Source organism: Rhinopithecus bieti, unplaced genomic scaffold, assembly GCF_001698545.2.
Source record: "Rhinopithecus bieti isolate Rb0 unplaced genomic scaffold, ASM169854v2 scaffold_11380, whole genome shotgun sequence".
In the NCBI taxonomy this organism is placed as follows: Eukaryota; Metazoa; Chordata; class Mammalia; order Primates; family Cercopithecidae; genus Rhinopithecus; species Rhinopithecus bieti.
Window position 1 is genome coordinate 3,300,501 of NW_016807225.1, and position 125,990 is coordinate 3,426,490.

At 47.3% G+C, this 125,990-nt stretch overlaps 3 protein-coding genes, 1 long non-coding RNA gene and 1 pseudogene across 21 annotated transcripts in view; 3 read left to right on the plus strand and 2 right to left on the minus strand.

Moving 5' to 3' along the window:
- The window catches only part of VASH1 (vasohibin 1), a 21,545-nt gene extending 15,768 nt beyond the window's left edge, over positions 1-5,777 (plus strand). The window contains exons 6-7 of the mRNA XM_017880581.1: positions 725-837; positions 1,711-5,777. Coding sequence (XP_017736070.1) covers positions 725-837; positions 1,711-1,783 — 186 coding nt within the window. The 3' untranslated portion in view covers positions 1,784-5,777. The remainder of the gene's footprint in view (positions 1-724; positions 838-1,710) is intronic.
- Positions 5,778-9,488: 3,711 nt separating this feature from the next.
- Positions 9,489-11,117, minus strand: LOC108534947 (uncharacterized; annotated as a pseudogene). The gene has a single exon (XR_001887074.1). The product of XR_001887074.1 is annotated as an uncharacterized LOC108534947 (transcript).
- ANGEL1 (angel homolog 1) lies at positions 10,001-59,678 on the minus strand. 7 transcript variants are annotated; one of them, XM_017880583.1, is made up of 12 exons: positions 51,043-51,115; positions 50,487-50,611; positions 37,260-37,374; positions 31,995-32,570; positions 30,859-31,085; positions 30,372-30,441; positions 29,348-29,781; positions 26,421-26,547; positions 26,010-26,120; positions 14,387-14,456; positions 13,702-13,865; positions 10,001-12,152 (listed from the first exon to the last, which is right to left on the minus strand). In XM_017880583.1, the coding sequence occupies exons 2-12, from the start codon at positions 50,511-50,513 to the stop codon at positions 11,992-11,994; spliced, it is 2,082 nt and encodes a 693-aa protein (XP_017736072.1). In that variant the 5' UTR covers positions 50,514-50,611; positions 51,043-51,115; the 3' UTR covers positions 10,001-11,991. The 7 variants fall into 7 exon arrangements, with proteins under 7 accessions (XP_017736072.1, XP_017736073.1, XP_017736074.1 ...); XM_017880584.1 differs by lacking the exons at positions 50,487-50,611; positions 51,043-51,115 and adding an exon at positions 47,640-48,171; XM_017880585.1 differs by lacking the exons at positions 50,487-50,611; positions 51,043-51,115 and adding an exon at positions 47,974-48,160.
- LOC108534948 (uncharacterized) lies at positions 35,985-37,253 on the plus strand. 2 transcript variants are annotated; one of them, XR_001887076.1, is made up of 3 exons: positions 35,985-36,211; positions 36,360-36,500; positions 36,685-37,253. It is a non-coding gene; the product is annotated as an uncharacterized LOC108534948 (long non-coding RNA). The 2 variants fall into 2 exon arrangements; XR_001887075.1 differs by having other exon boundaries at positions 36,741-37,253.
- Positions 48,279-91,968, plus strand: LRRC74A (leucine rich repeat containing 74A). 10 transcript variants are annotated; one of them, XM_017880594.1, is made up of 14 exons: positions 48,279-48,631; positions 50,371-50,499; positions 53,272-53,444; positions 57,969-58,076; positions 59,634-59,730; positions 66,086-66,135; positions 66,476-66,557; positions 73,464-73,549; positions 74,326-74,520; positions 78,593-78,688; positions 81,900-82,046; positions 87,347-87,454; positions 88,433-88,515; positions 91,132-91,968. In XM_017880594.1, the coding sequence occupies exons 1-14, from the start codon at positions 48,595-48,597 to the stop codon at positions 91,154-91,156; spliced, it is 1,416 nt and encodes a 471-aa protein (XP_017736083.1). In that variant the 5' UTR covers positions 48,279-48,594; the 3' UTR covers positions 91,157-91,968. The 10 variants fall into 10 exon arrangements, with proteins under 10 accessions (XP_017736083.1, XP_017736079.1, XP_017736080.1 ...); XM_017880590.1 differs by lacking the exon at positions 91,132-91,968 and adding an exon at positions 89,151-89,336; XM_017880591.1 differs by lacking the exon at positions 91,132-91,968 and adding an exon at positions 89,151-89,336 and having other exon boundaries at positions 87,347-87,442.
- Positions 91,969-125,990: the final 34,022 nt, after the last annotated feature.

The following is a 125,990-nucleotide window of genomic DNA, read 5'->3' on the forward strand; positions in this document are numbered from 1 at the left end:
TTTTTTTTTTTTTGAGACGGAGTCTGGCTCTGTTGCCCAGGCTGGAGTGCAGTGGCGCAATCTCCACTCACTGCAAGCTCCGCCTCCTGGGTTCACGCCATTCTCCTGCCTCAGCCTCCCGTGTAGCTGGGACTACAGGCGCCTGCCACCTCGCCCAGCTAATTTTGTATTTTAGTAGAGACTGGGGTTTCACCGTGTTAGCCAGGATGGTCTCAATCTCCTGACCTCATGATCCACCCATCTTGGCCTCCCAAAGTGCTGGGATTACAGGCGTGAGCCACCACGTCTGGCTATCATTTTTTTCTTAAGCAGAGCTAGAGTTACCAATCTGACTTCTCAATGGCTGGAAATAACCAGCATCACCCTTATGGGGTGAGTGGGATCTCAGCCCCAAGTTCAGCATGGGCTGCTCCCACAACTGGCACGTTTACCTGGCCTTTGTTGGGGGACTTTTTGCAATATTATGATATCTCAGTGACTTCCCCCACTTCCACTCTGCCTTCAAGGGCCCACAGGGATTGGACAGCTCCATGGAGAAACTCCTGCCCTGGCAGCTTTAGTGCCTGGGAAATAGGTTGGGAAAGATCCAGACAGGGCAGAGCCATGATTGAGGTTCCCTGGGCCTTCCCCAAGGCAGCCTCCAGGGACCTGTGGCTCCTGGAAGGGGAGGTTGGGCTCCAGGGCAGCCCTGGAGTGATGCTGTTGCTTCCTCCTCTGCACCTAGATTGGCAAAGGGACGGGCCCTCCCTCTCCTACCAAGGACCGGAAGAAGGATGTTTCTTCTCCGCAGCGGGCCCAGTCCAGCCCCCACCGCAGGAACAGCCGCAGCGAAAGACGGTGAGAGAAGGATCATGCCTGGGTGGGTCCAAAGAGGGTTTTTTTCCTTTCCTCTCATCGTGTGTATCCCTCTTTTTTTGTACCTCTTTCCCACCCTTCTCTCTTTTTTGCTCCCACCCAGGGGAGGTGACTTGGGATGGTGGGTTTAGGGGTTTGTGTATTGACATTTCCCACAGCAAGGCAGTTCCACTTCCCCGGAGAAACCAAACTCTGCTAGCCCACTAGTCTGAGCAGGGGTTATGTGAGAGAAAAGGTGGAAAGGATGGGGCCCTGCAAGGCAGTGAGCCTCCCAGGAATGCCATGGGGGAGGGCCTGAATATTAGCTGGCTTTGAACATAACTTTGCCCCCCACCCAAAAGTCTGGTTTTTGTCTGTATCTAGGTAGCAAGAACAAGCCATTGAAATACCAGCTCTCCTCCTCTGATTTCAGCTCCTACACATCACTCTGACTCCTGCTTTAAATATAATTGTCATTCAGGAGTCACCTCTCTGGTATGAATTCAGGGGTGGGGTACTAAGCAGACCTCTGGCACCAAAATATCCATCATCTGTGACTTTTATCTAAGAGGCTTTTGTAGATGACAGATTCTCCTCAGAGAGATTTGTACTTTAAGCTGTTACCTACCAACTGCAGCCTGATTAGCCAGCCTCCAGCAGAGAGCAAGCCTGTGAGAGCGAGCCAGGGCCACATTCAGACAGCACAGGCAGGCCAGGGCATCCAAAAACACACTTCCACACGCATGTGCTGTGCGTTGGAGGGCTGCTTGGAGAATGTGGCTGGGAAGCCACCAGGCAGCCGCTGCTGGCTCCCCAACTCCATCTCCCTAACAGACCACTCACTCTCCTCCTGCTCTGCTCTCTTCCTCCCCGCAGGCCCTCTGGTGACAAGAAGCCTTCAGAGCCCAAAGCCATGCCAGACCTCAATGGGTACCAGATCCGGGTCTGAGGCGGATGCCAGCACCCCAGGCCCCACCCACTCCTAGGGGTCAGGATCCACCTGCTGGAACCAGCCTCATGCATGGGGGAAGGCAGGGCTGGTGACGAGGCAGGGCAAGAGGCTACAGCAAGAGTGTGTTCCAGCTCAGCCCCCCAAGCTGCTCCTGCTCCCACTGAGCCAAGCCCCCTAACTTTGGGCCTAGAGGCCGTTAGTATTTTATTTGGAGTTTTTAACTCTACAACTGAAGTTTAAGGTATTTGGGGAAAATAGTCCAAATGGATCTGCTGATAGTGGGAAGGCCAGTGCTTAGGAGATCCATGTGCCATGGAGCCAGGTGAGAGAGATTGCTGGTTCTGCTGGTGCCTCTGCCCTTGGCTTCTCTCTGGGAGTTCAGTGCATCCTATCAGTGGGAAATATCCCAGCCTTACCAGGCCCGTGGTGGGGGGTGGAGGTGGGATGGAGATGTTTCTCCAGTTCTGCCTGCCCTGGCAGAATCTTGACCCAGGGAAAGGGAAACAGGGTAGGAGTCCTCCTGAGAAAGGTTTGTTCCATTAACCAGGAGCTTGGCACAGGCCACATCTGCCCCAAGAGCATGAGCTCATGGCCTAGGAGAGCCTTCAGGCCCTGGAGGTCCCCATGGGCAGTGCTGTGTGGGCAGAGGAGGGGTGATAGGAGAGCCCAGGGAAGGACCTCTGAGCAGAAAGTTCCCAGGGCCTAACCGAGTCTACTTGCTCAGTCCCAGCTCTGCCTGTTGCTCTAGCCCATGGGCTCCCTGCAGAGGGTCTGGGCTTGGTGAAGGACCCAGAATGGCACTGAGGCCAGCATGGCTGTGGGAGTTGAGCAGACCCTGGGCACCAGTCCAGGAGCTGTGGCTGGGCATGGGTTGATGGGGTGGGATGCTTGGGCCTGGGTCTTTCCCCTGGCAGTGCCAGGAGCCCCTGCTGGGGAAATCAAGACCAGACTAGGATGCTTGTGTCCCAGGCCTGCCCTGCATCCTTTAACAGCCCATCTTGGCTTGGGGTTGCAATGATGGCTGGGCCAGTCACTTGTGGCAGGGCATCAGGGCCCTGGCAGGGAAGAACCTAGGCACCTGGGGTTGTCCCCAGCCTGCCCGTCAGCATGAGATACCTGGTGGGAAAGTGAGAGGATGCAGAGAGGTTGGCAGAGCCGGGGGTAGGTTCTGGAGGCTTAAGCAACAAGGAGGTGCAGGGAAAGGGTGCAGTGCAGCCACTGAGGAGGGACAGCTGGGAACTGGGGGATGCAAGTGAGAAAGGGATGTGGGGGAGAGTTTAGGATCAGGCTGCTTGAGGAGTAATGGGTTGCCTACAGCAAAGACTAGATGGCTGTTTGTCAGGAGGCGTAGAAAGGTAGAAATGATTCGGGTTATGGAAGGGTAAATGGATGAGATGACCATTAAGGTTTTGTTGTTTTACTGAGAGGCTGTAAGGCCACTAGGGGCAGCTGCCAGTAAGGCTGCAGAAGGGCTGGGGGTCTACATAAGGAAGATCAGAACTAGGGTTGTAAACTCAAACGACAACAGGGCCAGCAAATGGTGAGAAGGAGAGCTGCAGGGCTGCGTGGGGACTATGGCTACCTGAAGAGGGCACACCCTGTTAAAGGGGCCACAGCTGCTCAGCTGTTCTTACAGTGCCAGCCCCGTGTTGCCAGATTGTCTGCTTTGTCAGAGGCCAGAATTCTGACTTTTTATGTGAAATAGAATTTTTAAATGCTGGTGATCACTTCCATAAAACTTAAAACCCAATACTGGCAAAAGAGGATGCCAGTTTGCAATCCCTGAAGTAGAGAGAGCTCGTGCTGGGGAGAAGTCCACCAAGATGCTTTGAGGTGGGGTGTAGGAAAGTCCTGTTCCCCAGAGCTGGGCTGGGCCAGGGGAGGATCCTTGCAGCTGAGGAGAAGGAAAAGCCACTGAGTCCCCTCCCAGAGCAGGACAAACTAGAGGCCCTTTGGAGTTGCTGGGTCAGCAGCAGGGGTGGTGTGGAGTACAGACAGTGTAGCTCTCGGCCTGCCAGGGAGATGGATGGTGCCTTCGAAGCAAAGAAAGAGGAAGGGAAGGCAGAGCCAGGGATGCCTTTGCTGATGAGAGTGCCTGTCAGGGAAGGCGCCACAGGCTGGCAGCTCTTCAAACCAGCAGCGCTTGACCCAGAGCCAGATCCAGCATGGCCCGGCCAGAGGCATCCTGGGAGGCTAGCTGGTCAGTCCCTTGCCTCCCCAAGTTCCTCCTGGGGTCACTGAGCCCTGGGAGGTGCCTAACTCCAGCCAGACTAATAATAGGCACATGGTGACCCCTGACTCACCATCCCATCCCAGCTTTCAGGGAGTGGGGGTGGTGTGGTCTCCATGTTCCCACTATGCCTAAGAAGAGATGGCTCACCTTGGGAGGTGCCAGGCTGAAACTAGGTCCTTTCCGAGTCTGGATGCTGCCGTTAATGAGCAGGGGCGCGGCCTCAGCCACCTCTGGGAGCTTCCCGGGAATGACAGGGTTTGAGGGGAGTAGATATGAGAACACTCCTGGTTCTGGAGTCTTCGGAGGTTCCAACTTGCAGGATCCTTTCCCAGAGCCCTCCATGGAGAACACAGCAAAATGAAGCTCTTACCTGCTTGCTGTCTGCAGGGGAGGGAGCCGAGCCCCAGCTGATAATCCCCCAGCACTCACCCTTCCTGAGCTGAGACTTGGGGCTGTGGAGACCAGCACAGGACATAGTGGTGCTTTTTAAATTTATTTTTAACTGTTTCTCATATGTAGCAACCCCTCCTCCCCTCCTGGGCGTGTTTACACAGGCTCTGCTCCGGGGGCTGGCCTGGCTGTGAGGTTTCTGGGGAGGCAGAGAGGCAGGGACTTTGGGGCCTTAGTCACCATCCATGGTATCACCTCATCTCACTTCCTGTGAGGGACGGGGCCTGGCTGATGGGACCCCAGCTCCCACCAGTTCAGGACTGCCTTTCAGCTCCTTTGCCCCTGGAGGTGGGGGCTGCTGGCTGAGGAGGGGTCAAGGTGAGTTCCAAGAAAGCTACCTGGGGAAAATGGACCAGGATTGGGGGCGGTGATTGCAAAGTCTCCCCAAAGCCTGGCTCCTTGTGCTGAGTGCCAGGGGCAGAACACTGGGGAGCCAGGTATAGAGAGCCTTCCTGTCGTTAACTGCCAGTCCTCTCCCTCCAAGGCCTCCGCACATTCTCATGCTCCCCTCACCCATCATGCCAGCCACCCCTATCCCTCTTCTGGCAGGGCCAAGTTGGGGACAGCAGCAGCCCTCTGGCCTTGGGATGTGATGACAAAGCAAGCCTAGGGCCAGGGTTTGGGGAGCAGAGAGAGCTGAGAAGTTGACCACGTGCGATTTCCAGCCCTTCCTGCTGGGACTTGACTTCCCAGGTCAAGGAGTTGGTCTCATTCTGGCTGGTGGAGTGCCCAGAGGCCTGTGTGAATGTGTGCACCTGCTTTTCCTGCCTGAAATGTTTTCTGGCTCAGCGGCAGCAGCATCTGCACGCCCAGTGTCTGCCCTGTGTCCCTGGGCTCACTCCAAGTGCAGGGACATGAGTGCCGGGCCCAACGTGATGATGGTGTGAAGGGCAGGAAACAGTCCTCTGAAGAAGTGGGAGGTGGGCAGTCTGCCCCCCCAGGTACCATCGCCTCCTGCCAGCTTCCCCAGACCAGGCAGGGCTGCCATGGTGCTAGCTGCAAGTCCATCAGTATTGACCGTCTGGCTCCATCTTGGTGCTCCAGAGTCCCAAGTTTCCCTTTTTCATCACATCTGACAAGAGAGAAGAAACGTGGGTGTGCTTGGCCCACAGGGCCTGGTGGTGATGGACCTCCCCTCCCTCAAGCTCTGGATGGCTGCAGTGTTGTACTAGACTGTTCAGGCCGTTCTCATCTTAGTATTGCCCCTTCCTTTCACTTTCACACTTCGCTCATTCCTGTTGTCACTTTCCCCTGAAACGAATAAAATCTCCCCAGCTCCTGCTGTGTGGGCTGGGCAGAAACCACAACGAGTAAGCCTTGTCTCCTTTCCTTTGGGGCTGGGGCCCGAGCCCTCCCCCAGCCCAGCGGCATTAGCCCCACTGGCTCTGGGAAGAGCCTGACCTGAGGTGAGCCTGAAGCCAGGGAACAGGAAACCTCCCAGCCCCTGCAGTTGTGATGAAACTTCTGGGTCCCAGACCTTCTCAGCCTGCTGAAACCACTCAGGCCTTGTTAACCCTGATCTGTGAGCAGTGCTTTCCCCTTCTCTTCACACAGTGGGCCTGGCCTCCAGAGGCTCAAGTCAGCTCCCAGGATGTATTCCAGGACCCTGCTCTTCTGGTCTCAGTCCACAGCAGTCCATCAGGAGCAAAGGAGAAATGGGGCGTGTTCTCCTGGGAAATGAGTATAGCTCAGGAAACCATAGCAACCTTCTCATCACTATTGACATCCAGACCCATGGTGTGGAAAACACTTACGGGTCCCATCCACCAACCCCTGTTCTTCCTCTCTGTTGTCCCTCCAGCTCTGGACCTCTTCCCACACCTTCAGACAAGCCCTAACAGTGGAAACCAGACTCGCACAGAAAATATCTTTTAGATTTCACAGCATATTTCACCCATAACCCTTCCTGCCCTTGTCTCTGTTCTCCTTTCATTCAGCTTAAGAGTAAAACCCAACCTGTGAGAGAGGAAAGTGTATTTCTTACTTTTCATCCCAGCCAGTCCCCACAAAATCGTGGCTAGAAGTGTAGCTTCACACCACAAGACCTCCTTATTTTCAGTGGTGTGGTCGTGACCAGGGGGAGAAGGAGGCATGGTATTAGAAAAAGGAGAGGTGACCTGCTGGAATCCATAGACATCTGGGACTGTACACCAGTAAATACAGGCAGTTGTGTTACAGGCTCCTTTAAATCCAGCTAAAACATTACCCAAAAAAGCACTTCAAAGTAGCGAGAATTTGTGAATACCTTGCATTGCACACCCTTTCATAGAGGCAGTGCTGTAATTTTCATATTTAAGTCCAGCTAATATGATACCAAATAAAGGGCCTCATAGGCTTCAACAAGACAGGTTCATACATAGTGGGGCCCCTGGCCTGCTCTTATACAAACGAGGGGCTGGGTAAGTAAGTGCTGGGGTGAGAATCTACGTAATGAGTCAGGTAGACTCTTTGTGGACACTGGCCATTTTCTTAGAAAGCAGAAGGAAATGTCATTGCAGACTCCTGGAGGATCAGAACCCAACCTGCTTGGGGGTAGAAGGGGTTACCTCATTTCCTGCTGTCCCATTCCTCAGGCTCACAGCATGCACCTGCCTAATTTAGGCACATGACTAACTGGGTTAGACCTTTGGGTTCAGGTGGCCCTTCTCAGAGGCCTGACAATGAAGGGGTTGAAGCTCTACTGCCCCATTTGCCAGGAGCTAGCATTTGGACCACTACCGTGGAAGCAGTGACAGGAAGTGGTCATACCAAGAACCAAGCAGAATGGCCCAGAAGCAAGCTGCCTGTAACCCTTAGTGTCTGCCAGTGGGGTGAGGGGACCAGCTGTTGAGACCTGGCAGAAGATGAGGAGAGGCCATGTCAGGTCAGCTGGCGGGTCACCTGAGCCCAGCCCAAATGACAATGTGCACACAGATACACAAACTGTTTCCAACCCTGAGCCTGAAAGGACTTGGTTGTTGGAAGCACAAAACCTCCAAGAATTTTAAGTGTAGGCTCTGCTGTCCTCACCACAGCAAGCTGAGACTTCAGGCCTTAAGGTCATAGGAACTGACTGGGGATGGAACAAAGTGCAGAGTTCCATCCACAACCCATGAAGTCCACATTTTCTTGCTTCCAGCAGATCTGCATCCTCGCCACCATGCCGCTGTCTGGCTAGCCCATACCTGGAACAGTCTTGTCTAGCACATTTGCTCAGGAGAGAGAGGAGAGGGGATGGACCATGGACCAGAGTAATGGGAGCCCAGGGCTGCAGGGCAGCTCCCCCTGGTGGAACCCAGAGGTGGCTCCTCCCACTTCTGGGAGAAGAGAAGCCACACTGTGCATTACGCAGCCAATCAAAACACAGCCCTCCAACAGAGGGCAGAATGGGGTTACCAGAGGCTGGGAAAGGCAGGGGAGGAGAATGAAGAGCAGGTGGGTGGTACAAAAATATGGTGAGAAGGACTAAGTTCTAGTATTTGATAGTACAGTAGGGAGACTATAGTTAACAATTTATTGTATATTTCAAAATAGCTAGAAGAATTGGAATGTTCCCAGCACAAGGAAAAGATAAATGCTTGAGGTGATAAACGTCCTTAAATATCCTGACTGGTCATTACACTTTGTATGCATATATCAAAATATCACATGCAGCCCCAGAATATGTACAACTATCACAAGTCAATTTTAAAAAGGAAAAACAAAACCACCAGAACATTCCTCTAGTTAGTAGCTACATCAGGGCAGGAACTGGAGAGCAAAACAAAACAAAAAAAGCAGCAGCCTCCTCACTGGCCATTACCCTTCTTGGTCTCCAGTAAAAAGCTGCCTCTGAGCTCCCCAAGCCCAGGCCCCCACCACCAGCATCTGCCTTCCAAGAAAACCTGCCTCGCCTGATCCTGGAAAGGCTTGTGAGAAATTTGGGGTAGTAAGAAATAAACCAAAGGAGATTCTCAAATTCTATCTCTGGGATTTCTGTTTCCTCAGATGTAAAGGTAGAATCTGAACACCATCTAAACTGCCACCACGCAGTGCTACTGTCTTTGCTAGCTGAGGTGGAAGTACTGTGTAAACCTAACAGAAGTGCCGTGCAGATGCTAACTGACTGAGGCAACTAGGAGGAACCCTCCCTGCCAGGAAGGGGTTTTTGGGGATATACCTCAAAGCTTAGGGCTTTCAAATACTTCCCAGCCAATGGGCCCAACTGTCTAGCCTGGCTGGGGTAACTATCTGCTCCCAACTCCTACCAGTAATTCTCTGGAATTCTTAGCACCCTTTTCTTGCCAAAGCCCAAACAAAGCAATTTCAGATCTGAAAATTCTTCACAAGTAGAAGTGATTATTAACTTTAATTTCTATTTCACCAAGCAATGTGAACTGAAATACAGAGCGGTTAAGTAACTTACCTATAGTCACCAACCGAACAGGCCAAGAGGACAAATGATGTTCCTAATCCCTAGCTGAGTTTTCTTTTTTTTCCTTTGTTTTTTTGAGATGGAGTTTCGCTCTTGTTGCCCAGGCTGGAGTGCAATGGCGCGATCTCGGCTCACCACAACCTCCACCTCCCAGGTTCAAGTGATTCTCCTGCCTCAGCTTCCAAGTAGCTGGGATTACAGGCATGCACCAGCATGCCCGGCTAATTTTGTGTTTTTAGTAGAGACGGGGTTTCTTCATGTCGGTCAGGCTGGTCTGGAACTCCCGACCTCAGGTGATCTGCCCACCTCAGCCTCCCAAAGTGCTGGGATTACGGGCGTGAGCCACCGCGCCGGGCTGCTAAATTTTCTTTTTACTAAATCAGTGAGTGGATTGCAACCCAGGTAGTGCAATGGAAGCAACCAAGTGGTTTTAAATCAATCAGATTCTCAGAGACTGATTCACAGACCTGGTGTGGGTTCTGGGAACCTGTTCAGGTAAGACAGAACACCAGACCTGGTTTCAGGGCTCCCAGTGGACATGTGGGCTTGGCTGGTCTTACTGCATAGGGAGGCTGGAGGACAAAAGCACCAGCAGAGTTAGGCCTAGGAAGGAAGAGACATTTTTTCAGCGACAGATGGCCCACTGCTCAGCCCTGGCTCCAGAATGCAAAAGAGATCAGAAATAGATGCTCAGCAAGAGGCATGTGCCACCCGCATCATGTCTCATGCAGCTGCCATAGCTTTAACCAGGAAAACACACATCTTATCCCACTTTGCACAGACCCTCCTGAAGCGCAGTAGATACTAGAGGGAGGCATGGGGGGAGCAGATGGAGGAAGAATGAAAAGCAGTCCAAAGAGTCATTCTCTCACTTGGCAAGGACAGAAGAAAGCTATACCCCAACAGTGTCAAGGCAGGAGGCTTCACTCAGGCCCTGTTCCTCCCAGGCCTCAGAGCAGTGGGAATCTACCTCAGCTAATAGAGGGAAACCTTACAACACATTTCTCAATCTAGATTTATGTCTTGAGACCCCACCCCAAAATCAAAAGCTCCTCAGTCTCTTCCTCTGCCCATCTCATTCTTCAGGCCCTCTCTCAAGGACCTAATCCCTTCAGGATCCTAATAAAATGACCAACAATGGGGGGAAAAAAGGTAAACCTTTATTTGGAAAAAGAGTTTAATAACCATTTAAAACCCCATTTCATATTCAAAACAGAAACAAGTAAGAAAGCAAGGAAAAGATAAACTATCAAGCACCTGCCCTCTGCCCTCGTTAGCCATTTTAAAGCTGCATTTCCCAGCAGAAGAGAACAGTAACGGGCCCTAGTCCTAGGAACCCATAGGGCACTGGCTTGAGACCCCTTTAGGCAGTGTCCAGGGGACGGACAGACAGAAGGAATGGTGGGGTGTAGACAGACCTGGGGCTCAGACAGGCACATGCCCAGTACCCAGGAAACAAAGTTTAAAAATATACACACATAGAAAAGTAAATTCCCTAGAACATAGGCATGGAAAGCTTCTAACCATGAATGCAGCAGCACAATTCAAACTGGGTCTTTGGCTTTCAAAAAAAGGAAAGAACCTTAACCCCTGGCTCACTGTCCCAAACTCAAGTCTCTCGGCCACTGTCTTCAGTCCCACTCTGAAGGTCGAGTGAGGCAAAAGCAAGTCAAATCTACCAGGGCCAGCAGCCAGTCTGACTTAGGGAGATGTGTGGAGGGGCTGGCCCAAGATCTCCCAAGGCCACGCCCCAGCAATGAAAGATTAAGGCCTGCAGGTGACACAGTGTGGACTAAGGAGTCCCCTGAATAAGCCAGGGCACCTCTGTGTGAAGGGAGGGAAAGCAGAGGCAACAAGCAGCTGAGGCCTTGCTGGACAGAGCCAATGTGCAAACACTGCCACTTCAAATTCTTGGACCAGTTTTGTGCAAGGCCACCTTTCTGCTGAGGCAGTTTGGCCTGAGTTGAATACCAGGGTTTTCTAGAAAGGAAATGGAAGGGAAGCGGGAGACGGGAGGAAGCAGAAAGTAAAAAGTGGTGGGAGGAGAGGAACAGAAAATTGCTTCTTAGGAGTGGAGAGGAAAGAGAATCAGTTTAGGTCTTGAGTCCCACCTGAGGCAGCTGCAGAGTCTACCTGCTCCTTCCCCTACTGGAACTCCTACCCTTGCCCCAGTTCTGCAGACTGCAGAGTCCAGTGAAACAAGAGTTTCCTGAAGACTCTTTCTCCTCCTCATCCTTAAATAGTTTTAAACCTCATACCACTACCCTAGCCCAGTGAACTCCACACAAGGGTTCAAACTTCCACCTCCCTCAGGGAAGCCTGGGGAAAGGGATGGGCCCTTGAGAAATTATACCAGGTCTGTAGGGAGCTGTGGGTTGGAGGCACAGGGCCCGCTGGGACAAGTAGTGCATCCCCCCAAATTTGCCACTCCAGGATGTGGGCCCCATTTGTTCCCAGAGCCCAGATGCCGGGCCTGCCCTGGTTGGCAGGATGAATGCCTAATGAAACACAGAGGCTAAAAGGAGAGATGGGGCCATGCCCTGCTGCTGCCTAGTCATACACAGGTACTTGGGAAGACTCTGAACCTGCCCCTAGGCCTACAGCCCCAATGTGAAAAGTGGACTGGTCAGAGGCAGGCATGGCTGTGCAGAACAGTCTCACCCCAAGAGGACACATACATGATATGCATGTCTCACATGTGCATGCCTGGCAAGAGGGCTGGGCCCAGAGGTCCTGAAGGCAGGGAAAAGGTCAGGTCAGAAGGTATACCAAGAAACAGCCTGAAAGCAAATAACCAATGAAATCAGTAACTCCCACAACCCTGGTAATTAAAAATCAAGGGGGAGCTCTGGATACATGAAAGGAAGGGGGAGCCCCCCTTCTGCCTCTCCCAAGGCCACTGAGTGTGTGGCACAGGATTAGGAAGAGGTTGGGGTGAGGCAAGGACCACAGGCAGAGAACGCGGCCAGGCCTGGAGAAAATCTAACCATGGGAAAAAGGGAACAAGGAGGGGGAAGGGAGGGGATGTAAGTTTCTTGGATCTAAGTTTCCAGAAGCGTGGGGTTTTTCCACAGTCTCTGATCCAGTGAGCTCTTCTGAAAGAGAAGCTCTCTTCCCCTGGGAGCCCTGTCATGGAGCGGTGACTTCCATCCCGAAGCTGGCTAGCAGGCAGAGGTGGTCTGAAGAGCAGAAGGGGTTGGGTAAGCCATTGGCAGCCCAGAGAATCTCTTCAGAGAGAAGGGAGAGACGACCCAGGAGCTTGAGAGTTCCATCTGGATACAGCCTGTGATCTGGAGTACAAAGCAAAAGCCAATGGGTAAAAGCAGCCACAGCCACGCTGCAAGGGCAGGCAGTGGCAGAGCCCTTTGGGAACTACGCGTTCTGCAGGCTGCATCCCCTTGGCTGCCCACCGCCCCTCACCTCCTCTTGCAGCATCTGGCTGAGGAGGCCTCATTTTCTCAGAGATACTCCGTAATATCATCAACGAATATAGAGAGGTGAGTTCTGGGGGACTAGGGCAAGCTGGAGAGCCCACCATTACAAGATCTTTTGATTTTCCAAGAGAAGCTAGAGATCCACGTTTTCTATATAAAATCTGATTATTTTTTTTTTTTTTAGATGGAGTCTCACTCCGTTGCCCAGGCTGAAGTGCAGTGGCGCAATCTCAGCTCACTGCAACCTCTGACCCCCGGGTTCAAGCGATTCTCCTGCCTCAGCTTCCTGAGTAGCTGGGATTACAGGTGCCTGCCGCCATGCCTAGCTAATTTTTATATTTTTAGTAGAGATGGGGTTTCACCATCTTGGCCAGGCTGGTCTTGAACTCCTGACCTCGTGATCCACCCACCTCGGCCTCCCAAAGTGCTGGGATTACAAGTGTGAGCCACTGCACCCAGCCCATAAAATCTGAATTTTAAACATAAGCCATCAATTCAAATACTTTTTTAAAAATTCTTTTTTTTTTTCTTTTTTTGGTGACAGAGTCTTGCTCTGTCGCCCAGGCTGGAGTACAGTGGCACGATCTCCCGTGTTCAAGTGATTCTCCTGCCTCAACCTCCTGAGTAGCTGGAATTATAGGCACCTGCCACCATGCCTGGCTAATTTTTTTTTTTTTTTGAAATGGAGTTTTATGCTTGTTGCCCAGGCTGGAGTGCAGTGGCACAATCTTGGCTGACTGTAACCTCCGCCTCCCAATTTCAAGCGATTCTCCTGCCTCGCCTCCCAAGTAGCTGGGATTACAGGCACCACCACTACATCCGGCTAATTTTTTGTATTTTTAGTAGAGACAGGGTTTCATCATGTGGCTAGGCTGGTCTCACTCCTAACCCCAAGTGATCCACCCACCTTGGCCTCCCAAAGTGCTGGGATTACTGGTGTACTGGTAATACACGTGCCTGGCCATAACAGTAATACACATGCCTGGCCAAAAAGAAACATTCTTTACACAATACAGGCATGGGGCTGGGAGACTGCTATACTATGCCTACTGGTATGGTGAGAGGAGACAGAAAATAAGGTCTCTAACCTAACCAAGTCCCCCACTCAGTGCCTGTCATTAAACAAACTCAACCACTTCCTAGATCTCTATTTTTACCTCTAAAATGGGGATTGGGAGTGATTGTCCTATCCTCCTCTCTTTAATGCTGAAAGAGTAAAAAGAGACAAGGCAGGCAAGTGGCCTATGGGGAGAATGATAAGGATGACCAGCACAAGGGAGGTATGAAATCTGCTCCTTTACTGGTTAAATCCCACCAGCCCAAGACATGCTACCAAATGCCTGACCTACCATTAGCTGTTCCCAGGGACCTGGGGGTGGAGGAACCCAGGATCCATCAGGCTTACCAGTTCTGTTCCCATTTTCACAGGACTCAGCTGAGAAGAAGATGTAATCTACTGTCATTCCAAGACCCAATGGCATTGTAGTGACCTCTGGGCGGCCACGCTGGGGCAGGAAGTGGGTATATACTGAGGTCAGGTGGAGGCAGTGCTGGATGGTACCTACAGTCCTACAGGGATGAAGGGGGAAATATTAGTCAACAAAAATTACTAAATTTTCCCTAGGTCACTTTTTCTGTGGGTTTTATGAAGATTTTTTAAAAGGATGATCTCAATTGACTCAATCTCAGCCAATTCCTTCCCATGCTAACAAGGGGCTGGCAGTCTTAGCTAAAATTAGCCTAGAAACACACATTTGTCCTGAAACTCCCTGACACTCCTTATCCCCCACTATCTGCTTGTTACCTGGTAAAGTATACCCAATGTACCCCTGTCTGCGGCCCAGGCCTCTTTTGTGAGGCTTTACTCTCTGAGGAAAGAGTACATAGCCTTTTCACCTGCAGGAACATGGGTGGGTCACCTCTGGCTTCTGCATACCTACATAACCCTCTATAAGCTTAGCAGATATTAGGGGAAAAGAGCTTATCAAAAAGTGCTCCCCCACGTCAGCCTCAGGACAACCAGTGGGAATCTCTCTCTTACACCTAGGCAAGGGCTGGATTGAAAACAGAAGAGAACTGGAGAAGGTTACCTGGAGGAGGCAGGCTCAAGCTCCGATGTGTCTTCCTCAAAGACAGACTCAGCCCAACCTGCAGGTCGCTCTGCAGAGGACCAGAGAGAAAAAGGTTTTCTCATCCACAGACAGTGAAACAGGGTCAGAACCTTTCACCCTAAAATCCCTCTGATACTTGACTGGACTGCTTCAGAAGGATCCAGGAGGAGAAAGGGAAGAGAAACAGTGAGGAGGAGAAGATGACTATAAACCAAAGTCAAAAGCCTCAGAAAGCAGATGTAGGACATCTAACACAGCATTATCTTCTGTGGCTCCTCACCTTTGTTTTTCTTTAATTTGATTTAAAAAAAAATAAGTCATCTAGTCACATGGTACAAAATCAAAATGTAGCAAAAAATGTCAGTGAAGTTTCCCTCTCATTTGCCCTCCTCTGCCACTCAATTCTCCTCTCCAGAAGCCACCAATGTTACCAAATTCCTGCTATATTCCTTCAAAGACTTTCTATTACATACCATCCATTGTGTGTATCTATGTATGTATGCTACATGTATCTATACATACACATTACATATATGTATACATCTATAAGCACACACATACATATCATACACACGGATGTTAAAAAAGGAAGATACAAATGACCAGTATCAGGAAAGAAAGAAGGGGCATTAGTACAGACCCCACTGACATTAACAGGACAGCAAGGATCAGCAACAACACTGACAAGCCCTTGGCTAGGCCAAGGAAACAGAATACTCAAATTACTAAAATCAGAAATGAAAGAGGGGCCATCACCAACCATTTAGAAATCAAACATAACTCTAAGTGAATGCTATAAATAACTAGATACCAACAAATTGGATAACTCATATAAAATTGAAAAATTCCTAGAAAGACACAAACTATGCAAAATAACTCAAGAAAAAACAGAAAATCTGAATACGCCTATAACAAATAAAGAGACTGAATCTGTAATTTGAAAACATCCCACAAAGCAAACACCAGGCTCAATGGCTTCACTGGTGAATTCCAGCACACATTTCAAGAGGAATTCATACAAATCCTTCACAAACACTTCCAAAAAAAAGAGGAGACACTTAACTCATGAGGCATTACTCTGACACCAAAACTAGATAAAATGTCACAACAAAAACTATAGACCAATATCCCTTATGAATACAGATGTAAAATTCCTCAATAAAATATCAGCAAACCAAATCCAGCAAAATATAAAATGATTATAAACTATGACCAAATAAGATTTATCCTAGGAATGTCGGCATGGTTTAACATCTGAAAATCATAGACTGTGATATGTCACAGTAGAACACTTAAGTTTAAAAAAAAAAAGCCACATGATTATCTGAACAGAGGAAAAACATTTGACAAAATCCAACACCCTTTCATGAGTTAAAAACACTCAAAAAACTAGGAATAGAAGAAAACTTTCTCAACCTGATAAAGAGAATCTGTGAAAAACTCACAGATAATATCCTACTTAATGGTGAAAGACTGAAAGCTTTACCCTTAAGATCAGAAACAAGAAAAGGGTGTCTGTTCTCACCAGTTCTATTTGACACTGTACCAAAAGTTTTAGTCAGAGTATTTATGAAAGAAAAAGAAATAAAAGGAATCCAGATTGGAGTAGAAGGAATACTATTTCTATTTGCAAGATGACATGATCTTATATAGAGAAAATCCTAAGAAATCCACTAAGAAACTATTAGAACTAATAAATGAGTTCAGCAAGATTGCAGGTACAAGATCAATACACAAAAATACTTCTATACACTAGCAATCAACAATCCAAATATGAAATAAAGAAAACAATTCCATCTACAATAGCATCAAAAAATGAAATTAGGAAAATTTAATAAAAATAGCGTAGGCACACTAAAAATTACAAAACTTGAAAAGAAATTAAAGATCTAAATAAGGAAAACCAGCCCATGTTCATTGGCCATAAGACAATATTGTTAAAATGGCAATAGTTCCCTAGGCAACAGAGTCCCTGTCACAGAAAGGAAAGAAACGAAAGGGGAGAGAAGAAAGAGGAGAGGAGGGGAGAGGGGAAAAAAAGGAAAGAGGAGAGGGGAGGAGAAGGAAGAGGGGAGGGGAAGGAAGAAGAGGGAGGAAAGGGGAGAGGAGGAGAAAAAGGAGGAAGAAAAAGGAAAGGAAAGGAAAGATTTGTAGATGCCTATCAAACTCCCAACTGGTTGTTTTTTTGGGGTTTTTTTGGGGTTTTTTTTTTTTTTTTTTTTTCAGAAATGGATATGATGATCCTAAATTTCATGTGGAAATGCAAGAGACCCAGAAGAGACAAAATCATCTTAAAACAACAAAGTCAGAGGACTTACTTATCCTTATTTCAAAAGTACAGTAATCCACCTTATCCATGGGGGATACATACCCAGACCCCCAGGAGATGCCTGAAACAATGGATAGTACCAAACCCTAAATATACTGTTTTTTCCTAAACATACCTAAAATAAAGCTGACTTTATAAATTATGTACATTAAAAGATTAACAATAACTAATAATAAAATAGAACAATTATAACAATATATTGTAATAAGGTATGTGAATGTGGTCTCTCTCTCCCTCAAAGTATCTTAATGTTTTTGAACCTCAGTTGACCATGAGTAACTGAAACCAAGGAAGGCAAAATCACTGAGAAGGTGGACTACGATATACAAAACTATTGTAACCAAGATAGTGTGGTTCTGGCATAAGGACAGACATAGACAGGAAGGGAACAGAACTGAGAGTCCAGAAATATATACATCTATGGTCAATTGATTTTTGACAAGAGGAGAAGTGAATGGAAAGTGACTCATGGGTGTAAGGTTTCTTTTGTGGGTGATGAAAATGTTCTAAAATTAGATCATGGTGATGGTCGCACAACCCTGAATATACTAAAAGCCAACTAATTACACACTTAAAATGGGAGGATTTCATGACATGTGAATTTCATTTCAATAAAGCTGTTCAAAAAAAGGATATGGGAATGTTACGAACAACTTCACGCCAATATATTTGATAATTTAGATGAAATGAAATACCCGCTTAGGCCAGGCGCGGTGGCTCACGCCTGTAATCCCAGAACTTTGGGAGGCTGGGGCAGGCGGATCACGAGGTCAGGAGATTGAGACCATCCTGGCTAAAACTGTGAAACCCTGTCTCTACTAAAAATACAAAAAATTAGCCGGGCGTGGTAGTGGGTGCCTGTAACCCCAGCTACTCCGCAGGTTGAGGCAGAAGAATCACTTGAACATTGGAGGCTGAGATTGCAGTGAGCCGAGATCGTGCCACTGCACTCCAGTGTGAGCAACAGAGCGGGACTCCATCTCAAAAAAAAAAAAGAAAGAAAAAAGAAATTCCCCTTTATATGCCTTATATTCTTCCTGTTAGATTTCTATATTTTTTCTTTTTGTTGTTCTTACACAGTGTATTTTTTTCATTATATCTTTTAATAAACATGTATCTTTATAAAGGAACACTACTAAGTTCTGCACATTAATTTTGTACCCAGCTTACCTTCCAGAATTATCTCAATGCTTAATGCTGTTTTAGTTTATTCTCTTCGATTACCAGTTTTAAAACAATATCATCAGCAAGTAATAATTTACCCCCTCCTTTCCACTTTTATATTTCTATTTTGCTGTATTTCTATTTTCTACTTCTAATTCTGTTGGCTGGTATCTCCAAACACAGTTAAATCATGATAGTCTTGTCCTTGTCTTGTTCCTAACTTTAACAGGAATGCTATTAGAGTTTTTTTCTTTAATCAAGACGCTGTTTGAAGTTGAAATAAATATATTTCAATGGTGTAAGAAATTATCCATTTTTTTCTTAATTTAAGAGGGTTCGTTTTAAAAGAATCTAGAATAGATGTTGAACGTTAACAGATGTCTCTTCAACATCTATACAGAGAATGGCATAGGTTTCATATATTTTAGATTTCACACATACATAAAATTATATTAATAGATATCTCAATATTGAACTATCCCTATATTTCTAATAAACTGCAGCTGGTCATGGTATATTACTCTTTCAATGTGCTGCTAGATTTTGTTTCCTGATCTTCCATTTAAATTTTTTTGCATCAGTATTCATAGGTGGAGAACATTAGAGTCTGTAGTTTTCTCTTTCTGCGTATTTATTGTCAGGTGTCGGTGTCAATATTATTTCATAAAAATAACCTGGCCCCTTTCTCTGTCTGCACTTTGTAACAATTTAAATAATGGAAATATATGTTTTGAAAGGTTTGAGGACATTCCCTATCAATCTGAGCCTGGTGTTTCTGAGGGACTGTATCTCTGAGAACTTTTCCTATTATTTTTCACCCATGGTCATTAGTCTATTTAGACAATCTCCATGGGAATCAGTTTTAGTAAATTACATTTATATGCCATCCAAATTTTCCATTTCTTTTGCACTTACTTGAGCAAAAACAACAACAAAAACTCTTGTGAGTCTTGATTCCTCTGCATCTGGATGCTTGTTACTGCTCCTCTTTTCCCCCTTACATAGGTTAGCTAATGAGCTTTTTTAATTGACAGCTGTTTTTCATCCAAGCAACCAACTCTTAAGGGTTTATGAGTTCTTCCATTTTTCTGTTTTTAAAATTATTTCCATTCGAATCTTCTTTCCTTCTGCTTTCAGTTTCTTTCTTTTTTCTAATTTCTTGAACTGGGTGCCTTAATTCACTTTCATCCCTTCATATCTATTAATATCATTCTATGATTCTAAATATTCTATGTAATTCTACGAGTTTTTCCCTGAACACCATTTTAGCTATATCCAACAAATATAATGGTATTTTCATTACTGGTATTTTCTAGATATTCCGCAATTTCAGTTTAAATTTTCCTCTTTGATCAAAAAGTTTTTTAAATGTCCAGTTCACAGTATTTTTTTTTCCTTTTCTTTTCTTTTTTTTTTTTTTTGAGCTAGGGTCTCGCTCTGTCACTCAGGCAGGGGTATCATCACAGCTCACTGCAGCCTTGACCTTCCAGGCTCAAGCCATCCTTTCACCTTAGCCTCTGGGTGGCTGGGAGTATAGGCACATGCCACTATGCCTGGCTAATTTTTCTATTTTTTGCAGAGACAGGGTTTTGCCACATTGCACAGGCTTATTTCGAACTCCAGGACTCAAGAGAATCACTTGCTTCAGCCAGCCTCCCAAAGTTCTGGATTACAGGTGTCAGCCACTGTGCCCAGCCTCTTTTTCAATTTTAAATTACATGTTTATTACATGTGCTTTATGATCTAATACATGATCAATTCCTAAGAATTTCCTACGAATTCTTAGAAAGAAAATGTCCTCTCTGCTGTCAATGTTCGGTGTTTGATATATATGAATCAGATTTATCATCTGACATGTTACTTAGTTATTCTATATTCTTAGTCATCTTTCATCTACCTGATCTACTGCAGACTCAGAAAGATCAATTAAAGCCTTCTACCTTTAGTTATTGTCTATTACTCCATGTTACAGCCTATGGTTTCACTTTGTGATTGTTGATGCAATGTTATTTGGAGCGCAAACATTCTTAACGCTAGTATCTTTGAGTTACATCCTTTATCATTACAATATGCCACACACACACACACACACAAAATCACAGTGACCTGCAGGATCTTAAACATGATTTCACTAGACACCATTTTTACCGTGCAGCACTGTGAACAAACAGCACTGCTCTGGCAGTCATACAGGACTCAAGGCTTCCATTTACTCTGCTCCAGGTCACATGAGCTGCTACCTCTACATGAGCTCCAGCCTCTTCCTGGGCCCATTCAGCAACTTGCAGCCAAACACATGCAAGTTCCTCTACAAGTACTTGGGAAGAGGATCCTCAGTTGTATCACACAACAGCCAGTAGAGAAGCTGGATTTAGGACTTTCCTGCTCTTTTATGATGTTAGCTGTAGGCTTGTTAAAAAACAAACAAACTAAAATTAACTTTTCTGCTTAGAAAACTGACCAGATAGGCCAGACACAGTGGCTCACACCTGTAATCCTAGCACTTTGGGAGGCTGAGGCAGGGGGATCACTTGAGGCCAGGATTCAAGACCAGCCTGGCCAACATGGTAAAACCCTATCTCTATTAAGACTACAAAAAGTTAGCTGGGCGTGGTGGCACGCACCTGCAATCCCAGCTACTCGGGAGGCTGAGGCAGGAGAATCACTTGAGCCCAGGAGACAGAGGTTGCAGTGAGCAACAGAGTGAGACTCTGGGCACTCCAGCCTGGGCAACAGAGTGAGACTCTGTCTCAAAAAAGAAAAGAAAAGAAAAGAAAAAGAAAACTGACCAGATAGCCTTAGCCTTTGCTGTGTGACTATGTGACCTTCTGGTCAGTTTGTCAACTAGGAGTTTACAAAAATCACTCATTAGCAATTGCCTTTTCTGTAATGTGCTAAATTGTGCACATGGTTTGCTCTTACTTGTTAAAAGACTTAAAGCTCCAAGATTCAGTGTAATGGGCCAGTGCCCATGAGAAAGAAAACACAGTAATTCCTTTTAATGTCTGCTATGGTCTAAATGTTTGTGTCAAATTCATACGTTGAAATCCTAACCCCCACGGTGATGACAGTAGCAGGTGGCACTTGGCACCTTGGGAGGTGATTAGGTCATGAGTGTGGGGTCCTCACGGATAGGATTAGTGATCTTATAAAAGATGCCCAAAAGAGACCCCTTTCCTCTTCCTCTTCCACCACTGAGAAGATGATGCTCATGAATCAGGAAGCAGGCCCTCACCAGTCACCAAATTTGCCAGTGCCCCCTTTTTTTTTTAAAGACAGGGTCTCTGTTGCCGAGGCGGGAGTGCAGTGGGGCAGTCATAGCTTACTGTAACTTCAAACTTCTGGGCTCAAGTGATCCGCCCACCTCAGCCTCCTGAGTAGCTAAGGCTACAGTTGCATGCCATCATGCCCAACTCATCTTTTTGAATTTTCTGTAGAGACAGGGTCTTGCTATGTTGCTCAGACTGGTCTCAAACTCCTGGCCTCAAGTAATCCTTCCATCTCAGCCTCCCAAAGTGCTGGTATTACAGGTGTGAACCATTGTACCCAGCCTCTGCCAGTGCCTTGATCTTCAACTTCCCGGCCTCTAGAACCATGAGAAATAAATTTCTATTGTTTAAAAGCTACCCAGTTTATGGTATCTTGTTACGACAGCCCAAATGGACTAAGACAGTATCTTTAAGAACCATACTGGAAAAAAAGAAATCATTCATAATAGAAATGTTAACAATGAGGGAGAACTTAAAAATTAAATACCCTTTTAACAAATTATTCCATTACAAAGGGAGTTGGGGGCTGGGCCTGGTGGCTCACACCTGTAATCCCAGCCCTTTGGGAGGCCAAGGTGGGTGGATCATTTGAGGCCAGGAGTTTAAGACCAGCCTGGCCAACATGGTGAAACCGTTTCTACTAAAAATATAAAAACCAGCTGGGCGTGGTGTCACATGCCTGTATATCCCAGCTACTTGGGAGGCTGAGGCACGAGAATTGCTTGAACCCAAGAGGCAAAGGTTGCAGTGAGCCAAGATTGTGTCACGGCACTCTAACCTGAGTGGAAATAGTAAAAATCACAATGTATTTTATTATACACATTGATGGCGCAGAATGCTCCAGTACAATGTAATGTCAGCTTATGGGAAAATCAAACCATCACTACCTAGCACTGAATCTTTCTCTCTACTCAGAGGCTCCCCATTCAAGCTAGTGTCACAGTTAAGTTGTCATGTTTTGAAATGCACAGTTGGGTTGGATGATTCTGGTATTGAACTGTAAATATTGGTAGCATATCTAAACAGAGCCTCTAGAAAAAATGAACTCACACACTAAGATCTCCTTGTACTCCATTCATGGCCTTTTTAAAATAAGGATAGTTGGCTGGGCATGGTGGCTCACTCCTATAATCCTAGCACTTTGAGAGGTCGAGTCGGGAGGAAGGCTTGAGCTCAAGAGTTCGGGACCAGACTAGGCAACATGGTGAAACCCCGTGTCTACAAAAATTACAAAGATTAGCTGGGCATGGTATCATGTGCCTATAGTCCCAGCTACTGGGAAAGCTGAGGTGGGAGGATCACTCGAGCCTACGAGATCAAGGCTACACAGTGAGCCACGACTGTACCACTGCACTCCAGCCTGGGTGAAGCAGTGAGACTCTGTCATGAAAAAAAAAAAATTTAGATTTAGACTCTTTAAAAGAGATTCATCAAAAGCCTGTTCAGCCCTGGGTAGGAGCATTGAACAAACAGAAGGGTACATTCAGAGTATGTGGAGAATGAGTGTGTTTACCCAAATCTAATCTCAATTTTCAAAATACTACTGTTATTTTGCACCGTTGGGGAACTGGCTATTTTGCCCCTATAGAATGAGTCTTTTCTACCTACAAAGTGATTGTCAGTATATATTTTAAAGGTTCTTGGTTTAATTTTGTTACTATTTATGTTTCATTCAAGTACATCACTGATTTAAATAACCTATTCTTAATATGAAATTATCTAAGTGAGATCCTATTACTGTTTTTGTAATTCTAAAACACTGAGCTCCTCTGCCTGAACCTGACTGACACAGAATTTACTTATCCCAGTTCCTATACCTGCTGGTTCACTCAATACAGGGTGGCCATCATTGTTATTACTATTGCTATTGACAGAGCTATAATAATACTTTCACTTTGCAATTAAAAATAAACTGGGCCACAGACATGTTTGTTGCTCTGTGAAAAATGCCAATTCAAATTAAACTCTTACAAGAAGAAAATAAATTCCGTGTTAATCAGCAGTCCTTTTACTATAGTTTTCCCAGCCATTGCTTGGTTGCCTTCAGTTACTCCTCTAGTAGTTTCTTGCAGAAAGGTTGTTAGTTGAGTATAATATTCTTGAACTGTATCTTCTTTCCTAGAAACCTTAATCCACTGTCTTCTGGAGTTGCATGTCAATATTAAGAAGTCTGAAGTCTTCCGGGTGCACTGGCTCACACCTGTAATCCTAGCACTTTGGGAGGCTGAGGTGGGCAGATCACCTGAGGTCAGGTGTTTGAGACCAGCCTGGCCAACATGGTGAAACCCCATCTCTACTAAAAATACAAAAAAATTAGCCATGCATGGTGGTGCATGCCCAGAGTCCCAGCTATTGGGGAGGCTGAGGCAGGAGAATTACTCGAACCCAGGAGGCGGAGGTTGCAGCGAGCCAAGATAGCACCACTGCACTCCAGTCTGGATGACAAAGCAAGACTCTGTCTCAAAAAAAAAAAAAAAAAAAAAGGTCTGAGGTCAACCTCATTACTGCTAGACTTCAAAGTAGCTCAATCTTTTAACTGCCCAAAAGACTCTTTCATCTTTGACTTCCAGGAACCTCACTAGAATGTCTTAGTATTAATTCTCCTACATCTTTAGTCTCACTGTCACCCAAGCTGGAGTGCAGTGGTACGGACATGGCTCACTGCAGACTTGACCTCCTGGGCTCAAGCAATCCTCTTGCCTCAGCCTCCTGTGTAGCCAGGACCACAGGCACGCATCACCATGCCTGGCTAATTTTTTGATTTTTTGTAGAGACAGTGTCTCACTTTGTTGCCCAGGCTGGTCTCAAACTCCCGGGTTCAAGCAATCCTTCTGTCTTGGTCTCCCAAAATGCTGGGATTATAGGTGTGTGCCAGGGTGCCTGGCTCCTTTATCATTTTTTACTGGGACACATGTCTTCTCAATCTGAAGATTCCCATCTTTTCACTTTGGGAAAATCTTTCTTGAATAATTATCTTTAAATATTTTTTCTGTGTTATTATATTATAGGCTTTCTTCTTTGGGAACTCCAATTATGCATAAGTTAAATCTCCTTTATCTTTCATTACTGTCATTTTCTCTCTAACCCTTTCTAACCTTTTACTTCTCATTTTGTTTTTTTTTGTTTGTTTTGTTTGGATTTCCAGGCCTGTCTCTTACCTTGTTTTCAACAGTATCTATTCCTACTTGTGCTGCATACAATTTTGTCTTTATTTTTTGTAATATTTTTATGTTTTATTCCACTTCTTTTCTGAGCTCTGCAGCTTACATTTCATCTTCTGATGCTTTGCCACATGCGTGAACTTACTTTATAGGCAGTTATTTTTGTGCTCTTTCTTTCATAAAGACAATTTCTTGACCGGGCGCAGTGGCTCACGCCTGTAATCCTAGCACTTTGGGAGGTCAAGGCAGGCAGACTGCCTGAGGTCAGGAGTTCGAGACCAGCCTGGGCAACATGGTGAAACCCCCATCTCTACTATAATCCAAAAAAAAAAATAGACAGGCATGGCGGCGTGCACCTGTAATCCCAGCTACTCAGGAGGCTGCGGCAAGAGAATTACTTGAACCCAGGAGGCGGAGGTTGCAGTGAGCCAAGATGGTGCCACTGCACTCCAGCCTGGTGACAGAGTGAGACTCCATCATAAAAAATAAAATAAAATAAATAAAATAAAAATAAAGACAACTTCTTTATTCATGAGAAAGTAATCATAATTTCTATAAGGTCCATGGCAATTATTTTATCTTTGAAGTTAAACATTCTTTATCCGCCTTTTGTTTTCTGTTCCTTTTTTCTTGTAGTATTTTAGTACAGATTCCATGCTCCTCCTTTTGACAACCCAGCTTTGAATTAGTTGAGGTTTTCTCCACCAGTTATTTGTGCAAAGTTTATATAAGGGAAGGACTGGGTATTTCAAGTAACAGGAATTTTCTTTTTGACACAGGGTTATGTAGGCATCCTTTTAATCTTTCTCTCCCAAGCCAAAAGAGATACGCAGCTCTACAATTATCTTATCTACCCTCTCTACCACTTGACCAAATTGCTTAACAGAAATACGGCTTGATCCTTGATCAGTCCCTCCTCCACTGCCTCATATGATCAAAATTGGTCCAGAGACTCTCCTATCATGACCTGTGTTTTCTATTCTTGTTGGAAAAAAAAAGGGATTTCGGTTTTATGCTCCAGATGGGAAAAAGTACTCAGCTAGTTCTTTCTGAGATCCACATATCCCCCAGATAAGTCTCTCTATACTTCCTCTAGCACCCCTGCACGATCTCCAGTGCTCCTTGCAGGCATTCCTTCTGTGTTGTGGTTCTTAGTGTCAGATATCTTCAAATCTCCCAGTTTTGCCTACAATGGAGTTTACATTTCTTTTTTCCATTCTCCTTGTTGCTTTGAAGTGGTTTCAGAGACAAGAAGGGGAGAATGTCAAGTATACGCTGCTACATTCAATCTGAAATTTCTCAGTAGGATCAACTTTTATTAAAACCAGAACCACTGTTACCTTATGATTTTCAAAGCCCCATCGTGTATAACTTCTCCCCTATATATGCTGTACACATGCTAGTCATTAACAACTTAAGTCTAAAAAGGTTAAGTGGCTTACCCAAGCTCTCAAAGCTAGTTAGAACCCAGGTGTCTTGATTCCTGGTCTGGTGCTCTTATCACACTGCACATCCATGCAATGGCCACTGAACTCAACTGAGCTTCCTTCTAAGTATACATATTACCAGAAGCGAATCTCTAAGAATTATACTTAGAATAGAGCAGGAAACCACATAACTGACAAACATCAGGAGTAAAGAAGAAAGAAGACCAAGAAACTGGGATTCGTTTCCATTACCTGGCTTAGTATCTGTCACCCCTTCCATGAGGACCAATCCTACTGGTCGCTGACAAGCGATGCCGCAGAAGCGGAAACGTAGCAGGAAGTCTCGACCATACTTGCGTCTCTCTGTAAACCAGGAAAAGCCATATAGTGAAAGAAGATGAAGCAACATGCTGAGACCTCCTTAGTACCAAGCAACTTCCAGCATAGATCCACAGAGGAAGGATTCAGAAGACAAGGAGATTTTCCAATGGCTGTGATTTAAAGTTGTCGATTTTATTGGACGGCCATTGGGAGGACAGTGAGAAAACAGAAGAATCTGCTAAGAGAAATGAGGGATTACACTTTTTCTTGTCATTGAGACACCAGCTTTCTCCCAAAATAGACATGAAGACACAGCCAACCAAGAATGTGACATGTGCTCACCTGATCTCTTGGGGTGACAGGAGGAGACATACTGGCAGCAATCAGTGATGCCCAGGGAGCTGGGCCACAAGGGGGCCTGCAGCTTCCTCTGGTAAAGCTGATGAGAGAAGTCTTCCTGTCCAGATACCTGCAAGGAACGAGCAGGGTGGGAATAAGGAAACCAAGATAGAAAAAGGAAATAACAGCCCATGTTTTGGGACATGTGGACAAATACGAACACACACAATCACACACTACATACATGGTATAAGCAAGCATGTAAGTCTCAGGGGCAGGTTAAAAATAAGGACCAAATTAAAACCATTACTTTTTCACTGGCAACACTGAAATGTCCATGAAACAGGAGGAGGATAAGAGACTGAATCAAGGGGAATTGAATAGTATGAACACGTGGTTCCCCAAATTTTACCTCCAAAAAATCAATACAATTCTCCTCCACAGGGAATATCAACTCTCAGGGGCTTTAAGTTGCAATGGTTAAAGGTTTATCCTCATCTTTGGATCTTCTGGATCAAGGTCTAATATCCTGAACCTATTACTGGGAAACCACAGGGTCAAACCAAATGGGAAAGCACCAAAGCACTTTACCGTATCTACGTCACCATCCTCGGTCAAAGCCAATGAGCAGCCTGGGAACGGACAAAACGTAGTAGGGGAAACATTCGGCAACATCAGTCATCTGCACATCTCCAACGTGTGTAGCAAGTCCCTTTATGCCATTTAACAACAACAAATATTTGAAAGCCAAAAGACACTAGCTAGGTGCTGGGGATAGAGTAGCGATAGACAGAATCCCCCTGCCCTATAAGGGCATAAATTTTCAATATGTCATCTGAAGTAAAAGAGATCTGTAATTCAATGGCCACTTAATAGCTGTGTGACTTTGGGCAAGTTTGTTAACTCTCTTGGGTTCAACATCTCCTACTATAAAATGGGATAGGCCAGACGCAGTGGCTCACGCCTGTAATCCCAGCACTTCGGGAGGCCAAGGTAGGTGGATCACCTGAGTTCAGGAGTTCAAGACCGGCCTGGCCAACATGGCAAAACCCCGTCTCTACTAAAAATACAAAAATTAGCCGAGCATGATGGCACACTCCTATAATCCCAGCTACTCAGGAGGCTGAGGCAGGAGAATCACATGAACCCAGGAGGCGGAGGCTGCAGTGAGCCAAGATCGTGCCATTGCACTCCAGCCTGGGCAACAGAGCGAGACTCTGTCTCAAAATATAAATAAACAAATAAAATGGGATAATAATACCATGTACAGTTAAGAATCTTAATATCACTACCAGTTACTGACTTTGAACCAGATACTAGAAAACACTTTACACGCATTTATTTAATTCACCCAAAAAAACACCTCTGAGGCAGGTCCCATTATATCCCCCATTGTATGGATGAGGCAAATTGGGTTTAAGAAAGTTAAGTAATTTGCTCAAGGTGGCAGAGCAGGGATCTGAATTCAGGACTGTCTGGCTTCAAAGCAAGTGCTCTCATTCACTATGCCTAACAGTGCCTGTCATGTGGCAGGCGGTCAATTCTTTTCCTGGTTCCCTGAGCTCCTTGATTACAGCTCCTTTAGGGCAAGATCATGACTTTCTCTGCACACATCTGGCTCATTTACATAAAATCCCACGTGCGCAACAGTAATTCAATCATTTTGTGTCCTTCCACCATTGTGCCTTGCCAAAAGTTAGTCAATAAATTGAAACAGCAGGGGCAAAATAGAGGAACAAGGAGATTAAGTGACATAAAGAAATCAGCACGGCGGCGCGGTGGCCTCAAGCTCTGAATTCCCAGCACTTTGGGAGGCCGAGACGGTGTGGATTCTGCGAGATCAGAGATCGAGACCATCCTGGGCTAACACAGGCATATACTCCGTCTCTACTAAAAAACAAAAAACCTAGCCGGTGTATGCCGAGTTGGCGGGTGCCTGTAGTCCCAGCTACTTGGTGAGGCTGAGCAGGAGATGGCGTAAACCCGGGAGGCGAGCTGCAGTGAGCTGAGATCCGGCCACTGCACTCCAGCCTGGGCGAACAGAGCGAGATCCGTTCAAAAAAAAAAAAAAAAAAAAAAAAAAAAAAAAAAAAAAAGAAATCAGCACAAGCTGATAAAACTATGAGGTGTCTGTCATCAACACTCAACAGTTAGAAGGAATGAGATCCATATGCAAATTGCTGAGTGGAAAAAAACAAGCTACAAATGAAACATATAGCAGTGTATCATGTTTATAAAACACACATGGCAGATTACATATTGGCTGTTATAAGCAATCACAGCACAGTATTTGAGGGTTAAGAGCTCTGCAGCCAGACCACCTGGTTACAAATCCTGGCTCCACCACTAACTACCCGCATAACCTACGGCAAATTACTTCACTTTTCTGGGCTTTAGTTTCCTCATTTATAAAATGGAAGCCATGATGGAAATCGTGAAAACTAATGAGTTAATGAGTATAAAGTGCTCAAAATAGCACATGGCACAGAGTTAAGTGCTTAACAAATGTAAACACTGATTACAATACCATAGGAACATAGATGTCACTGTAAATGCAAAGAAAACAAGCTAAAAGACTACCACCAAACTTAGAACAGTCATTATGTGACTCTAAGAGAATAGAATGTGGGTAATAAAACAGGCCTGTGCCTTACTGTATAATGTTTAAGTTCCTCTAAGTACATACTCACGTACTACTTGTGAATTAAAAATATTAATGATAAAAACTGAAAAAAATCCCAACATGCCGAAGTACTCAAGAATTCTTAACTTCCAGGCTTGGGTACAAGCTATTCAACATAACAAGAAAAAGGAGGAACAGGCCAGAGCAGGTGTACTGAGGTCCCTGCCACAGAAGCAGCACTGGTGCTAACAGCTGAATCTCTCTCTAGACCATGTTCCCACCCCCACTGTGGCCTCTCCCATTTCACCTTCCAGGCTGGCATCCCATGGTACTGGAGCTCTCCATCCCTGATGAAGTTGTAGAGAGGTGAATCAGGGACAGAATTTAGGTCCCCGCACAAGATGATGGGGCAGTGGCTGCCATCTGACAATCTGGCCACCTTGTCCACTTCTGCCAGGAGAATGGCCATCTGGGCCAGCTTGACATCACCCCGGCGTGGGTTGTAAAGGATATGGGTATTTGCCACACACAGCGGGGCCACCGAGACTTGCCCCAGGCCTTCTGGGACGAGTGGTTGCAGTAGCAACACTAAGCCCACATTATCCCGATTAAGTAGCTCCAAGCCAGGCCGGAAGTACTCCACAGGGCTGGCACAAAGCAGGCGGAATCTGGTGGGCTTGTAGCAAACAGCACAGCCGTCGGTTTTACACCCGGTCCTCCTCTTGTAGAAACAGGTAAAGCCTGCAAGGAAAACCCCACCAAGGAGATGGGTCAGAGTCCTTAAAGCCTGAATCCCTTCCAACCAGCACCAGCAGTCCCAGTGTGTGCCCCTGAGGCATTGTTCCTGCTACTCAATATAAGAAGCCTTTGCCACTTCCTTGGTTCAGCAGGTTCCCCCTTACAGCTGTAACTAGGTGACTGAGGGGCTGGATGGGCAAGGAGGGAAGGGTATGAAGCAATGTAACATGATAGAAAAGAGCCCAGAATCTAGAGTCAGACAAGCTGGATTCCTAGCTCCACATCTACTAGCTTTGTAGCTTTGTGATTCTGAGGAAGTCACACGAATTTTCAGAACTTCAGTTTTCTCATCTGTAAAATGGGAATAATAACACAGTCTCACCACACTGGGTACTTCAAGGATCAAATAGCAATGTATGTCAGAATTGCTTTAAAACTGCAGAATTCTACTTTCTCAGGCACACATGGAAGGAGCTAGCTCACAGGTGAAACTGAGGGTTTACCAAGACAAAAGGGAAGGATGGGGTCTTCAGGAGAGAGTAGGCAAGGCTGTAGAAAGAAAAGCTGGCAAGCATCCCAGGGAGCTGCATTACCCATCATTCGCAGAGAGGGTTCCAGTTGCTCCCAGTAATGATCTTCCTGGACTTCCTGGAGACACAGGATCTGGGAAATTGACAAGGAACCCAGTCACTCCGGAGTGCTGGAATGTGACCCTCACCCTCTAGGAGCAGGTCCTGAGGCCAGGTAAGAAGCTGCTGGGGCACAGTGAAACTTCCCAGTCACCAACAGCAAGAACAGGCCCAGACCTATGCTGAAGAGATTAGACATATGCACTGGATTTTCCTGCTCCTTGAATCCCTCAAGCCTCCCTTCCTGCATAAAGGTGCTGGAAAGTGCATACCTAGGGAGATTCTTCTCAGCATCTGCCAACAACTCACTGACACCAGGCAGGCAGACTCCAGCCCTAGATAGGACTCCAATCATTTGAACAACTACGGGGCTGAACTCATCTTCTAAGAGCACTGGGAAACAGCCCAGGTCCAGCAACAATGCAAGATGGCAACTCCCCTTTTCACTCACATCGGGGTCCCAGTGCTGGAATTCCTGCATGAGGTTCATGAAGCGATAGTTCCAGTTGAGGATGTCTGGATGGCAATGTAGATAGAGCTCTGAGCTCTGCTGCATCAGGTCCTGAGCCAGGATGTTATAAGACATCAGAGTGAACTGGAACTGAGGGCCATCTCCTGCCTTCAGGCCCTGAGCATCTGGCTGCGTGGAGAAATCCTCCCATTCTCGCCACAAAATTTCTGAAAAGGGATTGGGAGAAGCATTCCATGGCAAGTACAAGTAATGCAGAGGCACCACCATCTCCACTCCTGACTCAGTAGTATTATGCCTGAAGTTCCTTTTACCATCTGCCCTGTCACCCATCCCTCTCTGTGGGGAAAAGCACTCTATGAACATTCTTCAGATGACATGGTTAGCTCCACAAAACCAGAGACCTTGGCCTACTCACCACTACATCACCAGTACCTAGCATCTAACAGATGCTCCATATATGCAAGCTGACAATCTCTCATTTTTGATAAATCTATATATATCTGGAGAATCACTCAGATGAGTGTGCTTAACAGTCACCTGAGGTTAAAGACATTTCTAGAGTTAACTGCAGCCCTGGGTGTTTTCTGATCCCTAAACCTGGAAGAGTCTGTGGGACTACAAACCACAGTGTGTCCCCATCTCCCCTATGGCATGTGGCAGCATAGTGGATTTCAAATCTATTTATGCCTTTCTTCAAACTTTAATGGACTCTGAATATACAACACAAATAAAACTGAGGTGATTGTGACTGAGATAGAGAATAGAGGCCCTGAGACCTCTCCATCCCTACCCTCAGAAAGCCCTAGGGTTACCACCAGAGAAATGATATTGTGGAGAATCAGAACTAGAGTATGCTTTCAGTTCTTCCCCTACCTGGCTTTATGACTTTAGGCATGTTCTGCTACCTCTTTGCACTGTGATTATTTCACCTTTAAAACCATGGGGCTGGATGAGATGATCTGTAAGGCCCCTCTAGATCTTACACGCCAAGATTCTTAGAAAAATAGAATGCAGTGGCAAAGCTCCCTACCATAGAATCTTCTCTTTAGCAATGGCTCTGCCCACACCTGAGACACCCTGCTCCCTTGGCTCACTCAGTCAGCTGTCAGACTCACCATGATACGGTATTTCCATTGGGGGAGGCTGCAACTGCCCCAGGCCCTCAAAAGGCCAGATGGGAGCCTCTTCCCGGGGCACAGGCTCAGGTGCTATGCTCCAGGCCAACACCGCCGGGTCCTCTTCCCACTGCTCTGTGGCCAGGGCACCCACTGGGAGGACAGCACAGTCTGCATACTGGGGGTCCGTCTGCATGGGGATAGCTGCCCACATAGGGCCCTCCACCTCCGGCAGTGGTTCCTCTCCTAGCATCTCAGGGAAAGGCTCGTCCAGGTTCTCTGCTGCCCGAAGGTCACTCAGCTGCCTGCTGGACCACTTGTCCTCTGAAGCAGCATTCTCTTCTCCAGGGTTATCCATCAGAAGTGCCAGGCTGCTCTGGGCTAGTCCTTTATCTACAAGGGGCCCCTCACTTGCAGTTGAGAGTACCTGGCTCGACCCTTCTTCTCGCCACTGCTGCAGCAGGCCCTCACATTCCTCCTGCTCAGGGCCCCGAGGGGCCATGGCAAAGTCGCCTTCTACCTGGGAGGATGAGCTCTTCGCCAGAAGGACATTTTTTCGACATGTAAAGAAAGCATCTAGGAGGAAAGCCAAAATACCAGGTTATAAGACTGTCATCCAATCCACACTCTTCTCCCAGCTAAAACATAAGCCCAATAAAAGCAAGACCCACATCCACCTTGCTCATCACTGTACCATCACCGAGCCTGCCCACCTTAATGCCTGAACACCATCATCATAATCAGGGCAAAGTATTCACTATGTGCCAGGCACTGTTCTTTACAAGTGGTGACTAATTTATAAGACAGGGATCTGATAAATATTCAGTGCATGAAAGAACAGCCCTCTCACATAATCTAGAACACAGATGGGCACATATAACCACACTCCTTTTACATGACTTAGTTAAAACTATTAACAAACTCTTCGGTTCTAAGAACCACATTACATTAGAACCAGCACTTGACTGTGAATCAGAACTGTGGGTTATGATCTAGCAGCAAAATTAATAAAACTGACCTTGAACAATGGCCCTAGTCAGATGGAGTTACTCTTGACTGTAACATGGGAACAAGAGGCCAGGCGTGGTGGCTCCCAGCACTTTGGGAGGCAGAGGCTGAGGCAGAGGCAGCAGGATCGCTTGAGGCCAGGAGTTACAGACCAGCCTGGGCAACATAACGAAACTTCATCTCTACAAAAAATTAAAAATTAGCCAAGTATGGTGGCATATGCCCGTGGTCCCAGCTACTTGGGAGGCTGAAACAAGAGGACTGCTTGAGCCCAGGTCGAGGCTGCAGTGAACTGTGACTGCCCTTCTGCACTCCAGCCTGGGAGACAAAGTGAGACCTCATTTCAAAAAAAAAAAAAAAAATTGAAAAAAAATTGAAAAAAAAAATTTAATTTAAAAAAATAGAGACAAGCGAAGTTTGAACTAGATAATCTCTAAGAGCTTTTCTAGTTGTATAAATTCCCTGATCTATGAATGTATTCCAAAAGAAAAGTCCTAAAGTAGACAGCCTCAAAATCTATACAATTTACATCTCAGCAAAGGCCCTTAAGCCTCTTCTTAAAGCTACTTATTGTAATAAAATCTTCACAAACTTCATCATCTACTTTCCCATTCCACAACACATCAGAGGCTATAAATTACAAGGTGCCAACAGTTGACAGTAAGAGACAGCTGACATCTCTTTGCTACTGCAGCCACAAATCACAACCAACAGGCAAGAAAGAATGTGGGAAAAACTCTAAAAAACTCTGAGCACAGAATTTTGGTGAGAGCAAACAACTCCCACACTCACACACCCAGCCATTTATTTACAGCACAGGACAAGTGACATGCACGATGCTGGCCCTCAATCACTAGACTCATTTTACTGGCAATTTTTTTTTAAGGCAAGAAAACTTAAAAATGGCTCAAATATTGAAAGACTGTTCAAATATCTTGTTTGGAGCCTATGTATATTTATGTCCTTCTAAACAATGGTTTTTAACCACAGTGATTTTGCCGTCAGAAGACATTTAGCAATGTTCAAAGACACCGTGGTTGTCACAACTGCAGCAGTGCCACTGGCATCTAGTGGTTAGAGGACAGAGACGCTGCTGAACTTCCAACAATTCACAGGATGGACCCACAACACATGATCTGGCCCAAAACATCAACAGTGCTGAGATTGAGAAACCCTGCTCTAAACCTATGGACTGGGTCATTGAGCTTTAGTCTCAAGAACTTGCTAATTATCTGCCCCTTGAAACATCCTCTGCATGTACCAGATGGCAGAGGTTCTTTGGTTCATATGCCCGAAGTTAGAGGCTTTCGATTTTGGCAGATATCTTTTGGCAGTGGTGGTGGTGGATTTTCAGCAGCAGAATGCTTCTGTTTTTTAAAAATCTTATTTGGAAACCAAATATGCCAAGTAAATATAAGTGGGACTACTGTAATGTGTAGGTGGGGAGGGGCCCTCCTCTGAGATCCCTAGGACTCTACTGGTCTGGAAACCTCTGGACTAGTATACTATATCACTAAGGCTGCCATAGAGGGCATTAGAAGAGCTCCAGGAGTAACAGCAACATAGTTAAAAGAATATCCTTAGTTCTCTGAAAACAATTACTTCTGTGGAGTTTCCCATTCCTCAGAAGTATGGACACACAAGACATTCCTGAATTCATTGAGTGCCTACTATATATACCGAGCAATGTGTTAACACCAGAGATACAGCGAACAAAATGGACGTGGCCCTGCCCTCCTGAAGTTTGCATTCTAATGGCAGATACACAGTAAAAATAAATTTAAAAGATTTCTATATGAAATATATATTATCAATGACACACACATTGCGTATCAATTGTGTAAAGTTCCACAAAGGAAAACCACAGAATACACAGTTGGAGCCCTCATTCCTAAGTACTTCTTGGTCCTGTCCCATAAATTAAAGGCAAAAAGTCTGCAAGTTCCATGGGATCTCAGAAACTGCTGGTCGCATAAAACCCTCTGTAATTTCGAAGCCCAGGAATTGAGAATGCAGACAAATCATGAAAAAGTAACGAAATAACCACCCCCTCTGAGGTATCGACTGGGCATTGCCCCCACCCCAGCACATCTCCCTCTAAACCGCCGGGGCTGGGGGCAGGAATGCTCCAAAGCTGAGATCTAAATGTGTCTCTGACTGAGCGTCCGTTTTTCAACCAGACACCGGTGAGATAGGAGCAAGAGCTGCCAGGTGGCAGTGAAAAGTGAGTGTGAAGTTGACCTGGCGAAGACCGGTGCGTCTAGTACTTCGGCCATAAACCTCCCAGAGCCGACCCGCCTCGCCCGCCGAGAATTTGGGCACTCGCCTCGGTCCGAGCTGCTACCCCTTCCCGACCCCTCGGGGTGCTGACTTGGCCGACCCCACAATCTCTCTGCACCCCCAGGGCCAGGAAAGGGCCCTGCCCGTCCACAGCTCCTCTCCACCTTAACCGTGGCCGGAAGCCATCTGACAACAGGCGGGAGGAGGGGCCGCCCACGAGGATCGTCGGCCGGGTCCAGTCCTCGTGGGGTCAGGAGGGGCCCGCGGGACAAGGGCTCAGGAATGCCTCCCTACACGTCGGCACTGCCTGGAGCACGGTAGTCGTAAGGCCCGGACAACCGCACGCCGCTCCACGCCCGCGGAGCCCCGCAGAGGCGGGCCCAGGCCGGGCTCCTGTCTGTCGGTACGCCTGGCCGGTACCTGAGAGGGCGCGGAAGAGGCGCGTGGCCGGCAGCAGCAGGTAACACAGGCACGAAGCGATCATGTCCGGCCGCCCGCGCCCGCCTCCACTCCTCACTGCTGCCTGCAGGGCCTCCCTCAGCTCGGTCCCGCCCCCGGCCCGGTCCGGCCCACGTGGTGCAGCCGGCGCTCCCGCCGCAGCGCTTCAACAACAACTTTATTGGTAGCGCAGGTCTATGGGTGCGCACGCAGGAAGTGGGAGGAACCGGTTCCCATGGCAACTACCCTCGCCTAGCTCCCGGCTGCCACCCAAGCGTGCCGAATTAAAATTGAGTGCCTAACTGGAGGCCCCATAGTGTTATTCAAAGGCCACAGTTTATTCCCACTTCTGCCGCTAACTAGGTGTCCACCTTGTGACCACACTATAACCTCTTCGCCCCTCAGTTTCCTCACCTGTAAAATGAAGAGCTGGACTTTCTCTAAGGCTCCACTTAACCTTGACTTCTAGCCCTTCTCAGCCCAGAAAGGAAGTGAGTTCTTCCCCCATTTTCCCCCTTTTCCTGCCTCTACTTCCCTGTCTCAGATTCTAGGTCACAAATTGAGTCCTACCTTGCTTCAGGAAGTAATATTTTGTCTCCTTCCCCACTTTCTAAATGGGTCTTCTTTTTCCTAATCTAGGAAAACAGGGTGTCCCATTGATAAGGGAGTCAAGAAAGAAAGGAGAGGGGACAAAGAGAGGAGAGAGAGAGAGAGAGAGAGAAGAGAGAAACTTCCACAAGGCCAGGGACCAGTTCTGGCTGGTTGTTTGCTTACCTTGAGGTATCTCTAATACAGTCCAAGCACCTACTGTAACCAAGTACCCAGCTTGAAGGTTATATTCTTGTTATATTGTTTTATTTCTTTGTTTCTTTTTGTTCAGTTAACCACTAGGCACCCCCCGACACCCTATCCCCCCAACCACACACACACTATTAGCATATCTAATTGTATGTTGGCTTAAAAGTTCCAGAGACTAAATCTTGAAACAGTATAGGCATCTGTGGAAATCTCCCCCACCAGGAGATTGCTTCAAGGCTACAGTTAATTTACAACTCAGCCCAGCCCGAGATGATGCCAGCCCGTTCACCAGATGGGCAGTAACTCAAGGCAAGTCATCAGAACTCGTCATGAAGACCTGCACTGCCTCACCCCTTGCATACCCTCCATACCAAAACTTCTTAAAGCCTCGCATTTTGCTTGGAAATGTGAAGCAGTTCCATTAAAGCAAAAGCCTGGATCGTTTTTCCCCACTGCTAGCTTTGGTTTGTAATAAAGTCAGTCTCCTTCTACCATACCACGACCTTGCTCATTGGTTTTGCAAGTGGCCAAATCTGCATTCGCTAGCACTACTAGCCACCACATAAGCCTTTGTTGACTGGTTGAACAAAGCATATGTCACTAAATGAAGGCCAGTTCTGCCATCACTTCTGTGCCACCTAGCAACCTCTTTGAGTCTCTCTTCCCCAGTCTCCCTCCCCCAGTCTTCTGCCCCAAACAGGCTCTGAAGGAGGGACTGGATGATACACCCAGTTTCAGTACCCAGTGTCTGAGTTGTGCGATTTCCAATTTGTGGCTGGAGACTTGGTTGTTCAGGGAAGCCTTCTGGGGAGTCACCAGATCCTGGACCAGCTGGGTACATCATAACACTGAAAGACTAAAAGGAGGAAGAAGGAGAGAGTTATTGTGGCCTTCCCACTACTTACCCTTAGTTCTAGAGGTGGCAATGTCTGCCTGCCTTCAGGCAACAGCACTCATCCCTTTGTTTGAGATGAAACAGAGGCCCCAGCAATCTGAAGGTTGGGAACCTCCTTAGAAATTAGTGCACAAATGGTGGATCTACCAAAGGCGCTCCTGAGGTCAGGCCCCCTCCTTTGATGTGGCTTGAATAAAACCCTCCTTGTACCCTCCTTCCATTTTGTACCATGAGTTATCCAGAAGTCCAAGTTCCAAATCAGATCCTAATCAAGGGTAATGGTTCCCTTATCTCCACTGGGAAAATGCTTTCAAAATACAAATTTCTAGGCCCTACTCCCAGAGTTCTGATTTAGCAGCCCTGGAATGAGGCCCTTAAACACTTATTCCAATGCATGGTTTGGGAACTTCTGCTAAAGGATCTAGTCTCAACTGGGCTGTTCAATGCACATGTGTGGGCACAATGTGTCAGCCCAACTGATCCATGTTCTTTCAGAGGCTTTTTCTGAGACCAATTAAGTGAGGCTTCCCTCTTTTTGTTTCCTGGTCCATAATCAGTTGTGTTGGAAGGTGTAGGGTGATATGAGGATCACACACTTTGGAGTTAGTGTGGTGGATCTCAACACCACCTACGTGGAGATCCTAGCTCTGCCACCTTTTACCTGTGGAACCTCTCAGGTTGCTAAGCTCTTGGGGCCTCAGTTTCCTCACTGTGCCTGACCCAGTGTAAACTCTCAATGTTTACTATTACATTTTTGGATTTGGGAAAAAAAAAAACAGCTCCGGACCCTGCTGACGTAGGATCTTCTTCCACAATTTCAGGCTAAAATAGGGTTCCTGCCCTTCCAACTGTAATAAGTATTACTAAACAAGCCAGTAACTACAGGTTCCAAGGAGATTGGGCCTGAAGGAGTGGAGCCTTAGGCTTCCCCAGTCAGAGGAGAATTACAAGTATAATGTGCACAGTCTCCAGCCTCATTGTGTCAGAAATAACACAAGAAGAGAGACGATTCCCTCAATTCATTCCAACTGTGCTAACAATGAAGACAAGTGTGAGCACCTGCATCCATCACCGCCATGGTTTCCAGGGTGCAGAACCTATCTCATGGAGCAAGTGGGAGGTTTTGCAATACTTTGAGAGACTTAAGATGCTCTCTTAAAGGGACAGTTCCAGTGTATAAGAAATTTAAGCCCTTGAGGGCTAACATTTTACTTACGACAACAAATATATGTGGAATTCCAACAGAGTGGCTACATTTATTAACTTATTGATTGAACATGTGCAAATATTGGGGCGGCATAGTGCTTTCTTCAGGATCACAGAGGCTACTGACCAACGCCTGGAACAGGGCTGCCCAAAAGAAATATATTGTGAACCACACATGTAATTTAGAATTTTCTAGTAGCCTCGTGTAAAAAGTAAAAATAAATCAATTGATAAAGCAAGTGAAATTAATTTAATAATATTTTATTTTACCCCATAGATCCAAAAATTTTGTATTTTAACTTGTAATCAATAGTTCAAGATGAGGTATTTTATGTTCTTTTTTTGTACTAAGTCTTCAAAATCCAGTGTGTGTTTTACTTGGACATCACATCTGAATTTGGACTAGCCTTATTTCAGGTCCTGAATACTGCAAGGAGCTAATGGCTATGGTATTGAACATGGGCTGGTCTAGAGAGCGCAAACAGCTTCTCAGATAGGATAGGCTGAAAAGATTTGCTCATCTTCAACTCTTATGATAACCCGAGTCCTCTATACTCCTAGTGATCTGCCTTCTCTGAGCCTAGTGTTTTCTTTGGGAATCTTAAGATTTATGGCTAGATATTCCCAGAATGTACGCCAGATTAGTCTGAATTACTGGATTCATTTGCTCACTTATTTACTGATTCATGCATCCATGTGTTCATTAGAGATTTATCAGGCACTCATCAATGTTTACCCCAACCTCACCCTTGACTTTCCTTGACCTCCTGCCCACTCCCCGATTCCTTGAAACTTCAGCCCTGGACTCACAGTCTTCTTCCCTACCTCTAGTCCTCCTGTCACCAGTGTGGATGAGTCATCCTAACCCCTGGAAGCTCATTGCCATGATCTCCTCAATGACCTTCATTTCCATGTACTTCAGACACTCCCTTCCCTGGCTGCACCTTGGATATGTCATCACTGGGTACTGTTTCCCCTCTGAAATCATAAATTCACACACCCACTCTGAGGGTATGGCTTTCTCATGGCTTTCTGCCTCTCCCACTTCTACTTCATCTTTTAACTCCATCAAACCCTTGATTTCTCTATTCTGTCCTTCTCAAGCTTTCTCTCAGTCATCATTTCTTTCTCTGTCCAACATGGAATTCCCATGACCCCTCTTTTAAATCACTCTCCCCAGTATCATCAACTCTCCTGCCCATTGTTCTTGGATTATATCTGCGTAGGTCGGTAAAACTATTCTTCTTGGCTCTTACATCTGGGCTGCTGAGCGCCGATGAATAAAATTACCACCTCCATAGATTGAGGCCATTAGTGTGCTAGTCTCCAACCTCTCTTCTGCCCTCAACCCTCCCCAGCAATTCTATGCTCTTTAATTAGCTTTCTCTCCCATTCTCACAATGATCATTCTTTTCAAACTTGCTGCCGTATTGCCTCCCTTCTTGCTCTCAGGAGATTATCTCCCCATCAACTTTAGAGAAAAAATAGAGCCACCAAGTGTAAATTCTCTAATCCCTGTTGCTACAATAATGCATTGACCAGCATCTCTAACCACCTTTTCCTCTTCTCCCAACACAGCAGTTGGAACTTCCACCAAGCTCCGGACCCCCTCCTGCCTGCCTCCTCTGAGATGACGCTCCTTCTACTACCCCTCTCCTTTCCTTCACTGACCGCTTCTCATCAACATTTAAGACATGCTCAAATCACTCCTGTCAAGAAGCCCTTCTTCAGTGCCAGGTCCCCTCCAGCTAGCCCCTGCGTTCCCACCTCTCACAGCCAATCTTCTTGCAAGAGTTGTCTGCAGCTGCTGTCTATAATTCCTCACTCTTATTCATGCTCATTCCACTATGATATAGCTTCCACCACCATCACGCCACCAAAACTCCCTCCTCACTGTTCCTGATGCTTTCCTTGTTGAGGATAGTAGGGTCCTGCAGAAAGAACACGCCCTAAGCATTATTATTCCCTGAATATTCTGTCATTTTGCATAACCTCCCCCTTCTTGTAAGATTCTCTTCCCTTGGTTTCCGTGACATTCTTGTTTTTCGCTTGTCTTGGTGGATGTCCTATCCTTGTGTCCTTCACTTCTGTTCCTCTCACCACCATCCTTTTCCTGATGATGTTCCTAGGATTTCTCCTTTGGCCTCTTCCCTCCTCTTCCTCCACCGTCCCTTCTTGAGAAAGTCTCACCACTCCAATGGCTTCAAATACCTATCCTTTTTCTGGGCCACAGACCCATAAATCTTTTTGCCTGTGGACCTCTCCCAACGGACACCCCAGCAGCAACTCAAAGACAACCCAGGCAAAGCTGTACCCATCACCACCATCCTCCAAAAGACTCCTGCCCCAGCTCCTTTGTTCTGTCCTTTAGGAGTGGCACAACCATGTACTGAGCTATCCTGGCCCCCGCTTTTTTCTTCTCTTTCTCTTTTATATCTGATTGATTCCCAAATCCAACTGGTTTGGCCTTCTTTGTATTTATTCAGTGGATCCACTTCCTCCAGCCACTCCTGACTAGTGTTGATTGTCCTCTGCCTGGATCCATTTTCCACACTGCAGCCAGAGCAATCTTTCACTGTGTGAATCATATCAGGTCACTGCCGCCTAAAACCTTTTACTGCAAACTCCCACTGTCCTCAAAATCTAAGCCAAGCTCCTTGGATTAACTGTACAGTCAATTCACCTCCCACCCCTAAGTGCTTTCAGATCCACCTCTCAGGACCATGAAGGCTTACCTCACAAACCAGTAGTTCAAAAGCACAACAGTTTAATCAGAGGGTACAGCACATGCTGGTTATGTGGTTTCTGAAATACTAGCCCCACAACAAAATCGAAAAGATACAAATTCAGCTGATTTTCAACAATGGTGAAAAGACAATTAAATGACAAAAGAATAGTCTTTCAATAAATGGCGATGGAACAATTGAACGTCCACATGTGAAACAAATGAAACTCAACCTATAACTTCACACCTTATACAAAAACTAACTCAAAATGGGTCACAGGAAAAGTTCTGGAAATAGATGGTGGTGATGGTTGCACAACATTGTACGTATACTTAATCTCACTGAATTGTACACTTTAAAATGTTAAATTTCATGGTTAAATGACAAATTTTATCATGCATATTTCACTGCAATAAAAAAAATTAAATGGGTCATAAACCTAAATGCAAAAGCCAAAACTATAAAACTTCTAAAACAAAACAGGAGAAAATCCGCATGACCTTGGTTAGGCAAATAATTTTTAGATATGACACCAAAAATGTGATCCATAATAGAAAAAAAACTATTTGTATAATTTTGACAAAATTTGGCTTTATTAAAATTAAAACTTTTACTCTGTGAAAGACATTGTTAAGAGAATGAGAAGACAAGCCACAGACTGAGAGAAAATATTTGCAAATCACATTTCTGACAAAAGATTTATTTCCAGAATATATCAAGAATTTGCCAAACTCAGCCATAAGAAAATAAATAACCCAACTTAAAGTGAACAAAAGGGCCGGGCGCAGTGGCTCACGCCAGTAATCCCAGCACTTTAGAAGGCCGAGGCGGGCAGATCACCTGAGGTCGGGAGTTCGAGATCAGCCTGACCAACATGCAGAAACCCCATCTCTACTAAAAATACAAAATTAGCCAGGCGTGGTGGTACATGCCTGTAATCCCAGCTACTGGGGAGGCTGAGGCAGGAGAATCACTTGAACCCAGGAGGTGAAGGTTGCGGTGAGCCAAGATCATGCCATTGCACTCCAGCCTGGGCAACAAGAGCAAAACTCCATCTCAAAATAAATAAATTAATTAATTAAAATTAAAATTAAATAAGCAAAAGATCTGAACAAAGGAGAAATATAAATGGCAAATAAGCATACAAAAGGATGCTCAACATCATTAATCATTGAGGAAATGCAAATTAAAACAACCATGAAATACCACTACACACTTACTAGAATGGAAGAACAAAACCAAAAACTGGAAATGGTAAATATTGGCAAGGATGTGGAGCAACTGATACTATCATACATTCTTGGTGGGAATTCAAAATGGACATACACATTCGGGCGCGGTGGTTCACTCCTGTAATCCCAGCACTTTGGGAGGTTGAGGCGGGTGGATCACCTGAGGTCAGGGGTTCAAGACCAGCCTGGCCAAAATGGTGAAACCCTGTGTCTAATAAAAATACAAAAATTAGCCAGGCGTGGTGGCACACGCCTGTAATCCCAGCTACTCAGGAGACTGAGGCAGGAGAACTCAAGAGAGAAAAAAGCTCATGTTCACACAAAAACCTGCACATGAATGTTTATAGCCATTTTATTCATAATCACCAAAGAAGAGGAAAATAAGAAGGTGTCTTTCAGCAGGTGAATGCATAAGCAAAGTGTGGTACATCTCTGTAACAGACTATTACTCTACCATAAAAAGGAACTCTTCAGCAATGTGGATGACTCTTAAATGCATTTTGTTAAATGAAAGAAGCTAGTTGAAAAAACGACACATTGTGCCGGGTGCGGTGGCTCAGGCCTGTAATCCCAGCACTTTGGGAGGCCGAGGCGGGTGGATCATGAAGTCAGGAGATCGAGACCATCCTGGCTAACATGGTGAAACCCTGTCTCTACTAAAAATACAAAAAATTAGCCGGGCGTGGTGGCGGGAGCCTGTAGTCCCAGCTACTCCGGAGGCTGAGGCAGGAGAATGGCTGAACCTGGGAGGCGGAGCTTGCAGTGAGCTGAGATCCGGCCACTGCACTCCAGCCTGGGTGACAGAGCGAGACTCCGTCTCAAAAAAAAAAACACGACACATTGTATGGTTTCATTAATGTAACTTAGAAAAGGCAAAACTATTAGGATAGAAAAGAGAAGAGTGGCTGCCAGGAGATAGGGAGGGACGAGGGGTAAAAGAGGCAGCATGAGGGGCTGTTGAGGGTGATGGAACTCTTTTGAATGGGACTGTGGTGGTGGATATATGATTTCATGAATTTGTCAAAACATATAGAACTCTACACCACAAAGAATGAATTCTGCCATGTATCAGCCATAATAAAATCAACCAGGATGTGTGAGGAAACATGAAATGCAGACTCTGACAAATGAATCTAACTATTATACGTGAATTAAATAACCCACTGAAGGGGGTGAGAAGAAAGAGTTGACCTAAGTAACTGGGGAAAAATGTATTTTGATTGGATACCATAAGGGTAAACAACCACAACCTTATATACTAACAGACACCATGCTGTAGTTAGTAAATTTGTTTCTAGGACTATGGCTTAGCAATTCTGAAACTAATTATGTATATATATTAGAGATGAACACATAAGCAGATATATGGTAGAAAACAAGAGCCAGGTTTATGGCCAGGAGAAAGAAATGACAAATACGAAAAAGGAGACGGCATGAATGAGTCACGTAGTGCTGGACTGGGGATCGAGGCATAAGTATAGACTCATGGCTTTTGTTCAGTGTACATATATAGATGGACTGGTATGGAAATAAATATAAATGTTTGTTATGGGTGGGTTAGTTTACATGCACACACATATATTTCCTAGCTCTGTTCACCAAAAAGTCCAGAAGTAGTGATACCCACATAGTGATGAGTGCACAACCTCCCAGATCTAGGTTTCCAAATACAATTCTCCTTGGAAAAATAATTTCTTCTTTTTTTTTTTTTTTTTTGAGACAGAGTCTCACTCTCGCCCAGGCTGGAGTGCAGTGGAGAGATCTCTGCTCATTGCAACCTTTGCCTCCCGGGTTCAAGTGATTCTTGTGCCTCAGCCTCCTGAGTAGCTGGGACTACAGGCACGTGCCACCACACCTAGCTAAGATAGGGTTTCACCATGTTGGCCAGGCTGGTCTCAAACTCCTGACTTCAGGTGATCCTCCTGCCTCAGCCTCCCAAAGTGCTGGGATTACAGGCATGCATCACCGCGTTCGCCCAGAAAAGTAATTTCTGTGACTCCAGAGAGTAAGGAAGTGCTCAAAAAAAGGGGGAGATGGATGTCAAAAGGGCACAGGAACCCACCTGAATGAACTCCCAGTGGCCAAAGTTGGAAATTGAACAGTAAAATAAATGATAGTATTGTATTGTAACCCAAGGAATAAAATAAACCTGAGTCCCTATAGATACAAACAACTGAATAAACAAGTGGTAGAGAGGGGCAACTCCTATAGAAAAACTCCCGTCGATAAATGTAGAAGGATTGCAAATACAGAAAATCACCAGGAGAACACCATAGTAATTGTTGAGGCATGATCCATTGATAGATGCTAATATTAGTGGGCAAAAATTTGAGCAGAAAGAGGATGTTTGCAGAGTCTTAAAGTATCTAAGTCTGTATTCTGTATAAAAGGAAAAATAGCAACTTTACTGTAGCAAAACCTGGCAGATACCTCCTTGACCAAGTGATCAATATAATACATCTTAACATAATGTACTGCTGACACACACCAAGAAGGGTACATCAACTATGTGGCACCCTTCCCAATAACCACGACAAAAACATCAGCCAGACCAAAACTGGGGACATTCTAAATATCTGACCAGTACTCCTTGAAAGTGTCAAGGTCATGAAAGACGAAAGAAAGACTAAGGAAATGTCACAGTTTGGAGGAGATCAACAGAGCCACAATAACGAATGTAATATGGCATCCTGGCACCAAAAGAGGACATTAATGGGAAAACTAGTAACATACAAATATAGTCTGTAGTTTAATTAATAGCATTGCACTGATATTAACTTAGTTTTGATCTTTTTTTATGGTTATATAGATGTTAACATAAAGTGAAGCTGAGTGAAGAATAAATGGGACCTCTCTGTTATATTTGTAATTCTGTTATCTAAAATTATTTCAAAATAAAAAGATTAATTTTAAAAATGTGACTGGAGCCGGGCATGGTGGCTAACACCTATAACCCCAGCACTTTGGGAGGCTGAGGCGAGCATATCACTTGAGGTCGGGAGTTCAAGACCAGCCTGACCAACATGGAGAAACCCCAACTCTGCTAAAAATACAAAATTAGCCGGATATGGTGGCACATGCCTGTAATCCCAGCTACTCAGGAGGCTGAGGCAGGAGAATCGCTTGAACCCGGGAGGCAGAGGTTGCAGTGAGCCAAGATGATGCCATTGCACTCCTGCATGGGCAACAAAGTAAAAGTTCGTCTCAAAAAAAAAAATTTTTTTTTTTTTAATGTGGCTGGGCATGGTGGCTCACGCCTGTAATCCTAGCACTTTGGAAGATCGAGGCTGGCGGATCACTTGAGGTCAAGAGTTTGAGACCAGCCTGGCTAATATGGTGAAACCCTGTCTTTACTAAAATATGAAAATTAGCCAGGCATGGTGGTGCACACCTGTAATTCCAGCTACTTGGGAGGCTGAGGCAGAAGAATTGCTTGAACCCAGGAGGTGGAGGTTGCAGTGAGCTGAGATCGTGCCACTGCACTCCAGCATGGGCAATAGACAGAACACGACTCCATCTCAAAAAAAAAAAAAAAAAAAAGATGCCTTTGGTCGGCACAGTGGCTCACGCCTATAATCCCAACATTTTGGGTGGCCGGGGTGGGTGGATCATTTGTGGTCAGGAGTTTGAGACCAGCCTGGCCAACATGGTGAAACTCCCATCTCTACTAAAAATACAAAATTAGCTGGATGTGGTGTCTCATGCCTGTAGTCCCAGCTACTCGGGAGGCTGAGGCAGGAGAATCACTTGAACCAGGGGGTGGAGGTTGCAGTGAGCTGAGATCGCTCCACTGCACTCCAACCTGGGCGAGGCGACAGAGCAAGACACCTCTAAAAAAAAAAAAGAAACCCCTTTAATTTAAAACAGGAATTTTGTGAAAAAAAAAAAAATCACATAGAAATTTTGGAAAAATAGTAAGTTATAAAAAGAAGTTACAGGTTATTACATTTCAAGTTTTTAAAAGGTACACATTTTAAAAATTATGGCCCTTAAACATTTTTATTTTTTCCAGAAATAACTATTATGCAAAGAATATTGCTGTCCACCATTCTAAAGAAAATCTCTGATGATGTCACTCTCCTGTTCAAAACTCTTCATTCGGATCTCTCCCTGAAGCTGCTCTGGCCCTGGTGGCCTCCCGTTCCGCTACTCTTCTTCACAGCCTGCACTCCTACCTGGAGATCTGCTGCCTTCCTTCATCCTGACCTCCTGGAAATGCCTTTTCCCTAGACTCTACTTGTCCAGAGCCCAAGAAAGTTCCCCAGTGTGAAGAAGCCTCACCCTCCCTGAACTCCCAGCACATTTCCCCAAAGACCTTTCTCAGTTTCCCTGCTGCTGTTAGACCCAGGCTGATGGTGCCTCTGTCCAGTGGCTTAGTTGGAGCACCTACCTCTAGCTTTTCTCACTCACCCTTCAGTACCTAAGACCAGATGGTGCCCTCCAAGTAGAGCACCCAGAGCCCTAGACCAGGACACACATGCCCTCTGATCCCTCTTTCTCCCAGTTAATGCTTCCTTATCCTCTGCAATAGTGTGGGTCAGCCAGATGCCCTGAGGATCACCGGTGGACTCATGTCTACCTGATCATCCTAGGAACTGATCATCCCCCCGGCCTGTTTGGTGTTTCTTTAGAAGGACCACATGAGATTAGCCACCAGAATGGTGCTGACATGCTGACTTAAGGTGACTCAAATTGTTTATATGAGCAAGAACTCTGCCAAAAGTATTTGCCTAGTACCCTCACCCTAGTGTGGCCTTGTCAATTTCTATCATGCATTACACATGCCTTAAAAGGGTGCTGTCTTCATCATGTCTGCATCCCTTCCCCACAGTGGTGCCTATTTTAGCGCCCGTGCATAATAGAGACTCAATAAGTATTTCTCAGCGTGAATGCTCGAAGGAATAAGTAACATCTCAGGCATACATATTTATTTTGATCCACAGTTCTAATCATGTTTTCCTTGCACAAGTTTCTAGATATCCCTCATTCTGAGTAGCAAAAAAAAAAAAAAAAAAGGAAAGAAAAAGGAATTTTCACATCTTCAAGCCCTCCAGTCACTGACCTGACCGTTGATGTCCTGAAAACTTATCAAGAAAGAACAAATGCGCCTCCAGATTCTCCTGACACCAAACTGCAACTGGACTTCAACTCCAACACACGTGAGAATGGCCGAGTGTGGGAATGCTGGTTGAACGGTCTCAAGGTAGGCAGCCCCGTAGTTTGGATTTAACAATGCTTTGGCTGCAACAAACTATAGTGATAGGACATATGTTCATTGCGCTTTGCTTTTGATCTTCAGCTCCGAGGTTGAGATGCTCTCCCACGGGAAAAAGAAAAAAGGAAGAAGAGCTGGGCAGAAGAAAACCAACTTCACCCACCACTGAAATACTTCCTACCTGAAGCACAGCTCTCTTGTGAGAAGAACATGATGGCGGCTCTTCACAGTCCCCTAATTAAGGGGCTTGGGTTGGGTCCTGACTCAGAGGGAAATACAACACCACTGAGAGGCCCCCCGCACAGCACCTGAGCACTCACAGCCAAGCCTGGGCTTGGCCCCAGTGGACATATGAGAACAGGTGCCTGCCAGAACCACCCAGAGGGCGGGAGGCCTGCTGTTGCCAGGTCCACCACGTGAATCACAATGACTGCATGAGGTCATGGAATGTTGAAGATGAAATGAAAGTGGCTCCTGAGTCACAAAGTCACAGGGTGGTGGGCATCCTTTTGACAGGGCTCCCAGCAACAGAGCAGTCTCACTCTCCCGGATGAGCTGGAGAGGTAGCTACCTCTCCCAGACAGAGTTGGGGTCAAATTCATGCACATCCAATTCCCATCAAAGCCCACTCTTCCCAGGGCTTGCTGGGAGGGAAGGATAACTGCAGGCTCCCCTGGGATGCCCCCTCATGAGAGAAGTTCACAAAGTTTGAGACAGAGGCGAATGGACAGTTGTGCTTCTTAGGGAAGCAGTCAAGAGGTGGCAAGAAGTTGGCAGCTGCCCTCAAGAGGGTCCTGGCACCATGGACAATGACAAGCCTCTTCAGCCTGAGACAGAAGGTGAAAGGGCATCCCATCTCTCACCACTCAGGCCCATCCCCGCTGCATCAGTACAACACCTAGTGATCGCAGGACCCTGAAGCCCACTTCTTTCCTCACCTGGGACCCTCTAGAAGTGGGATGATGTGTTATACTGACTTGGGTTCAGGGCTTGGCAAACAGGAAGAGTTGGCTACAGTGCTATGCTAGAACTACATCATACTGGCTCCAGCCAGCTTTAATTTGTATTGTGTGGGCTGGTTGATACCATATTTATAGTCTGAAATCAGCCACATTGGGAATATTTACACCACATGAATTGGCTAACACTATAAATCAGGATGTTTTTGGTGTTGTTGTTGTTTTTTTTTTTTTCCTGGAGAATCAATTGTTAAATATTTACCAGCATCCTACTGGTTGTATGGAATGCTAAATTGTTTGACAAGGAAATTAAGACTTAGAAATTCATCACTTTTCTAAGGCACTCAGCAGTCTGGCTGCCATGCTGCTGTCTGTCTTCTAACTACCAGGCTACTGCTACCTGCACTGTGTATCCCAGACAGGCTGGGAGATAAATGTTGGAACCTGGGTCTATGGACAAGGATTAAGAAAGAACATGGACTCATTAGGAACGCCACCATCCTAGAATCTGGGTGGTCAAAACTGGCGACCCCTGCCACAAATGCTCAGCCCACCCAATGAGTAGGTTGGCTAAATTCTGACAGGTCATTCAGAGGCATGGTGTGGCTTCTTGAAACTACTGAGTCCTGCTGATGCCCAAGGATTGAGCTCTGGATTTTATGTGTGGGTTCCACAAGCCTATGGCTTATCCCAGGTCAATGGCCCAGAGGTGGTAAAACCACATCTAGCAAGCGCAGAGGACTGGTGTGAGGGAAGCTCTGTTCCCAGTAATGAATACGATTAATTCATCACTATGAATTAATCATAGTAATTCATTTCAACCCAAGGGAGATTTTCAAGCCCCTCCTTCTTCCTGATCACAAATCAATGTTAGATTGGAAGGAAGAGAAGGTAAGTCAAATTCTTACCCATGCCTGGGTATCGGGACTGGCTGAGCTGAAACAAAGACTCTGTTAATGCAAACAGCACCTTCACCCTCTCTCTCCTCCCAGTTTCCCCAAGAAGGGAAGCATCAAAAGAGAACACTTGTGAAGCAAGGGGAGAATGACACTGGTTCCATCTGACAGGGCCAGCCTCAAACTTCCCAGGCCAAGGCTAGCCCAGTCACCCTTCCTTCTCTTGCTCTCTGGAACTGCTCCTGGTCCATTTTACTTTCTATTCGACCTAAGTTGCCACCTGCCCTGCCCTGCCCTGCCCCTTATACTCCCTGGCACCATTTGTGCCTGACAATAAGGAAGCCTGTGTATCGGGACCCAACCTTTCACCTGAAAGAGTACCAGCACACCTCAAAACCCACCCAAACACATAAGAAGGGGAAAGTGTGAGCAAGGAGCTGATCTCCAAGGCAGGCCTCAGACAGGGAAGGGGGCAGGAGAAGCCAGTCTCCAGGGAGCAGAAGGGAGTCGGTTTCACAAGCCCCCATGGACCCAGCAGTTGGAGGCAGCGCTATTGGGGAAGGCAGGTTTGTAGAGTGGACTTGCCTTAGCAGGGCTTGGCACCTTGAGGACCTGGGACTCAGAGGAAGGGAGCAGAGACAGAGGGGTGGTAGCGGCAAGCTTTACTGGAGAGGCCAGCAGGTTTTATTCCTGGCATCAAGGAGATGAGTTCTTTTCTTCCAGATGAGACTGAAACTGAGCTAGTACCACAGAGCAGCGCTAAAACGCTCTACTGTGAGGCCGAACCCCCGCCAACTGTAGAAAAAGTGAAACCAGCCCAGGAGAATTCGGAAACAGACCTGGAGATTGAAGGTAAGCATGGGCATTTGGGGGCGGTCAGGGCAGCTTCTCCTCAGAAGCTGGAGAAATCTGGTTTCCAGGAGCTGTCATCTCACTCCTTTCCAGAGTCTGCCCCGTGGATGGCCTGTGGAGAAAATGTGGCAGAAAGGCCTGTGCTTGATTTTGCCTGGAGTCCTCCTCCAGGCTGGCCGGGGACAGCAGCTTCAGCTTCCCACGCTTGTCACCTGCCTCAGGAGCAGTACCCTCACGTCAGCTTGTTAAAAGCTGAATCAATACACAAACAGGGTTTTCTGATCTAAATATTTCCACATGGGGCATCCTATGCAATCTTTGCAATAGTCCTAGAAGGTAGACATCATTGCCCATTTTTAACAGAAGAACTGGGCCTTAAAAGAGATCACAGGCATTGCCCAGGGACAATGGGAGTTTGCCCAGCATATTGGCTGATCCCATGTTTGACTCACTCTGATGGTCCTGCCTTCTGTATTCCATATTCCAGGCCCCTGGAGTGTTTCTATGGCCTATCTTGCATCCCAGTGAGTTTCCCACACTCACCTTAGAGCTCTGGTTTCCCCTACTTTTCTTGATAAATCTAAGCATGCCTGGGTATCGGGACTGGCTGAGTTGAAACAAAGACTCTGTTAATGCAAGCAACACCTCCACCCTCTCTCTTCCCCCAGTTTCCCCAAGAAGGGAAAATCAAAAGAGAACACTTGTGAAGCAAGGGGACACTGGTTCCATCTGACAGGGCCAGCCTCAAACTTCCCAGGCCAAGGCTAGTCCAGTCACCCTTCCTTTCCTGTGGCCTTGCAGCTGGCTGGTGGGCAGTGATTCACAGGCAGCAGAGATGGAGGAAGGCCAATTCTGCCAAATTAAACTGTGAAGTTCATCTGCATCGAGTCAGTTTATAAACCTCTCCACCATGGTCAACATACAACATACATCTTCACCCTTCCACGCAGACCTCCTCCCCACTGTCCCCCAGGCAGTTTGTTGCTCTTTTTCTAGCTTCTTGTCCACTTCAAGTCTGTTGCTAACGTTGCTTCCAACACCCAACTTCATTCACCTGGTTGGAGGAGGTAGCAAAGGACAACACTGGATGTTTGGCCAAAGGGTCCTGTTTCTATCTCATTCCCCCTACCTCTTCCCCTGACCGCAGCAAGTGCTAACACTGTCTCTAGCTGCCCATAAAACATAACAATAGGGAACACAGCTAGAAAGGGTCAGCATCAAACCCAGCAGAATTAGTCCCAAGGACAAAACTGGGGGTTACCTTCCCTGCTTTGGCCAACAGGAACCTCTAATGGCTGAATTTGGCACCAAAAACTGTCCTGAAGGGAAACTCGGGGCTCAGCAGCCCTGGCTCCTGATGCCCCTGCTGTGGTTGCTGAGACACTGGGAATGAGCAGGGAGGGCATGGGAAATGGGCCAGCTGGGAGCAGTGCTGGCTGTGAGTCTAGAGAAGAGGGGGATACGAGCCTGGTTTGCTCACATGCCATGAGCTGTTTTTCTCCACAACAGTGGTTCCCACCTGGAAGCAATTTTGCACCAGGGGACATTGGGCAAACTAGGGGGTGGGGGGTTGCTACTGGCATCTTGTGGTTCCATGCCAGGGACCCTACTAAACACCCTACTATGTACAGGACAGCCCTCAAAACAGAATTATCCAACCCAAAATACCTGCAGTGATGAGGTTGAGAAGTGCTGCTGTACAAGCATCCCAAAGATAAGTCTACTTTGTAGTTGTGCTTGCAAAATCAGCTTCCCTGTAAAGCACTTGTCCTTTTACCAACAAAGTTCCCATTGTCAGCCTTAGATTGTTTGGGCGGGGAGGGTGTTGGCCAAAGGTCCTGGGATCTGAAGGAAAAACAGATGCAGACGTAGAGGCCAGCTGGCTCCAGGAAGCCCTGCCATAGGCTGGACTTGCCTAATAAGGACACAGCTGTGGGGCACCCAGAATCCAGGGAGGCCTGATGCCCAGTGACGATGGGCCAGGCTGGCCTAAAGCCTAAGGAATAAAGGCCTCCAGGGGTTAGAATGGAAAGGTGCAGTCCCTACTTCTGTTAGCTGGTTTTAGCACTGACCAACTGTGTGTTACTTGAGGCTAGGTTTGTCGTCGATAAAGCAAGGACGACAGTCCTTTTTATAAGGAAAATGACATGCAAGCTTTCGAAAGAAGAAAGACCATTCACATGCAAGCATGCTTGTTTCTCGCTGATGTGGAGGTCTTTCCATATTCACTGGTTTGCCATTTTGAGAGGTCCACCCTGTCCTAGTTGGGCTTTTTAAATGTCAGTGCCTCTATTAGTCTTTGGTGAAGCTTTTTTCATGACTCAAAACCTTGTGATAGTGGTGGTGAAATTAAAAGTGAAATGGAGACTCCATCAACCATCAAAAGTCATCTGCTTTTGGCCTTTCAGAATTGTCCAAAGGTGGGAAAGAGGGCTTGGGCCTTCTATGTCCTTGACCAGTCACTGGATGTGGCCAACCTGGGCAGGTGGGGTGAAGCACACTGCTCACTTCTAGGAAAGCTTCTGGCCTAAAACCATGGGCCTCATCTCCTACCCAAAGGAAAACATTCATCTGGGATTTTCTGGAGTTAGAGTCTCCCTCTCCCACCATGGACTGATGTCCCAGACAGGAGCTGGCTTCTTAGCACATATCCACAGGGAGAGATCCTCTGGCAGAGGACAGTCTAGACATGAGTGAATGTGACCTGGGGCTAGAGGGGAGAGAAGGCAAAGGTGGGAGAGAAATCCTATTTCAGCCCATCTTTCTCTGCAGATAATGAGAAATTTTTCACCACTGGACAAAAGGAGCTGTACCTGGAGGCCTGCAAACTGGTGGGTGTAGTGCCTGTCTCCTACTTCATTCGGAACATGGAGGAGTCCTACGTGAACCTCAACCACCACGGCCTGGGCCCCAGGGGTACCAAGGCTATTGCTATAGCCCTGGTGGTGAGCATGCTAACGGGGGCTCATGAAACCTCGTGGAGGTGGATGGTTGGCAGAGTGGTAGGCCCAAGATTCAGAGGGCCCTTCCTATGGAGCCTAAATAGTGACCTTTATGCCCACACTGCCCTGGGCTCTGCTTGGCTGCCAGATGGTTTATTTAGCTCCTGGTAGGAGGCTGCTAGCAACCTGGGCCTTAGAAGTCTATGCTCCTTGCAGAGACTTTGGGGAGAAAAAAATAGAAGTCTATATACTCTTTACTGTTCAGGAAGCAAAGGCACCAGCCTCTGGGGCCAGAAAAGTGACCAGGCCCAATGATCAATGTAAGAGCACCAACAAAATGCCAGCCTGGGTCTCCATTCCAAAGCTCACCTTTGCTATAAATGGGTTTACTACTGACCCATTCCATTCAACGTCTGCCTTGTGCAACATTATAATTCATAAAGACTGTGCTGTAGAATAGATCAAGTTTTCCCACAGAAAGAGTGTTATCTCTCAGCTTGGTATGACCAAACAAGGACTTGACCTTGAGTTCATCATGACTTTATATAATTATAACTGACTTACACACAAAACTGACTCCCATCACAGAAAAACAGAAAACCTAACAACTGCATGTCAGCACAACACTGTTTAGTCACTTAGAAAAGTAAACAGAAAATTCCATTATACAACAGCTCAGTAAGGTAGAGAGGTAGATGTGTCTTTAGGGGTGACATTTAAAATTGATAATAGTTAAATTATCCATGGAAAGAATTAACAGAGAAAAATAAAGAGTACTTACAGTACCACCAGGTTCATATGCTCACTTTGCAATAAGGACCAATGCACTGAAACAGCAGAGTTTGCAACAAAGAAAGAGTTTAATGATCACAGGGTGGCCAAGCAAAGAAATGAAAGGAACACTTCCATCCATTTCCCTAAGGAGTTCTGGTCTAGAGTTGTTTGTTTGAGACAGGTTTTCTCTATTGCCCAGTCTGGAATGCAGTGGCATTGTCATGGCTCACTGCAGCTTTGACCTCCTGAGCTTAAGTGATCCTCCTGCGTCTGCCTCTTGATTATCTAGGACCACAGGTGTTCACTACTGCACCCAGCTAATTTTTGTATTTTTAGTAGAGAAGGAGGCTTGCTGTGTTGCCCAGGCTAATCTCAAACTCCTGGGTTCAGGCAATCCACCCACCTCAGCATCCTAAACTGCTGGGATTACAGGCATGAGCCACCGGACCTGGCCTGGCCAACAGTTTTTAAGGGGATCTTGGAGGACAAGGGACTGAAAAATTAGGGTCATTGATTGGTCGGGACAAGGGGGATGAAATCATCAGGAGGTAGCAGCTGCATGCTTTGGTGAGTCAGCTTCTCTTGGGGTCCTTCAGACCAGCTGATGTCAGTATAGTTTCACCAGCATCTCAGATGGAAAACTTAACATTTCACAATGCTTGCGATGTTATCTGTAGAGCAGTGAAAAGGAACTATGATCCTGTGACAGAGTCTATGTGATTCTAGGGCAACAGGCAGCAAACAACTCTGAGGAAGGGGTCAGAGAGCAGCTGACCTCATGACCAATGCTGTGTGTGCTGCAAGCTGGGCTGATTTCCGTTTCTTCCCTCCCTTGTTCCCTGATCAATTTTATAAAGTTTATAGGGACAGTTTCAGGACTGAGAAAGAATTCTTTAAAAATATTATTTATAAAGGATCTGAAAGAAGAAAAAGAGTCAGTAAATTCAATAGAGAATGAGTGACTGAGAGACAGGAGAAGCTACAGAATGGTAGAGACAGCCAAAGACAAGCTGCAGGAAGACTGAGTAGGCCAAGTTCAATGATGCAGACATCTGAGAGAGTGATGAATGAGGAAGGCAATTCTGTGCGTCCATATCTATTCAGTTATGAAATGTATGGTGAGCTCCAAAAAGCCTGGAAATACACTGTCATTGTTGGTTGCTAGAAGGTACAGTAGTCCACCCTTATCCACAGTTTCACTGTCTACAGTTTCAGTTGTTCTTACATTACAATAAGGTATTTTGAGAGAGAACAAGAGAGAGAGATGCCACATCCACATCACTTTTATTTTTTTTTTTTTGAGAGACAGTCTTGCTCTGTCTCCCAGTCTGGAGTGCAGGGTCATGATCTGAGCTCACTGCAACTTCTACCTCCCAGGTTCAAGTGATTCTCTTGCCTCAGCCTCCCGAGTAGGTGGGATTACAGGTGTGCGCCACCACGCCTGGCTAATTTTTTGTATTTTTAGTAGAGACAGGGTTTCACTATGTTGGCCAGGCTGGTCTTGCACTTTTGGCCTCATGTGATCCTCCCCACTTGGCCTCCCAAAGTGCTGGGATTACAGGCATGAGCCACGGTGCCCTGGCAATATTACTTGTATGATAGTATATTATAATAATTGTTCTATTTTATTATTAGTTATTGTTAACATCTTATTGTGCCTAATTTGTGAATTAAACTTTATCATGGGTAAGTACGTATAGGAAAAAAACATAGTATATTTAGGGTTTGGTACTATCTTCGGTTTCAGGCATTTACCAGCAGTCTTGATGTTTTCCCCCAAGGATAGGGGTGGGCTACTGTAATCATTGTTAGAATGTAAGTTCCTTGTACGATAAGAGGGATAAGCTTGTGTGCTGCTGTTCATTTTGAGTGCCTAGCCCCCAGTTGGCATCGAACAGTGTATTCCTAGAATACATGGTCTTATTTTTCTTCACTTTCCCCAACACACTCATTCTTTCTGAAAAATATAACAGCATTTGCATTTAGCATATGCACTTTAAGAAGTGACAGGAAATGTGAGATTGCACTGTTTTCCGGGGATGGGAAGAAAGGGCGGAGAAAGAACAAAGCCGTCTTGAGATTTGTCAAGGGTGGAAAGGCTGATTAATGAAGCGTTAGGAATGCACCATTACCTCAGGAGCTTTGGGGGAAAAACATGGACAATAATGACATCCTCTCGGGACTTGGACCACTTGTTTCTTAGTAACGGCAGTTTCTGTTTGGGAGGAGTTTCTTCTTCCCCCATTCTGTGTATCATTCATTTGACAAGTAATCATAGTGACATTCTGGTGGACTGAACTTCTATTTGCTCTTTGTACTGATTAACGTTTCACGTATTTGTGTTTCCCTGGCTTAGATTAGGAGCAGCCTAATAGCAGGGATAGTATTTCATCCTTGCGTGTATCCCTTGACGGCCCATTACCGTGCCCTTGTATGTGGGGGCAGCAGGTGGGGTGAGAATGGGAATGTTCTCTGTTAATCCTTGTTTCACCAGCAGTGAACACAGAGAGTGACAAATAGACACTGGCCTGTGTGGAATAAACGTGGATGGATTTGAGGACTGGGCCTCCTGCTTCCCCCTAGAATGTGCTGGTCGCCAGTATGAATCTGGCAGTGGTGATTCAACTGATGTTTCTAGACACTGCTAAATAGCACCTAGACTGGGAGGCCCCCTGAGCCATCTCCCTCGCCTTTGAGCACAACTCAAGGCAATTGAATTTTGCCCAGCCCCTCACAGAAATGCAGACTAGTGGCCAGGCGCGGTGGCTCATGCCTGTAATCCCACCTCTTTGGGAGGTCAAGGTGGGTGGATCACTTGAGGTCAGGAGTTCAAGACGAGCCTGGCGAACATGGTGAAACCTCGTCTCTACTAAAAAAATACAAAAATTAGCCAAGTGTGGTGGTGGGCACCTGTAATCCCAGCTACTCAGGAAGCTGAGGCAGGGAGGATTGCTTGAACCCGGGAAGCAGAGGTTGCAGTGAGCCGAGATCGTGCCACTGCACTCCATCCTGGGCGACAGAGAAATTACTCCGTTTCAAAAAATAAAAGAAATGCGACTAGTTTGGATCTAGATATTCACCAGACTTATATGTCCAATTCCTTCCAAACGGACTTCAGGTCACCTCCTATTAAAAAGAGTACCAGAGCCAGGTGTGGTGGCTCACGCCTGTAATTCCAGCTACTTGGGAGGCTAAGGCAGGAGGCTCACTTGAGCCCATGGGTTTGAGATCAGCCTGGGCAACATAGACCCCATCTCAAAAAATAACAATTAACAAATAAATAAATACGAATTTAAAAGAGTGTACCAGATAAGACTTAAGCCTAAATTAGAAGAAAGGCCTCTGAAGAAAACAAAATCAATGCTTTAAAGGACCTCCTTGCAAGAATCTTTATGTTTAAATATCCTTATTCAATGTATCAAGTTTTCCTGAATCTTGGAGTAGGTCACAGTTCTTTCTCCTTAGGGCTCAATAGTTCAAATCTGTTTAGCTCATCCTTGTGCCTCCGACTTGTCAGGGTTTTAATTGCTTTCAGGATCCTTTTCTAAATTCTCCCAGAATCAGCGTATTGTCCTAGCAAAACTCTATGGGTTGGTTCGGCCGCTGTTCTGGTCTCCTCACCCTTGCCAGGCCTTCAGAATTCCTAGCCTGCATCTCCATGCCCACTCACATGGCTGACCCAGGGCGAGCAGAGAACTGACTGGGTCACCAACCGCTTCTGTCTCTCTCTCCCTCCCCTTGTGCTGGCTGAAGTCCAACACGGCTGTTACCAAACTGGAGCTGGAAGACAATTGCATCATGGAGGAGGGCGTCTTGAGCCTGGTGGAGATGCTACAAGAGAACTACTACCTCCAGGAGATGGTACTGTGCCCCGCTGTGCTGGCTCCTACCATCATCCCTGGGGATTCATAACCCACTGGAGACAAGCCGGAGGCCCTGCCGGCCCCTGCCCTTCCCACGTGACTTCTCGGAGGAGGGTCACACGTGACAGGCTGTGTTTCCTATGGCTGTAGAAAATCCTAAGAAACAATTTATGGCCGGGCATGGTGGCTCACACCTGCAATCCCAGCACTTTGGGAGGCCGAGGCGGGTGGATCACCTGAGGTCAGGAGTTCGAGCCCAGCCTGGCCAATATAGTGAAACCCCGTCTCTACTAAAAGTACAAAAATTAGCCAGGCGTGGTGGTGGGCACCTGTAATCCCAGCTACTCAGGAGGCTGAATCAGGAGAATGGCTTGAATCCAGCAGGTGGAGGTTGCAGTGAGCCGAGATTGTGCCACTGCACTCCAGCCTGGGCAACAAGAGTGAGACTCCATTTCAAAAAAAAAAAAAGAAAGAAAGAAAGAAAAAAGAACCCATTTCTGTCTGGAACTTAGAAGCCCTTAAAAATGATAAATGTGGCCAGGCATGGTGGCTCACGCCTGTAATGCCAACACTTTGGGAAGGCAAGGCGGGCAGATCACCTGAGGTCAGGAGTTCGAGACCAGCCTGGCCAACATGGTGGAACCCCCGCCTCTACTAAAAATATAAAAAGTTAGCTGTGCATGGTGGTGTGCACCTGTAATCCCAGCTACTCGGGAGGCTGAGGCAGGAGAATTGCTTGAACCCCAGAGGCAGAGGTTGCAGTTAGCTGAGATGACGCCACTGCACTCCAGCCTAGGTGACAGAGTGAGACTCTGTTTCAAAAAAAAAAAATTGATAAATGTAGCTCTGCACAGTTGCCTTAAAGTGAACTTTCTTAAAGAAAGTAAAGACATGAAATAATTTCATGAAAGACAATGTGCCTAGAGATGGCTGGTGGTGATGGTTACTCAACGGGAATATGCTTAATACCACAGCACTGGACACTGAAAAATGGCAAAGATGGTAAATCATGTTATGCTTATTTTACCATCTTAAAAAGAAATGCAAAGAAAAGGGGAGACAACCAATTAAGACCATAATGGCCACTTTACATAAAGTCCTTCCCACTAGCTTAAAAGGACAATTCATACTTCCCGAATCAATGAGTGAAATTTACAATAATTCTGCACTCTGAACTCAATTTTCACTGTTTCACTGCCAAGCTCTCCACATGAAGCTGTTCTGGGTTTTAACACAAAGAAACAAAATAGCGTGCTTATCTGAAGCACCAAGGCTATATTGGGAAAATAGGGAGTCCTTGAAACCAACTTCAAAACACTTGAGACCAGCTAGCCCACGGGTCCCACAGGGAGGCCCTGGAAAAGCCGGCTCTAGAGCCTGGTTTCCTATTGCCCTTCTCTTCGTCCTTGGCACCACCCTATTCCTCCTAAATCCTTCCCCATCCCAACCCGACGCCCTCAGCACAGGACTCAAGTAAACCACAAAAGACATCATTTGTTCATAAGGGCCCTTTGGTGAGCTTTTTTACATACCAAAGTATTTTCTTGCCTTTTAGAATATTTCCAACAATCACCTTGGTTTGGAGGGGGCCAGAATCATCTCAGATTTCTTCGAGAGAAATAGTTCTTCCATCTGGAACCTTGAGCTTTCAGGTGAGCACGTGGAAAGGAAGGGAGAAGGCGCTGGGAATCAGAGGAAGGGAAGAGGGGAAAAACAGATAATTCAATGTCTCTTTGAACCAGACCATGTTCTTCTAGTCTTGGAGACCAGAATACTGCATCTATGCCTGTTAAACCCTCCCAGTCACACTCCTCTAGCCCCCGCCATTTATCATCCATATCTGACATTACAGATGATATATAAACAATAATTTATCATATACTTTACCACCCAAACTGAATAGGGCACTATTAATTAACTGGAACCACAAGCAAACCGAGATATCTTGCACCCAATCGTAAACTATGTTTAATATGATTAAGAACATAAAATAAAATCATAAAAGAACAAATCACTTAAAAAAAAATACCTCGGCCGGGTGCGGTGGCTCAAGCCTGTAATCCCAGCACTTTGGGAGGCCGAGACGGGCGGATCACGAGGTCAGGAGATCGAGACCATCCTGGCTAACACGGTGAAACCCCGTCTCTACTAAAATACAAAACTAGCCGGGCGAAGTGGCGGGCGCCTGTAGTCCCAGCTACTGGGGAGGCTGAGGCAGGAGAATGGCGTAAACTCGGGAGGCGGAGCTTGCAGTGAGCTGAGATCTGGCCACTGCACTCCAGTCCGGGCGACAGAGCGAGACTCCGCCTCAAAAAAAAAAAAAAAAAAATAACTCTCCTCCTCTCCACACCAAGAGTTTCTTACAATGAAAAATTTATAATCACTGATATTAAAGGCTCAACAAATAAATTCAATGGCACATTAGTTACGAGTGAGTAGAATTAGTGGAAAACATTTTACCTTTGCAGCATAGAAAGACAAAGACATAGAGAATATAAAAGATAAAAGAATTAAAAGAATGAGTAGTTTCCAGATGGAGAAGAAATGAATGAGCAGCAATATTGAACAAATAACAGCTAACATATTCCCTAAATTGATAAATTTGCAGATACACGAATTCAAGTAACTCCTAAGAAAGATATATAAAAAGGAATCTACACTGGAGTATATCTCTGAAAAACCCTTAAGATACAGAGAAGATGTGAAGAGTGTCTAGGGAAAAAATACAGAAATAAAGTTTGTGTATTTTTCTTTATAAAGATGGAGTCTCGCTATGTTGTCCAGGCTAGTCTTAAACTCCTGGGCTCGAGCAATCCTCCCGCCTCAGCCTCCCAAAGTGGTGGGATTACAGGCAAAAGCCACCTTGCCCAGACTTAGTTTGTGTATTTTTAACATAAATGTTATTACAGGTCAGTTATTATTCTCCAATTTCTCTTGTTTTCCACTAAATATATCCTGGATTTCTTTCTATGGCAAAACAAATAGATTTATCTAATTCTCTTGGACTGCTGGCTAGTATTCTGAATTATGGACATAGTACAGTTTATTTAACACTCCCCTATCTGGGAGAAAAGAGATTAAAGTCATTTCTAATTTTGCCTTCAAGTAATGTTTTAAAGGACTTTCTTGTTCATGCATCTTTTAGGCACATGTTCTTGTATTTCTAGATAGACACCCAGGAGCACAATTACTGAATATAAAGATGTATCCATTTTTGTGAACTTAACAATTGATTTCCAAATTTCCCTTTAAAAAGACTGCCAGGTTATAATTCTACCAATGAACTGTTGCCTATACCATCCCCAGAAGGGAAATAGCAAGCTATTTGTGAATCAAAATGGTTAAGTGTGTGGGTGTAGAAGTCACAGTGCTTGGGTTCAAATCCCAGCTTTGACACTGGGCAAGTTTTTTAACCATTTTGTGCCTCATTTTCTCATTCATAAACTAAAGATAATTATATTACCTCAGATGGTTATTGTGAGGATTAAGTGAATTAAAATCTAAAACTCCCAGAACTATACCTAGTACATAAGTATTCGATGTGTTCCTCGCTATTATTTTCTTTGTTACTGTTACACATTCTATTACTATTGAAATAGAACACCTTTTGAGATGCTCACTTCCACTTCTATTTTCTCTTCTGTGAAATGTCAGTTGTTGCATGGGGTTTATAGTATGACTAAGTTTTAGCCATTCTTCATAAACTATAGGTAATCATACTTGAATGTTAGAATGTTAGATAAGGCTATATTTATGGTACTTTCTTTTTTTTTCCTTTTTTTTTTTTTTTTTTTTTTTGAGACAGTCTTGCTCTGTCACCAGGCTGGAGTGCAGTGGCTCGATCTCGACTCACTGCAACCCCCGCCTCCTGGGTTCAAGCAATTCTCCTGCCTCAGCCTCCTGAGTGGCTGGGACTAGCATGCCACCATGCCCGGCTAATTATTGTAGTTTTAATAGAGACAGGGTTTCACCATGTTGGACAGGATGGTCTCGATCGCTTGACCTCATGATCTGCCCGCCTCAGCCTCCCAAAATGCTGGAATTACAGGCATGAGACACCGTGCCCAGCCTGTTTATGGTACTTTCTTGTAGCAAAGTTTATGTCTTTTATTGATGTCAAGTTTTATAGTCTTTTCCTTTATGGATTTAATTTTGTAGTCTTGCTTTAAAACTCTTTCCCAAAGTTTAAAAAAATATTTTCCTGAACCAGCAGTGGTGGCATGCACTGATAGTCCCATTTACTCAGGAGGCTGAGGTGGGAGAATTGCTTGAGCCCAGGACTGGCTCCCCTGGGCAACATAGTAAGACCTATCTGTGAAAAAGAAAAACAAAACAAAATTAGGTAACAATATTTTCCTTTATTTTCTTCAATTTTTGTTGTTGTTGTTGTTTCTACTCTTAGCTCTCTAATATATCTAATACTTGTTTGTGCATGGCATGAGGTAGAAATCAGATGTTTTATTTCCAAAACTGATAGCCAGGTACTCCAGCATCTCAATGTCATAATTCATCCTTTTATGATTAATTTAAAATATCATCTTTATCATGTATTAAACTCCCATTATAAATATAGGTTTCCTTCTAGATTCTCTATTTCATTTCATTAATCTATTTATGTATTTCCATGTCAACACTGCATTGTCTTAATATTTGTTTAGAATATTAAAATTATAATTACCACACATGATAACATAAGATGTTGTGACTAATACAAAAAAAGATGATGTACTGTTTAATATATGTTATAAAATCTTATAATAAATATTTTTTGTTTGTTTTTGTTTTTGAGATGGAGTCTCCCTCTGTCACCCAGGCTGGAGCACAGTGGTGCCATCTCAGCTCGTTACAACCTCTGCCTCCTGGGTTCAAGTGATTTTCCTGTCTCAGCATTCCGGGTAGCTGGGATTACATGTGGCTGCTGCCATGCCCAGCTAATTTTTGTATTTTTAGTAGAGACAGAGTTTTGTCATGTTGGCCAGGCTGGTCTCAAAGTCCTGACCTCAAGTGATCCACCGCCTCGGCCTCCCAAAGTGCTGGGATTACAGGCATGAGCCACTGTGCCCAGCCAATAAATATGTTTTGTATGTGAGTGAGCATACCTTTTTTCAAAGTAATCATCTTGAATCTTTTTTTCAAAATAGTTCTGCAATATTGGCTATTAGTATTGTAAGTAATAGTAATCTTGGCTATTCTTGCACAGTTTCTCCTCCAGGTGAATTTGAGAATCATTTTGTCAAGTTCTATTTAAGAAAAAAATAAAAAGAAGAAAAAAACACCTGTTGGGGTTTTGGTTGGGGTTCCATTTAATATTCTAGATTAATTTATGAAAGAACTGACATATTCGCAATATTGAGTCTCCTCATTTATGAACATGGTTTATCTCTACTCCTTCAGGTCTTTATATATATACATTTTTTTTTTCTTTTCTTTTCTTTTTTTTTTTTTGAGAAGGAGTTTCACTCTTGTTTCCCAGGCTGGAGTGCAATGGTGCGATCTTGGCTCACCACAATCTCTGCTTCCTGGTTTCAAGTGATTCTCCTGCCTCAGCCTCCCAAGTAACTGGGATTACAGGTGTGAGCCACCGTGGCCAGCCCCAGGTCTTTTTATATTCTTGAGTAAAGTTTTAGTTTCTTCTATTATAAGCCTTACATTATTTATATTAGGGTTTATTTCTAGGTCTTCTATTATTTTATCTTATGTGAACAGAATGTTTTTTTCTATCACATTTTCTAATTGGTCATTACTGGTGTGTCTGAAAGCTATTAATTTTTATACATTGATTCCATATCCAGTCACTTTATTAAATTATCTTATGAGTTCTAACATTTTGTTAGTTAATTTTACAGAATTATTTAGATAGGTGACTATATCTGCAAATAATGATATTTTTTTCTTTTCCAATATTTATATCTCCTAATTATTTTTCTGGTTGCATTGGCTAAGACCCCTAACATAATGTGTTAACAGAGTACAGAAAGCTCTTTATAAAAATACAAATTGCCCAGTCCTATCCCAGTCTGGTGAAATCAGAATCTTTAGCAGGAGAAATCTTGGAATCTGTGTTTTTTCAAATTTCACAAATAATTCTTTTACAACCAGCTCTGTACTATCTGTAACCACTGATTTAAACACAAGAATTTGAATAACTAATCACCTAGTTTTATGCATTGACTAGCTTATTATCTCACTTTATTGGACCGTTAACAGACACAGCCAAACAAGTATTTGTGTTCCAGTGAATGCATTCATTCATTCATTCGTTCACTCACTTTATTAAGGACCTGTTATGTGCCAAGCACTATGTAGATGGTAAAGATACAAAGCTTATTGAGGGTTCAAAGGAGGAAATTTGGGAATAAGGCTCTATGTCGTGTACTTCCCAGAAATCACCAGTGTCTTACATTGCTTAGCAGGGCCACAACTCGGGTAGAGTGAGTGAGCCACTTGCGTTGGTCACAAACGTAAGGAGTGCCAAAATATCATGATGAGCAAAATATCAAGACATTAAATAAAAACAGCATCCAACAGGTATAGAATGGACTGAGGTGAATAAGGTCTAGTCACGTGTGTGCAGTGTCGGATTCTGTCTCTATTTAAAATTATAAACACACCGGGCATGAAGCCCAGCACTTTAGGAGGCTGAGGTGGACAGATCACGAGGTCAGGAGTTTGAGACCAGCCTGACCAACATGATGAAACCATGTCTCTACTAAAAATACAAAAATTAGCCGGGCGTGGTGTCACACACCTGTAATCCCAGCTACTCAGGAGGCTGAGGCAGGAGAATTGCTTGAACCCAGGAGATGGAGGTTACAGTGAGCCAAGATCATGCCACTGCACTTCAGCCTGGGTGACAGAGCGAGACTCTATAAAAAATAAATAAATAAAAATTTAAAAATTAAAATAAAAAAACACTTGTTATATATAGATGATTTTGGACTAATTTTGATTTTTTTAGTGTATTAGGATATTCTTCTTCTTGATCACTGAATTTTTAGGCACCCCTTAAATTTTGCACCCATGGCAAGTGTCTCACTCACAAGTGTCCCAGTCCTGCTGCTTGAACTTAGATGAGCATTTTTAGGATGTTACAGACTCTAGGCACTAGACTGGGGGTTGATGTTGCTAATGAATGCACAGGGTATGCTACCAACTCCTGGAATTTCATGGCAGAGAGAAAAGGCAATGTTAAAGGAGACAGTAAACAGTTGCCTTGTTCTCTTTTGTCCACATAATACTTGCTTTAAGTCCCCTTCCCTCCTCTCCCCTCCCCTCCCCTCCCCTCCCTTCCCTTCTCTTCCTTTCCTTTCCTTTCTTACTTGATTTTATTATTTTATTTTATTTTTGAGATGAAGTCTTGCTCTGTCACCCAGGCTAGAGTGCAGTGGTGTGATCTCAGCTCACTGCAATTTCCACCTCCCAGGTTCAAGCATTTCTCATGCCTCAGTCTCCTGAGTAGCTGAGACCACAGGCATGCACCATCTTGCCTAATTTTTTGTATTCTTAGTAGAGACAGGGTTTTCCATGTTGGCCAGACTGGTCTCGAACTCCTGACCTCAGGTGATCCACCCACCTTGGCCTGTAAACGTTCTGGGATTAGAGGCATGAGCCACCATGCCCAGGCTCCTTTCCTTTTTTTTTTTTTTTTTTCCAGACAGGATCTTGGTCTGTCCCTCAGGCTGGAGTGCAGTGGCACCGACATAGCTCACTGCAGCCTCGACCTCCTAGGTTCAAGTGATCCTCCCACCTCTGCCTCCAAAGTATCTGGGACCACAGGTTCATGCCACCATGCCTGGCTAATTTTTTAAAAAATTCTTTGTAGAGACAAGGACTCACTATGTTGCCCAGGCTGGTCTCAAACTCCTGGGCTCAAGCGATCCTCCCACCTCCGCCTCCCAAAGTTTCTCTGTCTGATTGTTCTGAAGGGAAATGGACTGGGAGGGGCAGGGGGTGGGAGAGGCCATGGTGAACTAGCAGTGCATCGCTGACACACCACCCTCACTACAGGAAATGACTTCAAGGAAGAATCCGCAGCACCGCTCTGCCAAGCCCTGTCGGTAAGAGGCAGGGAGTGCAGCCAAGCCACGTGGGTGATGTCCCTGGGAGATCTGGGCAACCTGGGGCTGCTATGGGCACAGTGACCTGAGGCTACTTTCACATGTTAGGGACTGGGGAGTGTTTAGACCCTGCCAACCCCAGCAAAAGCCGCAGCAAATGGTAGAGCTGTTTATATGGCACTAAGTTCTCCCAGTACAGTCCAACAAAAAATGCCTAAGATAACGTCTTCACCTAAGTTTTGGTACATGAGAGCCCTGCCATCACACTGCCCTGAGATAAGTAAGATATTTGCAATCAGAAGACAAAAAATCTTTCTCTTTCCCCTGTTTGTTTCTGTAGACCAATTACCGAATTAAGAAGCTGGATCTCAGTCACAACCAATTCTCTGATATAGGAGGGGAGCAACTGGGCCAGATGCTGGGTGAGTCTCCCTGGAGGAAGGGACAGCAAAGGGGAGGGATGGGGAGGATTACTTGGCAGAGCTGAATCTCCCTTTTTAACATTATTTTTAAATGTTGTGATTATAAAAGTGATGTAAACCATGCCCAAAATATATTCAGAATTGGCTCGGTGCAGTGGCTTATGCCTGTAATCCCAGAACTTTGGGAGCCTGAGGCAGAAGGATTGCTTGAGCCCAGGAGTTCAAGACCAGCCTGGGCAACATAGGGAGACCCCTGTCTCTTTAAAATATCAAAAAATTAGCCAGGTATGGTGGTGCACACCTGTAGTCCCAGCTACCTGGAAGGCTGAGGTGGGAGGATCCTTTGAACCTAGAAAGTCGAGGCTGCAGTGAGCTATAATCATGCCACTCCACTCCAGCCTTGGCAACAGACACCCTGTCTCAAAAGAAGGAGAGGGAGAGGGAGTTGGAGAAGGAGAAGGAGAGGAAGAGGGAGAGGGAGAGGGAGAGGAAGTGGGAGAGGGAGAGGGGAGGGGAGGGGACAGGAAGGGGAGGGGAAGAAGCAGCAGCAGCAAACACCTGAACATGGGAAGCAAAACTTTACAACGATTAGAAGAACATAGAAACAACTAACAACTGGCTGATCTCAGGAAGGCTAATGACTGTTAAGTAAGGCCCAGTAAGCGTAAACGGTCCAAAAGCAATTGAAAAGTATCTTTTGGGTACTATGCTTATTACCTGGGTGATGAAATGATCAGTACACCAAACCCCTGAGACATGCAATTTACCTATATAACAAACCAGCACATGTACACCTGAATCTAAAAGTTTTAAAAATTCCCATATTTGACAACAATACATTTGAAACATGCATATCATAAAAAGACACATAACCATGAACAACCTTAAAAGACAAGCAACAGGCCGGACGTGGTGGCTCATGCCTGTAATCCCAGCACTTTGGGAGGCCAAGGTGGGTGGATCACAAGGTCAAGATATCAAGACCATCCCGGCCAACATGGTGAAACCCTATCTCTACTAAAAACACAAAATTAGCCAAATGTGGTGGTGTGCGCCTGTAGTCCCAGCTACTCGGGAGGCGAGGTAGGAGAATTGCCTGAACCCAACAGGTGGAGGTTGCAGTGAGTCGAGATCGTGCCACTGTACTCCAGCCTGGGCAACAGAAGGAGACTCCGTCTCAAAACAAAACAAAAGACAAGCAACAGACAGGGGGTAGACATTTGCAGCATTTGTAGAGTACAAAAATTAGTATTCAGAATGTTGATAAAAGATCCTTAGCTCAATTAGACAATGGTAAATAGCCTCAATAGAGCAATGGTCAAGGCAAATGCCTTGAAAGTCGAGTGCCCAAATCTCTTTACTAATTAGAGAAATGAAAGGTTCTCCTTGTCATCTATTAAAGCTGTGAAAGTTGAAAGCCAGTGAATGTCAAAGGCTGCGGACAACCGAGCAAAATAAGAATACTTCTAAGCTGCCGGGCACTTTTGAGAACAACTTGACAATCCTGGGTAAATTTGAAAATGTGTCTATTCTCTGATGCAGAAATTCCCTCCCATCAAGGGGAATTGTCTCAGAGAAGCTGTCACACATACACAGAGAAATGTGTGAGGAGGTTATTACAGCATCGTCATAAAAGAGAAAAAAAAATAGTAACAACCTAAATAGTCATCCCCAGGCAAATGAGTAGAAAAAAGGAAGTTGTCACAGGAGTCTAAGCAAGACAGGAAAAGAGCTTGAGCTCAGGGAGGAGGTGGGGATAGAGAAGAGTGAATGAATTCAGAATATATTTTGGGGGTAAAGCCAAAAGGACTTGCTGATGTGAAGAATGGGGGAAAGAGAGAGAGATAGACTCATGGTCATTTTGCTTCAGCTATTGGTTGGATGACGGTGTTGTTTACATGGATGGAGACAACTCAGGGAGTAACAGAGACAGGAGGGACAGGAGATAGGAGCCCCATTTTCCATTTTGGCTACGTGATGTTTGCAGTGGCCATTTGACACCTACATAGAGAAGTCAGGTAGATGGTTCGCTGTATGAGTTTAGAGCTTGGTGAAGAGATCAGGGCTGAAGATACACATTTGTGGGTCATAGGTATATAGATGTATTTAAAACCATGAGGCAAGATGAGGTCATCTAGGCAGGGAGTGTAGACAGAGAGTTGAGTAGGTGGCCATCGAACTGACCTTTGGGTCACTCCAACATTTTTAGGTTTCACAGAGGAGGAAGAGGAGTCTGAGGAGTGGTCAGTCAAATAGGAGGGATACCAGAAAAGTGAGATGGCAGGAGCCAAGGAAGGGAGCAGTTCAGGAAGAAGGCCGGCAGTTGCATCAAATGCTGTTGAGAGGTCAAATAAGACAAGGATAAAATAGTGACCATGCCACTTGGCAGCATGGAGAGTTAGTGGCTTTGAAAGTACTATTTTAACTATTCACAGTAACAAAGACATGGAATCAACCTAAATGCCCATCAGTGGTAGACTGGATTTAAAAAAAAAAAAATGTGGTGCATATACACCATGGAATACAATGCAGTTACAAAAAAAAAAAAAAAAAAAACAGTGAAATCATGTTCTTGGCAGGAACAGGGATGGAGCTGGAGGCCATTATCCTTAGCAAACTAATGTAGGAACAGAAAACCAAATACCACCTGTTCTCAATTATAAGTGGGAGCTAAATGATGAGAACACACGAACACAGAGAGGGGAACAGACACTGGGGACTAACTGAGGGTGGAGGGAGGGAGGAGGGAGAGGAACGGGAAAAATAATGAGTACTAGGCTTAATACTTGGGTGATGAAATAATCTGTGCAACAAACCCTGTGACACAAGTTTACCTATATAACAAACCTGCACATGTACCCCTGAACTTAAAATTAAAAAAAAAGAGGAAGTGCTGTTTTAGCGGAGTGGGTGAGTATGGAAACCCAACTGGAGGAGGTTGAGTTGAAAATGGAGGCCTGGCACAGTGGCTCATGCCTGTAATCCCAGTGCTTTGGGAGGCTAAGATGGGAAGCCAGGAGCTCAATACCAGCTTGGGCAACATAGTGAGACCCTCTCACTACAAAAAATTCAAAAATTAGGCCGGGCACAGTGTCTCACACCTGTAATCCCAGCAGTTTGGGAGGCTGAGGCAGGTGGATCACCTGAGGTCAGGAGTTCAAGACCAGCCTGGCCTTGAGGCAGAGGTTGCAGTGAGACGAGATCCTGCTGAAGCCTGGGTGACAGAGTGAGACTTCATCTAAAAAAAAAAAAAATCAAAAATTAGCTGGGCATGGTGGCACATGCCTATAGTCCCAGCTACTTGGGAGGCTGAGGTGGGAGAATTGCTTGAGCCCAGGAGTTAGAGGTTATAGTGAGCTGTGATCATGCCACTGTACTCCAGCCTGAGCAACAGAGTGAGACCCTGTCCTCTAAAAATAGAAAATAGGATGCAAAGCAAAAAGAACACTATAGGCAACTGCAGAAGTTCTGCTGGGAAAGTTGGAACAGAAAGAGGGGGCAGGAGCCAAGGGAGACATAGAGTCCAAGGAGGGTTCTTAAGGATGGAAAATGCTGAGAGGAAGAAAGAAAAAACTGATGTTACAGAAGAAGAAGGAGGTAATTACAGGAGCAAAGTCCATGAGAAGGCTGCAGGCAATGGAGTCCAGAACAGAAGTGCAGAGCTCGCCAGCCTGAGAGAGCAGGAGGGACAGTTCATTCATGGAAAAACAGACGAGGAAAGGATGGTGCAGGTGCAGGTAAGTGGATAGATTTCATGGTGGCATTTGAAGCCTGTCATTGCTGCTATTTTCTCAGTGAAGTAGGAGGCAAGATCTTCAGCTGAAAGTTCAGTTCACATCACTAGGGTTGATGCGAGGGCAGGAGGTATAAAATACCGTGTAGGAGGGAGGAGCAACATGTAATGGAAGCACCTTTCCATGTGGGGCAGTTTGAGTCTCTGTCTGAAAGCTGAGGTCATAAATTTAACGTGAGACAGACTGTGCTCTCTTTTTTGTTTTTGACACGGAGTCTCACTCTGTCGCCCAGGCTGGGTGGAATGCAGTGGCACGATCTTGGCTCACTGCAGCCTCTGCCTCCCGGGTTCAAGCAATTCTCATCCCTCAACCTCCTGAGTAGCTGGGATTATACACCCAAGCCATCACGCCCAGCTAATTATTTTGTATTTTTGGTAGAGATGGGTTTTCACCATGTTGGCCAGGCTGGTCTCCAACTCCTGGCCTCAAGTGATCCACCCTCCTTGGCCTCTCAAAGTGCTGGGATTACAGACGTGAGCCACTGTGCCCGGCCTGTGCCCTCTTTTAAAATGGTTATAATCGTACTGCAAATGCAGCTTTTAAAAACATTTACTATTGCTGGGTGCGGTAGCTCATGCCTGTAATCCCAACACTTTCGGAGACTGAGGCGGGTGGACCACCTGAGGTCAGGAGTTCAAGACCAGCCTGGCCAATATGGTGAAATCCTGTCTCTACTAAAAATACAAAAAAATTAGCTGGACGTGGACTTGGGTGTATAATTCCAGCTACTCGAGAGGGTGAGTAGCTTGAACCTGGGAGGCGGAGGTTGCGGTGAGCAGAGATCGCGCCATTGCACTCCAGCCTGGGCAACAACAGCGAAATTCCGTCTCAAAAATAAAAAAAATAAAAAACAAAAAATTAAAAAAAAAAAAACACTTATTATTTGAAGTGATTGCTATGTGACAGGCATCATGTTGGGCATTTTACATCGATCCTCATAAAACTCTATATAGGTTGATTTATCCATTGTACAGATAAGGAAACAAGTGTAAAGGAAGGATAAGTAACCTGCCTGAAATCACACATGTAGTAAGTGGTGAGATCAGAATTACAATCTAACGTGTGTGGCCATTTGAGTGATGCGGGTGTGTAAGGTGTGGCTTAAATGAGGGAACTGGAGAGAAGAGGAAATAAGGGTAAGAAGAGAGTGAGGGAGAAAGGAGAGGTGGTAATGAAGACAGGAGAAAGTTTGTTCCCAAAATTATATAAGGTGTTGTGTACTTTTTACTAAAAATTCACACTGAGGGTTGACACAAAGAGAAGCATGATCAGAACATAGTGCACTGTTCATAAAAAATAAGAAATAGGCCAGCTGCAGTGGCTCATGCCTATAATCTCAGCACTTTGGGAGGCCGAGGTGGGTGGATCACCTGGGGTGAGGAGTTCCAGACCAGCCTGGCCAACATGATGAAACCCTGTCTCTACTAAAAATACAAAAAATTAGCTGGGCGTGGTGGCAGGCACCTATAATCCCAGCTACCCGGGAGGCTGAAGCAGGAGAATCACTTGAACCCAGGAGGTGGAGGTTGCAGTGAGCCGAGATTGTGCCATTGCACTCCAGCCTGGCAACAAGAGCAAAACTCTGTCTCAAAAAAAAAAAAAAAAAGAAAGAGCAAAAGAAAAGAAATAAGACATTATTCCTGGGCCAGAGGCCTAAAGGCAGTTCCTCCCATTCAGTAATGGTTCAAGAGGACTTTAGCCTTTCCATCAATGGCCTCCTTGGCATAACTGTCCTACCCAAATAAAAACAACAATAATAGTGTGTTTAAATAGGATGTTCCAACCCTGTGGAACATGTAAGCAAAATCATCTTCAGGTCAGAACAAAAGTATGATTTCTGTGCAAACCCAGCTTCTCACCAAGCCTGATGCCTCCCCACTTCCAACTCATTGTGCCCCTGAGCCTCTCCTGGAGAGAAATTCTAGAGTCACCACTGCAGCCATGGCCTGCCATGATAAAGACATCACGTGACGTAATATGCCAGGTCCATCACAGCCTTCCTGTGTAAATACAGCCCCTGAAGATGTTTTCCAGCTGCTTCTATTTTAATTCATAAAATTCCACCAGATAAATAATTCTTGCTTTTATTTATTTATTTATTTTTGAGATGCAGTCTTGCTCCGTCACCCAGGCTGGAGTGCAATGGCGCCATCTTGGCTCACTGCAACCTCCGCCTCCCAGGTTCAATCAATTCTCCTGCCTCAGCCTCCTGAGTAGCTGGGACTACATGTGTGAGCCACCATGCCCAGTGAATTTTTGTATTTTTAGTAGAGACAGAGACAGGGTTTCACCATGTTGGCCAGGCTGGTCTCAAACTCCTGACCTCTGGTGATCCACCTGCCTTGGCCTCCCAAAGTGCTGAGATTACAGGTGAGCTACCATGCCCGGCCAAATAATTCTTACTTTTCTTTTCTTTTTTTTTTTTTTTGAGACAGAGTCTCGCTCCATTGCCAGGCTGGAATACAGTGGCACGATCTCGGCTCACTGCAACCTCTGCCTCCCAGGTTCAAGCGATTCTCCTGCCTCGGCCTCTCAAGTAGCTGGGACTAAAGGCACATGCCACCACACCCAGCTAATTTTAGTATTTTTAGTAAAGACGCAATTTCACCATGTTGGCCAGGATGGTCTCGATCTCTTGACCTCGTGATCTGCCCACCTTGGCCTCCCAAAGTGCTGGGATTACAGGCGTGAGCCACTGTGCCCGGCTAATTTTTACTTTTATAAATGATGCCATGGTAAACATCTACAAGCACCTTGCTCTTCCCATATTCTGTGCTGTCGTCTTAGATAGAGTCTCAGAGGTGAGTGATAGAGTATGCATATTTTAATGGGAAAATATCTGTGATCAGATAATATCTGCCAAATAGACTATACCAATTTCCTTCCCACCTAAACTGTGTAAGGAGGATTATTTCACCACATCTTTGCCAGCTTTGGGGATCATCTTACAATTTTGTGTTTAAATGAATAACTAAAAAAATTATTATCTGAGAATTTTACTTTGCATGACCTCTGAGTGGTCTTTATCCCCAATGTCATGGGCATCTGTTAACTCTGAGAATGGGTTTTCTGGGCTGTGGGAGATGCTAAGCCAGTTCCCTCCCTGTTTCAGCCATCAATGTGGGGCTCACGTCACTGGATCTGAGCTGGAATAACTTCCACACAAGGGGAGCTGTGGCCTTGTGCAACGGTCTCCGGGTAAGGCACTCTCCAGGAGGGGTGGGTGGGGTCCAGTTGAAGACAGCCAGGGCCTCCCATTTGGCCATCCTAAGCCTCTTCCTCATGGTCCCCATCAATGGTCACCATCAATGAGGGTATACTGAGCTCTCATCAGATACTTTTCAAGACCAATGTCTCCCTCCCACAATTCCTGGATGCACGTTATTCTTTTTTTTTTTTTGAGATGGAGTCTCACTGTGTGGCCCAGCCTGGAGTGCAGTGGTGCATTCTCCGCTCACTGCAACCACCACCTCCCGGGTTCAAGCGATTCTCCTGCCTCAGCCCCCTGAGTAGCTGAGACTACAGGTGTCCGCCACCATGCCCAGCTAATTTTTGTATTTTTAGTAGAAACATGGTTTCACCATATTGGCCAGGCCGATCTCGAACTCCTGACCTTGTGATCCGCCCGCCTCCCAAAGTGCTGGGATTACAGGTGTGAGCCACCGCGCCTGGCCTGTACATTATTCTTTAGTATAAATCATATCTGCTGAGGCCAGAGTGGCATCTTTGGATACACTTCAAGAGGGCAGTTTAATTAGTGGGTAGGGAATGACCAGAAGCCAAAGGGAGGGAGTCTCATGAGCACTTGAGACTGAGCCCAGCTGGGAGCTCTGAATGATCTGGCAAATCCATCAGTCCTGGGGACCACTGAGTGCCCAGTCTGGATGCCAACAGCGGGTGGAAGTCAGGGCCCTTGTGGTTGGATGAGTCACGCGCAACCTTGATGCTGGTGCTGTTCTCCCCTCTTCCTGGAGGGTAATGTAACCCTGACAAAGCTGGATCTCTCCATGAATGGCCTTGGGAATGAGGGGGCTGTGGCCCTAGGGGAGGTCCTCCGACTCAACAGCTGCCTGGTCTACCTGGATGTCGGCAGCAATGACATTGGCAATGAAGGGGCCTCCAAAATCAGCAAAGGACTGGAATCCAATGAAAGCCTCAGAGTTCTGAAGGTAGTCTTTAGCTGGAAAGGTGCTATTTTGTGTGTGTGTGTGTGTGTGTGTGTGTGTGTGTTGGGGTGAGTTGGGGGCTGCATAATACTGGAGAGAATAATTGGAAACATCTGTACTTCATATATGCATGTATTTTTTTTTTTTTTTACCACCTCTTGGCTGTAAATGCAGTGACCATTCTCTACTATAAAGCCAGTGTCACCCTCAGTGCTCCCTGGTGCACTACAGATCTTACTAACAGGGCTTCCTTCCTCCCATCTGGGTCTCCTTCAGGATCTTCTCCACATTGCCACCAGAGTGTGATTTTTTTTTCTTCTTTTGAGACAGGGTCTGGCTCTGTCCCCCAGGTTAGAGTGCAGTGGTGCAAACTCGGCTCACCGCAACCTCCGCCTCCCAGGTTCAAACCATCCTCCCACCTCAGTCTCCTAAAGTGCTGGGATTACAGGCATGAGCCACTGTGCCTAGCCCTCAGAATGTGCTTTTTGAATACAAACCTGACGTCCATTCCCCTTCCTCCAGCCCCTCAGTCTCCTGTCTTTCAGCTTACACCCCCACATGGCTTCCTGTTGCTCAGATCCCGTTCGCTGAGCCCCAAGTGCCCCTCTAGCCTCAGTCCACCCGGTGCTCTCCCTTGCTCTGCACCCAAGACCCCCTGGTCTTCTCTCCGCTCCTTTCCTCCTACCACAGAGGCTTGGCCGCTCCCCCTCCACTTGCTTGCTGCTGGGATCCTCCGTCTAGGGGACCTGCTCCGAGAGCCCTGCTCCCTACTTCCCATAGAACTTGCTGCCCTTTCTAATTCCATGCACATAAGGGCTCTTTGCTCACCTGTCATCCCCTCGAATGTGAAAGCTTCATCAGAACGAAGACTGTGTTTGGGCCAGGTACAGTGGCTCACGCCTGTAATCCCAGCCCTTTGGGAGGCCGAAGTGGGTGGATCACTTGAGGTCAGGAGTTCAAGACCAGTGTGGCCAACATGGTGAAACCTGTCTCTAATAAAAATAAAAGGCCGGGCACGGTGGCTCAAGCCTGTAATCCCAGCACTTTGGGAGGCCGAGACGGGCGGATCACGAGGTCAGGAGATCAAGACCATCCTGGCTAACACGGTGAAACCCCGTCTCTACTAAAAAATACAAAAAACTAGTCAGGCGAGGTGGCGGACACCTGTAGTCCTAGCTATTCGGGAGGCTGAGGCAGGAGAATGGCGTGAACCCGGGAGGTGGAGCTTGCAGTGAGTTGAGATCCGGCCACTGCACTCCAGCCTGGGTGACAAAGCGAGACTCTGTCTCAAAAAAAAAAAAAAAAAAAATACAAAATTAGCCAGGCGTGGTTGTGCATGCTTGTAATCCCAGCTACTTGGGAGGCTGAGGCAGGAGAATCACTGAACCCAGGAGACGGAGGTTGCTGTAAGCCGAGACCATGCCACTGCACTCCAGCCTGGGTGACAGAGCGAGACTCCGTCTCAAAAAAAAAGATCAAAGACTGGTTTTCCCATCATTAAACTCCTTATACCTAGTCCCTCATACCTAGCATAGTGTTGGGCACATAGTAGAAGCCCAGTGAATATTCATCAAATGAATGAATTAATGAATACATATTTCATTTTAAATTAATTTACTTGTAGATGCTAATTTATAATATAGATGCTATTGAGTGGTTGGAAAATAAATGAAAGGTGAGGACTTCTATTAATCATCTCCCTTTCTGGGGCTCCTGCCAAGAGCCAGCTCTCATTACTCATAGCCTCACCTGGTAATGTGGGCTCTGTTAGCCCTACTTGTCAGATGAGAAAACTGAGGTTGTGTGACTTGCTTACGCCACACAAGTAGCAGGAGGCAGAGGGAAGCCTGCTCTACCTGGTTTTCCATGGCAACTCCAAATCCCTCAATATGTGAGGGTGACTGGGGAGACCACAGATGTCAGGGTCCTGAAGAAAAAAAGAACAGTAAGGAAACAGTGAGGAAGGGGATGCCATCTGAGAGGACAACCATGAGGAGCTGCTAAGAGGACAGGAGGAAGCCAGATTCTGACAGGCAGGAGCACAGTGACTACAGACCAAACAGATTGGCCATCTAGTGACCAGTAGATCTGGGAGTCCCAGCTGGGGTGGAGTGGGGCCAGGCATAACTCAGATAGAGACTGACCCAGGCTGTGGGTGGCTCAGCCCCATTGGCTGAGGAAGCCAGGGACAGTCTGAGAAACTGAATTTTAAAAGACTAAGCAGTTGCCTCAGCAAAATGGCAATAGGGGGCTTTGCTGTTTTGTGGGTATATATGGTTTAAATCATTTTTGCCGCTTTTCTCATTTTCCGCAATTACCATATGTAATTAATATATTTCAATTTTCTAAAACGTTTTAGAAGTAAAAGAGAAAAGTTTAAGACAAAACTCTTAGTTTGGCCACCACGGAAACCACATCAACTTTGCCACAGGAATTATCAATGGGTCTCCACATCCAGCCCTGGTGCCCATTTCCCCTAAACTTGGAAAAATAAGGAATTCCCATTAGGAAGTGAGTCCAGCAAAGGATTCTAGATGCTGAGCTCCACGAGGCCTGGGCCCCAGGCCTGCATTTTCTTACAGGAGTATATCAGAGCCTGGAACACAGCTGACATATACTAGGTGCTCAGTAAGAGTTTTGGCTGCCTCATGATGAAGCCACTTAGCTGAAAGCCTTCAATAATAAGAACTATTGTTCATTGACAGCATACTGCTTACCAGGCACTCATTTTAATGCTTTGCCTGAATTGGTATGGTAAGTCCTCAGAGCAGCCATAGGTGATAAGTACAAAGCGATCAGGGAATTAATGAAACGCCAGGCAGCTGGTAAGCAAAGCCACCAGGCTCCAGAGTCCCTTCTGTTAACTTCTATCCATGCTTCAGCAGCTCCTAGCACCACTGGGATAATGTCCTTGTTCCTTCTACAAGCCTATAAGGTTCTCCATGATGTGGTCCATCCCAGCTCTGTGGCCTCATTCTCTCTGCTTCTGCTCACAAACATCTCATGCTGTTTCACACACCTATGCCTTTGCACTTGCCTACTCTTTACTTCTTTGATGAATCTTGTTTCCTCCTCTGGTTTTGCCCCCCTTCCTCAGACCTCACTAATCCTCATTAGTCCTGCAAGGCTTAGCTCCATGGTCCCCTCCCCTATGCTGCATGCTCCTTTCCTTGCTCCTGCAGTACCCAGGTGTACCTCTGTCACTGCTGTCATAACACTTCTGATGCTATTGGCTTGTTTGCCTTTCTCTCCCAGTTACAGTGTTAAGCTACCCAAGGGCAGAAACCTTGCCATGTCTGCCTATGTGTCCCTCAGTGCTTAGTCCAGTAGCTGGCATATGGCAAGCCTCTAATTAATATGTGCTGGATGGATGGATGGATGGATGGATGAGCAGTGAGATGAACAGATGGCTGGCTGGATGGATGGATGGCTAGATGGATGGATGGATGACAGGTGGATGGATGAGTAGATGCACAGGTAGATGAATGGATGGATGGATAGATATATGGTTGGATAGATAGATGGTTGGATAAATGAGCAGTTGGATGGACAGATCTGTGGGTGGATGGATGGATGGATGAGCAGTGAGTTGGATAAGTGAGTGGATGGATGGATGGATGGATGGATGGATGGATGGATGAGAGGTGGATGAATGAGGAGATGAACAGGTGAATGAATAGGTAGATAGATGGTTGGGTGGATGAGCAGTGAGATGGACAGATGAGTGGGTGGGTGGATGGATGCATGGAGGGGAGAGCAGTGAGATGGATAAGTTGGTGGTTGGATGAATGGATGGATGGATGGGCAGATGGATGAGCAGTGAGATGGATGAGTAGATAAGTGGATGAATGGATGGATAGATAGATGGTTGGATGGATGGATGGATGGATGAATGGATGAGCAGTGAGATAGGCAGACAGATGGATAAACAAACAGATGGATAAGGAGATAATTACTTACAGAGAAGTCTGGGTATGAGACAGAGGTTGTGATTTGATGAGATGTAGCAACTGTGCTCTGGGCCAGCCTCATCCTCCCATCTCAGCCTCCTCTTGTCTTGATTCTCCCTCTATAGCTTTTCCTGAATCCCATAAGTATGGATGGGGCTATTTTACTTATCCTGGCTATCAAGAGGAACCCCAAATCCAGGATGGAAGAGCTTGATATTTCTGTAAGTGATCAAATGGTAGTTGCTTGTGTCTGGGCACAAGTCAGTGACCCTGTCCACTCTATACTCTGTGTTGGCCGGAGCCAACAGCTCTATCCCTCACAGGCCCTCACACAAGTGCTCCATGAAAGGGTCACTTCTTTTGTTACAACTCTACCCTCTCCAGGGATCCTTTTAGGAAGCGTAGCTATTTAGTCAGTAACATCATAGTGAGAAATAATTTACCAGATACTGGAAACTAGAGCTATGAAAACCTGAGAATAGAGATAAGGAAATGCCAAAAAGAAAGGCAGGAGGACTCCAAAACAGAATTCTTTAACATCAGCTTCTCTGATGGAGTGGCCCTGGGTCCCAGAATGTTTCCAGAATCACAAAATTTATAGAATCTGGGTATTAAAACACATACTTTAGTTTCATTTCATGAGTTGGCCTGTTAGACTCAGAGCAGTATTTTTGGGTGAATATCTCTTGATAAAGGAAGAAAGCCCCAGGAGGTGACTTCAGATCCTGCTGGGAACTCTTGCCTGAATCAGCATATGGGTGGCATGTGATAATAGCCTATACTTGTCTACCATTTTATACTCTTTTTTTCCCTAAGTGATTTTGTATATGCCAGCTCATTTTTATCCTACTCTAGAAGGTAGATAGAATACTGTATTAATTTCCTAAGGCTGCTGTGAAGTACCACACACTGGGTGGCTTAAACAACAGACGTGTATTGTCTCACAGTTCTAAAGGCTGGAAGTCCAAGAGTAAGGTGTCAGCAGGCCTGATTCCTTCTTAGGGCTGTGAGGGAGAATCTGTTCCTGACCTCTCCCCTGGCTTCTGTTGGTTCCTGTCATGCTTTGGTGTTCCTCAGCTTGTAGAAGCATCACTCCCATCTCTACCTTCTGCTTCACGTGGCATTCTCCCTGTCTCTGTATCCAAATGTCCCCTTTATATAAGGACAGAGTCGTATTAGATTAGCACCCACTCTAATTACCTCATTTTAACTTGACCATCTGCAAAGACCCTATTTCCAAATAAATTCACATCCATGGGTCCTGGGGGTTAGAACTCCAACATCTTTTCTGGGAGGGGCAAAAGTCAACCCACAACAAGTACTTTTCCTCATTTTCCCATTCTACATATAAGGAAATTGAAACAGAGAGTCTCACTCTGTTGCCCAGGCTGGAGTGCAATGACACAATCTTGGCTCACCTCTGCCTCCTGGGTTCAAGCAATTCTGTACCTCAGCCTCCAGAGTATCTGGGACTACAGGCGCGTGCCAACATGCCAAGCTAACTTTTTGTATTTTTAGTAGAGATGAGGTTTCACCATGTTGTCCAGGCTGGTCTCGAACTCCTGACCTCAAGTGATCCACCCACCGCAGCCTCCCGAAGTGCTGGGATTATAGGTGCACTCCAGCCTCCAGTGATGGCATTTTGAATATTTAAACCCAAGCTCCTTAGAACTGAATAATTAATACAATGCGGGTTTTTACTTGCCACAGATTTTGAGACATTGTCAAACATAGTCGCTTTTCTTTCCCTTTGTTCTCTCACCCATCCTCCCTGCCCCAGGCCATTCTTGTGCTTCCTGGGTCTTCTTCCCTTTCCCCATCCTCATGCTCTGGTTCTGAATCTGCAGGCCAGGATGCTGCCTTCGCCCCTGAGTCTCCACTGCAGATTCAGATTTTGTTGGCATCTGTATTTTCCTCTCCCAGGCAGTACATGTGGAAGGCGTGAACCCAGGCACTGCCTTGGTGTATTTGAGAGAACATTAGAAATGGTGCTGTTAGGCCAGGTGCAGTGGCTCACACCTGTAATCCCAGCACTTTGGGAGGCCGAGGCGGGTGGATCACCTGAGGTCAGGAGTTCGAGACCAGCCTGACCAACATGAAGAAACCCCATCTCTACTAAAAATACAAAAAATATAAAATTAGCTGGGCGTGGTGGCACATGCCTGTAATCACAGCTACTTGGGAGGCTGAAGCAGGAGAATCACTTGAACCTGGGAGGCGGAGATTGTGATAAGCCGAGATCGCGCCATTGCACTCCAGCCTGGCAACAAGAGTGAAACTCTGTCTCAAAAAAAAGAAAAGAAAAAGAAATGGTGCTGTTTAGGCCGTAGACGGCCCATAAATCTGTACACTGTGACCACATTGGCACTTAACAAACCTACCAGAACAAATAAGTCTGAATTAGCCTTCTTTTTTTTTTTTTTTTTTTTTTTTGAGATGGAGTCTCGCTCTGTCGTCCAGGTTGGAGTGCAGTGGCACAATCTCAGCTCACTGCTACCTCTGCCTCCCGGGTTCAAGCGATTCTCCTGCCTCAGCCTCCTGAGTAGCTGGGATTATAGGCACCCACCACCACACCTGGCTAATTTTGTTGTATTTTTAGTAGAGACGGGGTTTCACCATGTTGGCCAGGCTGCTCTTGAATTTCTGACTCAAGTGATCCACCCACCTCAGCCTCCCAAAGTGCTGGGATTACAGACTTGAGACATCATGCCTAGCCTGAATTAGCCTTCTCCTTCCCCTTTGTCAACAATGCTGCCATAACTTTGAACAGTATGGAAATTCCTCTTCTGTAGATGCTCCTAGAACTTTCTCTAGAATCTCTACAAAGCCTACTGCCCTTAAGCAGGGGTTTAATTCTTTGGAAGGGCGAAATGTACTCCAAGCCACATCTGAGGAATGAAGTAGGTTGACCAAACTGGTGGAGCCCAGGTTTGATGAAACACTATTTCACAGGACGCATTTTCTCCCATGCCCTACAAACCAGCTCTGAGGGCACTTCCAGAAGGGGAAGTTTCCAGTTCGTCCCTGGTCACTTATTGGAATCAGGGATCCTCTTCCAGGGCACTTTCTCTGACGAACAACACTCATGCAGACATGGACATTTCAGGGCTTTAAGAACCGTCTTGCCACTCCATAGCCATATCTCATCTGTCAGATGCAGATGCCATCTGAGAGCGGAGCTGAGCTGGCAGCAGGTGACAAGCCACCAGCACTCAACAAAAACATCCCATCAAAATTACACAGGAAACTTACAAGTCAATTTACAAGCTCCAAAATACCCGAACTATCCCAGTCCGGGAGCAGCACTGAGAACAAACTGAAAGAGACAAAACTTCCTGACTTTGGCTCGGGTGGAAGGGGTAGGGTGCACTGGTTGGGCAGTCATGATGGCAGTGCCCTCATCATCATGGGTCCCCTCTCTCCCTGCCACAGAACGTGCTGGTGTCCGAGCAGTTCATGAAAACGTTGGACGGAGTGTATGCCGTTCACCCGCAGCTGGATGTGATGTTCAAGGCAGTACAAGGCCTCTCTGCCAAGAATACCATCTTTTTGTTGACAAACCCCATGAAACTGATCCAGGTGAGCTCCTGCCTTCCTCTCAGGGCCTCCAGGGAGCCCTGGGGAAAGCTGGCTAATGGCTCCAAATCAGTTTCCAGACTTTCCCTCCCCCCCAGTATCTGTACAGCCCCCTCTGATAAGGAATATCTCAGTCCCTTGGACTGCAGATATGGAATGAATATTCTCTGTGGCTACTGGATCCCTCAGCAGTGCTTCCTGATCCCCAGAGGAAAGGAAGAGCTGAGATCTAGCTGAAGGGGACAGGTGGACAGGATGGATTCTCCCACCAGGGCTCCTCCACCTGCTAGCGTATGACCAAAGGCAAGTTACTAAAGCTCTCTGGGTCACAGTCTCTTCACCTGTAGAATGGGCACAACAGTAGCCACCCAGTAGGATTGCTTGGAAAATCAAATTATGTAAAATGCATGAAGTGCTTAGAAGGTTGCCTGATATAGAACAAGCACCCGCTTATTATAGACACAGTTTCTTTCCAACTGCTGGTAAGGAGGTCAAGACATCCCTGTGGTCAGGATGGCTATCTGGCAGCTTCAGCCAAAGAGAGACGCTTCAGTCCTTTGTTTCTAATGGTAACTTGCGCCCGACTCATCTTTTCTTAGATTAGCTCTGGCAATCACAGGAGGCAGATGTAACAGTGGAAATACAAAATCAGAGAATATTAGCACCTAAAGGGATGTTATTGCTCCTCCAGTCCCATCGTCTCACAGACCAGTGCCCAGACCCTGCTCTGGTGTTTCCACGGCAGGCTTCTTACCCTGCAGTGGGGGCGAGGAGTCTGCTGCTGGCCTCAGAGCGGTTACTATCTGGGCAGCAGGCATAGGGATGGCCCTCTGCCAATGCACGTTCTACAGGATGTGTCCCTGGGCTGCTTCCTGCCCCTGATGGGTCTGCTCTGTGCCTCAGTTTCCAGAACTAAATAAAAGAGCTCCCACATGAAAATTGCTATGTGAAAAATTCTAGAAGGCAAAGTGGTGTCAAGTATTTGTACGAGTAAGATGACTTCAGATGGAACCAAGGGCAAACCTGTTTTGCAAGGGGAGCAGGGTGCTCCAGTGAACAGGAATGGAGCTGTCTGATGCAAAGTGGAGGCCCCGCCTCCTGTTTTAAAGACGCACACAAAAAGAATCTTGGAGACCAAACAAGACATGCAGAGTCAAACACAGCCCTTCCCCTCAGGGGACCGACAATCTGGTTGGAAAGATGGGATGGATACAGTGATGACCCATAGATCATAGAAACTTTCATATGGCCAGGCACAGTGGCTCCTGCCTGTCATCCCTGCACTTTGGGAGGCAGAAGCAGATGGATCACTTGAGGTCAGGAGTTTGAGACCAGCCTGGCCAACATGGCGAAACCCCGTCTCTACTAAAAATACAAAAATTAGCCAGGCGTGGTGGCAGGTGCCTATAATCCCAGCTACTTGGGAAGCTGAGGCACAAGAATCGCTTGAACCTGGGAGGTGGAGGCTGCAGTGAGCTGAGATTATGCCACTGCACTTCAGCCTGGGCGGCAGAGTGAGATTCTGTCTGAGAAAAAAAAAAAAAAAAAAAAAAAAAGGTGTCATATGATACACAATTAAAAAGTGACAGAAGCAGAAAATGTAGTCGATATCCAAATAAGAGATCAATGTAGGATTGGGCAACCAGAAAAGGATGATTTCCTGGAAGAGATGGGATGGGGTAAGGGCCCTGAAGAATGTCAAAGACTGAGGTGAGCCACAGAGTGTGGGAGGGTGTTCCGGCGAGAGGCTCCCGCCAGCAAAGGTGCCGAGGTGGAACTGCATGCAGCACATTCAAGGGATACTAACACATGGCTACAGGTCCACAGAGGAGCCCAAGAGGCAAAGTTGGCAAGGGAGGCTGGGCTGCAAGTGGCAGCCCTCAGATTTTAGGCTCCGAGTTTGGCTTTGATTCCATCGGGAACAGGGAGCCAGTGAGAGCTGTTGGGCAGTGGATGTGATGCAAATCCAGCAGGATTGAGGGGTTCTGGCAATGGGGAGTAAATTGAAGAGGGTTAAATAAAAAAAGTAGGAAACCATAGGAGCACACTATTGTAGCACTCTGGATGTAGAATGACGGCGTGGCTGAGAATAACAATGGAATTGAAGGGCAGATGTAAGAGCTATCATTATGGAAACATCTCCAGGACTTGGCCAATGGTCGGGTATGTGGGATTGTGTATTGCATGCATGTGAGTGTGTGTGTGTGTGTGTGTGTGTGTGTGTGTGTTGGGATAAGAAGGCCTGTGATAAGAGAAACCCGAAGATAACCCAAGATTTCAAGCCCAAGGGACTGAAGGAAAGATTGCCAGAGGCAGGGAAGTGCAGATGGGGAAAGTGCCTGCCACCTGGCCCTTCCTGTCTCTCCACAGTCCAGCCCCACTGGAGTGCTTCCGGATCCTCTTTGCATCAGCCCTCCCTTCACTGCAGGCCTGTGTACAGGCAGGGCAGGTCCTTCCACCTGGAACACTTTTCTTCTTGCCCTCTGTGTCTCGCTCATTCCTACCCATTCTCAGGTCTCTACACAATGTCGCTTCCTAGGGAAACGCTTCTTGGATTCCCTGGTCAAGGGCGAACGCCCTTTGTGTTCCTGAAGCCCTTGGCTTCACCCTTTCATTGCAATCCTGTGAACTCCTCCAGGGCAGGGCTGTGTGGGGTCTTAGTAGTAGCACCTACCAAAGTAGCTGGGCAAGGTTCTTAGTTGCTGGCCACAGAATTTACTCCAACTAGGTTAAGCACACAGGGGTTTATTACGGGAGAGAGACCATAGAAATGTCAGGAGGGCTGAACAAACAGACCCTTGTTAGATTCCAGAAATGGCTGTCAAAGCACCCCAACTGAGTTGCCAAGAGGGTTGCTCCTTCTGCTATAATCAAGAAGCTGCATGACTGCAGAATGCCCTGCCCAGTCAGGAAGCAACCACAGCCGCTGCCCACCAACTGCCTCTCTCAAATCAGACACAAGCCTCACACTTACATCTCAGGCAGGTGCTTGGCAAAGGCCATCCATTCTGACCCCCAGCTGCAAGGGGGCTTGGGGAATGTCACTTTCCGCTTTCCAGCCTCTGCATGGATGAGAAGCCTGCTGTGAAGACACAGCAGTGGGTGCCGCGGGCTCACCCACGGCATCTGCCACAGCGCTCAGCAGCAGTGCGCAGGATTCGGGGGATGAGGGGCACTTCGGATGTGTTGACTGAAGTGCCGGTGGGGTGTCAGCAGCCGTGGAGGATGGAAAACTGGAAATGTAGCTTCGGGAGGCACTCCGGAAGGGTGGGAGGCCGTGCACTTCGGAAGGGGAAGTGTGGGGAACAAAGAGCAAGGGCCCCAGGGCTGAGCCCTGAGAAAATGCTTCGTGAGCAGGACGTTGCCAGAAATAGCTATCGATACAGCAGGACCCTGTCCGACTTTCTGAGGTGGAGGGGAAGGTGGGGGTTCGGGGGGCGGCGTGGCCGGGGGAAGCAGGGTCACAGTGGGGAAGAGAAAAAAAAAAATGCTTAAAAAAGGACCTAAAAAAGAATATTGTAATTTATTGTTAAGAGTGGGGGCAGTTTAAGCTCATGCCTGTTATCCCAAGGCACTTTGGGAAGCCGAGGTGGGAAGGACTTGAGGTCAGAAGTTCAAGACCAGCCTGACCAACATGGTGAAACCCCATCTCTACTAAAATATAAAATAGGCTGTGCATGGTGGCGCATGCCTGTAATCCCAGCTACTCGGGAGGCTGAGGCAGGAGAATTGCTTGAACCTGGGAGGCTGGGAGGCGGAGGTTGCAGTGAGCCAAGATTGTGCCACTGCACTCCAGCCTGTGCGACAGAGTGAGACTCTATTTCAAAAAAAAAAAAAAAAAGGAAAAGAATATTATAATGTCATTGAAAAGGTGTTCACATGTGAACAGTGGGTTCTGTAAAACAGTAGGTTTAGTAGAAAGATGAGAGATTAGATAGATAGATAGATAGATAGATAGATAGATAGATAGATAGACAGATAGATAGATAAAGATAGATGAGGCCGGGCGCGGTGGCTCAAGCCTGTAATCCCAGCACTTTGGGAGGCCGAGATGGGCGGATCACGAGGTCAGGAGATTGAGACCATCCTGGCTAACATGGTGAAACCCTGTCTTTACTGAAAATACAAAAAACTAGCCGGGCGAGGTGGCGGGCGCCTGTAATCCCAGCTACTCCGGAGGCTGAGGCAGGAGAATGGCGTAAACCCGGGAGGCGGAGCTTGCAGTGAGCTGAGATCTGGCCACTGCACTCCAGCCTGGGTGACAGAGCGAGACTCCGTCTCCACAAAAAAAAAAAAAAAGATAGATGATAATGTTATACAGATAGATAGAAGTTAGACAGATTGATGTCAGATAGATAGCTAAAAAGATAAAAGGGTCTACACCAAGATATTACCTCTCTGTGGTGGTATTAGATTTATGGGTGATATTTAAAATTTTCTTCTGCTAATCTAAAATTGCCTTGCAACATGAGTAATAATACACTTGACCCTTGAACAACATGGGTTTGAACTGTGCCATTTCATCCACTTTTACATATTTGGATTTTTTTCAATAAATACAGTCAGTCCTTCGTACCCGTGGGTTCTGCATATGCAAATATGGATCCAAAATACAGCATTTGAGGAATGAGAAACCCATGGATATGGAGGACTGCCTTTTCATATTGGTGGATTTTGGTATCTGAGGTGGTCCTGGAACCTATCCCTTACAGATATCAAAAGATGACTATATTTTTTAAATGAAAAAAATGAAATATCCTTTTAAAAATACTCTAACAAAGTATGTTTCCATGTGAGCATTAATGTGAAACTGTGAGAATCCTAGGAATTCCTAGAGCCAAACCATCACATTATACAGTTGTGGTTTAACTTTTTGATCTCTGAACATCCGCCCACCATCTACAGCACACCGTCCACACCAATGTTAACAGATCTCATGTGTAGATAATGATCATGCCCCATCCCGTTGGTACTGCGACACCTGAACAGCCTTGACTTCAGTCCTTCCACCTTTGGAATGGAGGGAGTGTCTGTGCCGTGCCAAGGGGTTCCTGGAAGCCTGGCGAGCACACAGGAATCATCCCGGCATGCACCCTTGCCAGGCCTGGTGGGTCTGCACTCGGCTCTTGGTCTTAGGGAACAGCCAACACCTGGGAGACTCAGACTCCTCACTTTGGTCTTCTGCCCTTCTCAGCCGTGCTAGGCCTAGAAGCACGGGCCACCCTTTTGTGGGAGGTGAGGGGGACCTGCGATCACTGTTAGAAGGCCAAGTGTTTGCTCCTGGTCTCTTCTGCTTCTCTCAGAACTATGCAGACCAGCACAAAATCACGGTCATGGACTTCTTCAAGAGCTTGAACCCTACCGGGACAATGAAGATGTCCGTGGATGAGTTCCAGAAGGTGATGATAGAGGTGCGCTGGGTCCTAGTGGCCACAGGCTGAGTGTGAGTGTGAGTGTGAGTGAGTTTGTTGTGTATGTTTGTGTGTCAGAGAGAGGGGAGAGGAGGAGAAGGAGCAAAAGAGCTCGTGGGCACTTCCTAGAGCTTCCTGGGATGGGCTATGGGACACTCCCCTCATTTATCTCGACCCAGAGGGAACCTAAGACCTCCCTCAACCCCTGCTGAAGTCATTCCTGTACTATGGCTTGATGCCACCGGTGACCCGAGGTGCCACCCAGAGACACATCTTCTATCTTGAGGTTTTCCCCCCATTGCATTTCACTACTGGGCAGATAACAAAGGGAGTGAGAGAGGAGACCACATCCCAAAGTCCCAACATTTCCACCTTGGGCCATATCATTTTTCTGAAATCCCACATTCCTCTCACTCCCCATGTAACAAAGGTGCTGAAAGCCCCCTGTAATGCATACTTGAAGGGGTCTATCATCAGAGCATCCCAGGAGAGACCTGGACCCTGCAGGAATAGGACTCCAGAGGAGAAGTTCCTGGGGCCCAGGCAGGGACGGATAAGGCAGTCGGTGTCCGGTGCCCAGTGCTCAGGCCGGGGGCGAAGAGGCTGGTCGGGACTCAGCGGCAGGAAGTAAGAATGAACTTCACAGGATGCAAAGGAGAGTCCTGTCCCCTTCCCCAGCCACTCGCTCCACCTGACTCTGATCTCCTCCTCCCTTATTGCCCCCAGAAAGGGGAGGCCCTTTGGAGTCTAGACAATGACCCATGGGCAGGGAGCTTTTTCCAGCCCCTCCATGCTGTGGAATAAGTTTTCCCCTGAGCTCTCAATCAGTTGCCCTCCACAGTCCCAGGAGGAGTGAGGCATTGTATGTGGGGTGTGTGTGTGTGTGGAAGGTGTGTGTGTGTAGTAGTGGGGGGGGGCATGCGTAGGGAGGGGTGAACAGAGTTCTATTAACTGCACATGTTCCATCCACCTCCTCAGCAAACCAAGGTCCCTCTGAACCAGTACCAGGTCAGGGAGGTGATAAAGAAGCTCGATGAGAAGACAGGCATGGTGAACTTCAGGTCAGCCCAGGCCCGGCGTCGCTCCCCGTTCTCTGCAAGGGGCCCTGGCTGGGCTGGGCTGATGTGAGCTCCCCCAGCTGCCCTGTCTACACTTTGTTACTAGCGGCTTCACCCACCCGCCTGTTCCCTGCATGCCAAGGCCAGGCCCCGCTGTCTACCCTCCTTCTCATCCCCAATTCACTTGTTTAGCGAAACTTGAGCCGAATCAGTCACTGCTGGCTGCTGGGCCAGATGCTAGGGACGCCAGCGGGAGGAGCCGGAGCCCACATTCACGGCCCAGGAAGAGGACAGGCAAGGGAGCAGATTTTTAGGCCCTGGTGAGGTGAGAGGAGCCATAGGGGTGTGTACTAGGCACCCCTGCAGCCCAAAGAGAAAGTGTTGCTCAGGCGGGAGGAGGCAATGTTTCAGGCGAGACAGAGCCCTAGACAGAGGGCGGAGGCACACAAGTACCAAATGCTAATGGTGTGTTAGGGACTACAGGTCCCTGCACTCTGCCGTGGCTTGGCGAGTGAAGGATGTTGTATCTTAGGCCGAAGTCCTTGAAGAGAGAGGACAGGTCCATGGTGCTGGTGATGCCTGTAAGCAACCCACAATGAGTCCCTACCACATGCCTGTCCTCTCCACTTGCCCAACAGGCACGCTCTCAGCCTCACGGTGCCCCATGGCAATGCTGCCATCACCCTACTTAGCAAGTGATGAAACAGAGCTCTAGAGACGTGCAGCAAAGAAGCCAAGTTCACCGGGTGCAGTAACCCATGCCTATAATCCCAGCACTTTGGGAGGCTGAAACAGGAGGATCACTTGAGCCCAGGAGGTCGAGACAAGCCTGGGCAAGAGAGCGAGACCCCCATCTCCACTAAAAACCAAAAAAACACATTAGCTGAACATGGCAGTGCATGCCTGAAGTCCCAGCTACTTGGGAGGCTGAAGTGGGGGGATTACTTGAGCTCGGGAGGCAGAGGGTACAGCGAGCTGAGACTGCATTACTGCACTCCAGTCTGGACAACAAAGTGAGCCCCTGTCTCAAAAAGAAAAGAAAAGAAAAGAAAAGCAGCCAAGTTCTCACAGCTGGGAAGGACAACTCTGGCCGAGACTCCAGGCCTGAGGGGACCACACCTGTTCTGTCTCTCACTGTGCTAGACCGCCCAGCCCAGGTGCAGGACACAGTTGTCCCTGCCAAGCCTGGGTCTGCAGCTGGGCTCCCATCTGTCTTGGTGGCCCTGTGGCTGGACTGTGTTCTTAAGGGCTTCTGTGGGACAAGGCCTCCCATCCAGCCCTGCCCCACGCGCCTTCTCCCAGTACCTCTTTCCTTTGCTCCACTCAGAGTCGTCGTGTGGAGAAACCACAATGCAGACAAGAAAGGCAGCCTGACCCAGCTGCAAGCCCTGCTCTGCGGAACAAGGCTGCAGCTGTGTGCGGATCTGCTCTCCCTTTAAAACGGGGAGATAACCGTGGCACCTGGGAGGGGGCTGTAAGGAGTGAGTGGGAGAAATGCACACAGCGACCAGCACAGGGGACGTCACTCAGTAGTGACACTGGCATCCAGCAAGAGGGCCCCAAAGGTGGCTCAGGCCCGCCCTGCTACCACCGGGCCTCCCACTCCTGTGCTGCTCAGCAGCCTGCCCTGTGCCTCCTCACCTGCCCCCTACCTAAAGTGGCACCTCTTGTTCCTGGGGAAGCTGATGGCAAGTGCCCATTTCAGAGGCTCCAGACCAGGTTTCACGTCCAGCAAAGTCTCCAGGTTTGCAGGCAAGGTCACATGGCCTTCGAGAGACAGAACTGGGGTCTGGGTCCCTGAGTCTCAGCACCCGAGCAGGGAGCCCTTGGGGTCGCTTCAAATTGCCCTTCAGATCACACACTGCCACTTTATCAGCTGTGATTGAGGAGCAGAGTTTTAATTTTTATTGTTGCGTGATCCTTTTCATTGTTGTTTTATGTTACAAATATCTCATTGTAAAAATTCTAAACCCGGCTGGGCGTGGTGGCTCACGCCTATAATCCCAGCACTTTGGGAGGCCGAGGCAGGCTGATCACTTGAAGTCAGGAGTTCAAGACCAGCCTGGCCAAGATGGTGAAACCCCACCTCTACTAAACACACAAAAATTAGCTGGGTGTGGTGGTGAACACCTGTAATCCCAGCTACTCAGGAGGCTGAAGCAGGAGAATTGCTTGAACCTGGAAGGCAGAGGTTGCAGTAAGCTGTTGCGCCATTGCACTACAGCCTGGGTAACAGAGTGAGACTCCATCTCAAAAAAAAAAAAAAAAAAAAAATCTAAACCCCCAGAAGTATAGCAAGGGAAAAAAATGAAGGTCCATTTTTATCTCCCTCCATAGTTCACTCTGCCTCCCCAAAGGGCTCTTGCAAATGGTCTTAAGTGCACATTTGCATGCCTTTCCCATGTACTTATCATAAGTGTGTGTGCATGTGTGTGTGCGCACACACACACATGCACACATGTGTAGTGGGGGAGATATAATGGTTAACAGCATGACCTCTAAGGACAGAGATGGGTTTACAAATGGTCTCCTTTGGATTTGAGCCTATCTTAACATTCTTGCCCATCAGCCATGAGGCTGTATGGGCGCTCAGCATCTTTCCCTTACCTTTCGTACCAGTTTGTTGAACACAATGAAGCCATAGCAATAAGTCTGGTCTGGAAAGACGTCTTGGCAAGAGGAGTCCTGGCAAGTCGGATGGTGGCAGGAAGGAGAGCAAGAGGTGGCAGAAATCTCGATGGACAGATGCTGTGGCCAGGGCTGGGCACAAGCAAATAAAGTCTGGCTTGGTTCTGGGCGTCCTGGGCTGCTAGTGGTGTGCCCATCACCACGGGGGCCACCTTCTGCTTTTAGTGACCGCCAGGGGACATGTCAATGCAGCCTCGTTAAGAGCTGCACAGACAAATTGGGGAGTGACGGGGTTGCTAGGCAGCAGGGAAAGAGCCTCAGAGAGCAGGTCAGAGCGTGAAGGTAATCGTCATAGTGATTAGAAATGGAGTCCAGGGAAGACCTCCATGGTGGGAGGCAGTGGCAGCGCGAACAGATGCTGAGGGAATGAGGGCAAGGGCCTTTAAGAAGCAAACAAATGCTGTGGGGTCACAAGGAGGGAGCCAGGACAGGAGACCAAGAGAGCGGGCATCCCATCCTGGCCACATGACCTTGGAGTCCCAGTGGCTCCCCTTGAAAATGGAGCAGCTGCAATAAAGCCTTCCCAGTCCGTTGTAGGAATCTATCATTCTGCATTTCACCTTTAAATTCATTAAGAAACTGGGGAGACAGGAAGAGTTTAGTGAAGGAAGAAAAGGAATAGCCAAGAACAGCATTCACTGATTAAGTGGGTGAAACAGGCACCTTTGGGAGTTTTGATTGATCTTACCAGACACCATTGTAGATTAGCAAGGCAGGAACTTTCTTGTGCCCCTCTGCAGCCCCATGTAGTGCTTGGCACATAGTAGATGCTCAATAAACATCTGTGAAATGAACAAGTACATTCACCTGGTGATTGTTTGGGGTAAGGGGTGAAATGTAGGGAAAGTGTAGGGGGCGAGGGAAGGCTGATATATGGTAACCCACGCTTTGGCACACCAGCGAAGGGTCTAGGAACCAAGTCACTATCCCTTGTGTTTCACTTGCCTTCACCAAAGGTGGAGGTGAACACCAAGACCCCTCTGCACATGCAGCAGAATCATTATTGGAAATAATTTATGTCCCACTCATTAGCTGTATTCCTGCCCTTTCTCTTCCTTATTAAAGTCTTTGCTTTTGTGAGGTTTAGGGCCAGGATAGAAGTTTCTAGGAAGACTCATCCCTTCCTAGTGCACATTTTCGCCAGCCTAAGCTCACTGGGGAGAACAGAACTGAGGAGAAGAGTGAGAAGGGTGGGCCACAGCAGCCCTCACAGCACTGCCGGGAGGAGAGGGAGGCCTTCAAGTCTGGCAGGACCTCAGAACAAGTAGCTGAGCTGTGCCCTGGAGGCTGACTCTTGGTCTGGGCTCCCAACCTGGTAGAGCTCCCCTGCCCCAAACATAGCATGAGGGCAGCAGAGCTGTAGCTCTGCAGGGACCCCCTGAGCTGGGACCAAAGACCCCCAGCAATAATCAGTGTGGACTGGTGACAAATAGGTAGAGGGCCTCTCCTGACAAGTGAGCACCATGGAGGCTCAGTGGCACCACCTTGAGCATGTTCCTGAAATGGAATTTCCATCAACTGGGTGGATTAGGAGCTCAGAGTCCAAATGAGGACAATGAAGGGAATATAAAGAAATGTAAAGGCCAGGTGCAGTGACTCACACCTGTAATTCCAGCACTTTGGGAGGCCGAGGCAGGCTGATCACCTGAGGTCAGGAGTTCGAGACCAGCCTGGCCAACATGGTGAAACCCCATCTCTACTAAAAATACAAAAATTTGCTGGGCATGGTGGCGGGCACCTGTAATCTCATCTACTCAAGAGGCTGAGGCAGGAGAAGCGCTTGAACCCGGGAGGCAGAGGTTGCAGTGAGCTGAGATCATGCCATTGCACTCCAGCCTGGGTGACAAGAGCAAAACTCCCATCTCAAAAAAAAAAAGAAAGAAAAGAAAAGAAAAAGAAACGCAATAAGGAGTCTATGGACTGAAACATCTACCATAACATTGGGTGCTCTGTAGACATCTGCTCTATCTCCCCAAATAAAGTGAAGTCCTTGACGTCTGGGATCAAGTCTTTTTTTTTTTTTTTTTTTGAGAAAGAGTCTCGCTTTGTCACCCAGGCTGGAGTGCAGTGGCGTGAACACAGCTAACTGCAACCTCTGCCTTCCAGATTCAAGCGATTCTCATGCCTCATCCTCCCGAGTAACTGGGATTACAGGTTTGCACGACCGTGAGCAGCTATTTTTTTTTGTATTTTTAGTGGAGACAGGGTTTCCCCATATTGGCCAGGTTGGTCTTGAACTCCTGGCCTCAAGTGATCTGCCTGCTTTGGCCTCCCAAAGTGTTGGGATTACAGGCATGAGCTACCATGCCCAGATGGGATCATGTCTTTTAAATCTGTTACAATCCGTAAAATTCTCCAGGTTCCCTGCCTGTAACTGAGTGTCCAATCAATGTTGGTGCCCAGGTGGAACCCTGAGGGTTATGTGTGGGCAAGAAGGAGAGGCTATGAAGTATCAAAATGTGTAATGGACAAGTTATACATTTGTAATGGTTATGGATCAATGAAAACAAATTTTTTCAAGATAATTTTGTTGCATAAAATGGAAAAGATGTTCTTATCAAATCTTATTTTTGTTTGGGTGCCTTTGGCGAAATGACGGAGATTACAGGGAAGTTAAAATCTCCCCATCCCCACCTCAACCCTCCAGGCCACCCCTTGACGCTCAAGTAAGCAAGGGATGGGTGGCCAAGCCCAGCTGCCTCAGCGGCCCTGGGAGCCTCCAAAGGTGGAGTAATTCCCACTTGTGGCCGCTAGGTGTCAGGTCAGCTCCAAAAGTCATCGGAGAATTGGGCTTTGCCTTCTCCTAAATTGGGGTCTTTGTAAGTTTCTCTGATCTCCCTAAGTTCTGCCCCTGAGGAACGCCGACTTAGAATCTGAGCCTCGAAAGGCCCAGCAGCCCAACCCCTGGGCAGACCTCTCCAAGGCTCCGTGTCCTCATTGTGACCACCTTGCACCCTTGTTGTGAGGAAGAAAATCAGGCACCTGGGAAGAGCTCCATAAATATTCATTTCCCTCCTCCAGTCAGCCCGCCCTTGAGCCGGGCAGGCCACAGAGAGGAGTCCTGCTCCTTGAGGGCAGGACTGCACAAGCGCGTCGTCAGTTTGGCAGGTCAGGAGGCTGGCAGGCAGGGGGACCCCAGTAGCGGCTGCAGCGCTCAAATGGAGGACGAGGCGGAGGTAGAGGGGCCTTGCAGGAGCAGGAGGTGCGTCAAGGTCAAAGATGGCTCAGAGGCGCTGGCCCAACCTCCGAAGGCGGTCAGGCTGCAGTCCAGGGAGATGGCACCCTGGGCTTGCTGTTCTTCCATACCCAACTCAATGCGGCTTCACGCACTCCTCGCATCCTCACAGTGATTCTGCATGGTGAGCTCTGTAGAATCCCCGTTTTGCAGCCGGAGAAGTTAAGCATCTTGCCCAAGGTCCCCCAGCCAGTAAGTAGCAACGCCAAGATCCAGGCCCTGGCAATACAGCTGTGGCTCCCTGAGGGCTTAGCCACGATGCCTCCCTGCCCCTCTGCCAGGCTGGACTGGCTAATGGAAGGGGGCAAAGGCTGAGATGGTGCTCTGTTGTGGCCAAATTCTCAAGGGCAGGTTGATGCACTCTCCTCACCAGCCGCGTGGCTCAGAAATTGTGCTGGGGGCGGCCAGGTGGGAGAAGAGGATTGTGGATATCTGTGTGCTAGAACTGGGAAGGGGTTAAAAATTAAGCCTATGAATTCTGGCATTTGACACTCCTGGGTCTGAATTCTGTTTGGCTTCACCAATTACCATCTCTGTGACTCTAAGCAATTCATTTATCCTTTCTGAATCTCAGTTTGCTCATCTGTAAACAGAAATGATAGTGGTACCACCTCCTCTATAGGGTGTGTCCTCTGTGGCTGGAGCAGATGGAGAGAAGGAGAGCGTGTGGGAGTGAGTTCAAAGGGAATGTGGCCAGGTCAGATGGGACCTTGAAGGCCATCGGAGAACGTGGCTGTGAAGATTTAATGAAATCACACACATGAAACACAAAGCCCAAGGCCTGGCATACAATAAGTCCCTAATATAAGGATGTGCCTATATATGTTACAGTGGTGTTCCACTGCTAAGAGGGAGAGGTATGGGGAGTTGTAGGACCAGCAGAGCACAAGAGGGGCCAACCTGAGCAGCTATCTTTGAAACACCCAACTAATGGGTGTTGGAAATACCATGGGGGGTGTTCCAATCTCAGGCCATAAAAACAGAAGAATTTGTCCAGGGTCTTGGAGGGTGGGGTGGGAAGACCAGGGCCAGCAGCCCTGGGGGGTGTGGTATTGGCAGTGCAGGATCATAGGCCTGAAAGAACAGGAGACACAGAGACATCTGGCATTTTTTGGGGGGGGGCTGCCCTCCCAGCTGGGACATAGGATCATGCCTACCCAGATAGCCACTCCAAATACAGGAGCAGGCACCGAAGAACCAAGGGCCACAGATAATTCCATGTGGTAGCTGCAGCGTTGAAGCTCAGTGGAGTTCCCAGGGCAGCGGTGGTAATGGTGCAGGGTGTCACTCATGGTCCCGGGCCTGCAGGTTCACAATACAAACTGCACCCTCTGGTGTCTGACTGTAGTGGCAGCTGTGGTGTCCTCGGGACCAGGCCTACCTTGCCAAGTGGGGGCTTGGGATTTGTTTTGTTTTAAACAAAATAGCACAATGATTGGCAAGGCCAGCCTGTGCCCTAAACACGAGCTTCTGCCCAGTGGCCTTGAACTGTTCTTCAGGAAGCAGGCGTCCTGGAGGGGAGGGAACCCAAGGGCAGCTGGGGCGAGGTTGCCCCGGGCGGGGGGGCTCGTTTTATGGAAGGTCATCCAGGGAACCCTCAGAGGGCTTTGGCTTGTTTTGCCACCACCCTAGGGAGTCTGTGAATGAAACAGAGTGGCTGGCTAAATGCTGTGGTGTCCAGGCTGCCTGAGACATGACTCTTGTGCTTGTGTGGATGTGTTATTTGATGATAAAGAATATAATTGGTCTTCTTCCCGGTTCTTGGCACAGAACTTCAAAAACCCTTAGAATTTCCTGAGAGATGGAAATCTTTGTTATGCTAAAGAGGTGGCTCAGGGTGGACCCCTAGATCACTTTAGGCAGGGGCTGGTCACCCGAAAGACCACAGGATTAGAGGTTGGGACTTTCGGCCAACATACTTCCAGGAAGGAGAGAGGGGGCTGGAGATTGAGTTTAGTCATGTGGTCAGTGTTCACTCAATCAAGCCTAGGCAATGAAACCCCAATAAACACTCTGCACACTGAGGCTCTGTGGAACTCCCTGGTTGGTGAACACATTGAGATGCCAGAGGCTGGCGATCCCTGATTCCTTGGGAAGCGAACATGGAAGCACTGTGCTCCCTCCCAGACCTTGCCCTCTGTCACACTTCCTGTGCCTGTTCCTAAGCTGTATCTTTATAATAAAGCTGTGATTTTGTAAGTACAGTATCGTGCTTTCAGTGAGCTTTGAGTCATTCCAGCAAATTATCAAAACTGGGGAAGCAATGGGGATGCTCACATTTGTACCTGGCTGGTCAGAAGTGCAGGTGGTCTAGGTACCCAACTTGCAGCTGGTACTGAAACAGAGGCAGTTTTGTGGAGGACTCAGCCCTAAAACTAAAGTCTGCTGCCAACCCTAGGGGGATTAGTGTCAGAACTGACTTGCAATTACTCCTGTTGGTGTTCCTCCAGGTGGGATGGAAATGGAGCACATGTGCACAGCAGCACACTCGCATTTGAATTTCAGAGATGGGGTGTGTGTGCTCCAATGTGCCCATGCCCCAAAAGAGGGGCTTGTCAGTGAGCTAAGTCCAAGCCCCTCCTGCTTTCTGACCTGCGTCTTAATAACCCTGGTTCAGTGCAGCCATCCTGGCTGTACCTCTGCTTTCCCAGCAGAGGGTGCTCCGACCTCACAAGTACCCCATCTCTGTAGCCTTTCCCAGCTCCCTAAGGCTCAGTGAAGATGCACAGAAGAAAATAGGACCCTACACTGGCTCAGGGAAATCAAATTCTCATTAGGTGCCCTCAGAAAAGCAGCAATGCAGCCGACTTCAGTGACACAGATTGCACCTGGGGGAGCCTGGGCCATAGCCTTCAACCTCCCTGCGACATCCAGGTTCTGTGGGAGCTGAGCTTATAAAACTTACGGGCCCCTCTTTAAAAACAAAAAAAAACATGGCCAGGTGCAGTGACTCACGCCTATAATCCCAGCACTTTGGGAGGCAGAGGTGGGTGGATCACCTGAGGTCAGGAGTTTGAGACCAGCCTGGCCAATATGGTGAAACCCTGTCTCTACTAAAAATACAAAAATTAGCCAGGCGTGGTGGCAGGCGCCTATAATCCCAGCTATTCGGGGTTGGGGGGCTGAGGCAGGAGAATTGCTTGAACCCAGGAGGTGGAGGTTGCAGTGAGCTGAGATCATGCCATCGCACTCCAGCCTGGGGGACAAGAGTGAGACTGTCTAAAAAAAAAATAAATAAATAAAAATACAAACTCACAAATACAATGTTAGGGATAAAAAGTGGATGTTTAGAATAACGGGGAAGAATCACTACAAATAACACATTTTCTTAAAGTTGACAAAACCATAAGCATCAAATCCCCCCAGGGCCTCGGAAGGGGCCTCATTGCAATGTGGGTCCCTGCAGCTTGAGTTTTCTTAGCTTCTCAGCAACTCTGGCCCACCTGCCATATATAGAAGCGGCAGGAAGGAAAATCCGGGCAGCAACCAGACACCTTGTGAATACAACTACAGCCTTGTGAGTAGCTTGTCTATTTCTCCATGCCTCTCTCTTCTTCCCTGTCCTTGGAGCAGCCGGCTGTGGTCACATAATAAACACGGGTGAGATGCTATCCCTTCCTTCCCTCTCTGTCAAACCCAGGAGGCTGCCTCCCACCCCCTCTGATTTTGAGGAGCATGAGGCAGTTCTTTGGGCTTCTCTCTCCTTGAGTCCTTGCACCCCAGTGGGTCTTCAGTCTACTAAGTGTTATTTCAAGACTGTAAAACCCACAGCCCTAAAATGCCTTTCCCAAGTGCACTGTGATGTGAGAAACAACCCCTTCTAGAAATTATAGGGAAAAAACAGAAGGCAAATTATCTGGGGTAAAGGGATAGAATGCATGTTTATTTATACTAAAGTGTAAATGACTTCACTGACATTCAGTAAATACTTATTAAGGGCTCGCTCTGTGTCCTGTGCTGTGTGGGTGTTTGGGATACATCAGTGAATAAAAAAAGACAAAACCTGTTTCTCATGTGAAGTTTGCATTCTAGCAAGAGAAGACTGGCAAATAAGGTAAGAAATAAGTGAATCATACAGTATGTTAGAAGTACTATGGGGAAAAATAGAATCAGGAGGCTAGCAGGCTTGCAGGCCACATGGGAAGCCACGTGATGTCTGGGGGAAGCGCTTTCCAGGTAGAGGGCACAGCTTAAGCAAAGGCCCCATGCAGGAGCCCTCTGGTGTGTCCCTTGTGGCCGGAGCAGATGAAGGGAAGGAGAGCAAGCATGGTACAAGCAAGTTCAGAGGGAACATGGCCAGGGCAGGTGGGGTCTTGAGCCATCAGGGAATGTGGGTGTCTAAAGGAGACAGCTCTGCAGGGTGAGGGCACAGTCATAGCATACCCCAAGACCTTTTAAAATGATAGTGTGGGTCAGGCACAGTGGCTCCCACCTGTAATCCCAGCACTTTGGGAGGCCAAGGCGGGGGAGTCATTTGAGGTCAGGAGTTCGAGACCAGCCTGGCCAACATGGCGAAAACCCATCTCTACAAAAATACAAAAATTAGCTGGGTGTGGTGACGGGCAGCTGAATCCCAGCTACTCAGGAGGCTGAGGCAGGAGAATTGTTTGAACCCGGGAGGTGGAGGTTGCAGTGAGCTGAGATCATGCCACTGCACTCCAGCCTGGGTGACAGAGCAAAACTCTGTCTTTAAAAAAAAAAAAAAAAAAAAAAAGCTACTGTGGGCCGGACACAGTGGTTCATGCCTGTAATTCTAGCACTTTGGGAGGCCAAGGTGAGAAGACGACTTGGGCCAAGACCAACCTAGCCAACACAGCAAGACCCCATCTCTACTTTTTTTTAAAGAGAATACTGTGGCTGGTGTGTTGACAACCGACTTTAGGGATCCCAGGGAGAATCAGGAAAATCAACTGAGAGGCCATTGCAGTAATGCAGGCAAGAGAAGAAAGTGGAGGCAGTGGAGGTGATGAAATGTGGGCAGCGCCTGGATATATTTTAAAGGTGAAGACAAGATTCCCTCACACATGGGATAGGGACTGTTGGAGAAAGATGAGTGAAGAATGCCCCCAAGGCTTGGGGCCTGAGCAATGGGAAGGATGAAGTCTTCATCACTTGAGGTGGAGAAGACACTGGTGGAATAGATTTGGGTGTTGGGAGGTGGAGAGAAAGAAAATCAGTAATTACTTTGGGGAAGTCTACTAAGTAATATAGAGAGGAGTCAAGTGGGCATTAGAAATACAAAAATGGGCCAGGTGTGGTGGCCTGTAATCCCAGCACTTTGGGAGACTGAGCCAGGATGATGGCTTGAGCCCAGGAGTTCAAAACCAGCCTGGGCAGCAAAGTAAGACCCTGTATCTACAAAGAAAAAATCAAAGAATTAGCTGGGCATGGTAGTGTGTTCCTGTGTTCCCAGCTACTCAGGAGGCTGAGGTGGGAGGATCGCTTAAGCCCAGGAGATCAAGGCTGCAGTAAGCTGAGATCAGACCACTGCACTCCAGCCTGGGTGACAGAACAAGATCCTGTCTCAAAATTAAAAAAAAAAAAAAAAAATCCAAAAGTGGGCTTTGGCTGGGGGGCATGAACTAGGGCACATATTTGGGAGTGCTGTGTGCGTAGATGGTATTTAATGCCATGAGGCCAAATGAGGTCCCGAAGTGTCTGAGTGCAGACAGAGAAGAAAAGGGACCAAGGCCCGAGGAACATCAGCGTGATGAAGACTGCCAGGAGGGAAAGACCCCGCAAAGGGGACGCAGAGGAGAGCCCAGTGAGTGCACAGCCCAGAGCGTGGGGTTCTGGAAAGTGACCAAGCAAAAAAGTGGCCCCCGAAAGCCTTTCCCAAGAACAGTGGGGTGGGTGGGCAGCGCGAGGACAGCACAGGTGGGCCCCAAGTGTCTGATTGACAACAAAGGAGGGGGGCAGGCACTAAACTCCAACTCTCCCAACAGGACCCCACTCTGGTCTTTGGTTGTCACTGTCACACCAGAACTCAAGGACTCTGTCTAGCTGGGAGGAAATCAGAGGTAGGAGACACTGATTTATGACACTGAAGTCGTAAATCTCATGGTCTCCAAGACTAGGGCAGTTTCTCCCACAACCCCTCCTGCCCACTGGTGTGCCCGTGTTGCCAGGAAAATGGCTCCAGCTGTAGCAGTGGTCATCAGTCATGTAACAATTCCATTATCAGTGCTGCCTCATAAGCATCAGGTATAGTGGATGAAACACTGGGCTTAAAGACCTGGTTCTAGCCCGTGTTCCACCTTCCCCAGCTCTACAACTCCACATCCTTCAAATCTGAGCTCAGTCAGTACCTCTTCCAGGGAAACCTTCCCTAACTCCTCAGTATGGCTTAGGGAAGACTCTTAGATCAGTGCTTCCCCGTGGAGGATGGGCTGGGCATGGTGACTCACACCTGTAATCCTAGCACTTTGGGAGGCCAAGGTGGGAGGATCACTTGAGGCCAGGAGTTCAAGACCAACCTGATGAGGGTGATTTCACTTCCCTCCCCAGAAGGACATTTGGCAATGCCTGGAAGTGTTTTGGGCTGTCATAGCCTGGAGGAGAGGTGTAGGGGTGCATCCAGGGGCTAGAGGCCAAGGAAGCTGCAAAGCTTCCTGCCCTCACAGTAATTTTTTAGGCCAGAATATTGATCATTCTTTGGTTGAGAGCACCTGTTCTAGATAAAGCAGGAGCAGATAACCTCTTTCCAGCTCTATGCCATTTCCCCTGTCCTGTTTTCTACTGAGACAGAACTGAGAATGCAGGCTACTCCATTTCCCAGCCTCCCTTGCAGCTAGCCATGCCCATGTGACCTAGCAGAGCCAATTAGATATAACAGGATGTCTGGTGGTGGCTTCTGGGAAAGATTTTCCTTCTTGATAAAAGGAACAGGTACAGGAGAGCCTGCCTTTCCACTCTGATTTTCAATAAGAGGATATAATGCTTGGCATTGTGGTATCACCAAAAGCATTGAGGATGGCTGAGCAGAAAGATGGGATGAGGCAGTCTCGCTAGGCAACACTGTCCCAATCCCCTCCCTGTCAAGTGAACTAATAAGCATCCTATGTCACCAAGCAAGGTGGCTCATGCCTGTAATCCCAGCATTTTGGGAGGCTGAAGCAGGAGGATTGCTTGAGCCCAGGAGTTTGAGACCAGCCTGGGCAACATGACAAAACTCCATCTCTACACGAAGTACAAAAATTGGCTGGGCATGGTGGTGAGCACCTGTAGTCCCAGCTACTCAGGAGGCTGAAGTGGGAGGATTGCTTGAGCCCACGAGATCAAGGCTGCAGTGAGCCAAGATCACACCACTGCACTCCAGCCTGGGCCACGGGGTAAGACCCTGTCTCAATAAAACAAACAAACAAACAAACAAACCCACAATCATATCCTATGTCTAGGATGAGTTGATTTCTCTGTTGCTTGTAGCCAAAAGCACCCTAGGACATTCAGGCCCCTCCATGTGTCCCTGCACACTAGCATCCCTCTGTGATTGTTGTCTGGTGGCATGTTTTCCTCCCCTACTGGCCTGGCAACCCCTTGAGTCCAGGGCTGTGCTTCCCCTGGTGGATCTGCCTACTTAGCCTGGGACAGAGGAGAGGCTCAGAGAGGATTATAATGAATACATTTAAAGGACAGTGAGTCCGCTCTCAGCAGCCCAGCTGTGGGGTTTCCTGAGCGCCTCTCTGGCACATACACACTGCCCCAGTAGGCTGGCAGTGCCTAGTGTAAATATGTCTGGGGTGAATGCCCTCAGATGCTTCAGACAACAGAAGTGTTGGCCCGGAGGCTGAGGTTCCAGCAAAGCTGTGAGAGCAGACGATCCAACTGCACCGTGAGAGTCGAGGACTAAATTGCTCCATGGAGCAAGATTGGAAGCACGCTACAAATGTAGATATTTCTTCCAGGAAAGGCCTCCCTGTGGAAGCCCTCCCTGCTACCCAGCCCATGTAGGGCCAGACTCCTCCAGCTGCCCACGACCCCTGCCTTACGGGGCTGGGTAATTAAGAAGCCACCCAGGAACCAGCTGGCCCTGTGAGGTATCCCATGGAGGAGGGACCCTCCCAAAGCCTCAGGAGTGGGGACTCTTGATAGGGGGATGGAGAGGGGGAGACAGGGCCTCCTTCCCCCTTTCTCTAAGCTCCTTCCATGAAGTCAAGGCCAGTGCTGTCTGCTTTCCAGCCTAGACTGGGTGTAGGGCTCCATCTGGGTCTGTTCCCAGGACCTTCACCAGCCTCCTGGAAGTTTGTCAACAGAGCCCTCGGGTGACAGTGAGGTAGTGTGCGCAGCGGTGAAGCGCAAGGGCTCAGGATCGAGCTGATCTATGTTGGGATCCTGACCCAATGGTCTCCTTTTTCCCATATTACCTATGGAGGTCCTATTATGTGCCAGGCACTGTGTGTGGCATCAGGACTACAACGTTGAACATCGCCTCGGCCAGACATGAGTGCACGTGGCAGCTCTGCTCAGTGACATAGAACTTAGAGCCTTAATCAGGGAGGTGCATGTTTTACAAGTAGCCCCTAAACATTCCCACTGCGATGACCTCCACGTGTGGGCCGACACAGCAGCTCTGTGGGCTGGAAGCAGTTGCTCAATTAATCTGAATCTCGTTATTGTAATAACAGGACCCACCTCCTTGGCTTTTGTGAGAATAGGTGCAGGAGGTGCCCCAAGACCACTTTGCCACTCACCAGGCCCTGACTAAGTGCTCCCTGGTGGGAGGGGTGTTGGGTCTTATGGTCCCTGAAGCTGGTGGCAGGCCTGGAAGCCTGGGCCGTTGGCTGCATCCTGCGGGGCCTGCCAGGGTCATTCCACCTTCCCCAGGGCCTGGCCTTTCTCTGCTATTGGAGAGATCATTTCCAGACCCCGTGGATAGCCTGCCTGCTTTCCCTGACTTCAGCCCAGCTGGGGCTGCCAGAGTCAAGCAAATCAGGACACCCCTGGACCCCGATCCAAACCCCTGGCCTCTTCCTGGTTCAGGGGACTGAACAGCCCAAGGGTGGCCATCCTGCCTGGTTGCCAGCAGAGCCAGCTGCTATGCGTCGGCTGCAAAGAACAAAGTGCCCCAGCTTTGGCTGCGGGGAGGCCTGGCCTGGAACTGGCAAAGTGCCCCCAAAATCCGCTGGCTCCCTCCCCTCAGGAACGCTGGTGCTAATGGGCAACAGAAGGCCAAGGCAGGGACTTCTCCCCGGCCCCCCACCGAGAACACTGAGACTGACACACCATGGGCAACGCAGGGAAACCCCTGGACTCAGCCACCACCATCAGCCCTCCCTTGGCCAACTGGGATGGGTGGGACTACATGGGATCTGGAGGCCCCAGTCCTCCCCGCTGCCTCAGTTTCCTTGGGAAGAAGGTCGAGATAGAGCATTAGACACTTCCACTGAGGACACTGTGAGAAGCGAAGGAGGGAGTAGGGTGGAGGTCCACCTAGACTTGCCTTCCAGCCAAGGTCTCCGCCGCACCTCTGGTCCAGGAGAGAGACGGCGAGGCCGAGGAGGGCCTAGGGCTTTCCGGGGGCAGGGCTGGTTTTGTGGGTGTTCAACCTGTGTGGTCACACGAGCCTCCACACAAGGAAGGATCAGCCACTTGGCTTCATGCTCTGTTGTCTCTGTCTTGAAATTCTTAACAATTTTTTAACAAATGGCCCATACATTATCTAGCAGACCCCATCTAGAGTGAGGACATTTATACACAAAGGGCCTTCCTGTCTGGGAAACAGAATCGGAGGGTGTTGGAAGAGACAACCCATCCTTCTCCCCGCCCCAACCCCACACCTCTCCACAGCTGGAAGGAGAAAGACGAAGAACCCAGCAGGGCCTCCTTTCGAGGTTGGCCGGATGGCATGTGGGTTCCCAGAAGAGAGGAGAGAGAGGGAAACAGCCCTGACCTCCACAGGCTGCAGGTCGGGTCAGGGAAAAAGAAGGGCAGGGGCCAGGGAAGGACAGGCCCCTCTCTGCCAAGGCCCTCCGTGGGTGGTGGGCAAGCGGGTGAGCCCCTTCAGCTAGAACTCACCACGGGAGGAGACTGCAGGTCTGAGGTGGGCACAGGGGAGTGTGGGACAGAGGGTGGTGGTGATGAGGCCTGGAGCCGGGAGAAAGCTCTTCAGGGCCTCCACCAGCAGGGCCAGCCCAGGCCCGCTCTGGCCTCTGGTCTTATTACAGAAAAGGGATCCTGATTCAGACCCCCCAAGAGAGGGTTCTTGGATCACACTCAAGAAAGAATTCAGGGCGAGCCTGCAGTGCAAAGTGAAAGCAAGTTTATTAAGAAAATAAAGGAATAAAGAATGGCCACTCCATAGACAGAGCAGCCCTGAGGGCTGCTGCTTGTCCATTTTTATGGTTAGTTCTTGATGATACGTTAAACAGAAAGTGGATTATTCATGCTTCCCCTTTTTAGACCATATAGGGTAATGTTCTGACGTTGCCATGGCATTTGTACACTGTCATGGAGCGGGTGGGAGTGTAGCAGTGAGGACAACCAGAGGTCACTCTTATCGCCATTTTGGTTTTGGTGGGTTTTGGCCGGTTTCTTTACTGCAACCTGTTTTATTAGCAAGGTGTTTATGACCTGTATCTTGTGCCGACCTCCTATCTCATCCTGTGACTTAGAATTCGTAACCATCTGGGAATGCAGCCCAGTAGGCCTCAGCCTCAGTTTACCCAGCTCCTATTCAACATGGAGTTGCTCTGGTTCACACCCCTTTGACAGTCTCAGCCAGTAGGCAATTCAGAAACTCCCCCAGTAGGCAGCCAGCCAGGTGCCTTCCTCCTCCAGCATGGGCCGGGCTTCCTGGTTTCCACCTCCCGGATGCGGCTGGCTGCTCCTGCGGCTCCCCTGTCCCTCACAGTTGGGCCAGGGTCAGGCAGTGCTGGGACACAAGCTGGCAGGAGGGGAGCGGGCCCCAGGTCCCAGACCAGGGCTGGAGAGGATACGGGCTCCACAGAAGAGGGTGGGAAGGGAACCCCACCCTGCGTAGGAGGCAGGGAGAGTGGAGATGCAGCCCAGGGGATCTGCCTGAGGCGCAGCCCAGACACTGACCCGACTTTCGGAAGCCAGGCCACCCCATCTGCCCTCCCTGACACAGTCGGGCCAGGCTGGAGCCATAGTCCCTGGGCAGGGTACACTCAACACCTGGTTTCCTGAGGCTGAGGGTTGGACCAGCAAGACTCCTTCCTTTGCACCTCCCAGGATCCAGGCTGCCATTCCCTTCCATTCAAATGCACATGTTCCCGGGAGCCCAGGAGAGGGTGGGCTCAGGTCAGAATTTCACTCCTCACACTCGTCAGAGGTTTGTGAACAGCCAGCCCAGAGGAAAGCCCAGAGGGCAGGGCAGGGGAGGAGACTGAAGGGACCGGCTGTGGGAGACAGGAAGGGTAGATGAACCCAGCACTTTCACACTACGCCTGGGCAGGCCTCATCCCGACCCCCACCTCTGCCCTCTCCTTCCCACTCCCAGCTCAGGTTCCTGGGCCCCTGGCACTTCCACAGCCCCTCCTGGTTTCCAGAGGTTTGCTGAGGCTGCTGCTCTGTCGTTGCCATCCTTCCATGTATCCTCCCATTTTCACAGACAGGAAAACTGAGACCTGAAATGTCAGTAGAGGCCAACAGTTAAGTGACGGGGCAACAACCCAAATGCCCAAGGCTTCTGCTGCCAGCCTCCCAGAGCCCTCTGGGCTGGGTGGCAGTGGCACAGAGCAGTGTGGAGCTTGCTCCCTGGCCTCAGGACCCCAGGCAACACAGGGCAGCTTTCTCACTGTAAAGGAGGAACTCACAGCCTCCTCCCAGGGTGACTGAGAACACAGGCTTCCATAAGGATGAGGAAGGGGCGGGCACCCTTGGTTCATAGGAACTGTTCAGCCAATGGATACCACCCCTTCCACGGCAGAGACTCTGCCCATGCCTAACACATTTTCACTGCCATTGGCAATCCCAGGCTCGTTTCTCAGACTCGGGTATTTTCAGGCTAGAAGGGACCTGAAAACGTGTCCTCAGAAGAGCGCTGGGCCCGTGTTTTTCCCTAAGCAGCTGGTCCAGCCACCGCAGACACAGATGACAGGTGCACTGACTCAGTAGGGCCCCATTCCAATCGCCTTCCATTGTTGAAATAATCTAAAAGAACCTTGACTCCCCTCCAGGTCTACCCAATCTACAAACACTGCAGAGCACAAACCTTCATTCATTGTCTCCTTTAAGAACAAGAGAGGTCCCCCTTCCCGTGCAGCAGGAAAAGCTCACACAGAATGAAAGCTATTAGGTCGGCAAATTTCTCCTTCCTCCTGGGGGTAAATTCAATTTCAGACCTGCCTAGGGATGGGGGATGGTGTCTTTCTTGTTCACCCACTCCACCTCCGCACCCATCCTGGGGAGAGAGGACATGCCACTACTGAGCCCAGGCGTGATGTGTGGACTCTCCAGGATGACAGGGATTTTTTTTTTTAAAGAGAAAATGCTCTTTTTGTCTCTCCATTGAAAAGGCACCTCCCATGCTGGTGTTTCCAGAGGGTAGAGACCATAACCCTTCAACAGAAACAAGAAACTTCAGTGAACATCTTGTTTACATGTGTTTTATGCAAAGCACCACGGTTGGTGGTACCATGGGGAACAAAGAGATAGCCAAGATAAACTCCCTGCCCTTAAAGGGGTTCTTAATATATTTTAGGTCACAGACACTTTTGAGAATCTGATGAAAGCTATGAACTTATCCCAGAAAAATGCAACACACACACACACACACACACACACACACACACACACACACACTCAGTTCTGTATCCATTTCAGAAGGTTTGCTGGCCCTCTGCAGCCAATCCGCAGACCTTCATAGACCCACACAGTTATCTGTGGAAAAACAACCAATAGGCAATTTCAACAGAACACGGAAATGAAGCCAGGCTATGACAATGAGCCACCAAGTGCTCTGGGATTGCAGCGGACGACATCATGAATCGACATTGTGAATCTCCATCTCGATCAGGGAGCCACAATCAGCTGGCCCTGGAGGACCGGCACCATGAAGGGAAAGGGCCCAGGGCCTGAAGGGCAGCACTGTGGAGCATCTGGGATCCACTCCAAGCCGAGAGAAGCAGGAAGTAACAGATCCTGAAGGCTCTAACAGAATTCTAAAGAATTCCAAATTATAGCTGCAAAGAAAGATACTTCTATCTGGATGTCCCTAGGAAGAAGATTGGAAAGCTCATTACAACACAGGTTGATGTGTTGACTTTAACACAACCTCCTTTCCCTGAAATTCTTATGCACACTAAAACTCACGTGCATAAACTGAGACCCACAGAGGACAATGTATCCAAGTTGACACCACCTGTTGGTGATAGGACTCAAACCCAGAACTCCTAATTTCCCCCAAAATTGTCTTTCCTCAACACTGAGGCAGTGGGTCTCCCAGAGGTGATATTCACAAATTTATGCACACTAAAGTTTATGTGCATAAGAATTTCAGGGAAAAGAGGGCATGTTAAAAGTGCAGACATATGCCCTTACCCTCTCATTCTAGGGGCACAGGAATCTGCCTTTTATAGCATCCCAGGTAACGTGGCTAATCCACAGACCACATATGTGTGGCCTTTGAGTGAGGGGGAGCTCTCATGTTCAAGAAAATTCATCTTTGGGGGTTCCCTTTCTGGGTGCAAGTCACAGAGCTACTACCCCGTTAGAGCACAGATATGATCATGCCACCTCTCCCTGGAAGACAGCACATCACCTCTAAGCCTGCAGGACTTGGGACTCCTGACGGGAAGGTGAGGGCAGGAGGACTGAGCTTGCCCTGCACTCAGGGAACAGGGGAGGAGCCAGGAGTTTCCTCTCTGCCAGCACCCTAGAAGACCCCACCCATTCTCCAGTGCTGGGGGAGGAGCTGCCTCCTTCCCCTCACACCTCTTCCCCGCTAGCTGCGACAGATGCCAACTCCACCATGTTGGCCATGCCCACTCCGGCCCCATCCTCATCTACGCTTGGACTTTGGGAACATCTAGTACCTGTGCTTACTGGGAGTCTCCCAAGCTGGGGTCTGGCAGGGCTGAACCTGGGACTGGGGTTGGGAAGAGGAAGGTAGACAATGAGGAGCGAGGAGCAGCTCAGAGTTAGAAGCAGTTCTGCACAGCTCTGCACAGCTCAGCGGGAAGAGCTGGCTCGAAAAGGGCTCTGGCTAGGTAGACAGAGGGTCTGAGTCTATGCAGTTGTGAACAGTCCAGGGTTGAAGGGGAAAGGGACCCAGAAGGGATGGGAGCACAGGCTCCAGGCCCCATGGCTCAGAGACTATCAGGCATTTGCCCTGGGCCAGCCTGAAGGTGTAGGAGGTAGCAGGCTTTGTTGCACTTGGAAACGAAGCTCAGTAGCAAGGAAACATGGGAATATACACATGTACACTCATGTACACACATAGGTGTACACACCTGTTTTGAGGATGAGGATGGAATCACAGGATTCTGTCAAAACCTTCAGAGCTCACCTGGCCCAGTACCCTCATTCTATAGGTAAAGAAACTGAGACCCACAGAGGACAATGTATCCAAGGTTACACCGCCTGTTGGTGATAGGACTCTAACCCAGAGCCTCTAATTGCCCCCAAAATGGTCTTTCCTCAACACTGAAGCAATGGGTCCGGCCAGAGGTGATATTCACAAATATTAACAACCTGCACAGCAACACAGCCCCAGCAATCAGAATTGACATTGCAACTGCATTAGGATCCCAGAGACACGCTGAGATGCTCTTTTGCTTGCTGGATTCAGAAGAAGTCTTGGGGTCCCAAGGAAAGCAGGCTAGGATGATGAAGGAGCATTCAGGGGGCTTAGGGATAGCTATTTGCTGACTAGAATGAAAGTATTTCAATACATTAACAATGCTGTATTGGTTGGCTGTCAGACCTACAGCCAGGAATCTCCTCGCCAGGGGAGCCAAAGGAAACAGACCCATCGTTCTCCTTTATTATTATTATTATTATTATTTTTTTTTTTTTTTGAGACTGAGTCTCGCTCTGTCGCCCAGGCTGCAGAGGTGCCATCTCAGCTCACTGCAAGCTCCGCCTCCCGAGTTCATGCCATCCTCCTGCCTCAGCCTCCTGAGTAGTTGGGATTACAGACACCCACCACCAAGCCTGGCTAATTTTTTTTTTTTTCTGATTTTTAGTAGAAACAGGGTTTCACCGTTTTAGCCAGGATGGTCTCGATCTCCTGACCTCGTGATCCGCCCACCTTGGCCTCCCAAAGTGCTGGGATTACAGGCATAAGCCACCACGCCCAGCCATTATTTTTTATTATTATTATTATTTTAGATGGAGTCTCGCTCTGTCACCCAGGCTGCAGTGCAGTGGCACGATCTCAGCTCACTGCAAGCTCTGCCTCCCAGGTTCAAGCGATTCTCCCACCTCAACCTCCCGAGTAGCTGGGATTACATGCATGTGCCATCATGCCTGGCTGATTTTTGTATTTTTAGTAGAGACGGGGTTTCACTGTGTTGGCCAGCCTGGTCTCAAACTCCTGACCTCAAGTGGTCTGCCCATCTCGACCTCCCAAAGTCCTGGGATTACAAGCGTGAGCACCTGTGCCTGGCCCATCCCTCCCCCATATGACAGGTTTCTCAGGAGGGCAAGAACTGGTCCTTCCTCCCACTCTATAAACTGCTAAGTCCTGAATTGCCAGGTACCACGGGCACCTGTGTGTGTGAAGTATGGGGGTGGGAGAGAAGGCAGTTAAAACCAAACGGCAGGTACCAGCCTTTAACCTCTAAACACCTGGCCATGTCACCAAATAATAAAAGACCCCCAGCCTCGGCCTGCCCTTTCACGTGGCCAGCAGTAGCAACTTTTTTTTTTTTCAAGCTTAAAGTGGGGCTGCCCAAGTACTGCCCAGGACCCCAAGAGGCACAGCCTGCAGCAACACAGGGACATTCTCTGACTGGCTGCCCTCCCAGAGCTGCAGCCAGAAAGCAGGGTGCAGGGCCCTCTACTCAGTTATCTAAATGTAACTGGAGGCCAGGTGCAGTGGCTCACCCCTGTAATCCCAGCACTTTGGGATACTGAGGCGGGTGGATCACCTGAGGTCAGGAGTTTGAAACCAGCCTGGCCAACATGGCAAAACCCCGTCTCTACTAAAAATAAAAAAACTAGGTGGGCTTGGTGGTGGGGACCTGTAATCCCAGCTACTCGGGAGGCTGAGGCGGGGAGAATTGCTTGAACCCAAGAGGCAGAGGTTGCAGTGAGCCGAGATGATGCCACTGCACTCTACCCTAAGCAACAGAGTGAGACTCCATCTCAAAATATAAATAAACGTAACTGGAGCTTCCAGTGTCCCTCTTTGCAAGCATGAAGCCTGGCTTGAGAAGGTGGGGGTGGGGTGCAGGAGAGGTTCCAGGCAGAGTTGGCCACCACATGCCAGCCCAGAAGTGAGTTTCCTGCTTCAGATGGCTGCTTCCTCCCTGATCCTTGGATTTGGTGAGAAAAGGGGCAACGGGAGGGGGTAATTAGTCTTGCCAGATATTATCTCCCACTTCAGTCCATCTTTCACCTCAAAAAATAATGTAAAACCCCAAATTTGACATCTGTATTCATCACCTTGCTGCTGGACGACTGAAGAGTGTCCTAGAGCTAAATCATCAGCTAGTACTTAACCTGTCCTGTCACAACCCCAGTGGGAAGGACTGGTTGTAAAACCACCTGGTGGGAGCCAGTACCAAGCACTCAGAACCTACAAGGGTCTGATGCTGCCAGTTGGAGCCTAGAGCTGAACTGCAAACTGCAGAGGGGAGAGGCTGCCTCCTTCCTCTTCCAAGGAAATGAGGAAGACATGACCTCTCTCAGTTCCACCCGCTTCCCAAAATAGACCAGAAGGAGCTGCACCAGCTGCCCTGAAGCCTGGCTTCTCCTACCCTCCCGTGGGCCCCAGCTCCTTTCAGAGAAACTCACTGAAATCCTGCTCTGGGCTCTCCTCCCTCGTCACTCACTTGAGGCCTCCATGCCCTAAATCAGAATGTGAGCTTTGAGTCAGATAGAATTGGGTTTCCCTACCTCCACTGCCAACTACCTGTGTGACCTGGGCGGGTTGCTTAAAACTTTGAGCCACAGTTTGCTTATCTGTGAAATGGGAGCAATATTCACACTTTCCCCTCCGTATCATGATCATCATTGTGAAAATCAGATGAGACAGTGCATGGGAAGTGCTGAGCACAGTGCCTGGCTCAGTCAACAGAGGGTGGTCATCATTGCCATCATCGTCATCCTCATCATCCCCACCACAGCAGCAAAGGAAGCTAATAAACTGCTCCCTAACGGAGCCCATTTCGGGAGGCCTGAGGTGCAGCTGACTAGAGCACTAACCCAGAAGGAGGTTCAGCATCATCGGTCCCGCAATAGGACTGGAAAGCTGTGTCCTCCGGCACTTCCCCAGGGGGACACCCATTTTGATAAGCTACGTGGGGGTGGAGACAGACCTCGCCAGAGTACACGCTTGATACTGAGTACACGCTTGATACTGAGTACACGCTTGAAACAAGAGCTCACTGAAGCCCTTCTAAGGAGGATATATTCATCATCTTGCAGCTCAATGGCTGAGGAGTGTCTAGTCCTTAGCAGGGTGTTTGCTTGTGAGGAGGTGTCAGCAAGTAAGGGCAGAGCCAAATTGTTGAGGTGAGTAGTAGAGAAACTGAGGCTGCTGCCAGCCTCCCCTCCTTTACCCTGTGCTCCTCCTGCAGGGCTCAGCTTCTCCTCCAAACAAGTGTTAAGCAAATACTTAAATAACACTAGTGTGAAGGCATTCTGAATTATTAATATGCCAAAGCACCTCGTATCCCAGCCTAGCCTGCCTGCCCCCCGGAACCCTCTCCTAGCAGTGCAGTCATATATCCATAGGCATTTTAGAAGTGCAGTCATCAGCCGGGCATGGTGGTTCCCACTTGCAATCCCAGCACTTTGGGAGGCCGAGGCAGGGAGATCACCTGAGGTCAGGAGTTTGAGACCAGCCTGGCCAACATGGTAAAACCCCATCTCTACTAAAATACAAAATTAGCCAGGCATGGTGGCGTGTGCCTGTAATCCCAGCTACTCGGGAGGCTGAGGCAGGAGAATCACTTGAACCGAGGAGGTGGAGGTTGCAGTGAGCCGAGATCACACCATTGCACTCCAGCCTGGGTGACAAGAGCAAGACTTCATCTCAAAAAAAAAAGAAGATGCAGTCATATATCCAGGGGCACAGGTCAGGGGAGAGATGGGGCTGGGAAGCAATGTTTTCAAAGCCCACCCTTTGGCCACCTCCTCTGAATGTTTCATCATCTTGATCTCCAAGGTTCTCTCCTATGCGGGGCCACTCAAAGTGTAGTCCACCACCCTTCAGCAAACTGCTTGCCCCAGGTCCAGGATAAGTGCAGGAATTGACAGGAAGTGTTTAGATGCTGTACTTTTCTAGCAATTTGACAAAGCAATTTTATGTCAGTTTAATCTCGTATTTAACAACTTGAGTGTATATTTTGTGGGTCTCTTTTCCTTTCATTTTCCAGCAATTCTTTCATATTCTGTTTTACAAAAGAAGCAGTCTGTAATTGATTAGAAATTAAAAAGAAAGCAATTTGCCCTTGACCACACAGAGCTGAAGAAGCTCTTCTCCAGATGTCTTTTCCTTTTGGTCTCAGCAACCTTCATGTCAACATATTACATGACAATGTGCAGGGATTCAGGGGATGCAAAAGGCCCCCACTGCTCCAACCCCAGCAGTACCCTCTGGCCCTGGGCAGCTCTCCATCTTTGCAGCCGGCTCGGAACTGTCTTTCTCCACAAGTCCTTCCTTACACTCAGTTCCCAGCCCCATCCCCTCCCCTGGAACCCATGGGACTTTCTGTCTGCACCACTTATTTGGCAATTTACCTAATTTTTAAAAATAATAACAGTTGAGTACAAGGCTTTGTGCTATTAAATTAAGCATAAACCTCCTCAAGCTTATCCCTGCTTTGTTCCTCTTGCGGTTATTTTTCAGCCCCTTGTCTTTGTGTGTGGAATCCTCCCCTGCTGGGTTTTTTTTTTTGTTTTTTTGTTTTTTTTGACAGAGTCTCGCTCTGTCGCCCAGGCTGGAGTGTAGTGGTGTGATCTCGGCTCACTGTAACCTCTGCCTCCCGGGTTCAAACGATTCTCCTGCGTCAGCCTCCCGAGTAGCTGGGATTACAGGTGCGCACCGCCACACCCGGCTAATTTTTGTATTTTTAGTAGACACAGGATTTCACCATGTTGGTCAAGCTGGTCTCGAACTCCTGACCTCATGATCTGCCCGACTTGGCCTCCTGAAGTGCTGGGATCACAGGCATGAGCCACTATGCCCGGCCCCCTGCTGGTTTTGAGGCTTCTTGGGCTGTGTGCCCTGTCCACACTTCTCAGCAGCCCCTGCCCTGCTGGGCGCAGGACACTGCAGTGGTAGAGGTGGAACAAATAGATCCAGCACCAGGGCAGGAAAGGGAGGAGTAAATAAACTCCTCTCTCCTTTTCCATTTTATTTCTTTTATTCTTTCTTCTTTTTTTTTAATTAATTAATTAATTTTTTTTTTTTTTTATTTTTAATATGAAAACTGAGTGCTCAAGCATCTGTCATCCAGGCTGGGAAAGTATAGTGGAACACATCTTGTGCTCATGCACGCCTCTCTCGCCTCCTGAAGTCAGCACCATCCCTGCCGCAGCCTCCCAAAGACTACAGGCAACAATGCCACAAAAACGCCACAGCTAAAATTTTTGTATTTTTTAGTAGAGATGGGGTTTCACCGTGTTAGCCAAGATGGTCCTCGCTCTCCTGGACCTCCCGTATCCACCCGCCGTCGGCCCTCCACAGTGCTGGGTGATTACAGGCGTAAGCACTGTGGCGCGGCCTCCCATTTTATTTCTGTAAGCACGAGCTTTTTGCTTTTTGGTTTTAAAATATATTGTTGGGGTTTTTTTTTTTAAGTCCATGCATACAAAAATTAAAAAAAAAATTCAAAACCACCCTAAAGAACAGGCTGGCTAACACCTGTGGAAATCACCAAGCAAAACTTTTGGAGTCTGAAAGGTGGCGTGTCCTGAAAGTCAGAGTTCGAGAAAAAAAAAACCAGACCTGGCCAACAGAGCATGAAGACCTATTCATCCTACCGAAAAACACCACAAACCAAAAGGCCAGGCATGGTGGCACATTGCCTGTAAATCGCAGCTTCTCAGGAGGCTGAGCAGAGAATCGCTTCGCCTCCAGGCAACCGTGGAGGTCTGCAGTAAGCCAAGACTCACCCCACCTCCATCTTCAGCCCCTGGGCACAACCGCCGACTCTGCTCCTGGGTCCGGGGGGGTGGGGAGGTGGGGAACCTACAGGAACAGACAATAGGAAGGAAGCATGCAGCCCACCCAGCCCAGGATCCTGCCACAGAAACAGCCACTCCTGCCCTCCCTGCAAAGCTGTTCCTGCAGACACAGCCACTTTGCAGATCTACCCCGTCCTCATGCAGGTGCGAACACACCACATGAGCATCTGCACTAGCTTCCTTTGTTTTAACAGTAGATCTTGCAGCCAGCTACCCTTTCTCATGTGTACTGCTACTCATGAGATCCTTTCTTTCTCAGAGATCTAGAGCTAGAGGGGTCCTCAGAAACTGGTTCTTCCAGGGATGCCCAAATGGGGCCTCAGGTGGCGATGCCTGCCTGGCTGTGTCCAGGTCACCTGGGACCACAAGACTAAGCATCAGGATCTAGGGCCACGCCCCCGGTGCAGAGATTTGTGGAGGGCGCCTGGGAGTCATTCCTATGTTTCTTTAAAGCTTCCCAGCCTGGGAATTCAGCGAGTCTCCAGCCCTGCCACATTTTGTCTACTCCCCCTTTTGTTACAAATAAGGAAACTGAGGCTCAGAGAGGGGAAATGATTTGACCCAGGTCACACAGGAAGTTCGTGGCAGGGCAAGGCCCAGAAGAGCCCCGAGTGCCTGATGTGGCGCATCTTCCACTGTGTCAGGTCTTGGGGCCTATATTCGTTTCCTGAGGATACTATAACCAACTACCACAAATGGGGTGGCTTAAAACAACAGATGTTTCTTCTCTCACAGTTCAGGAGGCCGGAAGTCTGAAATCTAGGTGCCGGCAGGGCCATGCCACTGTGAGGGTCCCCAGGAAAATCCTTCCTTGCCTCTCCTGGTGTCTGGTAGTTGCAGGAATTCTGGCCCTGCCCACCTGTCTCTACCTCTGGCGTCACATGGCCTTCTTCCCTGTCTCTCTCCTCTTCTTCTAAAGACCTTCCTCATTGGATTTAGAGCTGTCCCTAAGTCTAAGATGCCTTTTCCTTGAGATTCTTAACTAATTACATCTGCAAAGACCCTGTTTCCAAAGGTCACAATCTGAAGTTTCAGGCAGACATCAGTTTGGGGGGGATCAAAATTATTTGACCCGTCCTTCATAAACAGTTCCTGTGGGCAGACTGGAGTCTTGTTTCCAGGCTCCCAACCTCCAGCCTCTGAGATTCTTGGCAGCCTTAAACTTTGGGGGCCAGTGGACCCAGAAGGACAGCTTCAGGCTAGGAGTTACACATCCACATTGCTGAACATAGTGATCCAGGCCCGCTTTGCAGGCTGGTGCACCCCTCTGCAGCTGCTGTGAGTGGGGACTGCTCACAGTTGAGTGCTTCTGCTGACCTGCCAGGGCCCCCGGCTACCTGGCCAGGAATTCTGGGTGTTTCTAGACAAAGGCAATGATTGAATGATACTAGGGTACAAAATGCCTGCCTTGTTGTCTCAAGGTGTGACAAATCAAGCTTCATTTCCAACAATCCTCCTGTACTCCTCCACGTAGAATGACTGGTGCTTTTATAACCAGGCCATGCTCTCTTTGGGTGCTCGTCCATATTGTTCTCTCTGCCTGGATTGCCCAATGTTTTCTTCTTGCTTTAACTAACTAACCAACCAAACAATTAACTAACAAGAACAGCAAACAGCCCTGCCAACTCTTGGGTCTGTGGCAGGTGGACTCTGGTGGTCTATGGATCTACTCTGCTCCGGAGCTCCCCATGGGATTGGGCTGAGGCTGCGAACCCACACATTTGCCAAGCATCCACTCTACCTTTTCCTTACAAGCTTCACCTGAGAGTCCACCCTTGAAAAGTCAACCCCAATTCAAATTCTGCTTCTAGGCGACCTGACCTAAAAGAATAGGGGAGCCAGACCCCATGTGACAGGTAGAGGAACCAGAGATGAGGGCTCTCCTTCCTGAGTCAGCAAACCTCCCAGCCCTCCTCCTCATTCAGCCCTCAATCTGCAAGTCTAGAAAGCAAGTGTTAATTGGGTGAGCACAACTTGGGCATGGGGCACTGCTGAGGAAGAGAGGATGGGACGCACCTGGCAAAGGGGGAGGGAATAAAATAAACAGTTATCAGCTGGGCACAGTGGCGCATGCCCGTAATACCAGTGCTTTGGGAGTCCAAGGCAGGAGATCACTTGAGCCCAGATGTTTGAGACCAGCCTGGGAAACATAGTGAGACTCATCTCTACAAAAAAATACCAAAATTAGCCTGGTGGCGTGCACCTGCAGTCCCAGCTACTCTACTTGGGAGGCTGAGGGTGGGAGGATGGCTTGAGCTCAGGAGGTCAAAGTGGCAGTGAGCTATGATCATGCTACTTGCACTCCAGCCTGGGTGACAGAATGAGACCCTGTCTCAAAAAAAAAAAAAATTAATTAATAGATATTGCCATGGAGCTTGGATTGTGGAAACAAGATGCACAGACAGGAACCAACCAGCTTGATCACCATTTCAGGGTGAAGTGTCAGCATGCCAACACATCAGCCTCTCTCAGCTGCTCCTGGCACAAGTCACAAAGGGTTTCTGAGCAGGAATTCATTTCTGGGTGCTCTTACCACCCCCCACCTCCTTTGCCCTATTGTCTTGTTTAGAAGCAAGTCACTGGTCCTACCCACACTGCACCAGATTTGAGCACCAGGAGATGTGGATCAACAGGGACCACCAGAGTCCACCTGCCACAGACCCAAGAGTTGGCAGGGCTGTTGGCTCTTCTTGTTAGTTAATCGTTTGGTTGGTTAGTTAGTTAAAGCAAGAGCAAAACATTGGGCAATCCAGGCAGAGAGAACAATATGGACGAGCACCCAAAGAGAGCATGGCCTGGTTATAAAAGCACCAGTCATTCTACGTGGAGGAGTACAGGGAGGATTGTTGAAAATGAAGCTTGAATGTTGGGCAAAGAGACCACTAGAATAGGGAGGGCCCCGTGTGCTAAGCAAAGGAGTCAGGACTTAATCTTGAAAGTCATGAGTAGCCACAGAAGGATTCTAGAAGGAAAATTACTAGATCAGGTTCTCTCTTTTTTTTTCTCTCTCTCTCTCTCTCTCTAGCTCACTGTAACCCAGAATTCCTGGGCTCAGTTGATCCTCCCACCTCAGCCTCCCAAGTAGCTGGGACCACAGGCACCTTGCTAACAGATTTTTATTTTAGAAAGATTACTTTGACAGGCTGCAGTGGCTCACACCTGTAATCCCAGCACTTTGGGAGGCTGAGGCAGGCGGATCACCTAAGGTCACAAGTTCGAGACCAGCCTGACCAACATGGAGAAACCCTGTCTCTACTAAAAATACAAAAAATTAGCAAGGCATGGTGGTGCGTGCCTGTAATCCCAGCTACTTAGGAGGCTGAGACAGGAGAATCGCTTGAACCCGGGAGGCAGAGGTTGCAGTGAGCCGAGATGGCGCCACTGCACTCCAGCTTGGGTGACAGAGTGAGACTCCATCTCAAAAAAAAAGAAAAAGAAATATTACTTTGGCAGTGGTATGAAGGGTAATTTGGAAAGTGTTGTATTAGTTGTCAATTGCTACATAGCGTATTATCTCAAAATGTAGCGGCTTAAAACAATGAATATTTACTATTTCACACGGTTTCTGAGAGTTTGGAATCTGGCAGCAGCTTGGTTGTCATTCAGGGCTTCCTACGAGGTTGCAGACAAGCTGTCTAAAGGCTTGATTGGGCTAGAGGATGTGCTTGCAAAATGGCCCACTTCGATCTGGCTGTGATATCTGTCACCCCATTGATTGCCAGGGTTGATTCAGCTGATCCGGATGGGGCAGCAGGTGTCCCTTCCTCTCTCACTGCTCCACATATGTCCTTCCCTAAGCTGTGCACTAGGTCGAAGAGGACTGCCTTCCCCGATAGAGGACTGTTCTTTGGTCAAATGTATATGAGTGGCTGTGCTCCCCTGCTAGAACCTCCAAACAACTTCCCACAATGGCCCACTCATCTGCCATTCACAGAAGGCCTCAATTCCTCAACCCATGGGCCTCTCCATGGAGCTGCTTGCAACATGGCAGCCAACATTGGAGCCAGTGATCCAAGAGGGAACACAGGGGGGAACACAGGGGAAGTCACAGTGCTATATGACCTAATCACATACAGTCATTTCTGCCATATTCGATCTGTTAGAAGTGAGTCAGTAAGTCTAACCTCCACTCAAGGAAAGAGGAATGAGCCTCCACCTTTTGAAGAGAGACCTGTTGAAGTTCTGCAGATATATTTTAAAACTGCAGGCCAGGCACGGTGTTCACGCCTGTAATCCTAGCACTTTGGGAGGCTGAGGTGGGTGGATCATCTGAGGTCAGGAGTTCAAGACCAGTCTAACTAACATGGTGAACCCCATCTCTACTAAAAATACAAAAATTAGCCGGGCATGGTGGCACACACCTGTAATCCCAGCTACTTGTGAGGCTGAGGCAAGAGAATTGCTTGAACCCGGGAGGTGGAGTTTGCAGTGAGCCAAGATCGTGCCATTGCGCTCCAGCCTGGGCAACAAGAGCAAAACTCTGTCTCCAAAAAAAAAAAAAAAAAAAACCCTGCAAGGTGGTTAACTAGCCTATAGGCAGAGAGACCAGTTAGATTACAGGAGTGTACCAGGAGAGAAGTGTAGTGGTCTGAACCAAGACAGGGGCACTGGAATGGAGAGGAGGGGCATCTTGAAAAGTTATTACTAGAAAGATGGCTTATGGGCTGCAGGGAACTGTGATAGACCAGGGACAAATGGCAGGAGCAGCCTTTGGAGCACACGCCCTTGGAGGCAACACCCCAGACATCCAAGGTCAGTCTGAACTGCCTCCATCTGCATACGGAAGGGTGGTGGGCAACGCTTGACCAACGGGCCCCCAAAAGTCTTGGATTATGGTAGGTTTCTGCAGCAGCTTGGGGGTGGAGCCAGCACTAATCAGATTGGAACTTCCTGGACCCCAGTGGTGAGAGCTTCCAGAATAAGATTAGGATGAAAACAGCTCCCCACAAACCACACAGAAGACAGGAACTGCTGGTAGACAATCATAATGGCAAAGCAATACATTTTGAGTCAATATGTCAATGACAATAGCTTCACCAAACATTCTGGATGTGGCAGGTATCTATGTATTCACTCACTCAATAAACATTTGCTGGATGTCACCATGTCCCAGGCATTCTGCCAAGCCCTGAAGAGAAAACCTAAGATTTTTTTCTAATTTTATTTATTTTTTAGTTATTAGTTATTTTTATTTTTATTTTCATAGAGACAGAGATCTTTGAGACCAGAGTTGACCACTCCTAAGGTGCTAAAATTATAGGCATCACAGTGCCAGGCAAAACTAGGATTTTTTTTTTTTTTTTTGGAGACAGAGTCTTGCTCTGTCCCCAGGCTGGAGTGCAATCGTGTGATCTCAGCTCACTGTAACCTCCACCTCCTAGGTTCAAGCGATTCTCCTGCCTCAGCCTCCCAAGTAGGTGGAATTACAGGAACGCACCACCACGCCCATTTTTGGTGGGGGGTTTTTTGTTTTTTGGGTTTTTTTGAAACAGAGTTTCACCCTTTTTGCCCAGGCTGGAGTGCAATGGTGCGATTTCAGCTCACTGCAACCTCCACCTCCTAGGTTCAAGTATTTTTCCTGCCTCAGCCTCCTGAGTAGCTGGGATTACAGGTGTATGCCACCACACCCAACTAATGTTGTATTTTTAGTAGAGATGGTGTTTCACCACGTTGGTCAGGCTGGTCTTGAACTCCTGACCTTGTGATTTGCCCACCTCGGCCTCCCAAAGTGCTGGGATTATAGGCGAAATTTTTGTATTTTTAGTAGAGATGGGGTTTCACCATGTTGGCCAGGCTGGTCTCGAACTCATGACCTCAGGTGATCCACCCACCTCGGCCTCCCAAAGTGCTGGAATTACAGACATGAGCCACTGCGCCTGACCCAAGACTAGGATGTAAAACAAACATCAGACTTCTCAACAGTGATGCTGGAAGATAGAAGGCAATGGAACAATACTTTCAAAGTTCTGAAAGAAAATTATGTCTAACCTGCAATTTTACATCAGCCAAACTATCAATCAGTGTGCGAGGAGAGTAAAAACATGCAAGGCTTCAAAATTTTTACTTCTAATGAACCCTTCCCCAGAAAGATATGAAAGACTTGTTCCACCAAAGAGAGAGAGAGAAAGAATTCTCAGGATAATGGGAAAGGAACAACTCCAAGATGCCAGCCAAGTCAACAAGTTCAATTTGAAGTAGGAAAGTCTTCAGGAGGGAGGTCTTTAAAAAAACAAAACACAACAAAAAAAAACAAAAAAAAAACTCGTGTGCCAGGTGCAATGGCTCACACCTATAATCCCAGCACTTTGGGAGGCTAAGGCAGGTGGATCACCTAAGGTCAGGAGTCTGAGACCAGCCTGGCCAACATGGCGAAACCTGTCTCTACTAAAAATTGAGGTCTCACTCAAAAAAAAAAAAATACTGTTGCATTACGAGGTCAAAATTGTTTTTTCTTTTTTAGATGGATCCTCACTCTGTCACACAGGTTGGAGTGCAGCAGTACAATCTTGCTCACTGCAGCCTCCACCTCCTGGGTTCAAGCAATTCTCCCACCTCAGCCTCCCAAGTAGCTGAGACTACAGGGGCCTGCCACCATGCCTGGCTAATTTCTTTGTATTTTTAGTAGAGACAAGGTTTCACTATATTGGCTGGCTGGTCTCAAACTCCTGACCTCAGGTGATCCACCTGCCTCGGCCTCCCAAAGTGCTGGGATTACAGGCTTGAGCCACCGTTCCATAGAGATAAATTAGTAACTCCAAACTGTGTAAGAGAGGAGATACAATCACAGTACACAATAGGGCTCAGCTGTGAACAGTTTTACATATACACACACAATGCAAACACTAAATAATGGTTTAACTAAAGCTGTCATAGGAGGATGGGTGTCAAGGAAGTGTGTTGAGCTTGGAAACAGGTTGTGTGGTCAGGTCTCCCAGCTTAGGAGAGCTGGATCCTAAGATTCCACTATAGAAAGTCTATTGATAATAACTAAATTTTATAAAGAAAATAGAGGTAAAAGTATGTTATTCAGAAATCTGGAGGTAAATTGCATAAGAAAAAAAGGTTAAACATGGTTACCTCTCAGGAGGAGAAATTGAAGTAGGGACGTTTCATTGTAAGTCATATCATATATTTAATTTTATAAAATACATATGCCTATTACTTTGATTAAAACAAATTTTTAAAAAAATTTTTTAAATGGCTAGAGTTAAAGGAGTAGGACTAACATATGTAGACAACACTGTCCTTTTCCACAAAGAGGAGAGGTTGTGGTCTCCATACCCAGTGAGCAGGTTTTAAGTGGAAAACAGTCAGAAGTCTTCTTTTCTGAGTCACAAAAGATCCACGTGTCAAAAGGTCTAGCTCCTGTACTTGGAGGAAACTACATCACTGCCCTCCAGGTAGTGGCAGGCAAAGAACTAAGAGCCAAGGAAGTCAGCTAAGGTTTCTGCAAAGCAGTGTCTGAGCCCGAGTTGAATTGTCTATCCATGTCATGAGGTTTACTTGGTAAGTAAAACTGGGTTTGTTTCCTAAAGAGTCTGTGATTGGTTCCCCTTTTCTCCTTTAGATTTAGAACAGTCTTGGAAAGACCCAGCTAGTCTTGATCATGTAAACGGATACCAAGGTGAGGTGCTAAGCCTTCAGTCAGTGTGGGAAAAGGAGAGCAGTACCCCATGGTAGAATCCAGTCTGTTGTTTTAGCCTGTCCAGCATCTAATTCCTCTTTCTGATAGCACTCCATCCCTCCCCCATTCTCAGCCCATGTGGGGCTGACCCCTCTGCCAAGCTTCATCAGGGAGCACCAAGCCTAGCCAATGAAAGTGCTGTGCATCCTTGACCATCATGATTGGTCAGAAGTGGGCATGTGACCTGGGCTGGACCAATGACAGCCCTCTCCAGGGTTTTTGCTGGACCTATTAGAGGAAAGGTGCTAGCTCACTGCTGGAGTTGCTATGAGACCCTGATGCAAGTATGAAGTTGCTGATATTCGTCTAGCTGCCACCTAGTAAAAAAGTGCCTGAGAATGAAGCCTACTCAGGGAAAAGCAGCCCAGAGAAATGTAAGGAAAGAGGTTCCTGATGACATCATCTGCCAACCTGAATCCAGCCTTGCCTGAAAACGGGAAACCTCTCCATGTTTTAGTTACTTATGTCAACAAAGTCCCTTTTGGGGATTTTATGCAACTTATAACTGAGACTCTTGAGTGATACACCTTCCTGGAGACAGTACAGCTTCCTGGAGACAAAGTGATAAAAGTGGGAGATCCTAAGGAAAAGGCAAAACACAAAGTCAGAATAACCAGGTTATCTAATCATCCATGATCTCCCAACGATCTCCCAACGACTGTGTTCTTCCATGACTAACCTGATGCTGGGACCTTTTTTTTTTAAAAATCAAGATAGCTTATTCCCTCACAGGTACATACAGGAAAAGGTCTACTGCACAATCCTGCAAATACTCCTAATTAGGAGGGTCATGTGATGATATACCTGAGCGGCTTTCGTCCTCAGATGTGTAAATATCATTGAGTTCAGTCCTTAACTGATGCAAACGTAGTCTCTTCATCTGGCCCCACTTAGAGCCATCAAGTCTCTGCCCAAACTCTCCCATGGGTGAGGACGGCCCCTGACTCATTGTCAATTCTACTGAGCCAAGAAACAAGAGCACAACTAGAAAGTTCTTCCTCTGTCTGACTGAGACAGTTTCTGTTTCTCTGCACCTTCCACACTCCCTAGATCTGCCCTCCAGGCCAACATAGGAAAAGTTCAAACCCACTTCCAAAGACAGTCCTTCAAGTATTTAAAGAGTGCTGTCATGTTCCTTTTTACTAGTAAGGAGTGTGTTTGGCTGCATGAAGCAGAAACCATACGACCATGGCTTAACCAAAGGCAGAGATAGATATTTCTCACCTTACAATAAGGCTGGGGCCGGGCAGGCTGGAGCTGGTGTGACAGCTCTGTGAGGTCCTGAGTGTCTTCATTTATTTTTCTCTTTCTGCTCTACCATCCTTTTATTTTTAAGTCACTTTTTAATTTTTTACTTATTTATTTAATTTTGAGACTGAGTCTTGCTCTGTCACCCAGGCTGGAGTGCAGTGGCATGATCTTGGCTCACTGCAACCTCTGCCTATCGGGTTCAAGCGATTCTCCAGCCTCTGCCTCCCAAGTAGCTGGGATTACAAGCACACAATACCACATCCAGCTAATTTTTGTATTTTTAGCAGAGACTGGGTTTCACCATGTTGCCCATGCTGGTTCAAACTCCTGACCTCAGTGATCTGCCTGCCTCAGCCTCCCAAAGTGCTGGGATTACAAGTGTGAACCACTGTTCCCGGCCTACCATCGTTAATAGGTAGCTTTCATCCTCATGGTTGGCTCGCAGTTATGGAGTGGGTGCTCCACCTTCAAACTCCAATCCACACCCCAAGCAGGAAGGAAAAAAGGGAAAGCAACAGGAAATAAAAGGTTCCCAGAAATACCCAGCAGACTTCTGCTCATCTCATATAGACCAGAAGTATCGCCCATGGTCTCCCCAAGTTGCAAAGGAGTATAGTATATCTTTTATTTGTTTAAATCTGGACACATCTCAAATAAAATGATGATGCTATTGATAAAGAAGAAAGGGAAAATGGGCATTGGGTAAGCAACTAACAGTTGCTTCAGAAGCTTTTTCCAGACAAAATTCATTTATGGAGAGACAGCATTGGAGGAAGGCTGAAGCCTTCACATGGGGAAGGGGCTTTCAGACCCCCAACTTCAAGTCCAGGCTCACCACTTCCTTATCTGTGTGACTTTAGGAGATATTCTTGAGTTATTTGAGCTCCTGTCTGCTCATCTGTTTAATGAAGATAAATGCACTTTTCTCCAGGGCTTCTGGGGCGATTACAGCACCTCTACGCAAAATGCCTGAACACTTTAGACAGGCAGCAAATGTTAATTCTTCTCTTCCTGTAATTGCTCATCATGTAACATGTTTCTAGTCCTTTCCTCCTGGACATGCTCCCAGATTCTGTTCTAATGTCTCTTTCTGGTTTTTTAAATTTTATTTTATTTATTTATTTTTTTGAGACAGAGTTTTGCTCTTGTTGCCCAGGCTAGAGTGCAGTGGCACCATCTCGGCTCGTTGCAACCTCCACCTCCCGGGTTCAAGCAATTCTCCTACCTCAGCCTCCCAAGTAGCTGGGATTACAGGCATGTGCCACCATGCCTGGCTAATTTTTGTATTTTTAGTAGAGACAGGGTTTCTCCCTGTTGGTCAGGCTAGTCTCGAACTCCTGACTTCAGGTGATCCACCCACCTCAGCCTCCCAAAGTGCTGGGATTACAGGCGTGAGCCACCTCTCCAAGCCTGTTTTTTGTTGTTGTTATTGTTGTTGTTTGTTTTGAGATGGAGTTTTGCTCTTGTTGCCCAGGCTGGAGTGCAGTGATGAGATGTTGGCTCACTGCAACCTCCGCCTCCCACGTTCAAGAGATTCTCCTCCTGCCTCAGCCTCCTGAATAGCTGGGATTACAGGTACGTGCCACCATGCCCAGCTAATTTTTTGTACTTTTAATAAAGATGGGATTTCATCAGGTTGGCCAGGCTGGTCTCGAACTCCTGAGCTCAGGTGATCCACCTGCCTCGGCCTCCCCAAGTTCAGGGATTATAGGGTGAGCAGCCGTGCCTGGCCTCTAATGTCACTTTCTATTCAGTGACTTTGTATTCTATTTCAATGCAGCCCTAGGATGGAACAAAAAACTCCCTTGTGTCTTCCAGAGTGGAGGACAATGGGCTATTTACCGCCCTTATTCTGGGCATTGTACTTCCCACTCGCACTGCCTAGAGAGCTGCCTTTGATGGCCTTGTGAGCCCAGATTGTGGCAGGTAAGGGGAACCCCACGCTCACTTCTCCTCCTCTCTGGGCTCTTGGCCTGTTGAAAACAGACAGAAGGAGCTAAGTAGGGACCTGCACACAAAGTCATGCTTTATTACTGCAGAGCTGAATGCAGAATTGGCAGGGCCTCCGACTTCCTCCCTCAAGTCTAGTCGTTGCACAACTCTGACAAATCTTCCAATAGCAGCTAAAGAAATTAGAACCCAGGGAGCAAGGACTCACCTGAACCTGCCAGCAGGAGAAGGCCTGCTCTGTCTGCTTAATCCAGGACAGCTGGAAGTAGAGCCCCAGCTGTACATCCCGCCTCCACCAGCGCAGGTGAGCCCTGCCCCACACCACCCCCACCCCCACCACCCCCACCACCC

Bases quoted from the DNA above. Each gene is read 5' to 3' on its own strand.
- ANGEL1 (XM_017880583.1), bottom strand. From the start codon at position 50,513: ATGCCCATGCTTACCTTCAATCTCCAG. The intron at 26,121-26,420 runs GTGAGCACATGT...CCTGGTTTACAG, and splicing joins CTGTCACCCCAAGAGATCAG to AGAGACGCAAGTATGGTCGA. The intron at 12,153-13,701 runs GTAAGCCTGATG...TTTGTACTCCAG, and splicing joins TGAAAATGGGAACAGAACTG to ATCACAGGCTGTATCCAGAT.
- LRRC74A (XM_017880600.1), top strand. From the start codon at position 48,393: ATGCACATCCAATTCCCATCAAAGCCCACTCTTCCCAGGGCTTGCTGG. The intron at 48,512-50,401 runs GCGAATGGACAG...AGTACCACAGAG, and splicing joins TCACAAAGTTTGAGACAGAG to CAGCGCTAAAACGCTCTACT. The intron at 53,445-57,968 runs GTGAGCATGCTA...TGCTGGCTGAAG, and splicing joins CTATTGCTATAGCCCTGGTG to TCCAACACGGCTGTTACCAA.